Here is a 144,179-nt window from a genome sequence, read left to right as displayed (position 1 = left end):
GTGAAGTGATGAATTGAACCAGATGGTGAAGTGGTGAATTGAACCTGATGGTGGTTATTTGAGCCAGATGGTGAAGTGGTGAATTGAACCAGATGGTGGTTAATTGAACCAAATGAAATGAACCAGATAGTGAAGTGGTGACATGATCCAGAGGGTGAAGTGGTGAATTGGACCAGATGGTGAAGTGGTGAATTGAACCTGGTGGTGGTGAATTGAACCAGATAGGGAAGTGGTGAATTGAACCGGATGGTGAAGTGATGAATTGAACCAGATGGTGAAGTGGTGAATTGAACCTGATGGTGGTTATTTGAGCCAGATGGTGAAGTGGTGAATTGAACCAGATGGTGGTTAATTGAACCAAATGAAATGAACCAGATAGTGAAGTGGTGACATGATCCAGAGGGTGAAGTGGTGAATTGGACCAGATGGTGAAGTGGTGAATTGGACCAGATGGTGAAGTGGTGAATTAAACCAGATGAAATGAACCAGATAGTGAAGTGGTGACATGATCCAGAGGGTGAAGTGGTGAATTGGACCAGATGGTGAAGTGGTGAATTGAACCTGATGATGTGAATTAAACCAGATGGTGAAGTGGTGAATTGAACCAGATGGTGGTGAATTTAACCAGATAGTGAAGTGGTGAATTGAACCAGATAGTGAAGTGATGAATTGAACCAGATTCATCTCATACATTTAATATCTTTAAATATCAGACTTATTGATCCACATGATCAATGGTTCTTTAGTGGAATGTTCCTGCTGAATCAGCAGCTTGATGATCATCTGGGATACTTTCATCTTTAAATGATTCACAACTGATTGATTATCAATGATCCAGAGGACAGAACTGATTGATTATCAATGATCCAGAGGACAGAACTGATTGATTATCAATTGTGACAAAGTGAGTAACAATCAGTCTAATTTCAGAGTCACTATATAAACAGTGAGGTGACAGTCGTGTGTAAAGCTGCAGTGTGGAGGCTCTGGTATGGTCATGTGCTCTTCCTCCACCACCTCCTCCACCCTCCTCCTCTGCCTCCTCCTCCATCACCTCCTCCTCCACCTCCACCCTCCTCTGCCACCCTCCTCCTCCACAGTCAATCACCTCCACCTTCCTCCTCCACCCTCTTCCGCCACCCTCCTCCTCCACCTCCAGTGACTGAGGATAAAACATAAAGTCCACTGAACCTTTTCACCGTCCCTGTTCAAATATTTATATATATTATATTTATATTTATTGTCACTCTCCTCCATGATGTCACTCTCCTCTGACCTCCACCTTCAGATCAGACTCTTCTCCTCCACCTCTACAGTCACTGATCTCTCTGTGACTCTCTCTATTTCCATCAGTGATGACGAGCTGCCGATCACTTGTTTTTCTTTTATTAGTGATTCCACTAGTGTGACACCAGATTAGATCTTCTCCTGACCTCCACCTCCTCCATCACTATTTCTCTCTCAGTAAAATTCCTTTTCTTCGTCTTTTCTTCCAGGATTGGATTGAGATGCAGAAATATTAACGAGGCCTTAGCGTTGACCATTTATGGTAGAAAGTGGGCGTTTTGAGGGCGGGGCCTGAACGGTCACCTTCCAGGTGGACCGGTTCTAGAAAAGGAAAGTGTGTGCAGATGTGCGTACGCACCAGGGGCTGAGCTTCGGGAGGGGCTGGGAGGGCGACACCCCCCCTACTCGGCTCGGTTGGGGGTGGGGACCTGGGAGACCTGGGGGAGCCGGACCCCTCCCCCGACTCCGTCCTGGGCCCAGAGGAGCTCAGATCATGCAAACACTTGACGTTTCTAACCGCCACTATGCAGCTGAAGGTCCGTGTTGGTTCCTCCAGGGAGAACGTCGCCGGGCCGTGCTGGTGTCGCTCCGCCGGTTGTGACGGCTGCAACTTCCACATGGAGGCAGAGATGGTGGACGATGCCAGGACGGGCCTCGGGGCTCGGACCAGCTCGGGACCAGCTCCGGCGTCCCGGAGCGCCGACAGGTTCCAAAACGACAGAGTTGCTCTTCGTGGTGCTGAAGCTGGGCAGGTGTATGTTGTAAAATGATGTTATAATGAGCTTTATTATTTGGGTTTAAAGAACATGGCCATGTGACCCGCCCCCGCCCATGTGACCCGCCCCCGCCCATGTGACCCGCCCCCGGCCAGCTCTGATTTGGTCCTCTGGTGGTACACACAGTTTTACCGATTCAATTTGTTTTGGCGCACAAACATTTTCAGCTTTTAGTAGGAACCCTTAGAATGGTTTATAGATGATATCAGGACTGACTCCACCTCATAAGGGTGGAGCGATCAGGACTGACTCCACCTGATGAGGGTGGAGCAGTCAGGACTGACTCCACCTCATGAAGATGGAGCGACAGGACTGACTCCACCTCACGAGGGTGGAAACATCAGGACTGACTCCATCTCATGAGGGTGGAGAGATCTGCACTGACTCCACCTGATGAGGGTGGAGCGGTCAGGACTGACTCCACCTCATGAAGATGGAGCGATCGGACTGACTCCACCTCATTGAGGGTGGAGTGATCAGGACTGACTCCACCTCATAAGGGTGGAGAGATCAGGACTTACTCCACTTGATGAGGGTGGAGCAATCAGGACTGATTCCACCTCATGAAGATGGAGCGATCAGCACTGACTCAACCTCATGAGGGTGGAGCGATCAGGACTGACACCACCTGATGAGGGTGGGGCAATCAGGACTGACTCCATCTCATGAGGGTGGAAACATCAGGACTGACTCCTCCTCATTAGGGTGGAGAGATCAGGACTGACTCCACCTCATGAGGGTGGAGAGATCAGGACTGACACCACCTCATGAGGGTGGAGAGATAAGGACTGACTCCACCTCATGAGGGTGGAGAGATCAGGACTGACTCCACCTCATGAGGGTGGAGAGATCAGGACTGACACCACCTCATGAGGGTGGAGAGATAAGGACTGACTCCACCTCATGAGGGTGGAGAGATCAGGACTGACTCCACCTCATGATGTTCACCTTGTTGGATTTTCTTTCATTGAAAATGTGAAAAAACGAGGATGCAGACGGAGGAGCTGAAGCTTTACTGAGACACTACGAGACACTGTGTGAGAGAGAGAGAGAGAGAGAGAGAGAGAGAGAGAGAGAGAGAGAGAGAGAGACAGAGAGAGAGAGAGAGACAGAGAGAGAGAGAGAGACAGAGATAGAGAGAGAGAGAGAGAGAGACAGAGATAGAGAGAGAGAGAGAGAGACATAGAGAGAGAGAGAGAGAGACAGAGATAGAGAGAGAGAGAGAGAGAGAGAGACAGAGAGAGAGAGAGAGAGAGAGAGAACTGAAAACAGAACAGCAGTGTGTGTGTGTGTGTGTGTGTGTGTGTGTGTGTGTGTGTGTGTGTGTGTGTGTGTGTGTGTGTGTGTGTGTGTGTGTGTGTGTGTGTGTGTGTGTGTGTGTGTGTGTGAGTGAGAGAGAGTTGGCCGCAGCAGTTTTTCACACAGTTCAGCTGAAAGAGAAAAAGCAGGAGAATTTCAGTTCATCAGCTGTCAAAACGTCTACTGACATCACTACTGACATCACTACTGACATCACTACTGACATCACCACTGACATCACTACTGACATCACTACTGACATCACCACTGACATCACCACTGACATCACTACTGACATCACTACTGACATCACTACTGACATCACCACTAACATCACCACTGACATCACCACTGACATCACTACTGACATCACCACTGACATCACTACTGACATCACTACTGACATCACCACTGACATCACCACTGACATCACTACTGACATCACTACTGACATCACTACTGACATCACGACTGACATCACTACTGACATCACCACTGACATCACTACTGACATCACTGAGTGAGTGAGTGAGTGAGTGAGTGAGTGAGTGAGTGAGTGAGTGAGTGAGTGAGTGAGTGAGTGAGTGAGTGAGTGAGTGAGTGAGTGAGTGAGTGAGTGAGTGAGTGAGTGAGTGAGTCCTCAATACTTACATAGACGTCATGTCATTGAGTGCGTGGTCCAGCTCTTCACTGATCGCTTTGTACTTCAGCTTCTGAGCATAAAGTTCATCTACACACACACACACACACACACACACACACACACACACACACACACACACACACACACACACACACACACACACACACACACACACACACACACACACACACACACACACACACACACACACACACACACACACACACACACACACACACAGGCTCAGTAGTGATCCACATCAACAGAAAAACTATGTTGCAGCATTTCCACAGTGTGATCAGAGTTTACAGTCACATTCACCCTCTCACCCTCACGAGCCTATTTTACAGTCACATTCACCCTCTCACAGTTACTAACAACCTGTTTACAGTCACATTCACCCTCTCACAGATGTTTACCTTCCAGATCGTCAATGGTCTTCTCCAGTTTGGCCACAGATCTCTCAGCAAACTCCGCTCGAGTTTCAGCCTCACATGAACAAACATTCCAGATGAACACATGAATTCATGATGTGGGAAGTACAACAAATGAGGCAGAGCATCAGATTCTCTGAATTAACTTTGTAGAGACTCTGTAGAGCCTCTCTAGTGACTCTGTAGTTACTCTGTAGAGACTCTGTTGAGACTCTGTAGTTACTCTGTAGAGACTCTAGTGACTCTGTAGTGACTCTGTTGAGACTCTGTAGTTACTCTGTGGATACTATGCAGTGACTCTGTAGAGACTCTGTAGAGAGTCTTTAGGGACTCTGTAGAGACTGTAGTGACTCCAGAGACTCTGGTGACTATGTTGAGACTCTGTAGAGACTCTGTTGAGACTCTGTAGTTACTCTGTGGATACTATGCAGTGACTCTGTAGAGACTCTGTAGAGAGTCTTTAGGGACTCTGTAGAGACTGTAGTGACTCCAGAGACTCTAGTGACTATGTTGAGACTCCAGTGACTCTGTAGAAACTCTTTAGAGACTCAGTAGTGACTCTGTTGAGACTGTGTAGAGACTCTGTAGTGAGTCTGTAGAGACTCTGTAGAGACTCTCTAGTGACTCTGTAGAGCGTCTCTAGTGACTCCAGAGACTTTGTAGAGACTCTCTAGAGACTCTGTAGTGACTCTGTAGAGAGTCTGTAGAGACTGTAGTGACTCTGTAGAGACTCTGTAGTGACTCTCTAGTGACTCTGTAGAGACTCTGTAGAGACTCTCTAGTGACTCTGTAGAGCGTCTCTAGTGACGCCAGAGACTTTGTAGAGACTCTGTATTGACTCTGTAGAGAGTCTGTAGAGACTGTAGTGACTCTGTAGAGACTCTGTCGAGACTCTGTCGAGACTCAGAGAACTCACCTCTTTCAGCTTGTCCGTCAGGATCTTGATCTCCTCCTCATACTTGTCCTCCTTCTGGGAATACTGTGGACGAGTGAAAGGAAGTTCATTAGCATGACAGGAAGTTCAGGAGCATGACAGGAAGTTCAGGAGCATGACAGGAAGTTCAGAAGCACACTGACAGGAAGTTCAGGAGCACAATGACAGGAAGTTCAGGAGCACAATGACAGGAAGTTCACTTTCATCATCAACATACAGAAGATTATCACACTGAATGTCACTCTGACTCTCCCGAGACACTCTGACTCCACAGCTCCAGCAGTTTTTTAGAAGTCATCCTCTGGAACTCCTGCTGCTCCTCTAGGACCTGGTCCTCCAGGAGCAGGACCTCTAGGACCAGGTCCTCCAGGAGCAGCACCTCTAGGACCTGGTCCTCCAGGAGCAGGACCTCTAGGACCTGGTCCTCCAGGAGCAGGACCTCTAGGACCAGGTCCTCCAGGAGCAGCACCTCTAGGACCTGGTCCTCCAGGAGCAGGACCTCTAGGACCAGGTCCTCCAGGAGCAGCACCTCTAGGACCAGGTCCTCCAGGAGCAGCACCTCTAGGACCAGGACCTCTAGGACCAGGTCCTCCAGGAGCAGGACCTCCAGGACCAGGACCACCGCCGTACCTTCTCGGCCTGGGCCTCCAGAGACTTTAGGTTGTTGGTGACGTTCTTCAGCTCGTCCTCCAGCTCGGCACATTTCCTGGAAGACAGAGAACCCAGCAGAACCACAAGATAGACTGAGGTGAACTTTGTGTAAAATTAAATATCAGCAAGTCTGTCTGTCTGTGTGTGTGTGTGTGTGTGTGTGTGTGTGTGTGTGTTGCACTCACGCCTCAGCAAGCTCCGCCCTCTCCTCCGTCCGCTCCAACTCTCCTTCAACGATCACAAGCTTCCGAGCAACCTGGTGGAGCAGAGGGGAGTCAGTCTGAGAACCCCCCTCCTGGGGGAGACCCCCCCCCCCTCCCCCCTCCCCGGATGAAAAGAGAGTCTGAGCACTCACTCACCTCTTCGTACTTGCGGTCGGAGTCCTCAGCAATGTGCTTGGCCTCCTTCAGCTGGATCTCCTGCAGCTCCATCTTCTCCTCGTCCTTCAGAGCTCGGTTCTCGATCACCTTCATGCCTCTGCACACAGACGCTGGTCTTACTGGACCGCCGCTTAGACAGGAAGCGACTCAACTCAAACTCTGCTGGTTCTGCTCCTTGAGCCTCAGTCCCACTGCAGTATGTGGCAGGGCAGGACGGGGCAGGACGGGGTAGGGCCGAGTGGAGTAGGGTGGGGTGGGGCGGAGTTGAGTGGAGTGGAGTAGGGCCGAGTGGGGTGGAGTGGGGTGGAGTAGGCCAGAGTGGGGTGGGGTGGGGTGGAGTAGGGCGCAGTGGAGTTGAGTGGAGTGGAGTGGAGTAGGGTGGAGTGGGTCCAAGTGGAGTGGAGTAGGGCGGGGTGGAGTGGAGTAGGGTGGGGTGGGGTGGAGTTGAGTGGAGTGGAATAGGGCAGGGTGGAGTGGAGTAGGGTGGGGCGGAGTGGAGTAGGGTGGAGTTGAGTGGGTTAGGGTGGAGTGGGGTGGAGTAGTGCAGAGTGGAGTAGAGTGGAGTGGAGTAGGGTGGGGTGGAGTGGAGTGGAGTGGAGTAGAGTGGGGTCGGGCGGAGTTGAGTGGGTTAGGGTGGAGTGGGGTGGAGTAGTGCAGAGTGGAATAGAGTGGAGTGGAGTAGGGCAGGGTGGGGCGGAGTGGGTCCGAGTGGAGTGGAGTGGAGTAGGGTGGGGTGGGGTGGAGTTGTGCAGAGTGGAATAGAGTGGAGTGGAGTAGGGCAGGGTGGGGCGGAGTGGGTCCGAGTGGAGTTGAGTGGAGTAGGGTGGAGCAGGGTGGGGTGGAGTGGAGTTGAGTGGAGTGGGGTGGAGTAGTGCGGAGTGGAGTAGGGTGGAGAGGTTTGGTTTTAAAGTCCCTTTATTAAATCCTTCAATCAAACTCTGAGTTTCTTTGGTGAATAATTAATATTCACATCATCACTGATTGCATCAAGATGACCGCCGTTCTTTGTCTTTCAGTGACGAGCTGGTCGGAATACTTCAGATATCACCTTAATCCTGCTATAAACTACTGAAGTGGGGTACTTTTTTCCATCAGGTGCCTCTGGCCAACTTGTCTTTTTGTGGACCTCAGGACAGCCAGACCAGGACTGTGGCATAAGAATTCCAGGCCTGCAAGGCCTTGACTAAAGAAAGGTGAAACTACTATCTTCAACCCAATTGCTAGTATTTCTAGTCTCCATACGATCTGTGCATCTGGGTAAGACGCCTCCTAAAAACGCTGCTACATGTGAGGACGAGTCCCTTGTCACCATGTCTGTCCTCACTCAAATGCTGCATCAGCAGAGACAATGCTGTCTGAACAAGAGGAGAATTTAAATGATTAATAGGAGTGGTTATGGGGGACAGACAGGAGACTGGATGGTGTCCCCGGAGATGTGCAGCAGCTGAAGACAAGCCTGGAATTGACACGGAATGGAGGCCAAAGTGAAATCTATTGATAAAAGTCTCGCTGGCTGCAGACATGACGTGGAGGACATGTTGACAAAACTGGACCACATGGAGAATCAATATAAGAGGAAGAACGTCCTCATTGAAGACATGACGGATGAAAAGGGTGAAATCTGGAAGGATTTGGAGCTAAAAGTTCCCAATCTGTATTGGAATTGAGCGTGTTTAAAGACTGGGACAGCATGAAGAAGGTGGAAGACCGAGACGAGTGGCGGTTCGCCTCTTACGCCTGAAGGACAAACAACAGATCCTTTCTTCAGCCAGAAAACTGAAGGGGACCAAAATTTTCCTAAATGAAGACTTCTCAGGGACGGTGTTACAGAGACGGAAGGAACTGTGGTCCAAGCTCAAAGCTGCAAGAGACAGAGGAGACAGAGGAGACAGAGGAGACAGAGACACATGGAGGTATGATCAACTTACTGTCCGGCCAAGAGGAACTCAAACAAAAGACACTTCAATCTTTCAAATGTGCCGTGATGAGTTATAATGTCTGTCTTTTATCTGGACTACTATTATTTTTGATTTATGGACAGAAGTCCTAATAACGAATCGGACTTACTTTGAGGCCCTCAGAGAAAAGTCTGTCTTTAGCCCACTAAAATATCTGCAGTCTCAGGAATCAAGTAGAGGAAATGAATAGAATGTGTCTAACAAGTGGTGTTCACACCTAGACACTGTCTGAAAGACATTTAGAGGACAGGTTGGATGATTCACTTGTAACTGTCAGTGGATAGAACTTGTAGAAAAAAGACAGAAACAGATATGGAGGAGGTGTTGTACTTTATATTCAAGACGATATTGCCAACGCCCCCGTCCAGCTCAGTAGGTAGAGCAGGAGACTCTCAGTCTCAAGGTAGAGGGTTCATGTCCCACGGCGGGCGCCACCTTCCTGTGGGCTCTCCACCTTCCTGTGGGCTCTCCACCTTCCTGTGGGCTCTCCACCTGCAGGAAGGTTCTTAATGGTGCAATGTGATCTGGGTGACGGTGCTCAGACTGACACCACCACCACCCGGGAACAGAGAAGATGGATGGATGGATGGAGAGACGGATGGAGGGATGAAAGATATTGGGATTTATGGTTGGTTATTAGCATTAAATTACTGTAAGTAATAGATTACTGAAAGTAATAAATCACTGGAAGTAATTTATAAAAAATTGAAATTATTAATGGAAGTAAACGGTCATTTACTCATTAACAACTCCTAAAGTAATTGAGTAATTACTTAAGTTAATAAATTATCAAAAATAATTTATTAAGGAAAAATTATTAATTTGCTTAACAGCACCGTCCGCGGGGCCGTGTTGGACAGCACCGTCCGCGGGGCCGTGTTGGACAGCACCGTCCGTGGTGCTGTTGGTTCTGTGAGGCTGCGGTAACTGGTTGTTACTGGGTCTGAATTCAAAGGGCTGGCTTCAGCTGCAGGAGTGGACAGCGAGGCAGCTGAAGGGGGGACAGAAGACGCTGTCTCGAGTCCCCAGAATCCCCCAAAAAAAGGAAAGAGAAGTAGTCCAAACTGTGTCCTGCTCGTCCAGCGGGCTGGCGTTGGTTCTGTCCCTTGGACCTACTTGGTGCTCTCTTTACCGTCCCGAGGCAGCAGAGACGTGTGTCCCTCCTGGTGGCTGGGATGAGAAGCAGGGGACAGTTGGTAGGAAAGGAGTCTCACCAAGCTTGAATTTTGGACCCCTGTGGTTTCCGGGTCGGGTTCGACCATTACCATTGGTTGCCAACCTGGGGGGTGGAGACTTCCTGGGGTCTTTGGCCTCTTCCCTGCTGTGTTATGTCCTGTTCATTGTCCCCAGTGTCTCTCCTCTGGGGGAGTTCAGTGGAACCTTCAGCCCAACACCACTATGGTAAGAGAGCATCTCATGAACTTCGACGATGAAGTACTCTGGGTACAGATTCATTCAGCCAGCTGGTCGGTTCCTGTTCCAGGCCTCCAGGTTCTAACGCAGGTTATTTGGATGAATTATGTAAAAACCTTGAGGGCCTGTGATGAAAACAAAGACGCGTTTACTTGAGGCGACTTTAATGTGGATTGGTTTTCTAAAGATGGCCCGTTGTATAACAACATGTCTGTTATGACCAGTATTTGTCATCGATCTCAGATTGTTGAGATACAAGAGTGTCTCTCAGTGAAAATGGTGTGAAGACATCCACCTGCTAGATCTCATATTCACTAGTGTACCTGAACTCTGTTCACAAGCTGTATCCAGGGCTGTGGGCTGTAGTGATCAGAACCTGATCGCAGTATCAAGGAAAACTAACATTCCTAAATCAGGGGCGAGGATCATACCAAGGAGCTCCTTTCAAAGATTTAATCCAGATTCCTTTTTAACAGACTTTAACAATCTGCAATGGGCGGATGTTTGTGACCAACATGACGTAAATATAACTTTAAAAGTGTTTATGGGTAAACTACTGGAAGTAGTGAACCAGCATGCACCACTCCAGAGGAGAAGAGTCAGGAGGAACAGTGCAGCTGCTCTTTCTCCAGAGGAGAAGAGTCAGGAGGAACAGTGCAGCTGCTCTTCCTCCAGAGGAGAAGAGTCAGGAGGAACAGTGCAGCTGCTCTTCCTCCAGAAGAGAAGAGTCAGGAGGGACAGTGCAGCTGCTGTTCCTCCAGAGGAGAAGAGTCGGGAGGGACAGCGCTCCTCGTGTGGATAATGAACTAAGATCTTTAATGCTCCAGAGGATAAGGCTGAGGATAATGCTCAGAGACCAGGGAATCAGGAGCACCGGGACTTTTATCAGAAATGAAGGAACCATGTGTCCAAAATGAACCATGATAAAAAAGAAAAATTACTTTCAGCAAAAAATCTGTGATTCTGCCGATGACTGTGGAAAACACTTAATGTACTGAAGTGCAAAGGAATAAGTCAAGCCCAAGGGTTGTGGAAGTGGAGGTTTCTCACCAGGCCAGCAGAGGTCACTAACTAGTTCAATGTTTCTTTACCAACAAAGTTCCTGGTTTGAGATCTCAGATGGACTCGACTGAACCCTCAGTGACTTCCTGCAGGACAGGACATGGATTTTACTCTCAGACAGTGGATGATCAGACTGTGGATGATCAGACAGTGTATGATCAGACTGTTAAAGGGTATCTGGGAGGATACTTCTCATGGCGTTGACAACCGGGACGGACAAATAATTAAAGTTGCAGTAACATGGTTACAGAACCAATTGGTTATAATGGTTAATCGTTCAATCATCAGCGGAACATTTCCAGACCTTATTGTTTCCAAAGATAAGATAAATAAAGGATATCTTATCTTATCCTCTACCTCAGGATGGAAATCTGCCATTTACTGGTTCTAGTCGCAGACACATTAATTTACTCCCTATACTCAGTAAATTATTAGAACAAATCGTTTTTAACCAAATTATGAACCAAAGTATTTAAATGAAAACAAACTCCTGACAAGTGCTCAGCATGTGTATAGATGGGCATTCACGGCAGTTTGTTGAATACTAAAATGACATCATGTGGTCTGCCTCAAGGGAGCTGAATGAGTACTTTTATTTTCTATATTCTTAAAGGATTTTCACTCTCAGTGATGAAGGCCAGTATTGTGATGTATACTGTACTGATGACATCACGCTGTATTCTTCTTCAGCAACAATATGTGAATAGAGCAGCACTCTAGAGGAGGAGTGAGACCTGGCAGTGAAGTGGAGCAAATGAATAAACTAGTGCTGAACACATCCTGAACTAAAAGCACTGTATTCAATAAGGTGTGTTCAGCCAGGTACCAATGCTCTTCATCTTCCACTAGAGGGCGCAGTAGAGCAGGTCTCTCAAGTCAAGCTGCTGGGTATGAGACTGACCAGTCAATCTCCCGGTCCGATCAGATCGATCACACTGTTGGCATGATGGACAGAGGTACTGCTATGGCTCAGACATGTCCTGCTTATTGTCCAACCCCTGTTCTTCAAAGTATTGTGTTGTCTCACCTTCATTACTGTCCAGTACTGTGGTCCAACGCTACACAGACGCAGGAAACTTCAGATGGCTCAGAACAGAGCAGCTCCAGTTGTGTCCACTGTCCGTTTCATACTAATGTTCCAGAGATGTCTCGGCTAATGGTGGACACAAAACTACAAGTGAGTCTTCTGATGTTTATGCATAAAGTTTGGACAGACGGAAGCCCAGATACTTTTACAATAAGCTAAGATTCAAGGGTTTCTGTCACAATTATTTGACTGGCCAAGTGTCATCAGGGGACGTGGACGTCCCTCGGCACAAAAAGAAGAGGAGCAGAGGCCTGGAACTCACGTCCTTTTAATATCAGAGACACTAAAAATACATTCTTTTATTAAAGGAAGATAAAAGAACTTCTGTATCAAATGTAATCATTAACTGCTTTGTACCACGAAACATTTGTTGTTGTTATTACTTGTATTATTATTATTACTGTAATGTGTTTTATGCCGTTTTTAATGTTGTTGTTTTTTATCATTGGACCCCAGGAAGACCAGCAACCAGTTTGTGGGAGCGAATGGGGATCCTAATAAACAATAAACAACAATAAACAACAATAAACAAGAACAAACAACCATAAACCATGGCCCCCCACCGAGCACAAACCCCCCAACAGCCCAAATCTCCTGAAAAGCATCACATTGTCCCTCGTCCTGTAATTAGTGTGTTCCACCCTCAGTCTGGCCTCCAGCAGACCCTGCAGAACCGGGACCACCTCCACCCTGCCCACACCTTGTCTTGTTCTTACAGGTCAGCCAAATGGACAACTGAGCAGTGGCAGACAGGAAGTTCACCATCGTTTGAACACTTTTCTTCTTTGCACAGTATTTTGGACCAAATCTAAACAAACTGAGAGGAAAAGCCTCTCCACCCAGTGCTGACAGTCGGGGACATTGTGTCTCCTCCCCCACCCCTGGATCCAGGTGTGCACCGTACCTGGTGGTTGCTATCGCACCATTTACGACTCTCCACTGTAGTACAGGGACCTCCAGCTAGTACAGGGAGCTCCAGCTGGTACAGAGACGTCCAGCTGGTACAGAGACCACCAGCTAGTACAGGGAGCTCCAGCTGGTACAGAGATGTCCAGCTGGTACAGAGACCACCAGCTAGTACAGAGACCTCCAGCTGGTACAGAGACCTCCAGCTGGTACAGAGACGTCCAGCTGGTACAGAGACCACCAGCTAGTACAGGGAGCTCCAGCTGGTACAGAGATGTCCAGCTGGTACAGAGACCACCAGCTAGTACAGGGAGCTCCAGCTGGTACAGAGATGTCCAGCTGGTACAGAGACCACCAGCTAGTACAGAGACCTCCAGCTGCCTTTCGAGGAAGCGTCCGTGCCAAGAAGCTCAGACCACCTCGACTCCTTCAACCCCGCCAGAGACCGTAGGTTGAGAACCTTCACACCGAGGTGGGACAAGAGTTGTCTCCCTGCATCCCTGAAAGTGTCCAGATGAGGGAATGCAAAAGACAGATCCCCCCCCCCCCACTGCTGGGGGATGATCTCCTCCCTCCTGCCCCTCCCCCACTGCTGGGGTGATGAGCAGAGAAGGGAAGCTGTAATCACCTCCTTCATCCCATTGATCGTACAGACTGCTGCTCTTTGCAAACAATCTGAGGGGATGTGGTAGAGCAGTGCAGACTTCTTCCACCACTCTGCTGAGGAGCCTGGTAGAGGTGATGTTGCTCCTCGTTCTCAGGTCTTCCACCACTCTGCTGAGGAGCCTGGTAGAGGTGATGTTGCTCCTCCTTCTCAGGTCTTCCACCACTCTGCTGAGGAGCCTGGTAGAGGTGATGTTGCTCTTCCTTCTCAGGTCTCCCACCACTCTGCTGAGGAGCCTGGTAGAGGTGATGTTGCTCCTCGTTCTCAGAGTGTCCATGGACGTTGCAGTCATCTTCATCAGGTGACCCAGCTTGGTGCAGCCAGCTTCTCTGAGGTTTGTTTGCAGGCTGGCAGATTGCAACGTCTGAGTCTTCAGAAAGTCATTGAATAACAAGGGTTCCTCAAACACCCACATACCAGGACGTTCCACTGGAGTCCCCTCTCTCTTTAAAGTCCACCACGCCTGCAGCACGGAGCTGTAGAACGGAGTCAAACCCCTGTGGTCTGTCTCATCGTCCTGCAGGAGGAAGAGCTGTTTGTCCTAGCCCAGGCGCCCGGCTCTCCTCAGCAGCAGTCCATCTGTATCAGTCCAACCTGGACCAGGTGTCCAACAGTCTTTCTCCAGCCTGCAGTCTGAAAGAGGCCATTCTGGACCGGATGTCAATCAGCCCCTGTCCCCCTTCAGCCACCGGCAAATAGAGCGCTGCAGCACGAATCCAGTGTTTTCCAGAGCAGAAGAAATCCCCCATGTCCCTCTGAATGTCCTCTACCAGAGTCCTTGGTGGTGTCAGGACATTGAACTTGTGCCAAAGAGCCGAGGCGACCAAGTTATTGGCAACCAGGACTCTCCCCCTATAGGACAACTGGGGTAGCAGCCATTTCCATTTGGACAGCCGTGCACACACTTTTTCCTTAACACCCTCCCAGTTCTTAGCTTGAAAGCCCTCCGTACCCAAAAACACTCCAAGCATTTTAAAGCCCTCCCTCCCCCACTGAAGCCCCCCAGGCAGAGTGGGTACTGCTTGTTCCCTCCACCGTCCCAGCAACAAGCCTTCGCTTTTCCCCCATTTCACCCGTGCAGAAGAAGCTTTTTCATATAAAGACAGGGCGTCCTGCAAGCAATGTACATCCTCCTGATTCTTTATGAAGATGGTGACATCATCTGCATACGCAGAAACAGTTAAATTTAGGTCAAGGTTCGAGGACCAGGTAAAGAGAGGCCACCGAGTCGTTCCCTCAACCTGCACAGTAAGGGCTCAATAGCCAAACTGTAAAGTTGTCCTGAGATAGGACAGCCTTGCCTTATCCCCCGTTGCACAGGGACCGGCCGACTCAGACCCACCCCTGTTTTCACCAATACTTGTGCATCACTATACAATAAGGTAATCCATGACAGAAAACCATCACCAAAACCAAAAGCCCTGAGTGTAGAAAACAAATATGAGTGATCCACCCTGTCGAAGGCCTTCTCCTGATCCAAACACACAATCCCAACATTAACCGTGTTGTCAGACAAACAAACATCAAAAACATCTCGCAGGAGGAAAAGATTGTCCAGAATAGTTCTGTCAGGTACACAGTATGTTTGGTCCATATGCACAATCATCTCCAGAATGTTCTTGAGTCTGTTAGAAAGAGCTCTGGAGAGCACTTTGTAGTCCGTACAGAGCAGGGCCACCGGCCTCCAGTTCTTTAGTAAGGCCAGGTCTCCCTTCTTGGGCAGGAGGGAAAGTACAGCCTGTCGACAGGAAACAGGAAGAGAGCCTGCTCTGCAACAGTCCATCAGGACAGCATGGACATCAGGACAGCATGGACATCAGGACAGCATGGAGATCAGGACCAAGAATGTTCCAGAAGTGCTTCAGAAGGTCAGCAGAGAGACCATCGATCCCAGGAGCCCGGCCTGATGACAACTGGCTGAGGACAACTGTCAGCTCCTCCAGAGTCAGCTCACTGTCCATGCCAGCCTTTTCCTCCAGGCTGAGCTGAGGAAGCCCCTCTAGAAGGTGCCCCCGACACTCCATGCTGCACTGCTCAGCTCTGAAGAGGTCAGTGTAGAAGTCCACTGCATGGCTCCTCATCTACACCGGTCACTCTGCCTCCTGGAAGCTTCAGGGCTCGTGGTCAGTTTGACTCCTGGAAGCTTCAGGACTCTTGGTCACCCTGGAAGCTTCAGGACTTGTGGTCAGTCTGCCTCCTGGAAGCTTCAGGACTCGTGGTCAGTCTGCCTCCTGGAAGCTTCAGGACTCGTGGTCACTCTGCCTCCTGGAAGCTTCAGGACTCGTGGTCACCCTGGAAGCTTCAGGACTCTTGGTCACTCTGCCTCCTGGAAGCTTCAGGTCTCGTGGTCACTCTGCCTCCTGGAAGCTTCAGGACACATGGTCAGTTTGACTCCTGGAAGCTTCAGGACTCGTGGTCAGTTTGACTCCTGGAAGCTTCAGGACTCTTGGTAACCCTGGAAGCTTCAGGACTCGTGGTCAGTTTGACTCCTGGAAGCTTCAGGACTCGTGGTCACCCTGGAATCTTCAAGACTCGTGGTCACCCTGGAAGCTTCAGGACTCTGGGTCACCCTGGAATCTTCAGGACTCGTGGTCACCCTGGAATCTTCAGGACTCGTGGTCAGTTTGACTCCTGGAAGCTTCAGGATTCGTGGTCAGTTTGACTCCTGGAAGCTTCAGGACTCTTGGTAACCCTGGAAGCTTCAGGACTCGTGGTCAGTTTGACTCCTCGAAGCTTCAGGACTCGTGGTCACCCTGGAATCTTCAAGACTCATGGTCACCCTGGAAGCTTCAGGACTCTGGGTCACCCTGGAAGCTTCAGGACTCTGGGTCACCCTGGAATCTTCAGGACTCGTGGTCACCCTGGAAGCTTCAGGACTCGTGGTCACCCTGGAAGCTTCAGGACTAGTGGTCACCCTGGAATCTTCAGGACCAGTGGTCACCCTGGAAGCTTCAGGACTCTTGGTCACCCTGGAAGCTTCAGGACTCGTGGTCACCCTGGAAGCTTCAGGACCAGTGGTCACCCTGGAAGCTTCAGGACTCTTGGTCACCCTGGAAGCTTCAGGACTCGTGGTCACCCTGGAAGCTTCAGGACTCGTGGTCAGTCTGCCTCCTTGAAGCTTCAGGCAGGTCATCTGCTTCCTCTGTCCAGATTCACCCAGGTGTTACCTGCCCTCACCCAGGTGTACTGTCTGGACTGATCCAGGTGTGTGATGAGAAGACTGTGGTGAGGCTCCTCACCTGTCCTGTCCATGGTAAAATCCAGTGTGCAGTTAAAATCTCCACCAATGATTCTTTGCTCATGACGACAATGAACCAGTTCGTTCTCCAGCAGATTAAAGAAGTTTCTCTTTCTGGACCTTGATTAGGGGCGGAGATGTTAACAGAACCAAACACAGAGCTCTGTAGTTCCACCCTGACCACTAGAACCCCTCCCTTCACCACTTCAGTAGTGTGAGCAGACGGTGGAACCAGAACAGAGCCCCATGCAGTGAAACTGGTGCCATGGCTGAAAGAGTATGATCCTCCCCACCATAGACCCCAATCTGCCTCGTCTGATGGAACCGTGTGTGTCTCCTGGAAGAAGAGCACATCTACCCTTTTCTGAGTCGTGACTTCAGATATTAAATGTCTTTTCTGTCTGTCCCTTCCACCATTGATGTTTAAAGATCCTACTTTTAGGTTCTGCATGGAGAGATGAGAACCGAGGATCAGACAGTAGGACAAGAGCAGAGAACAGTAAAGAGGAAAACACCAAGTGAAACATGATCATTTTATTTTCTTGACTTTTCTGGCAGGTCTGTCATTTTTAATCTTTCTTAGTGTCGTGATGTGTTTTTTCCATCCAGCAGGTCGGGTCCTATCGGGTCCTATTGGGTCCTACCGGGTCCTATCGGGTCCTACCGGGTCCTACCGGGTCCTATCAGGTCCTATCGGGTCCTATCTACCCTAACCCTACCATCTTCTCAGGATGTCTACAGATTTGATGAATTTGTCTGTGTCACTAAAGTATTCGCTGATTTTAACAGACTTCTTGTAAGTTATATCCAGGAAGTTGTTAATATCTTCTAGGAAATAGAGATCATCTGTATTCCTGTTACTTTCACACACAGACCCAGAGTCTGATCCAGAGTCGTACTCCAGTTCACCCTCACATGGAGCCTGGTTGTTGATCATTTCACCAGTAGAAACATTCTCCAGCCTGCAGAGCTTGTTGAGGCTTCAGCCTCTGCAGCCGGAGGCTGGATGTCAGGGAGAGCAGACAGAGCTGCTCAGGTTCTCTGCTTCAACAGACGCCTGCTGCTCTGGATGATGGGTGGGGGGAGGTGGATTCCAGCATCTTGTGTTGTTCTGACTTCTGTCCCGTTTGAATCGTTTTGGTGTGAATCATTGTGTAAATTGTTGTGGTGTAAATTGTTCTTGTTTGAATCATTGTGTGAATTTTTTTGTGTGAATCGTTTCGGTGTGAATCGTTGAGTGAATCGTTGAGTGAATCGTTGAGTGAATCGTTGAGTGATTCCTGTGAATCGTTAAGTGATTGGGTTGTTGTGGGAAGGAAAAATCGTTGTCACCTCTCACTCTCGTCCGCCGCCTTCTCTGCCTCCTCCAGCTTCTGCAGCGCCGTCGCCAGACGCTCCTGAGCTCGATCCAGCTCCTCCTCCACCAGCTGGATGCGACGGTTCAGGGACGCCACCTCTGCTTCCGCCTGTCAGGAAACACGCTGAGTCACTGATGGAAACAGTGAGTCACTGCAGGAAAGAGTCACTGCAGGAAACAGTCACTGCAGGAAAGAGTCACTGCAGGAAACAGTCACTCACTGCAGGAAACAGTCACTCACTGCAGGAAAAAGTCACTGCAGGAAAGAGTCATTGCAGGAAACAGTCACTCACTGTAGGATAACAGTAGTTGCAGGAAACAGTCACTGAAGGAAACAATCACTCACTGCAGGAAAGAGTCACTGCAGGAAAGAGTCACTGCAGGAAACAGTCACTGTAGGAAACAGTAGCTGCAGGAAACGGTCACTCACTGTAGGAAACAGTAGCTGCAGGAAATGGTCACTCACTGCAGGAAACAGTCACTGCAGGAAAGAGTCACTGCAGGAAACAGTCACTGCAGGAAACAGTAGATGCAAGAAACGGTCACTCACTGTAGGAAACAGTAGCTGCAGGAAACAGTCACTGCAGGAAACAGTCACTGCAGGAAAAACTCACTGCAGGAAACAGTCACTGCAAGAAACACTCACTACAGGAAACACTCACTGCAGGAAACAGTCACTGCAGGAAACAGTCGCTGCAGGAAACAGTTGCTGCAGGAAACAGTCACTCACTGCAGGAAACAGTCGCTGCAGGAAACAGTCATTCACTGCAGGAAACAGTAGCTGCAGGAAACAGTCGCTGTAGGAAACAGTTGCTGCAGGAAACAGTCACTCACTTCAGGAAACAGTCGCTGCAGGAAACAGTTGCTGCAGGAAACAGTCACTCACTTCAGGAAACAGTCGCTGTAGGAAACAGTCCATGCAGGAAACAGTCGCTGCAGGAAACAGTCGCTGCAGGAGACAGTCACTCACTGCAGGAAACAGTCGCTGCAGGAAACAGTCACTGCAGGAAACACTCACTGCAGGAAATAGTCACTGCATGAAACAGTCACTGCAGGAAACAGTCGCTTCAGGAAACAGTCACTGCAGGAAACAGTCGCTGTAGGAAACAGTAGCTGTAGGAAACAGTCACTGCAGGAAACAGTCACTCACTGCAGGAAACAGTCGCTGTAGGAAACAGTCGCTGTAGGAAACAGTCGCTGCAGGAAACAGTCGCTGTAGGAAACAGTCGCTGCAGGAAACACTCACTGCAGGAAACAGTCGCTGTAGGAAACAGTCGCTGCAGGAAACACTCACTGCAGGAAACAGTCGCTGTAGGAAACAGTCGCTGCAGGAAACACTCACTACAGGAAACAGTCGCTGTAGGAAACAGTCGCTGCAGGAAACACTCACTACAGGAAACAGTCGCTGCAGGAAACAGTCGCTGTAGGAAAACAGTCGCTGCAGGAAACAGTCGCTGCAGGAAACAGTCGCTGCAACTTCTGTTATTTACCATTCATCATTGTGCCTGTAGGACTCTGGAGATTAGCTTTTAGCATGTAGCACAGTGTCGCCTGGTGAAAAAGTTTCTTCTTCATTTGTGAGTCACAGAGTTTTTAAAGCACATTACAGAAGTTCTCTCTAACTCTCTACAAGCTGTTCTCTCTAACTCTCTACAAGCTGTTCTCTCTAACTCTCTACAAGACGTTCTCTCTAACGCTCTACAAGCTGTTCTCTCTAACTCTCTACAAGACGTTCTCTCTAACGCTCTACTAGACGTTCTCTCTTACTCTCTACAAGACGTTCTCTCTAACTCTACAAGACGTTCTCTCTAACGCTCTACTAGACGTTCTCTCTAACTCTCTACAAGACGTTCTCTCTAACTCTCTACAAGACGTTCTCTCTAACTCTCTACTAGACGTTCTCTCTAACTCTCTACAAGACGTTCTCTCTAACTCTCTACAAGACGTTCTCTCTAACTCTCTACTAGACGTTCTCTCTAACTCTCTACAAGACGTTCTCTCTAACTCTCTACAAGACGTTCTCTCTAACGCTCTACTAGACGTTCTCTCTAACTCTCTACAAGACGTTCTCTCTAACTCTCTACAAGACGTTCTCTCTAACTCTACAAGACGTTCTCTCTAACGCTCTACTAGACGTTCTCTCTAACTCTCTACAAGACGTTCTCTCTAACTCTACAAGAATTTCTCTCTAACTCTCTACAAGACGTTCTCTCTAACGCTCTACTAGACATTCTCGCTAACCCTCTACTAGCCATTCTGTATAACCCTCTACTAGATGTTCTATCTAACCCTATACTAGGCGTTCGCTCCAGGAGACGTTCTCTCTAACCCTGTACTGGACGTTCTTGCTAACCCTCTAAAAGACGTTCTCTCACCCACTAACAGATGTTCTCTCAGACCCTCTACTACATGCTTTGTCAAACCCTTGTCTAGACGTTTTCTCTAACCCTCCAGGAGACGTTCTGGCTAACCCTCTACAAGACATTCTCGCTAAACCTCTCCGAGACATTCTCTTTAGCCCTCGACTCGACGTTCTCTCACCCTCTATTAGACGTTCTCTCTGACCCTCTACTAGACGTTCTCTTTAGCCCTCTACTAGCCATTCTCTCTCACCCTCCAGGAGACCCTAACCCCTCCCTAACCCTCTACTAGACGTTCTTTCTAACAATCGACTAGACATTCTCTCTGACCCTCTACTAGACGTTCTCTTTAGCCCTCTACAATACGTTCTCTCTAACAATCGACTAGACATTCTCTCTAGCCCTCTACGAGACAATCTCTCTAACCCTCTACTAGACATTCTCTCTAACCCTCCAGGAGACGTTCTCTCTAACTCTTTACTAGACAATCTCTCTGACCCTCTACTAGACGTTCTCTTTAACAATCGACTAGACGTTCTCTCTGACCCTCTACTAGACGTTCTCTCTGACCCTCTACTAGACATTCTCTTTAGCCCTCTACTAGACGTTCTCTCTAACCCTCTACTAGCCAATCTCTCTGACCCTCTACTAGACGTTCTCGCTAACCCTTTGCTAGACGTTCTCTCTAACCATCAATTAGACGTTCTCTCTCGCCCTCTACTAGACGTTCTCGCTAACCCTCTGCTAGACGTTCTCTCTAACCATCAATTAGACGCTCTCTCTCGCCCTCTACTAGACGTTCTCGCTAACCCTCTACAAGACATTCTCGCTAACCCTCTCCTAGAAGTTTTCTCTAACCCTCTACTAGCCATTTTGTCTAACCCTCTATTACACGTTATCTTTAGCCCTCTACTAGATGTTCTTTTTCACCCTCTACTAGACATTCTCGCTAACCCTCTATTGGACGTACTCTCTAAACCTCTACTGGATTTTCTCTCTAACCCTCTACTAGCCATTTTGTCTAACCCTCTACTACACGTTCTCTCTCTAGCCCTCTACGAGACGTTCTCGCTAACCCTCTACTTGATGTTCTCGCTAACCCTCTACTAGATGTTCTCTCTAACCATCGACTAGATGTTCTCTATGACCCTCTACTAGACGTTCTCTTTCGCCCTCTACTAGAAGTTCTCTCTAACCCTCTACTAGCCATTTTGTCTAACCCTCTATTACACGTTATCTCTAGCCCTCTACTAGATGTTCTTTTTCACCCTCTACTAGACGTTCTCTCTAACCCTCTACTAGACATTCTCGCTAACCCTCTACTAGCCATTCTGTGTAACCCTCTACTAGATGTTCTATCTAACCCTCAACTAGATGTTCTCTCTAACTCTCTACTAAACATTCTCTCTAACGCTCCAGGAGACGTTCTCTCTAACCCTGTGCTGGACGTTCTTGCTAACCCTCTAAAAGACGTTCTCTCACCCACTAACAGATGTTCTCTCAGACCCTCTACTACATGCTCTGTCAAACCCTTGTCTAGACGTTTTCTCTAACCCTCCAGGAGACGTTCTGGCTAACCCTCTACAAGACATTCTCGCTAAACCTCTCCTAGACGTTCTCTTTAGCCCTCTACTCGACGTTCTCTCTCACCCTCTATTAGACGTTCTCTCTGACCCTCTACCACACGTTCTCTTTAGCCCTCTACTAGCCATTCTCTCTCACCCTCCAGGAGACATTCTCTCTAACCCTCTACTAGACGTTCTTTCTAACAATCGACTAGACGTTCTCTCTGACCCTCTACTAGACGTTCTCTTTAGCCCTCTACAATACGTTCTCTCTAACAATCAACTAGACGTTCTCTCTGACCCTCTACTAGACGTTCTCTCTGACCCTCTACTAGACATTCTCTCTGACCCTCTACTAGACGTTCTCGCTAACCCTCCAGGACACGTTCTGTCTAACCCTCTACTAGACAATCTCTCTGACCCTCTACTAGACGTTCTTTTTAGCCCACTACTAGACGTTCTCACTAACCCTCTGCTAGACGTTCTCTCTAACCATCAATTAGACGTTCTCTCTCGCCCTCTACTAGACGTTCTCGCTAACCCTCTACTAGACATTCTCTTTAGCCCTCTACTAGACGTTCTCTCTAACCCTCTACTAGCCAATCTCTCTGACCCTCTACTAGACGTTCTCGCTAACCCTTTGCTAGACGTTCTCTCTAACCATCAATTAGACGTTCTCTCTCGCCCTCTACTAGACGTTCTCGCTAACCCTCTGCTAGACGTTCTCTCTAACCATCAATTAGACGTTCTCTCTCGCCCTCTACTAGACGTTCTCGCTAACCCTCTACTAGACATTCTCTTTAGCCCTCTACTAGACGTTCTCTCTAACCCTCTACTAGCCAATCTCTCTGACCCTCTACTAGACGTTCTCGCTAACCCTCTGCTAGACGTTCTCTCTAACCATCAATTAGACGCCCTCTCTCGCCCTCTACTAGACGTTCTCGCTAACCCTCTACAAGACATTCTCGCTAACCCTCTCCTAGAAGTTTTCTCTAACCCTCTACTAGCCATTTTGTCTAACCCTCTATTACACGTTATCTTTAGCCCTCTACTAGATGTTCTTTTTCACCCTCTACTAGACATTCTCGCTAACCCTCTATTGGACGTTCTCTCTAAACCTCTACTGGATTTTCTCTCTAACCCTCTACTAGCCATTTTGTCTAACCCTCTACTACACGTTCTCTCTCTAGCCCTCTACGAGACGTTCTCGCTAACCCTCTACTTGATGTTCTCGCTAACCCTCTACTAGATGTTCTCTCTAACCATCGACTAGATGTTCTCTATGACCCTCTACTAGAAGTTCTCTCTAACCCTCTACTAGCCATTTTGTCTAACCCTCTATTACACGTTATCTCTAGCCCTCTACTAGATGTTCTTTTTCACCCTCTACTAGACGTTCTCTCTAACCCTCTACTAGACATTCTCGCTAACCCTCTACTAGCCATTCTGTGTAACCCTCTACTAGATGTTCTATCTAACCCTCAACTAGATGTTCTCTCTAACTCTCTACTAAACATTCTCTCTAACGCTCCAGGAGACGTTCTCTCTAACCCTGTGCTGGACGTTCTTGCTAACCCTCTAAAAGACGTTCTCTCACCCACTAACAGATGTTCTCTCAGACCCTCTACTACATGCTCTGTCAAACCCTTGTCTAGACGTTTTCTCTAACCCTCCAGGAGACGTTCTGGCTAACCCTCTACAAGACATTCTCGCTAAACCTCTCCTAGACGTTCTCTTTAGCCCTCTACTCGATGTTCTCTCTCACCCTCTATTAGACGTTCTCTCTGACCCTCTACTAGACGTTCTCTTTAGCCCTCTACTAGCCATTCTCTCTCACCCTCCAGGAGACGTTCTCTCTAACCCTCTACTAGACGTTCTTTCTAACAATCGACTAGACGTTCTCTCTGACCCTCTACTAGACGTTCTCTTTAGCCCTCTACAATACGTTCTCTCTAACAATCAACTAGACGTTCTCTCTGACCCTCTACTAGACGTTCTCTCTGACCCTCTACTAGACATTCTCGCTAACCCTCCAGGACACGTTCTGTCTAACCCTCTACTAGACAATCTCTCTGACCCTCTACAAGACGTTCTTTTTAGCCCACTACTAGACGTTCTCACTAACCCTCTGCTAGACGTTCTCTCTAACCATCAATTAAACGTTCTCTCTCGCCCTCTACTAGACGTTCTCGCTAACCCTCTACTGGACGTACTCTCTAACCCTCTACTGGATGTTCTCGCTAACCCTCTACTAGACGTTCTCTCTTACCCTCTACTACACACTCTCTCTCTCCCTCTACTAGACAGTCTCTCTAACCCTCCAGGAGACGTTCTCGCTAACCCTCTACTAGACGTTCTCTCTAACCCTCCAGGAGACGTTCTTTCTAACCCTCTACCAGACGTTCTTTCTAACCCTCTACTGGACGTTCTTTCTAACCCTCTACTGGATGTTCTCGCTAACCCTCTACTAGACGTTCTCTCTAACCCTCCAGGAGACGTTCTCTCTGACCCTCTACGAGACATTCTCACTAACCCTCTACTGGATGTTCTCGCTAACACTCTACTAGACGTTCTCGCTAACCCTCTCCTAGACGTTCTCTCTAACCCTCCAGGAGACGTTCTCTCTAACCATTGACTAGACGTTCTCTCAAACCCTCCAGGAGACGTTCTCTCTATCCATCGACTAGACGTTCTCTCTGACCCTCTACTAGACGTTCTCTCTTGCCCTCCAGGAGACATTCTCTCTAACCCTCTTCTAGACATTCTCTCTAACCCTCAACTAGACAATCTCTCTGACCCTCTACTAGCCATTCTGTGTAACCCTCTACTATATGTTCTCTCTAACCCTCTATGAGACGTTCTCTCTACCCCTCCACGATCCATTTTGTCTAACCCTCTACTACACGTTCTCTCTGACCCTCTACTAGACGTTCATTTTCACCGTCTAGTAGATGTTCTCGCTAACCCTCTACTAGACGTTCTCGCTAACACTGTACTAGACGTTCTCTCTGACCCTCTACTAGACGTTCTCTTTAGCGCTCTGCTTGACGTTCTCACTAACCCTCTATTAGATGTTCTCGCTAACACTCTACTAGACGTTCTCGCTAACCCTCTACTGGAATTTCTTTCTAACCCTCTACTGGATGTTCTCGCTAACCCTCTACTGGATTTTCTCTCCAACCCTCTACTAAACGTTCTCTCTAACCCTCCAGGAGACGTTCTGGCTAACCCTCTATTAGATAATCTCTCTGACCCTCTACTAGACGTTCTCTTTAGCGCTCTACTAGACGTTCTCTCTGACCCTCTACTAGACGTTCTCTCTAACCCTCCAGGAGACGTTCTGGCTAACTCTCTACAAGACGTTCTCTCTGACCTTCTACTACAAGTTCTCTCTCGCCCTCTACTATACGTTCTCGCTAACCCTCTACTAGACGTTCTCGCTAACCATCGACTTGACGTTCTCTCTGACCCTCTACTAGATGTTCTCGCAAACACTCAACACCTAACACCTTTCCTAACTCCTTTAGGAAGCCTCCTAACTCCTTTCACTAACTCCTTGAGGAAGTCTCCTAACACCTTTCACTAACTCCTTTAGGAAGCTTCCTAACACCTTTCACTAACTCCTTTAGGAAGCTTCCTAACACCTTTACTAACTCCTTTAGGAAGCCTTCTAACACCTTTCACTAACTCCTTTAGGAAGCTTCCTAACACCTTTACTAACTCCTTTAGGAAGCCTCCTAACACCTTTCACTAACTCCTTTAGGAAGCTTCCAAACACCTTTACTAACGCCTTTAGGAAGCTTCCAAACACCTTTACTAACGCCTTTAGGAAGCCTCCTAACACCTTTCCTTAACTCCTTTAGGAAGCCTCCTAACACCTTTCACTAACGCCTTTAGGAAGCTTCCTAAGTTTTAGAGCAAACAAAGCAACAGGTGGATGTGAAGTGTGGACTCACGTCTGCTGCCTTCTTATCAGCTACTTCCAGCTTCTCCTGAGCGTCTTTCAGAGCCTCCGAGTATTTGTCCAGCTCGTCCTCCGTCCCCTTCAGCTTCTTCTGCATCTGCAGCAGCTCGTCTTCATGCTGGAGGAACCAGGGGGACAGCAGGAGACATGAGGACACACTGCTGGAGGAACCAGGGGGACAGCAGGACACATGAGGACACACTGCTGGAGGAACCAGGAGCACAGCAGGAGACATGAGGACACAATCTATCACATCTCATGGTTTCAACCTCAAAACTGTAATATCTGTCTGTTCTGCTGATGGAAGAACAGGTGACTAATCTCTATGGATTGAGAGGCACCCGGGGGGCGGGGGGAGTGGGGGGGAGGGGGGGGAGCAGCTGTCTGTGATGTCTTCTGCTCTTTCAATGAGGGATTAAATGTGTGTGTGTGTGTGTGTGTGTGTGTGTGTGTGTGTGTGTGTGTGTGTGTGTGTGTGTGTGTGTGTGTGTGTGTGTGTGTGTGTGTGTGTGTGTGTGCTGGGGGGTCTGTAAAATAATGCAGACAAGAAGTTTAAACTTGATGCAGGTATCTCTCCTTGGTGTTGGCATTAGCAGGTAGAAGCAGCAGGAAGCATCAGAAGGTAACATTATCAAGTAGCATTAGCAGGTGATATTAAGAAGTAGCATCAGCAATTAGCATTATCATGTAGCATTAGCAGGTGATATTAGGAAATAGCATCAGCAATTACCATTATCATGTAGCATTAGCAGGTGATATTAGGAAGTAGCATCAGCAATTAGCATTATCATGTAGCATTAGCAGGTAGTATTAGGGAGTAGCAATAGGAAGTAGCATTAGCTGGTGGTATTAGGAGGTAGCATTAGGAAGTAGCATCAGCAATTAGCTTCATCGTGTAGCATTAGCAGGTAGTATTAGGGAGTAGCAATAGGAAGTAGCATTAGCTGGTGGTATTAGGAGGTAGCATTAGGAAGTAGCATCAGCAATTAGCTTCATCATGTAGCATTAGCAGGTAGTATTAGCAAGTAGCAATAAAAAGAAGCATTAGCTGGTGATATTGGGAGGTAGCATTAGAAGGAGCATTAGGAAGTAGCATTAGCAGGTAGCATTGGCTAACACCTCCCCACTTTACCCGCAGCCACCCCCCCCACCTGCTTGCTCCTCTCCTCGGCCCCCTTCTTGTCGGCCTCCGCCTGCTCCGCCTGGTCCAGAGCGTTCTCCTTGTCCAGCTTCAGCATCAGCATCTTCTTTTTGATGGCCTCCATGTTGACTGAGGGTGAGAGAGTGAGGGTGAGAGAGTGAGGGTGAGAGAGTGAGGGACCCAGAAGGGGAGACAACAAACTGTGATGGGTCAGGACGGGACGGGAACTTTATATCTCCAGCCACACCCCCTCCTAAACCCCCCCATTCCCCCCACCCCACCCAGTTCCACATATGGCTCTGCTGTAGCAGCGATCAGCTCTCCTCACAATCCTCACACACTCCTCACACACACACTCCTCACACACACACTCCTCACACAAACTCCTCACAGACACTCCTCTCACACACTCTTCTCACACTCCCCTCATACACTCCTCATACACTCCTCAAACGCTCCTCAAATGCTCCTCACACACACTCTCCTCAAACACACCTCACACTCTCCTCACACACACACTCCTCACACACACACCTCACATACTCCTCACACACTCCTCACTCACTCCACACACACTCCTCACACCTTCTCACATACAATCCTCACACACTCCTCACACTCTCCTCACACACACACACACACACACACACACACACACACACACACACACACACACACACACACACACACACACACACACACACACACACACACACTCCTCTCACACTCCCCTCATACACTCCTCATACACTCCTCACACACTCCTCACACACTCCTCTCAAACTCTCCTCAAACACACTCCTCACACACTCCTCACATGCTCCTCACACACTCCTCACACACTCCTCACACACACTCTCCTCAAACACTCCTCACACTCTCCTCACACACACACACTCCTCACACTCTCCTCAAACACTCCTCATACTCTCCTCACACACACACTCCTCACACACTCCTCACACACTCCTCTCACACACTCCCCTCACACACTCCTCACACACACTCCTCACACTCTCCTCACACACACTCCTCACACACACTCCTCACAAACTCCACACATGCTCCTCACACTCTCCTCACACACACTCCTCACACACACTCCTCACAAACTCCACACATGCTCCTCACACACTCCTCACACACACTCCTCTCACACTCCTCATACACTCCTCATACACTCCTCACACACTCCTCACACACACTCCTCACACACGCTCCTCACACTCTCCTCACACACACTCCTCACACACACTCCTCACAAACTCCACACATGCTCCTCACACACTCCTCTCACACTCTCCTCACACACACTCCTCTCACACGTTCCTCTCACACTCTCCTCACAAACACTCCTCACACTCTCCTCACACACACTCCTCACACACACTCCTCTCACACTCCCCTCATACACTCCTCACACACTCCTCACATGCTCCTCAGATGCTCCTCACACACTCCTCTCACACACTCCTCACACACTCTCCTCAAACACTCCTCACACTCTCCTCACACACACTCTTCACACACTCTGCACACGCACACTCCTCACACACTCCTCACACACTCCTCACACACTCCTCACACTCTCCTCACACACTCCTCACACTCTCCTCACACACACCTCACACACTCCTCACACACTCCTCACACTCTCCTCACACACACCTCACACACTCCAGACTCGTCCAACTGAAAATGAAAGAGGATCATTGAAAAGTCTGTTAAATGATGAGGATGAAGAAGTTTCTAATGTCCGAGGTAACCTGAACGCATCTGGTGAAGTCGTAATAATCGTATCACTTCCTGTTTCACATGATAATCGTATCACTTCCTGTTTCTTCTGGTGATCGTGTCACTTCCTGTTTCACCTATAATCACACCATTTCTTGTTTCACCTGGTAATCGTCTCACTTCCGTTTGATCTGGTCTTTCCATTACTGTTTCACCTACAATCATATCACTTCCTGTTTCATCTGGTAGTCACACCATTTCCTGTTTAATTTGATAATCTTGTCAATTCCTGTTCCCCTGGTCATTGTGTCACTTCCTGTTCCCCTGGTCATTATGTCACTTCCTGTTTCCCTGTATCTGATCTCATGGAATATTTCAAGGTAAACTGCAACTCTGTCTGCTCCCCCTCTTCCTCCTCCTCTCTTTCCTCTGCCTCTTCCTCCTCCACCTCCTCTTCATTTTGCTCCTCCTCCACCTTCTCCTCCTCATCCACCTCCTCCTCATCAACCTTCTCCTCCTCCTCCACTTCCTCCTCCTCCTCATCAACCTTCTCCTCCTCCTCCTCCTCCTCATCCACCTCCTCCTCCTACTCCTACTCCTACTCCTACTCCTCCTCATCCACCTCCTCCTCATCAACCTTCTCCTCCTCCTCCATCTCCTCTTCTTTTTCCTCCTCCTCCTCCTCCTCCTCCTCCTCCTCCTCCTCCTCCTCCTCCTCCTCCTCCTCATCCACCTCCTACTCCTACTCCTACTCCTACTCCTACTCCTCCTCAGAGACCCGGTTCGAAGAGAAATTCAGCTCTTCTCTCCGGCGCCGGTTGCCTTGTCTTGGTCGTGAATTATTTTAGGATCTTCAGCTAAACACGTCTCAGGTTCCCTTTAAGCCTCAGAAACAACTGTGTGTGTGTGTGTGTGTGTGTGTGTGTGTGTGTGTGTGTGTGTGTGTGTGTGTGTGTGTGTGTGTGTGTGTGTGTGTGTGTGTGTGTGTGTGTGTGTGAAGCAGCTGAGAGCAGAGTCACGAAGCTTTCACTAACAACACAATACACAGTAACAATCCCCCCCCAGAATATTTGAATTATTCTAGTGACGGCACTCGACGGTTATTAATAAACCTCTTTTGGCTGACATTGTCTGAAGGATTACTTTGTGTGTGTGTGTGTGTGTGTGTGTGTGTGTGTGTGTGTGTGTGTGTGTGTGTGTGTGTGTGTGTGTGTGTGTGTGTGTTTCCACAAGTAGCAGCAGAAACAATAAGCTGTTGTTGACAAACACATAGATAGAAACTTTCAACCATCTTCAGCCACCTTCAATCAACTTTAACCAACTTCAACCAGCTTCAACCAGCTTCAAATAGAATCAACCACCTTCGACCACCTTCAACCACATTCATCCACTTTCAACCAGTTTAAACCACCTTCAACCAACTTAAACCAGCTTCCAACATCTTCAACCAGCTTAAAATAGAATAAACAACTGTCAACCACCTCCAACCAGCTATAACCACCTTCATCCAGTGTCAACCAGCTTCAACCAGCTTCAACCACATTAAAACAGCTTCCACCACATTCAGCCACCTTCAGCCACCTTCAACCAGCTTAAACCACCTTCAACCAACTTCAACCAACTTCAACCAGTTTCAACCAGCTTTTTCCACCTTCAACCAACTTTAACCACCTTCAGCCACTTCCAACCTGATTCAACCAGTTTCAATGACCTTCAACCACCTTCAATAAGTTTCAACCACCTTCAACCGACTTTACCAGCTTCAACCAGCTTCAGCCAGCTTCAACCACCTTCAACCAGCTTCAACCAGATTCAACCAGATTCAACGAGCTTCAAATAGAATCAACCACTTTCAATCACCTTCAACCAGCTTCAACCAGCTTCAAACACTTTCAACCACCTTCAACCAACTTGATCCACTTTCAACCAGTTTGAACCAGCTTCAACCAGCTTTAACCACATTCAACAAGCTTCAACCACGTTCAACCAGCTTCAAACACCTTCAACCACCTTCAACCAGCTTTAACCACCTTCAACCAACTTCAACCAACTTCAACCAGTTTCAACCAGCTTTATCCACCTTCAACCAACTTTAACCACCTTCAACCAGCTTCCAACATCTTCAACCAGCTTCAAATAGAATCAACCACCTCCAAACAGCTTTAACCAGCTTCAAACACTTTCAACCAGCTTCAACCAGCTTCAACCACCTTCAACCAGCTTCAACCACCTTCAGCAACCTTCAGCCACCTTCAACCAGCTTCAACCAGCTTTAACCACCTTCAACATGTTTCAACCAGCTTCGACCACCTTCCACCACCTTTAACCAGCTTCAAACATCTTCAACCACATTAAAATAGAATAAACCACTGTCAACCACCTCCAACCAGCTTCAACCACTTTCAACCAGCTTCAAACACCTTCAACCACCTTCAACCAGCTTTATCCACCTTCAACCAACTTTAACCACCTTTAACCAGCTTCCAACATCTTCAACCAGCTTCAAATAGAATCAACCACTTTCAATCACCTTCAACCAGCTTCAAACACTTTCAACCACCTTCAACCAACTTCAACCACTTCCAACCTGCTTCAACCAGTTTCAACCAGTTTCAACGACCTTCAACCACCTTCAATAAGTTTCAACCACCTTCAACCAACTTTACCAGCTTCAACCAGCTTCAACCACCTTCAACCACTTTCAACCAGCTTCAACCACCTTCTTCCAGCTTCAACCAGCTTCGACCAGCTTCAACCAGCTTCAACCACCTTCAATCCACTTTAACCACCTTCAACCAATTTCAACCAGCTTCAACCAGCTTCAACCACCTTCAACAAGCTTCAACCACCTTCAGCCACCTTCAGCCACCTTCAACCAGCTTCAACCACCTTCAGCCACCTTCAGCCACCTTCAACCAGCTTCAACCACCTTCAGCCACCTTCAGCCACCTTCAACCAGCTTCAACCACCTTCAACAAGCTTCAACCACATTCAGCCACCTTCAGCCACCTTCAACCAGCTTCAACCACCTTCAGCCACCTTCAGCTACCTTCAACCACCTTCAGCCACCTTCAGCTACCTTCAACCAGCTTCAACCAGCTTCAAACACTTTCAACCACCTTCAACCAACTTGATCCACTTTCAACCAGTTTGAACCAGCTTCAACCAGCTTTGACCACATTCAACAAGCTTCAACCACTTTCAACCAGCTTCAAACACCTTCAACCACCTTCAACCAGCTTAAACCACCTTCAACCAACTTCAACCAACTTCAACAAGTTTCAACCAGCTTTATCCACCTTCAACCAACTTTAACCACCTTCAACCAGCTTCCAACATCTTCAACCAGCTTCGAATAGAATCAACCACCTCCAAACAGCTTCAACCACCTTCAGCCACTTTCAGCCACCTTCAACCAGCTTCAACCACCTTCAACCAGCTTCAACCAGCTTCAACCACCTTCGACAAGATTCAACCACCTTCAACCAGCTTCAACCAGCTTCAGCCACCTTCAACCACCTTCAACCAGCTTCAACCACCTTCAACCAGCTTCAAATAGATTCAACCACTTTCAACCACCTTCAACCAACTTCATCCACTTTCAACCAGTTTAAACCAGCTTCAACCATCTTTGACCACCTTCAACCACTTTCAAACACCTTCAACCAGTTTCAACCACCTTCAACCTCCTTTAACCAACTTTAACCAGTTTCAACCAGCTTCAGCCACCTTCAACCAGCTTCAACAAACTTTAACCATCTTCAACAACTTTCAACCAGTTTCAACACCTTCAGCCAGCTTGAACCAGTTTCCACCAGCTTCAGCCACCTTCAACCACCTTCAACCAGCTTCGACCACCTTCAACCACTTTCAAACACCTTCAACCTGTTTCTTCCAGTTTCAACCAACTTCAACCACCTTCAACCACCTTCAACCCACTTTAACCAGCTTCAAACAGTTTCAGCCAGCTTCAACAACATTCAACCAGCTTGAACCAGTTTCAACCAGCTTCAGCCACCTTCAACCAACTTCAACCACCTTCAACCACCTTCAACCCACTTTAACCAGCTTCAAACAGTTTCAGCCAGCTTCAACAACATTCAACCAGCTTGAACCAGTTTCAACCACCTTCAACCAACTTCGACCACCTTCAACCAGCTTCAACCACCTTCAACCACCTTCAACAAACTTCAACCACTTCCAACCTGCTTCAACCAGTTTCAACCAGTTTCAACGACCTTCAACCACCTTCAATAAGTTTCAACCACCTTCAACCAACTTTACCAGCTTCAACCAGCTTCAGCCAGCTTCAACCACCTTCAACCAGCTTCAACCAGATTCAACCTGATTCAACCACCTTCAACCAGCTTTAACCACCTTCAACCAACTTTAACCAGCTTCCAACATCTTCAACCAACTTTAACCAGCTTCCAACATCTTCAACCAGCTTCAAATAGAATCAACCACTTTCAATCACCTTCAACCAGCTTCAACCAGCTTCAAACACTTTCAACCACCTTCAACCAACTTGATCCACTTTCAACAAGTTTAAACCAGCTTCAACCAGCTTAAACCAGCTTCCAACATCTTCAACCAGCTTAAAATAGAATAAAAAACTGTCAACCACCTCCAACCAGCTTTAACCACCTTCATCCAGTTTCAACCAACTTCAACCACCTTCAAACACCTTCAACCCACTTTAACCAGCTTCAAACAGTTTCAGCCAGCTTCAACAACATTCAACCAGCTTGAACCAGTTTCAACCAGCTTCAGCCACCTTCAACCAACTTCAACCAGTTTCAACCAGCTTCAACCACTTTCGACCAGTTTCGACCACCTTCAACCAGCTTCAAACACCTTCAACCAACTTCGACCACCTTCAACCAGCTTCAACCACCTTCAACCACCTTCAACCACTTCCAACCTGCTTCAACCAGTTTCAACCAGTTTCAACGACCTTCAACCACCTTCAATAAGTTTCAACCACCTTCAACCAACTTTACCAGCTTCAACCAGCTTCAGCCAGCTTCAACCACCTTCAACCAGCTTCAACCAGATTCAACCTGATTCAACCACCTTCAACCAGCTTTAACCACCTTCAACCAACTTTAACCAGCTTCCAACATCTTCAACCAGCTTCAAATAGAATCAAATACTTTCAATCACCTTCAACCACTTTCAACCACCTTCCATCAACTTCATACACTTTCTACCAGTTTAAACCAGCTTCAACCTCCTTCAACAAACTTTAACCAGCTTAAACCAGCGTCCAACATCTTCAACCAGCTTAAATTAGAAAAAACAACTGTCAACCACCTCCAACCAGCTTCAACCACTTTCAATGAGCTTCAACCAGCTTTAACCACCTTCATCCAGTTTCAACCAGCTTCGACCACCTTCAACCACCTTCAGCAACCTTCAACCAGCTTCAACCAGCTTCAACCAGATTCAACCAGTTTCAACGACCTTCAACCACCTTCAATAAGTGTCAACCACCTTCAATCAACTTTAACCAGCTTCAGCCAGCTTCAGCCAGCTTCAGCCAGCTTCAACCACCTTCAACCAGCTTCAACCAGATTCAAATAGAATCAAATACTTTCAATCACCTTCAACCACTTTCAACCACCTTCCATCAACTTCATACACTTTCTACCAGTTTAAACCAGCTCCAACCTCCTTCAACCAGCTTCAACCAGATTCAACCTGATTCAACCACCTTCAACCAGCTTTAACCACCTTCAACCAACTTTAACCAGCTTCCAACAACTTCAACCAAATTTAACCAGCTTCAACCAGCTTCACACATCTTTAACCACCTTCAAATAGAATCAACCACTTTCAACCAGTTTAAACCAGCTTCAACCAGCTTTAACCACCTTCAACCAGCTTCGACCACCTTCCACCAGCTTTAACCACCTTCAACCTACTTTAACCAGCTTCCAACATCTTCAACCAGCTTAAAATAGAATAAACAACTGTCATCCACCTCCAACCAGCTTCAACCACTTTCAACAAGCTTTAACCACCTTAATCCGGTTTCAACCAGCTTCGACCACCTTCAACCACCTTCAACAATCTTCAACCACTTTCAGCCAGCTTCAACAACATTCAACCAGCTTGAACCAGTTTCAACCAGCTTCAGCCACCTTCAACCACCTTCAACCAGCTTCAACCACCTTCAACCAGTTTCAAATAGATTCAACCACTTTCAACCACCTTCAACCAACTTCATCCACTTTCAACCAGTTTAAACCAGCTTCAACCTCCTTCAACAAACTTTAACCAGCTTAAACCAGCGTCCAACATCTTCAACCAGCTTAAAATAGAAAAAACAACTGTCAACCACCTCCAACCAGCTTCAACCACTTTCAATGAGCTTCAACCAGCTTTAACCACCTTCATCCAGTTTCAACCAGCTTCGACCACCTTCAACCACCTTCAGCAACCTTCAACCAGCTTCAACCAGATTCAACCAGCTTCAACCACTTTCAACCACCTTCGACCACCTTCAACCACCTTCAACCAGCTTCAACCAGCTTCAGCCACCTTCAACCAGATTCAACCAGCTACAACCAGATTCAACCACCTTCAACCAGCTTTAACCACCTTCAACCAAATTTAACCAGCTTCAACCAGCTTCCAACATCTTTAACCACCTTCAAATAGAATCAACCACTTTCAACCAGTTTAAACCAGCTTCAACCAGCTTTAACCACCTTCAACCAGCTTCGACCACCTTCCACCAGCTTTAACCACCTTCAACCTACTTTAACCAGCTTCCAACATCTTCAACCAGCTTAAAATAGAATAAACAACTGTCATCCACCTCCAACCAGCTTCAACCACTTTCAACAAGCTTTAACCACCTTAATCCGGTTTCAACCAGCTTCGACCACCTTCAACCACCTTCAACAATCTTCAACCACTTTCAGCCAGCTTCAACAACATTCAACCAGCTTGAACCAGTTTCAACCAGTTTCAACCAGCTTCAGCCACCTTCAACCACCTTCAACCAGCTTCAACCACCTTCAACCAGCTTCAAATAGATTCAACCACTTTCAACCACCTTCAACCAACTTCATTCACTTTCAACCAGTTTAAACCAGCTTCCACCACCTTCGACCACCTTCAACCAGTTTCAACCACCTTCAACCACCTTCAACCTCCTTTAACCAACTTTAACCTCCTTTAACCAACTTTAACCAGTTTCAACCAGCTTCAGCCACCTTCAACCAGCTTCAACAAACTTTAACCATCTTCAACAACTTTAACCAGTTTCAACCAGCTTCAGCCACCTTCAACCAGCTTCAACAAACTTTAACCAGTTTCAACCACCTTCAACCACTTTCAAACACCTTCAACCAGTTTCAACCACCTTCAACCACCTTCAACCTACTTTAACCAACTTTAACCAGTTTCAACCAGCTTCAGCCACCTTCAACCAGCTTCAACAAACTTTAACCATCTTCAACAACTTTCAACGAGTTTCAACGCCTTCAGCCAGCTTGAATCAGTTTCAACCAGCTTCAGCCACCTTCAAACACCTTCAACCAGTTTCAACCACCTTCAACCAGCTTTGACCACCTTCAACCACTTTCAAACACCTTCCACCACTTTCAACCACCTTCCACCAACTTCATACACTTTCTACCAGTTTAAACCAGCTTCAACCTCCTTCAACAAACTTTAACCAGCTTAAACCAGCGTCCAACATCTTCAACCAGCTTAAAATAGAAAAAACAACTGTCAACCACCTCCAACCAGCTTCAACCACTTTCAATGAGCTTCAACCAGCTTTAACCACCTTCATCCAGTTTCAACCAGCTTCGACCACCTTCAACCACCTTCAGCAACCTTCAACCAGCTTCAACCAGATTCAACCAGCTTCAACCACTTTCAACCACCTTCGACCACCTTCAACCACCTTCAACCAGCTTCAACCAGCTTCAGCCACCTTCAACCAGATTCAACCAGCTACAACCAGATTCAACCACCTTCAACCAGCTTTAACCACCTTCAACCAAATTTAACCAGCTTCAACCAGCTTCCAACATCGTTAACCACCTTCAAATAGAATCAACCACTTTCAACCAGTTTAAACCAGCTTCAACCAGCTTTAACCACCTTCAACCAGCTTCGGCCACCTTCCACCAGCTTTAACCACCTTCAACCTACTTTAACCAGCTTCCAACATCTTCAACCAGCTTAAAATAGAATACACAACTGTCATCCACCTCCAACCAGCTTCAACCACTTTCAACCAGCTTTAACCACCTTCATCCGGTTTCAACCAGCTTCGACCACCTTCAACCACTTTCAAACACCTTCAACCAGTTTCAACCACCTTCAATCCACTTTAACCAGTTTCAACCAGTTTCAACCAGTTTCAACAAGCTTCAACAAGCTTCAACCACCTTCGACAAGCTTCAACCACCTTCAACCACCTTCAACCACCTTCAACCAACTTTAACCAGCTTAAACCAGCTTCCAACATCTTCAACCAGCTTAAAATAGAATAAAAAACTGTCAACCACCTCCAATCAGCTTCAACCAGTTTCATCCAGTTTCAACCAACTTCAACCACCTTCAACCACCTTCAACCCACTTTAACCAGCTTCAAACAGTTTCAGCCAGCTTCAACAACATTCAACCAGCTTGAACCAGTTTCAACCAGCTTCAGCCACCTTCAACCAACTTCAACCAGTTTCAACCAGCTTCAACCACTTTCGACCAGTTTCGACCACCTTCAACCACCCCCTGACCAGTTTCAACCACCTTCAACCAACTTCATACACTTTCTACCACAGGCATCACCAAATGGCGGACCGCGGTCCGGATCCGGACCGAGTGATGGTTCTCTTCGGACCCGTGACCAATCTCGATAAAGACCATAAAATCACGATAATAGATCGTTTTCATGAAGTATTTTTTTCCGACGGTCGCTGCTATATACTGCGGGCGCTGCTACTCCAGTTAATACGACAATAGCTTCACTCAGTTGAGCCAATCAAATCGTTTGTTTCCCCTGCGCGGCCAGCGCACCAGAGCAGAGAGGAAGAGACAGTCAAAGACAGCATGGCTTGCTCCAAAAGAAGGAAGGTAGATGTGGAAAACCGGAGTTTTAAAGACGAATGGACGGAGAAGTTTATGTTCATTCTTCCGGCAAGCAGTTCAAAACCAGTCTGCCTCATATGCTCCGAAACTGTGCCATTAATTAAAAGTGGCCATGTGAAGCGCCACTACGAAACGAAGCACAGCGCTTTTGAGCAAAATTACCCCCTGAAGTCCGAGCTGAGGGCACGCTAAATATCTGAACTGCAAGTCCAGTACGACAAGTCTACCCGACTCATCATGCATACATTTACAGCCCAGCAACGTGCAAACCAATGTTCTCTAAAGGTATCGTGGATTTTGGGGCAACATAAAAAAACCTTTAGTGATGGGACAGTTGTGCTTAAAAGCTGTTGCTGAGACATTATTTGAGGGAAAACAAAAAGACGAGATGTGTGAAAAAATCAAACAAATCCCGATGTCAGCCTCAACAGCAACCAGAAAGTCAGAAATATTAGCAGATGATGTGCTGGCGCAGCTTGATGCAGCTGCTCAGAGTGCACCATGCATATCTTTGACCATTGATGAGTCTACAGATGTTACTGATAATGCCCAGCTTTTGGTGTATGTGAGATTTCTTCACAAAGATAAGAAGGAGCTCTGTGAGGACCTGCTGGGTGTAACACCACTTGAAACACACACAAGAGGAGAGGACATATATGCAGCAATAAAAGAGATGCTGAGAAAGAGGGGCATAGATCTGAAGCAGGTTGTCTCTGTCACCACAGATGGTGCCCCTGCCATGGTGGGAAAAGAGAGGGGGGCTGTGCCCCGGATGAAAGAGGACAACCCAGATCTTATTGCTTATCACTGTCTCATCCATCAGACTGTTCTGTGTGCCACTCTATCAGAACACAGTGATGAAACTCATCAACTTCCTCAGAGCATCCTCGTCCCTTCAGCATCGCCTCCTGAGAGAATTCCTGCAAGATGTTGAGGCAAATGCCAATGACCTGCTGCTGCACAACAATGTGAGGTGGCTGAGTGAAGGCAATGCACTGGGATGTTTCTGGTCTGTTTGAAAAGAAATAGCAGCTTTCTTAAAGCAGGTCAAGAGTCAGAGAGCAGCAGAGTTTTCACTTTTTCTGCAAGATGAACACAAGATGGATATGGTTTCCTTTTTGGTTGACATTACATCACATCTTAATGAGCTCAATTTAAAGCTGCAGGGCCAGAACAGTCCAGTTGCTGATTTGATGACCGCTGTTCGCTCTTTCCAGAGGAAGCTGGACATTTTCAAAGAAGATCTTGAAGGAGAGCTGGAACAATTCCCAAAACTGCAGGAACAGATTCAGGGTGAGAGAGATGTTTCTCTCTATGTTGACTTCATAAACAAGCTGATTGGAAACTTCAGTAAAAGGTTCAACAACTTCAACCTTGGTCAGCAGCTCCTCCTGCTAATCCAGAATCCTTTCCTCATCAGAGAAGTCAGAGGATTTTCAAAGGAGGTGACACAGATGTTCAAGTGGGCACATGCAGGATCTCTACAGCTTGAGCTCATTGATCTGCAAGCAAATGCTGCATTAAGAGAGACTTTTGAGGCAACTGACCCTGCTACTTTGTGGCTCCAGAATGTGTGTTAGAGTGTGTTCCCTGGTCTGACCAAAGGAGCACTGCACACCTTGACTATGTTTGGATCGACATACAGCTGTGAGTCAGCTTCTTCCACTATGAACATTATCAAAAACAAGCACCGTTCTAGGCTCACCAATGAACACCTACATATCTGCATGAGAATGGCACTGACTCCATTCCAACCAAGATTTAGATTCCTGGCAGGGCAGTCACGTTCCCATTCCTCTCATTAAGATAAACAGAATAATTGAAAGAGAAAAGGTGGTGTTCAATGGTGTGTTTTCATTTTTTTCCTTAAAGAGCCTCTTTTTATTTATTGTTATCTGAAGATGTTAATTTTTTTACTTGAAAAGTAGGCCTTCATTTTTTTAGGCTAGGACCTCTTTAATTTAAGAGAAAGAGGGGTTATTTGGCTCTGTTTGCACTTTTTTATTTATTATATTCTGAGGTTCCCATTTTCTTTAATCTGAAATAAAGGACTTAAATTTATTTGCCTGGGACTACTTTTATTTATGGTAAAAGAGTTAGCTATACACTAGGTTAAACTTTTCCTGCATTGAAAACTGACAATAAACATTGTTTAAACCAAATGAAAATGTGGACATAGGGGAGGGCTATAAGACACAAGCTGGACGTCGGTTCGGACCTTTTACTTGGAGGAAATTTTAATAACTGGACCTCGGTGACTTTTAATTGAATGCTCCTGTTCTACCAGTTTAAACCAGCTTCAACCTCCTTCAACAAACTTTAACCAGCTTAAACCAGCATCCAACATCTTCAACCAGCTTAAAATAGAAAAAACAACTGTCAACCACCTCCAACCAGCTTCAACCACTTTCAATGAACTTCAACCAGCTTTAACCACCTTCATCCAGTTTCAACCAGTTTCAACCACCTTCAATAAGTTTCAACCACCTTCAATCAACTTTAACTAGCTTCAGCCAGCTTCAACCACCTTCAACCACCTTCAACCAGCTTCAGCCACCTTCAACCAGATTCAACCAGCTACAACCAGATTCAACCACCTTCAACCAGCTTTGTCCACCTTCAACCAAATTTAACCAGCTTCAACCAGCTTCCAACATCTTTAACCACCTTCAAATAGAATCAACCACTTTCAACCAGTTTAAACCAGCTTCAACCAGCTTTAACCAACTTCAACCAGCTTCAACCACTTTCAACCAGCTTTAACCACCTTCATCCGGTTTCCACCAGCTTCGACCACCTTCAACCACTTTCAAACACCTTCAACCAGTTTCAACCACCTTCGACCACATTCAACCAGCTTCAACCAGCTTCAACCACCTTCAATCCACTTTAACCAGTTTCAACCACCTTCAACCAGCTTCAACCAGCTTCAACCAGCTTCAACCAACTTTTACCATCTTCAACCACTTTCAACCAGTTTCAACACCTTCAGCCAGCTTCAACAACATTCAACCAGCTTGAACCAGTTTCAACCAGCTTCAGCCACCTTCAACTAACTTCAACCACTTTCAACAACCTTCAGCCAGCTTCAACCACTTTCAACCAGCTTCAACCAGCTTCGACCACCTTCAACCAGCTTTGACCACCTTCAACCAACTTCAACCAGTTTCAACCAGTTTCAACCAGCTATAACAAGGTTTAACAACCTTCAACCAGTTTCCACCAGCTTTGACCACCTTCAAACAGTTTCAACCAGCTTCGACCACCTTCAACCACCTTCAACCAGCTTCGACCACCTTCCACCAGCTTTAACCAGCTTCAAACATCTTCAACCACATTAAAATAGAATAGACCACTGTCAACCACCTCCAACCAGCTTCAAACACCTTCAACCACCTTCAACCAGCTTAAACCACCTTCAACCAACTTCAACCAGTTTCAACCAGCTTTATCCACCTTCAACCAACTTTAACCACCTTTAACCAGCTTCCAACATCTTCAACCAGCTTCAAATAGAATCAACCACCTTCAACCAACTTCAACCACTTCCAACCTGCTTCAACCAGTTTCAACCAGTTTCAACGACCTTCAACCACCTTCAATAAGTTTCAACCACCTTCAACCAACTTTACCAGCTTCAACCAGCTTCAGCCAGCTTCAACCACCTTCAACCAGATTCAAACAGATTCAACCACGTTCAACCAGCTTTAACCACCTTCAACCAACTTTAACCAGCTTCCAATATCTTCAACCAGCTTCAAATAAAATCAACCACTTTCAATCACCTTCAACCAGCTTCAACCAGCTTCAACCAGCTTCAACCAGCTTCAACCAGCTTCAACCACCTTCAACCAGATTCAACCAGATTCAACCACCTTCAACAAGCTTCCAACATCTTCAACCAGCTTCAAATAGAATCAACCACTTTCAATCACCTTCAACCAGCTTCAACCAGCTTCAACCAGTTTCAACCACCTTCAACAAGCTTCAACCACCTTCAACCAGTTTGAACCAGCTTCAATCAGCTTTAACAACCTTCAACCAGTTTCAACCAGATTCAACCAGTTTCAACCAGTTTTATCCACCTTCAACCAACTTTAACCACCTTCAACCAGCTTCCAACATCTTCAACCAGCTTCAAATAGAATCAACCACTTTCAATCACCTTCAACCAGCTTCAAACACTTTCAACCAGCTTCAACCAACTTCATCCACTTTCAACCAGTTTAAACCAGCTTCAACCAGCTTTAACCACCTTCAACCAGTTTCAACCAACTGTCAACCGCCTCCAACCAGCTTCAACCACTTTCAACCAGCTTCAACCACCTTCATCCAGCTTCAACAAGCTTCGACCAGCTTCAACCAGCTTGAACCACCTTCAATCCACTTTAACCACCTTCAGCCAATTTCAACCAGCTTCAACCAGCTTCAACCACTTTCAACAAGCTTCAACCACCTTCAGCCACCTTCAGCCACCTTCAACCACCTTCAACAAGATTCAACAATCTTCAACCACCTTCAACCACCTTCAACCAGCTTCGACCACCTTCAACCACCTTCAACCAGCTTCGACCACCTTCCACCAGCTTTAACCAGCTTCAAACATCTTCAACCACATTAAAATAGAATAAACCACTGTCAACCACCTCCAACCAGCTTCAAACACCTTCAACCAGCTTAAACCACCTTCAACCAACTTCAACCAGTTTCAACCAGCTTTATCCACCTTCAACCAACTTTAACCACCTTTAACCAGCTTCCAACATCTTCAACCAGCTTCAAATAGAATCAACCACCTTCAACCAACTTCAACCACTTCCAACCTGCTTCAACCAGTTTCAACCAGTTTCAACGACCTTCAACCACCTTCAATAAGTTTCAACCACCTTCAACCAACTTTACCAGCTTCAACCAGCTTCAGCCAGCTTCAACCACCTTCAACCAGATTCAAACAGATTCAACCACGTTCAACCAGCTTTAACCACCTTCAACCAACTTTAACCAGCTTCCAATATCTTCAACCAGCTTCAAATAGAATCAACCACTTTCAATCACCTTCAACCAGCTTCAACCAGCTTCAAACACTTTCAACCACCTTCAACCAACTTGATCCACTTTCAACCAGTTTGAACCAGCTTCAACCAGCTTTAACAACCTTCAACCAGTTTCAACCAGCTTCAACCAGTTTCAACCAGCTTTATCCACCTTCAACCAACTTTAACCACCTTCAACCAGCTTCCAACATCTTCAACCAGCTTCAAATAGAATCAACCACTTTCAATCACCTTCAACCAGCTTCAAACACTTTCAACCAGCTTCAACCAACTTCATCCACTTTCAACCAGTTTAAACCAGCTTCAACCAGCTTTAACCACCTTCAACCAGTTTCAACCAACTGTCAACCGCCTCCAACCAGCTTCAACCACCTTCATCCAGCTTTAACAAGCTTCGACCAGCTTCAACCAGCTTGAACCACCTTCAATCCACTTTAACCACCTTCAGCCAATTTCAACCAGCTTCAACCAGCTTCAACCACTTTCAACAAGCTTCAACCACCTTCAGCCACCTTCAGCCACCTTCAGCCACCTTCAACCAGCTTCAACCACCTTCAACAAGATTCAACAATCTTCAACCACCTTCAACCACCTTCAACAATCTTCAACCACTTTCAGCCAGCTTCAACAACATTCAACCAGCTTGAGCCAGTTTCAACCAGCTTCAGCCACCTTCAACCAACTTCAACCAGCTTCAACAACCTTCAACCAACTTCAAATAGATTCAACCACTTTCAAATACCTTCCACCACCTTCAAGCAACTTCATCCACTTTCACCCAGTTTAAACCAGCTTCAACCAGCTTTGACCACCTTCAACCACTTTCAAACACCTTCAACCACCTTCATCCAGCTTCAACCAGCTTCGACCAGCTTCAACCAGCTTCAACCACCTTCAATCCACGTTAACCACCTTCAACCAATTTCAGCCAGCTTCAACCAGCTTCAACCACCTTCAGCCACCTTCAGCCACCTTCAACCACCTTCAACCAGCTTCAATCAGCTTCAACCACCTTCAACCAGCTTCAACCACCTTCAACCAGCTTCAACCAGTTTCAACCAGCTTCAACAAGCTTCAGTCACCTTCAACCAGCTTCAAACATCTTCAACCAGATTCAAGTAGAATCAACCAACTTCAACCAACTTCAACCACTTCCAAACTGCTTCAACCAGTTTCAACCAGCTTCAACCACCTTCAACAAGCTTCAACCACCTTCAACAAGCTTCAACCAGCTTTTACCATTTTCTACCACTTTCAGCCAGCTTCAACAACATTCAACCAGCTTGAACCAGTTTCAACCAGCTTCAGCCACCTTCAACCAGCTTCAACCACCTTCGACCAGATTCAACCAGCTTCGACCACCTTCAACCAGCTTCGACCACCTTCAACCACCTCTAACAAACTTTAACCAGGTTCAACCAGCTTCAAACATCTTCAACCAGCTTCAAATAGATTCAACCACTTTCAACCACCTTCATCCACTTTCAACCAGTTTAAACCAGCTTCAAGCACATTCCAACATCTTCAACCAGCTTAAAATAGAATAAACAACTGTCAATCACCTTCAATCACCTTCAACCACCTTCAACCACCTTCATACAGTTTCAATCACCTTCAACCAGCTTCAACCAGCTTGAGCCACCTGCAACCAGCTTCAACCAACTTTAACAATCTTCAACCACTTTTAACCAGTTTCAACACCTTCAGCCAGCTTCAACAACATTCAACAAGCTTAAACCAGTTTCATCCACCTTCAACCCAGCTTCAACCACTTTAAAACACCTTCAACCAGTTTCAACCACTTTCAACCAGCTATAACTAGGTTTAACCACCTTCAACCAGTTTCCACCAGCTTTGACCACCTACAACCAGCATGAACCACCTTCAACCAGCTTCAACCAGCTTGAGCCACCTTTAACCAGCTTCGACCAACTTTAACAATCTTCAACCACTTTTAACCAGTTTCAACACCTTCAGCCAGCTTCAACAACATTCAGCCAGCTTGAACCAGTTTCAACCAGCTTCAACCAACTTTAACAATCTATAATAACTTTTAACCAGTTTCAACACCTTCAGCCAGCTTCAACAACATTCAACCAGCTTCAACCAGTTTCATCCACCTTCAACCCAGCTTCAACCACTTTCAACCAGCTATAACAAGGTTTAACCAGCTTCAACCACTTTCCACCAGCTTTGACCACCTACAACCAGTATGAACCACCTTCAGCCAGCTAAAACCAGCTTCAAACAGTTTCAACCAGTTTCAACCAGCTTCAACCACCTTCAACCACCTTCAACCACCTTCAACCACTGTCAACCTGCTTCAACCACTTTCAACCAGCTTCAACCAGCTTCAACCAGCTTCAGCCACGTTGAACCACCATCAACCAGCTTCAACCACCTTCAACCAGTTTCAGCCACCTTCAACCACCTTCAACCAGTTTCAACCAATTTCAACCAATTTCAACCAGTTTCAACCAGCTTCAGCCACATTCAATTAGTTTCCACCACTTTCAGCCACCTTCAGCGACCTTCAACCACCTTCAGCCAGCTTCAGCCACCTTCAGCCACCTTCAACCACTTTCAACCAGCTTCAACCAGCTTCAGCCACATTGAACCACCTTCAACCAGCTTCAACCAGCTTCAGCCACATTGAACCACCTTCAACCAGCTTCAACCACCTTCAACCAGTTTCAGCCACCTTCAACCACCTTCAGCCAGCTTCAGCCAGCTTCAACCACCTTCAACCACCTTCAACCACTGTCAACCTGATTCAACCACTTTCAGCCACCTTCAACCACCTTCAACCAGCTTCAACCAGCTTCGACCACCTTCAACCAACTTCAACCACCTTCAACCAGGTTCAACCAGGTTCAACTAGCTTCAAATAGAATCATCCATTTTCAACCACCTTCCACACACTTCATCCAGTTTCAACCAGTTTAAACCAGCTTCAACCACCTTCAACAAACTTTAACCAGCTTAAATCAGCTACCAACATCTTCAACCAGCTTAAAATCGAAAAAACTGTCAACCACCTCCAACCAGCTTCAACCACTTTCAACCAGCTTCAACCAGCTTTAACCACCTTCATCCAGTTTCAACCAGCTTCGACCACCTTCAACCACCTTCAACCACCTTTAACCAGCTTCAACCAGTTTCAACCAGCTTCAACAAGCTCCAATCACCTTCAACCAGCTTCAAAAATCTTCAACCAGATTCAAGTAGAATCAACCAACTTCAACTACTTCCAAACGGCTTCAACCAGTTTCAACCAGCTTCAACCACCTTCAATCCACTTTAACCACCTTCAATAAGTTTCAACCACCTTCAACCAACTTTACCAGCTTCAACCAGCTTTAACCACCTTCAACCAATTTCAACCAGCTTCAACCAGCTTCAACCACCTTCAACAAGCTTCAACCACCTTCAACCACCTTCAACCAGCTTTTACCATCTTCTACCACTTTCAGCCAGCTTCAACAACATTCAACCAGCTTGAACCAGTTTCAACCAGCTTCAGCCACCTTCAACCAGCTTCAACCACCTTCGACCAGATTCAACCAGCTTCGACCACCTTCAACCAGCTTCGACCACCTTCAACCACCTTTAACCAACATTAACCAGGTTCAACCAGCTTCAAACATCTTCAACCAGCTTCAAATAGATTCAACCACTTTCAACCACCTTCATCCACTTTCAACAAGTTTAAACCAGCTTCAAGCACATTCCAACATCTTCAACCAGCTTAAAATAGAATAAACAACTGTCAACCACCTCCAACCAGCTTTAACCACCTTCATCCAGTTTCAATTCCCTCCAACCAGCTTTAACCACCTTCATCCAGTTTCAATCACCTTCAACCAGCTTTAACCACCTTCATCCAGTTTCAATCACCTTCAACCACCTTCATCTAGTTTCAATCACCTTCAACCAGCTTTAACCACCTTCATCCAGTTTCAATCACCTTCAACCACCTTCATCTAGTTTCAATCACCTTCAACCAGCTTCAAACACTTTCAACCAGCTTCAACCAACTTCATCCACTTTCAACCAGTTTAAACCAGCTTCAACCAGCTTTAACCACCTTCAACCAGTTTCAACCAACTGTCAACCGCCTCCAACCAGCTTCAACCACCTTCATCCAGCTTTAACAAGCTTCGACCAGCTTCAACCAGCTTGAACCACCTTCAATCCACTTTAACCACCTTCAGCCAATTTCAACCAGCTTCAACCAGCTTCAACCACTTTCAACAAGCTTCAACCACCTTCAGCCACCTTCAGCCACCTTCAGCCACCTTCAACCAGCTTCAACCACCTTCAACAAGATTCAACAATCTTCAACCACCTTCAACCACCTTCAACAATCTTCAACCACTTTCAGCCAGCTTCAACAACATTCAACCAGCTTGAGCCAGTTTCAACCAGCTTCAGCCACCTTCAACCAACTTCAACCAGCTTCAACAACCTTCAACCAACTTCAAATAGATTCAACCACTTTCAAATACCTTCCACCACCTTCAAGCAACTTCATCCACTTTCACCCAGTTTAAACCAGCTTCAACCAGCTTTGACCACCTTCAACCACTTTCAAACACCTTCAACCACCTTCATCCAGCTTCAACCAGCTTCGACCAGCTTCAACCAGCTTCAACCACCTTCAATCCACGTTAACCACCTTCAACCAATTTCAGCCAGCTTCAACCAGCTTCAACCACCTTCAGCCACCTTCAGCCACCTTCAACCACCTTCAACCAGCTTCAATCAGCTTCAACCACCTTCAACCAGCTTCAACCACCTTCAACCAGCTTCAACCAGTTTCAACCAGCTTCAACAAGCTTCAGTCACCTTCAACCAGCTTCAAACATCTTCAACCAGATTCAAGTAGAATCAACCAACTTCAACCAACTTCAACCACTTCCAAACTGCTTCAACCAGTTTCAACCAGCTTCAACCACCTTCAACAAGCTTCAACCACCTTCAACAAGCTTCAACCAGCTTTTACCATTTTCTACCACTTTCAGCCAGCTTCAACAACATTCAACCAGCTTGAACCAGTTTCAACCAGCTTCAGCCACCTTCAACCAGCTTCAACCACCTTCGACCAGATTCAACCAGCTTCGACCACCTTCAACCAGCTTCGACCACCTTCAACCACCTCTAACAAACTTTAACCAGGTTCAACCAGCTTCAAACATCTTCAACCAGCTTCAAATAGATTCAACCACTTTCAACCACCTTCATCCACTTTCAACCAGTTTAAACCAGCTTCAAGCACATTCCAACATCTTCAACCAGCTTAAAATAGAATAAACAACTGTCAATCACCTTCAATCACCTTCAACCACCTTCAACCACCTTCATACAGTTTCAATCACCTTCAACCAGCTTCAACCAGCTTGAGCCACCTGCAACCAGCTTCAACCAACTTTAACAATCTTCAACCACTTTTAACCAGTTTCAACACCTTCAGCCAGCTTCAACAACATTCAACAAGCTTAAACCAGTTTCATCCACCTTCAACCCAGCTTCAACCACTTTAAAACACCTTCAACCAGTTTCAACCACTTTCAACCAGCTATAACTAGGTTTAACCACCTTCAACCAGTTTCCACCAGCTTTGACCACCTACAACCAGCATGAACCACCTTCAACCAGCTTCAACCAGCTTGAGCCACCTTTAACCAGCTTCGACCAACTTTAACAATCTTCAACCACTTTTAACCAGTTTCAACACCTTCAGCCAGCTTCAACAACATTCAGCCAGCTTGAACCAGTTTCAACCAGCTTCAACCAACTTTAACAATCTATAATAACTTTTAACCAGTTTCAACACCTTCAGCCAGCTTCAACAACATTCAACCAGCTTCAACCAGTTTCATCCACCTTCAACCCAGCTTCAACCACTTTCAACCAGCTATAACAAGGTTTAACCAGCTTCAACCACTTTCCACCAGCTTTGACCACCTACAACCAGTATGAACCACCTTCAGCCAGCTAAAACCAGCTTCAAACAGTTTCAACCAGTTTCAACCAGCTTCAACCACCTTCAACCACCTTCAACCACCTTCAACCACTGTCAACCTGCTTCAACCACTTTCAACCAGCTTCAACCAGCTTCAACCAGCTTCAGCCACGTTGAACCACCATCAACCAGCTTCAACCACCTTCAACCAGTTTCAGCCACCTTCAACCACCTTCAACCAGTTTCAACCAATTTCAACCAATTTCAACCAGTTTCAACCAGCTTCAGCCACATTCAATTAGTTTCCACCACTTTCAGCCACCTTCAGCGACCTTCAACCACCTTCAGCCAGCTTCAGCCACCTTCAGCCACCTTCAACCACTTTCAACCAGCTTCAACCAGCTTCAGCCACATTGAACCACCTTCAACCAGCTTCAACCAGCTTCAGCCACATTGAACCACCTTCAACCAGCTTCAACCACCTTCAACCAGTTTCAGCCACCTTCAACCACCTTCAGCCAGCTTCAGCCAGCTTCAACCACCTTCAACCACCTTCAACCACTGTCAACCTGATTCAACCACTTTCAGCCACCTTCAACCACCTTCAACCAGCTTCAACCAGCTTCGACCACCTTCAACCAACTTCAACCACCTTCAACCAGGTTCAACCAGGTTCAACTAGCTTCAAATAGAATCATCCATTTTCAACCACCTTCCACACACTTCATCCAGTTTCAACCAGTTTAAACCAGCTTCAACCACCTTCAACAAACTTTAACCAGCTTAAATCAGCTACCAACATCTTCAACCAGCTTAAAATCGAAAAAACTGTCAACCACCTCCAACCAGCTTCAACCACTTTCAACCAGCTTCAACCAGCTTTAACCACCTTCATCCAGTTTCAACCAGCTTCGACCACCTTCAACCACCTTCAACCACCTTTAACCAGCTTCAACCAGTTTCAACCAGCTTCAACAAGCTCCAATCACCTTCAACCAGCTTCAAAAATCTTCAACCAGATTCAAGTAGAATCAACCAACTTCAACTACTTCCAAACGGCTTCAACCAGTTTCAACCAGCTTCAACCACCTTCAATCCACTTTAACCACCTTCAATAAGTTTCAACCACCTTCAACCAACTTTACCAGCTTCAACCAGCTTTAACCACCTTCAACCAATTTCAACCAGCTTCAACCAGCTTCAACCACCTTCAACAAGCTTCAACCACCTTCAACCACCTTCAACCAGCTTTTACCATCTTCTACCACTTTCAGCCAGCTTCAACAACATTCAACCAGCTTGAACCAGTTTCAACCAGCTTCAGCCACCTTCAACCAGCTTCAACCACCTTCGACCAGATTCAACCAGCTTCGACCACCTTCAACCAGCTTCGACCACCTTCAACCACCTTTAACCAACATTAACCAGGTTCAACCAGCTTCAAACATCTTCAACCAGCTTCAAATAGATTCAACCACTTTCAACCACCTTCATCCACTTTCAACAAGTTTAAACCAGCTTCAAGCACATTCCAACATCTTCAACCAGCTTAAAATAGAATAAACAACTGTCAACCACCTCCAACCAGCTTTAACCACCTTCATCCAGTTTCAATTCCCTCCAACCAGCTTTAACCACCTTCATCCAGTTTCAATCACCTTCAACCAGCTTTAACCACCTTCATCCAGTTTCAATCACCTTCAACCACCTTCATCTAGTTTCAATCACCTTCAACCAGCTTCAACCAGCTTGAGCCACCTTCAACCAGCTTCAACCAACTTTAACAATCTTCAACCACTTTTAACCAGTTTCAACAACTTCAGCCAGCTTCAACAACATTCAGCCAGCTTCAACAACATTCGACCAGCTTCAACCAGTTTCATCCACCTTCAACCCAGCTTCAACCCAGCTTCAACCAGTTTAAATCAGCTTCAACCTCCTTCAACCAGCTTCAACTACAATCACCCACCTTTAACCACCTTCAACCACCTTCAATCACCTTCAACCAGCTTCAACCAGCTTGAGCCACCTTCAACCAGCTTCAATCATCTTTAACAATCTTCAACCACTTTTAACCAGTTTCAACACCTTCAGCCAGCTTCAACAACATTCAACCAGCTTGAACCAGTTTCAACCAGCTTCAACCAACTTTAACAATCTTCAACCACTTTTAACCAGTTTCAACACCTTCAGCCAGCTTCAACCACATTCAGCCAGCTTCAACAACATTCAACCTGCTTCAACCAGTTTCAACCAGCTTCAGCCACCTTCAACCACTTTCAAACAGCTTCAACCAGCTTCAACCAGCTTCAGCCACGTTGAACCACCTTCAATCAGCTTCAACCACCTTCAACCAGTTTCAACCAGTTTCAGCCACCTTCAACCAGCTTCAACCAGTTTCAGCCACCTTCAACCACCTCCTACCAGTTTCAAACAGCTTCCACCACTTTCAACCACCTTCAGCGACCTTCAACCACTGTCAACCAGCTTCAACCAGTTTCAACCAGTTTCAACCAGCTTCAGCCACATTCAACTAGTTTCCACCACTTTCAGCCACCTTCAGCGACCTTCAACAACCTTCAGCCAGCTTCAGCCAGCTTCAACCACCTTCAACCACCTTCAACCACTGTCAACCTGCTTCAACCAGTTTCAACCAGCTTCAGCCACCTTCAACCACCTTCAAGCAGCTTCAACCAGTTTCAGCCACCTTCAACCACCTCCTACCAGTTTCAAACAGCTTCCACCACTTTCAACCACCTTCAGCGACCTTCAACCACCTTCAGCCAGCTAAAACCAGCTTCAACCAGTTTCAACCAGTTTCAACCAGCTTCAGCTACATTCAACTAGTTTCCACCACTTTCAGCCACCTTCAGCGACCTTCAACAACCTTCAGCCAACTTCAGCCAGCTTCAACCACCTTCAACCACCTTCAACCACTGTCAACCTGCTTCAACCAGTTTCAACCAGCTTCAGCCACCTTCAACCACCTTCAACCAGCTTCAACCTGTTTCAGCCACCTTCAACCACCTCCTACCAGTTTCAAACAGCTTCCACCACTTTCAACCACCTTCAGCGACCTTCAACCACCTTCAGCCAGCTAAAACCAGCTTCAACCAGTTTCAACCAGTTTCAACCAGCTTCAGCCACATTCAACTAGTTTCCACCACTTTCAGCCACCTTCAGCGACCTTCAACAACCTTCAACCAGCTTCAGCCAGCTTCAACCACCTTCAACCACCTTCAACCACTGTCAACCTGCTTCAACCAGTTTCAACCAGCTTCAGCCACCTTCAACCACCTTCAACCAGCTTCAACCTGTTTCAGCCACCTTCAACCACCTCCTACCAGTTTCAAACAGCTTCCACCACTTTCAACCACCTTCAGCGACCTTCAACCACCTTCAGCCAGCTAAAACCAGCTTAAACCAGTTTCAACCAGCTTCAGCCACATTCAACCAGTTTCCACCACTTTCAACCACCTTCAGCGACCTTCAACCACCTTCAGCCAGCTAAAACCAGCTTCAACCAGTTTCAACTAGTTTCAACCAGCTTCAGCCACATTCAACTAGTTTCCACCACTTTCAGCCACCTTCAGCGACCTTCAACAACCTTCAACCAGCTTCAGCCAGCTTCATCCACCTTCAACCACCTTCAACCACTGTCAACCTGCTTCAACCAGTTTCAACCAGCTTCAGCCACCTTCAACCACTTTCAACCAGCTTCAACCACATTGAATCACCTTCAACCACCTTCAACCACCTTCAACCAGCTTCAACCAGTTTCAGCCACCTTCAACCACCTTCAACCAGTTTCAAACAGCTTCAGCGACCTTCAGATGATCAATGGAATGGAGGACATCATAGAAGTAGAGTACTCAATACTGTGAGTCTTTGTAAACCTCTCTACCTGCACCTTGTCAAGGTCTTTCAGATCCTCATCATCATCCTGATGAAGGTCCTACAAGGCCTGAGGCAGAGGTCATCATAGCCAGAGGGAGAACGTTCTAACATGTTCTCACAGGGGAACCGACCGGACATGATGAACAAGAGAGTCTGAAGGCCTCAGGGGAGGTAGTAGTAATCCTATATCTTCCTACTACCTCCGGTGATGTAGTAGTAATCCTATATCTTCCTACTACCTCCGGTGATGTAGTAGTAATCCTATATCTTCCTACTACATCCGGTGATGTAGTAGTAATCCTATATCTTCCTGTGTTCATCTGATAGTAGAGAGAAGCTGCACTGCTGTCGCTCATCACCATCTAATCTACTGGAATCTGTACATTATATTTACATAATGTCTCTAAAATCAAGAATATATTGATAGAGTGACACTGAGAAGTTAATCCATGTATTTACTTCCAGAGTAACTATTGTACCTCCCTATTATCAGGGGGTCCAAGTCACTGCTTAAAAAGTCTTCAACTAAATCTAAAGATCTTAAAGACCTGCTGGTCCCAGATCTCCCCAGAAGAACTCTTGGTTCTCAGAGTGCTGGCTTACTGGAGGTTCCTAGCTTTTCTAAAAGTAGAATGGAGGCAGAGCTTTCAGCTTTCAGGTTCCTCTGATGTGGAACCAGATCCAGTTTCAGTTAAAGAGTCTGACACAGCCTCTCATGTTCAGGTTAGGATGAAGACTTTTCTATTAAAGTTTCCAGTGAGAGCTGCTTCAGGACACCTGAGACCATTTTCTAGTGAAGCTGCCAGAGGTTCAGACTGCTGGAGGACCGGAACTGAGCTTCTGTCCTTTTTATTCACCTCTATTACATGTCACTATTACATGTCACTATTACATGTCACTATTACACGTCACTATTACATGTCACTATTACATGTCACTATTACATGTCACTATTACACGTCACTATTACATGTCACTATTACACGTCACTATTACACGTCACTATTACATGTCACTATTACACGTCACTATTACATGTCACTATTACATGTCACTATTACATGTCACTATTTCATGTCACTATTACATGTCACTGTTACATGTCACTGTTACATGTCACTATTACATGTCACTATTACATGTCATTATTACATGTCACTATTACATGTCATTATTACATGTCACTGTTACATGTCACTATTACATGTCACTATTACATGCCACTATTACACGTCACTATTACATGTCACTATTACATGTCACTATTACATGTCACTATTACATGTCACTATTACACGTCACTATTACACGTCACTATTACATGTCACTATTACATGTCACTATTACATGTCACTATTACACGTCACTATTACACGTCACTATTACATGTCACTATTACACGTCACTATTACATGTCACTATTACATGTCACTATTACATGTCACTATTTCATGTCACTATTACATGTCACTGTTACATGTCACTGTTACATGTCACTATTACATGTCACTATTACATGTCATTATTACATGTCACTATTACATGTCACTGTTACATGTCACTGTTACATGTCACTATTACATGTCATTATTACATGTCACTGTTACATGTCACTATTACATGTCACTATTACATGCCACTATTACACGTCACTATTACACGTCACTATTACATGTCACTATTACACATCACTATTACACATCACTATTACATGTCACTATTACATGTCACTGTTACATGTCACTGTTACATGTCACTATTACATGTCACTATTACATGTCACTAACATTTACCTTTCTCTCCTGTAGTCTGTCTCTCAACCTCTCTGCCGGATGTCTGACAGTGGAGCTGAAGGTGGATTGAAGCCTCCTGTCCTGATCAGTCTTCACAGAGTGGACCTCTCTCTTATCTATCTGTCTGTCCTCTCCTCTGTCCTCTGTCCTCTCCTCTGTCCTCTCCTCTGTCCTCTCCTCTGTCCTCTGTCCTCTCTCCTCTGTCCTCTGTCCTCTCTCCTCTGTCCTCTCCTCTCTCCTCTGTCCTCTCCTCTGTCCTCTCCCCCCACCCGGCCAGCAGGAAGCCTCCACCTCTGAGTCTGCTTTCTGCAGGTCTCTTCCTGTTAGAGGGACTTCTTCCTTTCCACCGTCACTCATGTGGATTAGTTGGGTTTTCTCTATTAAAGTACCCTGTGATTGTATATATAATAAAGAACAATGACATGATTTATGATGGTTTGATTCTTTTAAAGTTGTCATAGGTATTTGTTGAAGTTTTGTCATGGACATTTCCTCCTTCCTGCTGAAGAAACTACAGTTATCCTGGTCCTTTGTTTTGCTTCATGCAGCCACATTGTCACTGGATGAATGAAGGAGGCAGATCAGTTTAGTAGCTGACCTCTGACCTCTGACCTCTGACCCTGAGCTTCACTGTGGTTACAGCTGACCTCTGACCTCTGACCTCTGACCCTGAGCTTCACTGTGGTTACAGCTGACCGCTGACCTCTGACCCTGAGCTTCACTGTGGTTACAGCTGACCTCTGACCTCTGACCCTGAGCTTCACTGTGGTTACAGCTGACCTCTGAGCCTGAGCTTCACTGTGGTTACAGCTGACCTCTGACCTCTGACCCTGAGCTTCACTGTGGTTACAGCTGCAGCAGAGTTAGACAACTTAGTCAATCATGTAGGCAGCAGGTGTAAAACAGAATAAACTTCTGTTAAATGGCTCACCGATATTTTGGGATATAAAATGACGCCGGTGCAGTGAAGTGAAATGTAAATGTAAAGCAGAATTTAGAATCGAGCAGAGTGGAGTTAGATGAGACACTTTTCTTATTTTGTCCTGAAGGTAAGGAAACATGACAAATAGACATCCTGAACTAATTCTACCTTGTTTCATTGTCAATTCATTTCTAGTCATACATTATTGCCTCAAATATCAACGTTTTCATTTCTTTTCAGAAGGTTTGTAGTGATTCCATCCGAGCCTGTAGATCAGTCAGAGGCTGTTTTCATCATGATTCTTCAATTTAAATCCTCCTCACATAAAGGTTTCATCATTTAAAGTAATAAATGATTTAAAGTAATTCAGCATTTTGTTTAGAATAAGAAGAATCATACAGTATCTAAAGAAATTCAGGATCTCCTTCACTATACTTTTTGGTTCTAAGTATTCTTCCCTCTTCATCATGAGAGTGAATCTTTTCTTTCTAGGATATTTTTATAAATTGAATGTGGAATATGATGGTTTGTTCTCCTTCCTCAAGCCACTTGGCTCTGGACCTTAGAAATACTCTCTGAGCTTTATTCAGATACAATCTACCTGGATGTACCTTCCAGTGTACTTGTGCTTCCCAGAACTGAACATGTCCCATGAAGCCATGAAGCAACTTTAGCCACTGACGTCATTCTGCCTTTTAAATATGGCGGCAACCATAAACAAGTATGACGACACCTTTACACCGCCATTATTTGATACCGCACTGGCGGGGTTTCAATTTTGAGAATAGTATGGCGCTGTCCGTGCGCCATTATGGCGGCGACTGCCAACAAGTATGTCAGCGCCCGCCAGCCACCATACTGGCGGGGTTTCAATTCTGGAGAAGCAAGGTCGCACTGCGGATCATGTACTCCTGCCTCCCACCGACGGTGGCGCTGTGATTGTGCTTTGGAACAAAATGGCGGCGACCTGCAGGAAGCGGCCATATTTCATGTACTACCGCCTCCCACCGAGAGTGGCGCTGTGGTGGTGATTCAGAACAAAATGGCGGAAAAATATGGCGGCGATCCCTAGGAAGCAGCCACATTGTCGGCCATTTTGGATTCCCCACTGGCAGCCTCTCGATATTCAACACAGAATGATCTAATACATAGACATACAACAGTAGACCTCTAAATTGTGTATGTCTACACAGTAGACATACTCTAGTAGATCTAGTAGATCTACTACTACTACTATACTACTGCTACTGTATGGTGTGAAAACTAGAGGCTCACACATATAGTAATGATCTACTAGCATATGTCTACACTGTCGGCTCGTTGGAGCAGACATTCACTACACGGGACAGACTGACGGAGTCAATTTATTAAAAGTCCCTCATTCGTCCTCCGACAGGACATTTCTTCGCCAAATGGACCATCTTCAGCAGCCACACAGCACAGCGCTCTGGGGAGGTGATGGAGGCCGAGGGTGGAGCTCAGGGAGCCATGGTGCAGGTTGTTTTGACAAGCAGAGTAACCCAGAGTACTGGAGTAGAACCAGCACACAGAGAGAGAGAGAGAGAGAGAACATGAAAACTCCACACAGAAAGGCTCCTGCCGGGATTTGAACCGAGACCTTTTTCTTTTTTTTTAACTGGACCTTGTGGCTGTGAGGACAGGCTGTGAGGACAGGCTGTGGATTCAGGACGTACTGAGTGGGACATGTATTACCGTATTGTATATTTAGTCCTTTATCGTCTCCCACTTTAGACCTTCTTCCTCTCCATGTTTTCTCCTGGTTGGAGGAGCTCTACGTCGCAGTGTGTGATGTAATGCAACGTACCGCAACGCGACTAGACGTCGTGCTGGAAATTAATCTTTAAGAAGAATCGAACACATTTAAGATGTACGATTCCCATGGAATTGATCAATTGGAACCGGTTCTCAGTCAGAACCGGTTTTTGATTCCCATCCCTCGTTGTAGCACAGCAATGTTCTCTGGAAGTCCCCAGTGGGATCATGTCTGATCAGTATCAGACATGACATCATCAGGAATTTCATAAATCACAGGCGTAGCAGAATGTCTCTCCAAATGTCTTTGTCAACGTGTCTTGTCCCTTTGGTTCCAGCCAATCTGTCCCAGGCTGTAACCCAGACTCCGCTTGAGCTTTCATTTGTGCTCGTGTCGCTACTAAATTAGAGACATGCTTTAGGCACAGATCTGAGAGCATCACAGAGACTTCTACCTGTGATCTACAGGTAACCCAAACCTGGAAACTCCGACCCACCATGCATTTCAACTGGTAACTTCTCTGTCCTGTCTGTCTCTGTCCTGTCTGTCTCTGTGGATCTGCTCCTCGGTGAGTTCTACCTGTGGTTCCACATTATGCTGTCCCCATGTACACAAAGAACCTCTGTTTGCTCACTGTAATCCACAGTGGTCAATTACTGTCCCCTGGTCAATTATTGTCCCATGGTCGACTGCTGTCCCGTGGTCGGTTACTGTCCTGTCGTCAACTGCTCTCCCGTGGTCGCCTGCTGTCCCGTGCATCTAGTCAAGTCGGCTGTGATGTGATGTGGTTCCCCATCTGGCAGTGAGGTACTGCATGGCCCGTTGGACTGCTGTGAGGCCTTCCCTCAGGCTCAGGTTCTCCAACTTACGCTCTGGTGTCTGGAGGACGCTCCTGCAGACGCTCCAGGACTATCATCTCTCCCAGCTGCTCTTTGCTTCTTTGCTCTAAAGACATCCAGCAACGAAACAGGCCCTGCTCAGGCTCTGGTGGTCTTAATTTGGACCGGAACCGTTGAGGATAGGTCTCTGGTGGTCTTGATCTGGAACTGAATCGTTATTGATAGGTCTCTGGTAGTGTTGAAGTGGACTGGAACTGCTGACTATAGGTCTCTGGTGATGTTGAGGTGGACTGGAACTGCTGACGATAGGTCTCTGCAGAGATGTCAAACTTGGCCAGCAGCGCCTCTCTCAGGTCTGAGTAGCAGTTGGACCGATAGACCTTCCCGGTCCACGGGGGATTAGACCACAGTCCTCTCTAGGCCACTGCCATGTTTTTGCCATACGTTCAAACTGTAACATGTAGTTCTCAATGTCCTCACTTCGTTTGTGGGGTGGCATTTCAGGTTCTTTATACTGAACAGCAGGTGGCGCCACAGCAGTCATGTGAAATCTGCCAGGTTAAACTGTCCTGGGCCTCCCAGATCCACAGAGGTCAGCTGGACCTCCTGTCCCAGCTCCTGGAGGTGGAAAGTCCAGTCGGAGGCTCTGCTCTGCTCTAATAGACGACCTGAGTGTAGAGTTGAAGAGTGTCCAGTGAAGCTCCTGCTGAAGGACGCCACCCCTCCTCCGCTCGGCTGTGAAGAAACCTCAGAAAAGGTTCTCCAGCCCAGGGTTGAGGACCCTTGTGGACCTGACTGTGGCCGACCGGATTTAGGCATTGAAGTTCCTCCTCTGACATCACAGCTGAGTCCTTTAAACTTCAATAAGGAGTGAAGGAGGAACCCCTGATCAATTAACACATGGTACGCTCCACACACACCTGAAGTCAGTTAACCTCCCACATGGTACGCTCCACACACACACACCTGCAGCAGGTCTTCACACACCCACTTACCTACCAACAAGGAACCTGTGTGTGTATGTGTGTGTGTGTGTGTGTGTGTGGGTGTGTGTGCAGAAACATCAGATGGATATTTTCACTTTGTTTAAAGAATAGAGATCACAACTTTGTTCTTTATTTGGTTTATTTCTTTATTCAATTTGTTTTTTAGAAATTGAACATGGGATAACAGGCTGTAGGGGTCAGAGGTCAGGGGTAACAGTTTGCAGATTGCAGGGGTAATAGGTCAGCGGTCAAAGGTCGGGGGTCACAGGTTGCAGGGGTCAGAGGTCAGGGGTCAGCGATCAGGGTCAGAGGTTGTGGGGTAACAGGCTGCAGGGGTCAGAGGTCGGGGTTTAAAGCCTGCAGGGGTCAGAGGTCCTGGGGTCACAGCAGTAATCTGAAGAATGAAAGCAGAATGAAGCGCAGCGCTGAGCTGCTGTCATGCATCTTTCCTCTGCAGCGGAGCAGAAGGTGTGTTTGGGGAAGAAGTAGGAGACGAGCCTCTGGTTCATATGTGGAGCTGCTGCAGGTCAAAGGTGAAAAAACCTTCCTGAGCTGCAAAGAGCGGCTGTGGCCAAGCAAAGCGGCTGAATAAATACTGGATTCAAGATGAGCCATCTGGAGTTACATCTGGAGTCACGTCTGGAGTCACGTCTGGAGTCACGTCTGGAGTCACATCTGGAGTCACATCTGGAGTCACGTCTGGAGTCACATCTGGAGTTACATCTGGAGTCACGTCTGGAGTCACGTCTGGAGTCACATCTGGAGTCACGTCTGGAGTCACATCTGGAGTCACATCTGGAGTCACATCTGGAGTCACGTCTGGAGTCACGTCTGGAGTCACATCTGGAGATACAGCTGGAGTCACATCTGGAGTCACATCTGGAGTCACGTCTGGAGTCACGTCTGGAGTCACATCTGGAGAAACAGCTGGAGTCACATCTGGAGTCACGTCTGGAGTCACGTCTGGAGTCACGTCTGGAGTCATATCTGGAGTTACAGCTGGATTCACATCTGGAGTCACATCTGGAGTCACGTCTGGAATCACATCTGGAGTCATATCTGGAGTTACAGCTGGAGTCACATATGGAGTCACATCTGGAGTAACATCTGCAGTCACGTCTGGAGTCACATCTGGAGTCACATCTGCAGTCACATCTGGAGTCACATCTGGAGTCACGTCTGGAGTCACATCTGGAGTCACGTCTGGAATCACATCTGGAGTCATATCTGGAGTTACAGCTGGAGTCACATCTGGAGTCATATCTGGAGTTACAGCTGGAGTCACATATGGAGTCACATCTGGAGTAACATCTGCAGTCACGTCTGGAGTCACATCTGGAGTCACATCTGATGTCAGATCTAGAGTCACATCTGGAATCACATCTGCAGTCACATCTGGAGTCACATCTGGAGTCACATCTGGAATCACATCTGCAGTCACGCCTGGAGTCCCTTCAGGAGTTAAGTCTGGAGTCACATCTGGAATCACGTGGGACTCATCAGATCTCAGGAACCTGCTTAGAGTAAGATGTCTTCTTGAATATCTTGAAGATCTGGAAAAGAGAAGAAAGGTTGGGTTTTTATCAAATTCACATGACGTTTTGATGGGAAACACTCATAAACAGTGAGATGCTGTTCCTCATTGTGATGCTGTTTCTCAGTGAGACGCTGTTCCTCAGTGTTATGCTGTTCCTCAGTGAGACGCTGTTCCTCAATGAAACGCTGTTCCTCATTGTGACGCTGTATCTCAGTGTGATGTTGTTCCTCAAGGTGATGCTGTTCCTCATTGATGCTGTTCCTCAGTGAGATGCTGTTCCTCATTGATGCTGTTCCTCAGTGAGATGCTGTTCCTCATTGTGATGCTGTTTCTCAGTGAGACGCTGTTCCTCAGTGTTATGCTGTTCCTCAGTGATACTGTTCCTCAGGTGACGCTGTTCCTCAGGTGATGCTGTTCCTCAATGAGACGCTGTCCTTCAGTGATGCTGTTCCTCAGTGATGCTGTTCCTCAGTGAGACGCTGTTCCTCATTGTGATGCTGTTCCTCAGTGTTATGCTGTTCCTCAGTGTGACCCTGTTCCTCAGTGATGCTATTCCTCAGTGAGACGCTATTCCTCAGTGAGATGCTGTTCCTCATTGTGATGCTGTTCCTCAGTGTGATGTTGTTCCCCAGGTGACGCTGTTCCTCATTGTGATGCTGTTCCGCATTGTGACGCTGTTCCTCATTGTGACGCTGTTCCTCAGTGTGACGCTGTTCCTCAGGTGACGCTGTTCCTCAGTTGATGCTGTCCTTCAGTGATGCTGTTCCTCATTGATGCTGTTCCTCAGGTGATAGTGTTCCTCAGTGTGACCCTGTTCCTCAGTGATGCGGTTCCTCAGTGAGACGCTATTCCTCAGTGAGATGCTGTTCCTCATTGTGATGCTGTTCCTCAGTGTGATGTTGTTCCCCAGGTGACGCTGTTCCTCATTGTGATGCTGTTCCGCATTGTGACGCTGTTCCTCAGTGTGACGTTGTTCCCCAGGTGACGCTGTTCCTCATTGTGATGCTGTTCCGCATTGTGACGCTGTTCCTCAGTGTGACGCTGTTCCTCAGTGTGATGTTGTTCCCCAGGTGACGCTGTTCCTCATTGTGATGCTGTTCCGCATTGTGACGCTGTTCCTCAGTGTGACACTGTTCCCCAGGTGACGCTGTTCCTCATTGTGACGCTGTTCCTCATTGTGACGCTGTTCCCCAGGTGACGCTGTTCCTCATTGTGATGCTGTTCCGCATTGTGACGCTGTTCCTCAGTGTGACGCTGTTCCTCAGTGTGACGCTGTTCCCCAGGTGACGCTGTTCCTCATTGTGACGCTGTTCCTCATTGTGACGCTGTTCCCCAGGTGACGCTGTTCCTCAGTGTGACGCTGTTCCTCAGGTGACGCTGTTCCCCAGGTGACGCTGTTCCTCATTGTGATGCTGTTCCGCATTGTGACGCTGTTCCTCAGTGTGACGCTGTTCCTCAGTGTGACGCTGTTCCTCAGGTGACGCTGTTCCTCAGTTGATGCTGTCCTTCAGTGATGCTGTTCCTCATTGTGATGCTATTCCCCACGTGACGCTGTTCCTCATTGTGACGCTGTTCCTCAGTGTGACGCTGTTCCTCAGGTGACGCTGTTCCTCAGTTGATGCTGTCCTTCAGTGATGCTGTTCCTCAGTGAGACGCTGTTCCTCATTCTGATGCTGTTCCTCGTTGTGACGCTGTTCCTCAGTGTGATGCTGTTCCTCAGTGTGACCCTGTTCCTCAGTGATGCTGTTCCTCAGTGATGCTGTTCCTCAATGAGACGCTGTTCCTCAGTTTGATGCTGTTCATCAGTGATGCTGTTCCTTGTGATGTTGTTCCTCAGTGATGCTGTTCCTCAGTGTGATGCTGTTCCTCATTGTGACCCTGTTCCTCATTGTGACGCTGTTCCTCATTGTGATGCTGTTCCTCAGTGTGACTCTGTTCCTCAGGTGATGCTGTTCCTCATTGTGACCCTGTTCCTCATTGTGATGCTGTTCCTCATTGTGACGCTGTTCCTCAGTGTGATGCTGTTCCTCAGTGATGCTGTTCCTCAGTGATGCTGTTCCTCAATGAGACGCTGTTCCTCAGTGTGATGCTGTTCATCAGTGATGCTGTTCCTTGTGATGTTGTTCCTCAGTGATGCTGTTCCTCATTGAGATGCTGTTCCTCAGTGAGATGCTGTTCCTCGTTGTGACGCTGTTCCTTCGTGTGATGCTGTTCCTCAGTGTGACCCTGTTCCTCAGGTGATGCTGTTCCTCAGTGTGATGCTGTTCCTCATTGATGCTGTTCCTCATTGTGATGCTGTTCCTCAGAGTGATGCTGTTCCTCATTGATGCTGTTCCTCAGTGAGATGCTGTTCCTCATTGTGATGCTGTTTCTCAGTGAGACGCTGTTCCTCAGTGTTATGCTGTTCCTCAGTGTGACCCTGTTCCTCAGGTGATGCTGTTCCTCATTGTGACCCTGTTCCTCATTGTGACGCTGTTCATCAGTGATGCTGTTCCTTGTGATGATGTTCCTCAGTGATGCTGTTCCTCAGTGTGATGCTGTTCCTCAGTGAGACATTGTTCCTCATTGTGATGCTGTTCCTCGTTGTGACGCTGTTCCTCAGTGTGATACTGTTCCTCAGTGTGACCCTGTTGCTCAGTGTGACCCTGTTCCTCAGTGATGCTGTTCCTCAATGAGACGCTGTTCCTCAGTGTGATGCTGTTCCTCTGTGTGATGCTGTTCCTCAGTGATGCTGTTCCTCAATGAAACGCTGTTCCTCAGTGTGATGCTGTTCCTCAGTGTGATGCTGTTCATCAGTGATGCTGTTCCTTGTGATGTTGTTCCTCAGTGATGTTGTTCCTCAGTGTGATGCTGTTCCTCAGTGAGACATTGTTCGTCAGTGTGATGCTGTTCCTCAGTGTGATGTTGTTCCTCAGTGAGACGCTGTTCCTCAGTGTTATGGTGTTCCTCAGTGTGAAGCTGTTCCTCAGGTGATGCTGTTCCTCAGTGATACTGTTCCTCAGGTACTGCTATTCCTCAGTGTGATGTTGTTCCTCAGGGTGATGCTGTTCCTCAGTGATGCTGTTCCCCAGTGTGACCCTTTTCCTCATTGACATGCTGTTCCTCATTGAGAGGCTGTTCCTCATTGAAACGTTGTTCCTCAGTCTGACGCTGTACAAACAAACTCCTATTGTTGACAGACTGTGGAACTAGGACCAGGACCAGGACAGGGACTACGACTAGAACTAGTACAGGACAAGGACCAGGACTAGGTCTACCTAGAGACGGTACCCAAGTGTTTTTAGAGTGTTGCTGTTGTCTGTTTCCATGGAGACGGAGTTCTACTGTTTTCCAAAAGTATTCAAATTGTTGTGTTTTCAGCTCAGTTGTCATGGAAACACTAAACACAATGACAGTTTAGCGAGTGAAGGACGACTGACACAGAAAATCAAGCGTGAATGGAAGCGATGGTTTCACGAATTCAGTGTGACTTCACCTTTAGAGCTCTGAGACGCAGTCCCATCATCATCATCATCATCATCATCATCTGACGTCACATCTCCGTCGAAGTCGCTGGCATGCTGGAAGTGTTCTGATTGGTCCCTGAGGGCGTGCTGGTCTGGTCCTGAAGAGCTGCCCCTCTCTAACGCCACGGGCTGGAACAGGAAGAATAGACATGACTCAGCAACATGATGAAGACTGGATATGACTTCGCCGATATGATGAAGAGTGGCATGACTCAGCGGTATGATGAAGAGTGGCCATCACTCAGCGATATGACGAAGAGTGGACATGACTCAGCGATATGACGAAGAGTGGACATGACTCAGTGATATGATGAAGAGTGGACATGACTCAGCAACATGATGAAGACTGGATATGACTCGGCGATATGATGAAGAGTGGCATGACTCAGCGGTATGATGAAGAGTGGCCATCACTCAGCGATATGACGAAGAGTGGACATGACTCAGCGATATGATGAAGAGTGGCCATGACTCAGCGGTATGATCAACAGTGGACATGACTCAGCGGTATGATGAATAGTGGACATGACTCAGCGGTATGATGAATAGTGGACATGACTCGGCGATATGATGAAGAATACGTCGACTTGACTCCGCAATATGATGAAGAGTGGACATGTCTCAACAATATGATGAAGAGTAGATATGGCTCAACGATATTATAAAGAGTGGACATGACTCAGCGATATGAAGAGTGGACATGACTCGGCGATATGATGAAGAATAGACTTGACTCAGCAGAACAATGAAGAGTGGCCATGACTCTGCGATATGATGAAGAATAGACGTGACTCCGCAATATGATGAAGAGTGGACATGAATCATCATCGATATGATGATGAGTAGACATGTCTCAACGATATGATGAAGAGTGGACATGACTCAGCAATATGATGAGTAAATATGACTCAGCGGTATGATAAACAGTGGACATGACTAAGAACAATGATGAAGAGTGGGCATGACTCAGCAGAACAATAAAGAGTGGCCATGACTCAGCGATATGATGAAGCGTAGACATGAATCATCGATATGATGAAGAGTAGACATGACTCAATGATATGATGAAGAGTGGACATGACTCAGCAATATGAAGAGTGAACATGACTCTGCGATATGATGAAGAATATACATGACTCAGCGGTATGATGAACAGTGGACATGACTCAGCGGTATGATGAAGAGTAGACATGACTCAGCGATATGATGAAGAGGGGATATGAATCATCGATATGATGAAGAATAGGCATGACTCAACGATATGATGAAGAGTGGGCATGACTCAGCAAAACAATGAAGAGTGGACATGACTCAGCAATACCATAGAGTGGAGTTTGTCAAGTCTTCTCCGTAACATGAACAGTACAAAACAGGCGACGTCACCATGATGACGAAAGCAGTCAGAGGTGATGGCTGAGTTTCACATAGAAACAGTGTGGAACGGTGTAATACCCCTCATGACCTGCGAGGGCAGTGTTTAATATCAGTGTTTTGTCTGCTCTGGATCGTGATGACGCGGTGAGGACGTGGCGGTGGCCTCACCTGGCCGCTGTGGTTGGCGTGCTGTGGTGAGGCGGCCGCAGGTCCACTACACACCTTGAGATGTCGGACCTGCCTCTCCAGCTTGGCACGGGCCTTCTCGCTGTCCCTGAAGCGGCTGTCAGCATCACGCAGCCTCAGCAGCTCCTCCTGCAGGAGGCTGTGCTGCCGCTGCAGCAGCGCCAGCTCCCCGAGGCCGCTGCCGGACTCTCGCCGACCCCCGTCTCGCCACGGGGGGCGCCACGCTCCGGTCGGGGACTGGGCCGTGCTGTCTTGCGGCTGCAGCAGCAGCTCCAAGATGGAGTCCTGCTTGATTACAGCGCCCTGACAGACACAGCAGGTCAGAGGTCAGAGGTCAGAGGTCAGAGGTCAGGGGTCAGAGGTCAGAGGTCAGCTGACGTTCAGTCACAGACGGAGGAATGAGGCTCCACTGACCTGCAGGGCGTGAAGATACACGCTGAGGTTCACCAGCCGCTGACACACCTCCTGCACCACACACACACACACACACACACACACACACACACACACACACACACACACACACACACACACACACACACACACACACACACACACACACACACACACACACACACACACACATTACTGACGTCCATTAGGAACCAACAAACAGACTGGCTGGAACTCACCTTGGCCTGATCCTGCTCTCTAGTTGCTACGACGACCTTGAGGAGGAAGAACATGTTTCACAACAGATGATGTTGATGATGGTGGTGATGATGTTGATGATGGTGGTGGTGGTGATGATGATGATGATGATGATGATGATGATGTTAATGCCAACAGAAGATGACGGGATGAGTGATGGATGGTGATTTTGTTTTTCTGCTGCTGTTGAACTCGTTTACTAAAAACATTAGTAATTTCAACCATTCCAGGGAGAAATGGTTTATTTTCTGGAAACATTCCAGGGGTGCCAATACTTTAGTCCATGACTGGATATATTTTAGTAAATTTCAACGTGAAGTTTGATTTTCAAACCATGGAGAGAGAAATCACCAGTGTATTTGTGAAAATGTGGCGTAGAACCGACGATGAAGCAGATTTAACTTTGACTGGAGTTGATTGTATTCAGAACAGACCGAACACTGACAGAACACAGACTGAACACTGACAGAACAGACCGAACACTGACAGAACAGACCGAACACTGACAGAACACAGACTGAACACTGACAGAACAGACCGAACACTGACAGAACAGACCGAACACTGACAGAACACAGACAGAACACTGACAGAACAGACAGAACACTGACAGAACAGACAGAACACTGACAGAACACTGACAGAACACTGACAGAACACTGACAGAACATGAACAGAACAGACAGAACACAGACAGAACACTGACAGAACACTGACAGAACAGACAGAACACTGACAGAACACGAACAGAACAGACAGAACACTGACAGAACACTGACAGAACAGACAGAACACTGACAGAACATGAACACAACAGACAGAACACAAACACAACACTGACAGAACACGAACAGAACAGAAAGAACACAGACAGAACACTGACAGAACACTGACAGAACAGACAGAACACTGACAGAACACGAACAGAACAGACAGAACACAAACACAACACTGACAGAACACGAACAGAACAGACAGAACACAGACAGAACACTGACAGAACACTGACAGAACAGACAGAACACTGACAGAACAGACAGAACACAAACACAACACTGACAGAACACGAACAGAACAGACAGAACAGACAGAACAGAGACAGAACACTGACTGAACACTGACAGAACACAGACAGAACACTGACTGAACAGACAGAACACAGACAGAACACTGACAGAACACGAACAGAACAGACAGAACACAAACACAACACTGACAGAACACGAAAAGAACAGACAGAACACTGACAGAACACGAACAGAACAGACAGAACACAAACAGAACAGACAGAACACTGACAGAACAGACAGAAAACTAACAGAACACTGACAGAACACAAACAGAACAGACAGAACACAAACAGAACAGACAGAACAGACAGAACACAGACAGAATACTGACAGAACACAGACAGAACAGACAGAACACTAACAGAACAGACAGAACACTGAGAGAACACAAACAAAACACAAACAGAACAGACAGAACACTGACAGAACACAAACAGAAAACAAACAGAACAGACAGAACACTAACAGAACAGACAGAACATAATAAGAACAAACAAAACACAGACAGAACAGACAGAACACAGACAGAACACAAACAAAACACAGACAGAACACAAACAAAACAGACAGAACACTGACAGAACACAAACAAAACACAGACAGAACACAAACAAAACAGACAGAACACTGACAGAACACAAACAAAACACAGACAGAACAGACAGAACACAGACAGAACACAAACAAAACACAGACAGAACACAAACAAAACAGACAGAATACTGACAGAACAGACAGAACACAAACAAAACACTGACAGAACACTAACAGAACAGACAGAACACTGAGAGAACACAAACAAAATACAAACAGAACAGACAGAACACAGAACAGACAGAACATAATAAGAACAAACAAAACACAGACAGAACAGACAGAACACAAACAAAACAGACAGAACACTGACAGAACACAAACAAAACACAGACAGAACACAGACAGAACACAGACAGAACACAAACAAAACAGACAGAACACAAACAAAACAGACAGAATACTGACAGAACAGACAGAACACAAACAAAACACAGACAGAACAGACAGAACACAAACAAAACAGACAGAACACTGACAGAACACAAACAAAACACAGACAGAACAGACAGAACACAGACAGAACACAAACAAAACAGACAGAACACAAACAAAACAGACAGAATACTGACAGAACAGACAGAACACAAACAAAACACTGACAGAACAGACAAAACTGACAGAATGTAACAGAATCTGTCAACATGTCAAAGCGTCGGCTCACCTTGGCAGTGAAGAACTGACGAGCTCCATTGAGGAGAAGCTCCGGATCACCTGAGAGGAAACAAGCAGCAGGTGAGACTCGCCTGGACGATCCAGGACTTCTGATTAATCAATCAGGACGATCAGTCGATCAGCAAAGACTCATTGATCATCAGCAGCTTCGTATAGAGAGTTGGCCTGAGGTCACTCAGGAGGTCCACTGTCAGTGGACGAGCAGCACCCAGCCATGCTACATGCTACATGCTATATGCTAAAGAGTCTCAGGCTCACACACTAGCGATGCTACATGCTACATGCTACATGCTAAACATGATCAAAGTGACTGATCCTCTCATTAGCAGCAGCTTGGTCCCTCAGTCTCAGGTGATGTAGACCTGTGTCAATACACAGGCTGATGGAGATGACGTAGTGCTGACACAGAGACTGGTGGAGGTGGTGTAGCATTGACACAGGCTGATGGAGATGACGTTGGGTTGACACAGAGACTGGTGTAGGGGACGTAGCGTCGACACAGATGCTGGTGGAGGTAATGTAGCATTGACACAGGCTAATGGAGGGGATGTAGCGTCGAAACAGATGCTGGTGGAGGTGATGTAGCATTGACACAGATTGGTGGAGGTGACGTAGTGTTGACACACAGACGGACGGAGGTGACATAGCGTCGACACAGATGCTGGTGGAGGTAATGTAGCATTGACACAGGCTAATGGAGGGGATGTTGCGTTGACACAGAGACTGGTGGAGGTGACGTAGCACTGACACAAGCAAGCGGAGGTGTCATAGCGTTGACACAGAGATTGATGGAAGTGATGTAGCATTGGAACAGGCTGATGGAGGTGATGTAGTGTTGACACAGGTTGGTGGAGGTGACGTAGTCTTGACACGCAGACTGATGGAGGTGACGTAGCATCGACACAGATGCTGGTGGAGGTAATGTAGCATTGACAAAGGCTGATGGAGGTGATGTAGCGTTGACATACAGACTGGTGGAGGTGATGTAGCATTGGCACAGGCTGGTGGAGATGACGTAGTGCTGACACAGAGACTGGTGGAGGTGATGTTGCGTTGACACAGAGACTGGTGGAGGTGATGTAGCGTTTATACAGCCTAGTGGAGGTGACGTAGCAAAGATAGGGATGAGGAAGGTCATGAGGAAGAAGATGGTGATGAGGATGAAGGAGGTGATGAGGAAGAGGAAAGTGAAGAAGAAGAGGACGACTCCTCGTGGACTCACTGGGTTCTCCGACCTCCAGGTGCTTCAGGTGGCACAAGATGGTGGCGTCCATGTTGGAGCCGAGGAGGAGCTCACTGAGCCGGTCCACTGGACACACACACACACACACACACACACACACACACACACGCACACACACACACACACACACACACACACACACACACACACACACACACACACACACACACACACACACACACACACACACACACACACACACACACACACACACACACACACACACACACACACACACACACAAAAGAGAGAGAACATGTTGCTTAAGTTAGAAGTACACTGGTGGACTACTTGTTGAAGAATGAACCAATGTGCTTCATCAGACACCAGAGGTCTTCCTCACTGCTCTGCTCTCTGGCGCCCTCCTCAGGTCACCACCCCTCTCAGGCCAGCGCTTCTTCCTCATGATAGAGCAGGGCCCGCGGGCCACCTATTGATGAACCCTGGTTGAGGAGCTGTTAAAGGAGCGTTCACACAGAACCACCACAAGTTTGGCAGGAACCTCAGTTCCTGACCAGGATCAGCATTTTGAGCTGGATTCTAGGATTCAGGGTGGAGGCGTCACTCCATCACCATCAGTCCCCACCTTTTATCCTGAGCTACAAGTAAGAGCAGGAAACATGGAGGATCACCACCAGTCGTGACGCACCATCAGCGTTATTGTTCCACCGTGTTACGAGTTAATGAGTAAAGCTGCTCTGCAGCAGGCTGCTCTGGCCATCGCTCATCATCACTTTCATTAATCTGTCAGGAATGTGCTGAGTCAGGAGAATTTGTTCTATTCAGTTGTGGGTTCTGCTGTGAGAGATGTGGGCAGCCGCCCAGGGCTCAATCTGTGAAGGAGCAGCAGAGGACATGAGAACCACCGTCTCAGGTGTCTGGTGGAGGCGGGTGTTCCACCGGGGGGGACACAGGTCAGGTTTCTATATATACAGTATATGACTCCACCCCCCATGACTCCACCCCCCCATGACTCCACCCCCCCAGGTCTTCTCCCAGCAGCTACTGAACAGTGGACACACTCCAGAGCGCTCAGCATTCAGAGAACCTCCATGGAGTTGATCAGAGAGCAGGATGCTGCAGGGAGCGAATGCTGACACTCTGTAGAACACATCACTACTAATCCACACGCTCAGTTACTAACTTCACCAGTACAGCTGGTTCTTGATAAAAGATGTTCCAGGAACATGAGGAACGTCAGGCCCATTCCAGAACCATCTTCAGATGCATTAGGTCACATGAAGAACTCAGGAACTCCTGGTGCTGATGTGGAAACACCTTAAAGCAAGTTTTACTGTCTGATAGTACTGCCACTAGAAGGGTGGAGGATTGGGTGGAGGAGTGTTCTTCACCTCTGATCTCTGACTTCAAGAAACAGAAACAGACGTTCTGATTCTCATCTTGGTCTCAGGATTGAGACGACAGGACACATCAGAGGAATGTCCTCGTCTCATCACTTTTCTCACTGATTGCTCAGTCAATTCATTCATTTAGTTTATTTGGCTTCTAACTGGTGTATTAGAACACAAAGTACAACAATAGTACTAACAAGTGCATTTATAGAGCAGTTTTTATACTTCAAATAATTAAAAAGAATAAATGATGAAATGAGAAGAGAAAGCAAAGCAGCACTGAAACAACAATTATGGAATTTACAAAGTAAGAAAGTGTAAATGTCTCCGTCTCTCTCTGTCTCCATCTCTCTCTGTCTCCATCTCTCTCTGTCTCCGTCTCTCTCTCTCTCTGTCTCCATCTCTCTCTGTCTCCATCTCTCTCTGTCTCCGTCTCTCTCTGTCTCCGTCTCGCTCTGTCTCCATCTCTCTCTGTCTCCATCTCTCTCTGTCTCCGTCTCTCTCTGTCTCCATCTCTCTCTGTCTCCGTCTCTCTCTGTCTCCGTCTCGCTCTGTCTCCATCTCTCTCTGTCTCCATCTCTCTCTGTCTCCGTCTATCTCTGTCTCCGTCTCGCTCTGTCTCCGTCTCTCTCTGTCTCCGTCTCTCTCTGTCTCCATCTCTCTCTGTCTCCATCTCTCTCTGTCTCCGTCTCTCTCTGTCTCCGTCTCGCTCTGTCTCCATCTCTCTCTGTCTCCATCTCTCTCTGTCTCCGTCTCTCTCTGTCTCCATCTCTCTCTGTCTCCGTCTCTCTCTGTCTCCGTCTCTCTCCGTCTCTCTCTGTCTCCGTCTCTCTCCGTCACTAAAAAACTACATCGCTGCTTTTACTCTTACTTTTATCAAGAGTACTTTTCATGTGACTCTCAACACAAGGTTTGAAACTCCCAGGCTTGAATTATTACTACCAGCACCTTGAGTACTACTACTATAGTACTCATGATGTTAACAATGATAATAGTAATAATGGAAACATCAGCTGAAACATCTGCAGTTAAAACAACCTTTACTGACGTAGTACAAAAACCCTGCGACTGTTCAGACCCTCGTTTATCATCATGCTCTGATTCTGGTCCTGGAGGGGAGGTCCAAGTTCATGTCGAGGCTTTACTGGGTCTTAGTGCTGCTTTGGACACAGTTGGACACAACGTCCTGCTGGACCCACTGGAACAATGGTTGGACCTTCTGGCTCTGCACTCAGTGGCTTTAAATCCTCCTGGCAAGATGGCCGCCATTCTGTGTCAGCAGCTGATTGTGAACGTGAGCAAATCACTTGTGGGGTTCCTCAGGGCTCCATCCTGGGGCCCTTTAGTGAACATCTCCAGCTCCCACTGGCTCAGATCATGGAACATTACAACATCTCTTCTCAGAATGACCAGACCACACTCAGCTCTATATCTCAGTGTCAGTGAATGACCACGCCCCCTGATACCGGCGGAGGAAATGAAGGAGTGATGAGTCAGCACGTTTTACAACTCAACCCAGAGAAATCTCAGCTCATTGTTTTTGTCCCCAAAGAAGAAAGGTTAAAGGTCAGTGCTCATCTTGACTCCAGGTCACTCAGGACATCAGATCAGGCAGAAATCTCCGTGGAGTTCTGGACTCCACCCTGAAATTCTACAGCCACATTAAGACAAGAACCACATGAGCTTCCTACCGTCTGAACAATGTGGAAGAATCAAAGGATTTCTGAGAAACTTCTTCTGCTTTCATCTTCACTGGGTTGATTATTGTAACGGAGTGTTGACAGGCCTCAGGACACAATCTGTCAGACAACTACAGCTCATCAGAACGCTGAGGGTGGAGCTCATTACACCACCACACTGAGGGTGGAGCTCATTACACCAACACACTGAGGGTGGAGCTCATTACACCACCACACTGAAGGTGGAGCTCATCCAGAACGCTGAGGGCAGAGTCCTCACCAACACACTGAGGGTGGCGCTCATTACACCAACACACTGAGGGTTGAGCTCATTACACCACCACACTGAGGGTGGAGCTCATTACACCAACACACTGAGGGTGCAACTCATCCAGAACGCTGAGGGTGGAGCTCATTACACCAACACACTGAGGGTGGAGCTCATCCAGAACGCTGAGGGCAGAGTCCTCACCAACACACTGAGGGTGGAGCTCATTACACCAACACACTGAGGGTGGAGCTCATCCAGAACGCTGCAGCCAGAGTCCTCACCACCACACTGAGGGTGGAGCTCATTACACCACCATGCTGAGGGTGGAGCTCATTACACCACCATACTGAGGGGGGAACACATTACACCAACACACTGATGGTGGAGCTCACTACACAACCACACTGAGGGTGGAGCTCATTACACCACCATACTGAGGGGGGAACACATTACACCAACACACTGAGGGTGGAGCACATTCTCCCAACACACTGGGGGTGGAGCTCATTACACAACCACACTAAGGGTGGAGCACAGTACACCACCACACTGAGGGTGGAGCACATTACCACACTGAGGGTGGAGCACATTCCTTCCCACACTGAGGGGGGAGCTCATCCCCCCACCACACTGAGGGTGGAGCACATTCCCCCACCACACTGAGGGTGGAGCTCATTACACCATCACACTGAGGGTGAAGCTTATCCCCCCTGCTCCACCCTCTCCACTGGCTGCCTGTGTATCAAAGGACTTCAGAATGGTCCTTCTGCTCTAGAAAGCTTTGAAGGGTCTCGGCCTAAATCATCTCAGATTGACTTGTAGAAGATCAAAGCTCCAGACCTCTGAGGTCATCAGGAAGAGGTTGACTCACTGTCCCTACAGTCAGAAGAAACAAGGTGAAGCAGCTTTTAGTTCCTACCTCCTCACCTGTGGAACAAACTTCCTGAACACCTGAAGACTGCTGACACACTCACTTCTTTTAAATCAGGACTTAAAACATTCCTAGATTCACAGGATGTAGAATAAACAATAGATTTTACTTAGTAAACTAGTCTTAATAATCTCTTACCTTTTTATTATACTTTTATTCATTATTTCTTATGATGCATTTCTTTCAATTCTTCTAAAGCTTTAATGTGTTGGGCTTAAGATTCCATTGAACTCCTCCAGCAGTTTGTCCCCCAGAGAAGAAACACCAGGAACAATGGAACCAGGAAGTCTCCACCCCCCCAGGTTGGCAATCAATGGTGTTGGTCGAACCCGAACCAACTGTCCCCCGCTTCTCATCCCCCCCCCCCCCCCCCCCCCTCCCCCTTCAGCTGCCTCGCTGTCGACTCCTGCAGCTGAAGCCAGCCCTCTGAATTCAGACCCAGTAACAACCAGTTACCGCAGCCTCACAGAACCAACAGCACCACGGACGGTGCTGTCCAACACGGCCCCGCGGACGGTGCTGTCCAACACGGCCCCGCGGACGGTGCTGTCCAGCACGGCCCCGCGGACGGTGCTCTCCAACACGGCCCCGCGGACGGTGCTGTCCAGCACGGCCCCGCGGACGGTGCTGTCCAGCACGGCCCCGCGGACGGTGCTGTCCAGCACGGCCCCGCGGACGGTGCTGTCCAACACGGCAGGACAGTAAGAGCTTTGTCTGGGCAGCAACTGTTAGATTAGCGTGAAGCTAACGTGCAATGTGTTTCAATGTGCCGCTGATAAAGCCGTCGCGGCCCAGATGTTTGTGTACGCGCGTTCACGCGCACCAACCAAGTCCTGGACTGAACCAGAGGTCCAAGTGAGCTCCAGGCCCACTGGCAGCTCTGTGTGGAGGAACCAGGGTTCAGAGCCGAGCCTCACCAGAATCTTCTGTCTTTCTCTTCTCTTCCCAACCCCTTTTTTACACAGAAATATTAACTAACTTAGATAAACTTTTTACAAACGAGGCTGATATTTTGGTATTAGCTATTTCCAGTTTATCTGGATTAATACATACATAGCAAATGTATTATTAATAAATAAATAACAAATTTATGCAAATTACTAATTTTTCATGAATAAATTATTTTGATCATTTATTAACGTTTAAGTAATTACTCAATTACTTAAGAGTTGTTAATAAGTAAATGACCGTTTACTTCCATTAATAATTTCAATTTTTCATAAATTACTTGCAGTGATTTATTCCTCCCTCCATCTTCTCCCTCTCATACGTTCCCGGGTGGTGGTGGTGTCAGTCTGAGCACCGTCACCTAGATCACATTGACCCATTAAGAACCTTTCCTACAGGTGGTTAGCCCACAGGAAGGGTGGGACACGGACCCTCTACCTAGAGATTGTAAGTCTCATGCTCTACCAACTGAGCTAGCCGGGTTACCAGTGATTTATTACTTTCCGTAATCTATTACTTACAGTAATTTAATACTAATAACCAATCATAAAGCCCAACAAATGTATTTCTTTAGTTTATTTTATTTCTTTGTGAAGCTCTGTGAGTTGCCTTGTGTTTGAATGGTGCTCTATTAATACATTTGCCTTGCCTTGCCTTGCCAACAGTCATGTTTAGAACAGGAAATGAAACCAGAGTTCATCGCTCACATCTTAAACAGGAAGTGAGTTGGAAGTTCACGTCAAGAACAGACAGGTTCCCTCCTATCTCCTTATCTTTACCTTAACCCCTGGATGACATCACAGGGTTAAGGAAAGGTGTTAGGAGGCTTCCTAAAGGAGTTAGGAAAGGTGTTAGGAGGCTTCCTAAAGGAGTTAGTGAAAGGAGTTAGGAAGCTTCCTAAAGGAGTTAGTGAAAGGTGTTAGGAGGCTTCCTAAAGGAGTTAGTGAAAGGAGTTAGGAAACTTCCTAAAGGAGTTAGTAAAGGTGTTAGGAGGCTTCCTAAAGGAGTTAGTGAAAGGAGTTAGGAAACTTCCTAAAGGAGTTAGTGAAAGGTGTTAGGAGGCTTCCTAAAGGAGTTAGGAAAGGTGTTAGGAGGCTTCCTAAAGGAGTTAGTGAAAGGAGTTAGGAAACTTCCTAAAGGAGTTAGTGAAAGGTGTTAGGAGGCTTTCTAAAGGAGTTAAGGAAAGGTGTTAGGAGGCTTCCTAAAGGAGTTAGTGAAGGTGTTAGGAGGCTTCCTAAAGGAGTTAGTGAAAGGTGTTAGGAGGCTTCCTAAAGGAGTTAGGAAAGGTGTTAGGAAGCTTCCTAAAGGATTAAGGAAAGGTGTTAGGAGGCTTCCTAAAGGAGTTAGTGAAAGGAGTTAGGAAACTTCCTAAAGGAGTTAGTAAAGGTGTTAGGAGGCTTCCTAAAGGAGTTAGTGAAAGGAGTTAGGAAACTTCCTAAAGGAGTTAGTGAAAGGTGTTAGGAGGCTTCCTAAAGGAGTTAGGAAAGGAGTTAGGAAGCTTCCTAAAGGATTAAGGAAAGGTGTTAGGAGGCTTCCTAAAGGAGTTAGTGAAAGGTGTTAGGAGGCTTCCAAAAGGAGTTAGTGAAAGGTGTTAGGAGGCTTCCTAAAGGAGTTAGGAAAGGAGATCACGGTGGTGAGGCAGTCAGACTTTCACTTAGTGACGTCATGATAAAGCGACGGCGGCTCTAGTTAGTGACGTCTGTCATGATGGGGAAAGAACTACAAGTTTCTGAAAATGAACTACAAAAAGTTCATCTGGGTTCTAGATGATTTCAAGTGGTTCTAGGCAGATTATTGCTTTGGTAACTTACATGATCTGCTCCTTTTTCAGTCATCCTGAGTTTCCCTGAACGCTCCAATGAGCGGGTTCCTTTAAATGTTGTCGCCGCAAGGAATTGTGGGGGAACATAAGCTGGTCTCCTTTGGTAAAGGAACCATCAGTGGTTCCTAGGCTAAAGGAGGTTCTAAAGGAAGCATCAGTGGTTCCTAGGATAAAGGAGGTTCTAAAGGAAGCATCAGTGGTTCCTACGCTAAAGGAAGTTCTAAAGGAAGCATCAGTGGTTCCTACGCTAAAGGAGGTTCTAAAAGAAGCAACGAGCCTCCTTTCCTTTGCTTATTGAGAACTCAGACAGTACTTATCATGGCCGCCACACAGAACAGTTCCGGGGTGAAGGAGAAGTGGGTAGAGAAGGAGACAAGAGGGACTTTTCGGACGTACCCGAGGTGTGTTCAAAGCTCACATCTAGAACAGGAAGTGAGTTCAAAGCTCACGTCTAGAACAGGAAGTGTGTTCAAAGCTCACGTCTAGAACAGGAAGTGAGTTCAAAGCTCACGTCTAGAAGAGGATGTGTGTTTAAAGCTCACATCTAGAACAGGATGTGTGTTCAAAGCTCACGTCTAGAACAGGAAGTGTGTTCAAAGCTCACGTCTAGAACAGGAAGTGAGTTCAAAGCTCACGTCTAGAACAGGATGTGTGTTCAAAACTCACGTCTAGAACAGGAAGTGAGTTCAAAGCTCAATGTATGTTGGTGTGTTTTCACTTCAGTGTGTGTTGGTGTGTTGATGAACGTGTGAATGTGGGCGTTACCCTCAGCTGTGGCGTCTAGCAGGAGCTTCTCTGCTCGCGGAGCTTGCGGCGTGTCGGCTCTGAACATGTAGCGTGTGACGGGGAGGCGGAGCTCGTCCTGGCCGCCGGTCAGCTCGGCGAGCTCGCAGAACAACGACACTCTCTCCTGTAGAAGCTCCAGCATCTCCTGGTCCTTCTGCTGCAGCTCGGCTGTGGGTGAGAGGACCCGTCATGACACTGGTTGGTGTGGGTGAGAAGACCCGTCAGGACGCTGGTCGGTGTGGGTGAGAGGACCCGTCATGACAATGGTCGGTGTGGGTGAGAAGACCCGTCATGACACTGGTTGGTGTGGGTGAGAGGACCCATCATGACACTGGTCAGTGTCGGTGAGAGGACCTGTCATGACACTGGTGGGTGTGGGTGAGAGGACCCATCATGACAATGGTCTGTGTGGGTGAGAGGACCCGTCATGACACTGGTCGGTGTGGGTGAGAAGACCCGTCATGACACTGGTCAGTGTGGGTGAGAGGACCCGTCAAGACGCTGGTCGTTGTGGGTGAGAAAACCCGTCATGATGCTGGTCGGTGTAGGTGAGAAGACCCATCATGACACTGGTCGGTGTGGGTGAGAGGACTCGTCATGACACTGGTCGGTGTGGGTGAGAAGATCCGTCATGACACTGGTCGGTGTGGGTGAGAAGACCCATCATGACACTGGTCGGTGTCGGTGAGAGGACCCGTCATGACACTGGTCGGTGTGGGTGAGAGGACCCGTCAAGACGCTGGTCAGTGTATGTGAGAAGACCCGTCATGACGCTGGTCGGTGTGGGTGAGAGGACCCGTCATGACGCTGGTCGGTGTGGGTGAGAGGACCCGTCATGACACTGGTCGGTGTGGGTGAGAGGACCCGTCATGACACTGGTCGGTGTGGGTGAGAAGACCCGTCATGATGCTGGTCAGTGTGGGTGAGAAGACCCGTCATGATGCTGGTCGGTGTGGGTGAAAAGAGTACGTCTCAACTACACCATCACCTGACTGCTAACAGAAGAACACCTCGGCTCCATGATGAAGTCAAGTGAAGTGATGAAGTGATGAAGTGATGAGATGATGAGATGATGAGATGATGAAGTGATGAGATGATGAGATGATGAAGTGATGAAGTGATGAGATGATGAAGTGATGAAGTGATGACGTGATGACGTGATGAAGTGATGAAGAAATGAAGGGAATCCAGTTGAAGTGTATCATCTCACCCTTCAGTCTCCTCAGGTGAGCTTTGTGTTCAGGCTCGATCAGCGGGAAGTCCTCTCTGGACGGACACCTGAGAGGAGCAGTCAGGATTACTTTAGAGTCCAGGAGTATCAGCATTACTTTAGAGGAGTCAGGATTACTTTACAGTCCAGGAGGAGTCAGGATTACTTTAGAGGAGTCAGGATTACTTTAATGTCCAGGAGGAGTCAGGATTACTTTAGAGTCCAGGAGGAGCCAGGATTACTTTAGAGCAGTCAGGATTACTTTACAGTCCAGGAGGAGTCAGGATTACTTTAGAGCAGTCAGGATTACTTTACAGTCCAGGAGGAGTCAGGATTACTTTATAGGAGTCAGGATTACTTTAATGTCCAGTAGGAGTTCGGGTTACTTTAGAGCAGTCAGGATTACTTTAATGTCCAGGAGGAGTCAGGATTACTTTAGAGCAGTCAGGATTACTTAAGAGTCCAGGAGGAGTCAGGATTACTTTAGAGCAGTCAGGATTACTTTAGAACAGTTGGGATTACTTTAGAGCAGTCAGGATTACTTTAGAACAGTCAGGATAATGTGTAGAGCAGTCAGGAGTAATGTAGAGCAGTCAGGACTAATGTAGAGCAGTCGGGAGTAATGTAGAGCAGTCAGGACTAATGTAGAGTATTCAAGATTGTGTGTAGAGCAGTCAGGATTGCTGTAGAACAGTCAGGATTATTGTAGAGCACTCAGGATTACTGTAGAGCCGTCAGGATTGCTGTAGAGCAGTCAGGAGTAATGTTGAGCACTTAGGACTACTGTAGAGCAGTCAGGACTACTGTAGAGCAGTCAGGATTTCTGTAGAGCATTCAGGATTACTGTAGAGCAGTCAGGATTACTGTAGAGCAGTCAGGATTATAGTAGAGCATTCAGGATTACTGTAGAGATGTCATGACTACTGTAGAGCATTCAGGATTACTGTAGAGCAGTCGGGACTACTGTAGAGCAGTCAGGATTACTGTAAAGCATTCAGGACTACTGTAGAGCAGTCAGGACTACTATAGAGCAGTCAGGATTTCTGTAGAGCATTCAGGAATACTGTAGAGCAGTCGGGACTACTGTGGAGCATTCAGGATTACTGTAGAGCAGTCAGGATTACTGTAGTGCAGTCAGGACCAATGTAGAGCAGTCAGGATTACTGTAGTGCAGTCAGGATTACTGTAGAGCAGTCAGGATTACTGTAGAGCAGTCAGGATTACTGTAGTGCAGTCAGGACCAATGTAGAGCAGTCAGGATTACTGTAGAGCAGTCAGGATTACTGTAGTGCAGTCAGGATTACTGTAGAGCAGTCGGGATTACTGTAGTGCAGTCAGGACCAATGTAGAGCAGTCAGGATTACTGTAGTGCAGTCAGGACCAATGTAGAGCAGTCAGGATTACTGTAGTGCAGTCAGGATTACTGTAGAGCAGTCAGGACCAATGTAGAGCAGTCAGGATTACTGTAGAGCAGTCAGGATTAATGTAGAGCAGTCAGGATTACTGTAGAGCAGTCAGGATTACTGTGAGGCTCACTGGCTGACTGCCTGCTGGATGAGCTTCATCCACAGGTTCTTGTCGTCTCTGCTGGCAGCGTGGAACTCGTACATCTCAGGAGGAGAAGAGTCGCTGATCAGGAACATCCCTCTGTCCTGGTTGGCGATGTCTCTGACGATGAGGTTCTGCAGGGACAGAACTGGAGGCTTGTCCTACACACACACACACACACACACACACACACACACACACACACACACACACACACACACACACACACACACACACACACACACACACACACACACACACACACACACACAGAGAGGAGTGTGAGGTAGAGCAGTGGCCAGAGTCTCTTCAGTCACCAGATTCTCACCAGACAAGGGAAGATGAATTTTTGGTCCTTTTCCTGCAGAAACACCAGGATGTCTGTCATCAGGAGCACCTGGATGTCTACACACACACACACACACACACACACACACACACACACACACACACACACACACACACACACACACACACACACACACACACACACACACACACACACCATGAGTTTACATTAACATTTCTGTTAGAGAGCTTTTGATTTGAAGTAATGTGTTTTATTGTTGTATTTCCTGACATTCATTAGGTTGATGCCTCCACCTGAGGAGCAGCTGAGGAGCACCACCTGACAGACTGACCAACCGGTGATCAGGAAGGCGGAGTTAAATGACACCAGAACAGCTCAGGAGACACAGACGGTCACAGACAGAAACAGATTGTGAGAAACGAGTCACATCCAAGAGGAAGAGCCCCACCCAGGCCCTCCACTCCCCCAACTACGTCCAGGCCCCGCCCCACCCTGTCCAGGACCCCCCTACCCCGCCCTGCCCCGGCAGAGGGGGATATGGGGGGAGACAGGGAGGAGAAGGGGATATAGGGGGAGACAGGGAGGAGAGGGGGACATAGAGGGAGACAGGAAGGAGAGGGGGATATAGAGGGAGAGACAGGGAGGAGAGGGGGATACGGGGGAGACTGGGAGGAGATGGGGATGGGGGAGACAGGAAGGAGAGGGGGAAATAGGGGGAGACAGAGAGGAGAGGGGGATACGGGGGAGACTGGGAGGAGATGGGGATGGGGGAGACAGGAAGGAGAGGGGGACATAGAGGGAGACTGGGAGGAGGGGGGATATGGGACAGAGAGGAAGGAGAGGGGGACATAGAGGGAGACTGGGAGGATATGGGGGAAGACAGGAAGGAGAGCGGGATATAGAGGGAGACAGGAAGGAGAGATGGATATAGAGGGAGACAGGGGGAGAGGGGGATATGGGGGAGACAGGGATAGACAGGAAGGAGAGGGGGTTACGGAGGAGACAGGGAGGAGAGGGGGATATAGAGGGAGACAGGGGGAGAGGGGGAGACGGGATAGACACGAAGGAGAGGGGGTTACGGGGGAGACAGGGAGGACAGGGGGACATAGAGGGAGACTGGGAGGAGAGGGGGATATGGGTGAGACAGGAAGGAGAGGGGGATTTAGAGGGAGGCAGGGAGGAGAGGGGGATATGGGTGAGACAGGAAGGAGAGGGGGATTTAGAGGGAGACTGGGAGGAGAGGGGGATATGGGTGAGACAGGAAGGAGAGGGGGATTTAGAGGGAGGCAGGGAGGAGAGGGGGATACAGGGGAGAAAGGGATGAGAGGGAGATATAGGGGAGACAGGGAGGAGAGGGGGATACGGGGGAGAAAGGGATGAGAGGGGTTATAGAGGGACACAGGGTGGAGAGGGGATATAAAGGAGACAGGAAGGAAAGGGGGATATAGAGGGAGACAGGGAGGAGAGTGGGATATAGGGGAGACAGGGAGGAGAGGGGGATACGGGGGAGAAAGGGATGAGAGGGGGATATAGGGGAGACAGGGAGGAGAGGGGGTTATGGGGGGAGACAGGGAGGAGAGGGGATATAGAGGGAGGCAGGGAGGAGAGGGGGATACGGGGGAGAAAGGGATGAGAAGGGGATATAGGGGAGACAGGGAGGAGAGGGGGATACAGGGGAGAAAGGGATGAGAGGGGTTATAGAGGGAGACAGGGAGGAGAGGGGGATACGGGGGAGAAAGGATTGAGAGGGGGATATAGGGGAGACAGGGAGGAGAGGGGATATAGGGGAGACAGGGAGGAGAGGGGGATACAGGGGAGACAGGGAGGAGAGGGGGTTATGGAGGGAGACAGGGAGGAGAGGGGATATAGAGGGAGACAGGGAGGAGAGGGGGATACGGGGGAGAAAGGGATGAGAGGGGGATATAGGGGAGACAGGGAGGAGAGGGGATATAGGGGAGACAGGGAGGAGAGGGGGTTATAGAGGGAGACAGGGAGGAGAGGGGGATATAGGGGAGACAGGGAGGAGAGGGGATATAGGGGAGACAGGGAGGAGAGGGGGATACAGGGGAGACAGGGAGGAGAGGGGGTTATGGGGGGAGACAGGGAGGAGAGGGGATATAGAGGGAGACAGGGAGGAGAGGGGGATACGGGGGAGAAAGGGATGAGAGGGGGATATAGGGGAGACAGGGAGGAGAGGGGATATAGGGGAGACAGGGAGGAGAGGGGGTTATGGGGGGAGACAGGGAGGACAGACAGGGAGGAGTGGTTGAGACTAGCGAGGACAGAGGAGGAGACTCCTCTGGTTCTACTCGTGCAGGTCTGTGTGTGTGTGTGTGTGTGTGTGTGTGTGTGTGTGTGTGTGTGTGTGTGTGTGTGTGTGTGTGTGTGTGTGTGTGTGTGTGTGTGTGTGTGTGTGTGTGTGTGTGTGTGTGTGTGTACCTTTGAGCCTGGAGCCCGGGCTCTTCCAGAACAGTGCCCCCTGGTGGAGCAAAGTCCGCCGCAGCAGCTCTGCAGGAGTGAACAGTCCTCCGTCCCGGACCCTGGTCTCAGCCCGCTGGTCCAGCTTGGCCTGGATCTCCTGCATCCGCTGGGTCTTCTCCAAGTCCTCCATCTGGAACGGACCAGACCAGAGGCTATTGGGTGTCTGGGGGGTGGTCTGACAGAGGGGGGATCTGGGGGGGTCTGACGGGGAGGTCTTTGAAAGAGGGGGCAGGAGGGGTCTGCGGGGGTTGTGAGCGTGTGAGTGCTGTTGGGTTGGTTGTGAAGCGTTGTGACCGTGTGATTGTTTTTTGGTTGTGAAGCATTGAGAGCATGTGATTGTTGTTGGGTTTGTCGTGAAGCGTTGTGAGCGTGTGATTGTTGTTGGGTTGTGAAGCATTGTGAGCGTGTGATTGTTGTTGGGTTGTGAAGCATTGTGAGTGTGTGATTGTTTTTTGGTTGTGAAGCATTGCGAGCGTGTGATTGTTGTTGGGTTGTGAAGCATTGTGAGCGTGTGATTGTTGTTGGGTTGTGAAGCATTGTGAGCGTGTGATTGTTGTTGGGTTGTGAAGCATTGAGAGCGTGTGATTGTTGTTGGGTTGTGAAGCATTGTGAGTGTGTGATTGTTTTTTGGTTGTGAAGCATTGCGAGCGTGTGATTGTTGTTGGGTTGTGAAGCATTGTGAGTGTGTGATTGTTGTTGGGTTTGTCGTGAAGCGTTGTGAGCGTGTGATTGTTGTTGGGTTTGTCGTGAAGCGTTGTGAGCGTGTGATTGTTGTTGGGTTGTGAAGCATTGTGAGTGTGTGATTGTTGTTGGGTTTGTCGTGAAGCGTTGTGAGCGTGTGATTGTTGTTGGGTTTGTCGTGAAGCGTTGTGAGCGTGTGATTGTTGTTGGGTTGTGAAGCATTGTGAGCGTGTGATTCTTGTTGGGTTTGTCGTGAAGCGTTGTGAGCGTGTGATTGTTGTTGGGTTGTGAAGCATTGTGAGCGTGTAATTGTTTTTGGGTTGGTTGTGAAGCGTTGTAAGCTTGTGATTGTTGTTGGGTTGTGAAGCATTGTGAGTGTGTGATTGTTTTTTTGTTGTGAAGCATTGAGAGCGTGTGATTGTTGTTGGGTTTGTCGTGAAGTGTTGTGAGCGTGTGATTGTTGTTGGGTTTGTCGTGAAGCGTTGTGAGCGTGTGATTGTTGTTGGGTTGTGAAGCATTGTGAGTGTGTGATTGTTGTTGGGTTGTGAAGCATTGTGAACTTGTGTTTGTTGTTGGGTTGTGAAGCATTGTGAGCGTGTGATTGTTGTTGGGTTGGTTGTGAAGCGTTGTAAGCTTGTGATTGTTGTTGGGTTGTTAAGCATTGTGAGTGTGTGATTGTTGTTGGGTTGTGAGGCATTGTGAGTGTGTGATTGTTGTTGGGTTTGTTATGAAGTGTTGTGAGCTTGTGATTGTTGGTGGGTTGTGAAGCATTGTGAGCTTGTGATTGTTGTTGGGTTGTGAAGCATTGTGAACTTGTGATTGTTGTTGGGTTGTGAAGCATTGTGAGCGTGTGATTGTTGTTGGGTTGTGAAGCATTGTGAGCTTGTGATTGTTGTTGGGTTGTGAAGCGTTGTGAGCTTGTGATTGTTGTTGGGTTGTGAAGCATTGTGAGCTTGTGATTGTTGTTGGGTTGTGAAGCATTGTGAACTTGTGATTGTTGTTGGGTTGTGAAGCATTGTGAGCTTGTGATTGTTCTTGTGTTGTGAAGCGTTGTGAGCATGTGATTGTTTGTGAGCGTGTGATTGTTGTTGGGTTGTGAAGCGTGATAAGCTTGTGATTGTTTTTGGGTTGTGAAGCATTGCGATCATGTGATTGTTGTTGGGTTGTGAAGCGTGATAAGCTTGTGATTGTTTTTGGGTTGTGAAGCATTGCGAGCTTGTGATTGTTGTTGGGTTGTGAAGCGTTGTGAGCATGTGATTGTTTGTGAGCGTCTGATTGTTGTTGGGTTGTGAAGCGTGATAAGCTTGGGATTGATGTTGGGTTGTGAAGCGTGATAAGCTTGGGATTGATGTTGGGTTGTGAAGCATTTTGAGCGTGTGATTGTTGTTGGGTTGGTTGTGAAGCGTTGTAAGCTTGTGATTGTTGTTGGGTTGTGAAGCATTGTGAGCGTGTGATTGTTGTTGGGTTGTGAAGCATTGTGAGCATGTGATTGTTGTTGGGTTGTGAAGCGTTGTGAGCGTGCGATTGTTGTTGGGTTGTGAAGCGTTGTGAGCTTGTGATTGTTGTTGGGTTGTGAAGCGTTGTGAGCTTGTGATTGTTGTTGGGTTGTGAAGCATTGTGAGCTTGTGATTGTTGTTGGGTTGTGAAGCGTGATAAGCTTGTGATTGTTTTTGGGTTGTGAAGCATTGCAAGCTTGTGATTGTTGTTGGGTTGTGAAGCGTTGTGAGCATGTGATTGTTTGTGAGCGTCTGATTGTTGTTGGGTTGTGAAGCGTGATAAGCTTGGGATTGATGTTGGGTTGTGAAGCATTTTGAGCGTGTGATTGTTGTTGGGTTGTGAAGCATTGTGAGCATGTGATTGTTGTTGGGTTGTGAAGCGTTGTGAGCGTGCGATTGTTGTTGGGTTGTGAAGCATTGTGAGCTTGTGATTGTTGTTGGGTTGTGAAGCGTTGTGAGCTTGTGATTGTTGTTGGGTTGTGAAGCATTGTGAGCTTGTGATTGTTGTTGGGTTGTGAAGCATTGCGAGCATGTGATTGTTGTTGGGTTGTGAAGCGTTGTGAGCATGTGATTGTTTTTGAGCGTGTGATTGTTGTTGGGTTGTGAAGCGTTGTGAGCTTGTGATTGTTGTTGGGTTGTGAAGCATTGTGAGCTTGTGATTGTTGTTGGGTTGTGAAGCATTGCGAGCATGTGATTGTTGTTGGGTTGTGAAGCGTTGTGAGCATGTGATTGTTTTTGAGCGTGTGATTGTTGTTGGGTTGTGAAGCGTGATAAGCTTGGGATTGTTGTTGGGTTGTGAAGCATTGTGAGCGTGTGATTGTTGTTGGGTTGTGAAGCATTGTGAGCGTGTGATTGTTGTTGGGTTGTGAGGCATTGCGAGTGTGTGATTGTTATTGGGTTGTGAAGCGTGATAAGCTTATGATTGTTGTTGGGTTGTGAAGCGTTGTGAGCTTGTGATTGTTTGTGAGCGTGTGATTGTTGTTGGGTTTGTTGTGAAGTGTTGTGAGCGTGTGATTGTTGTTGGGTTGTGAAGCATTGTGAGCTTGTGATTGTTGTTGGGTTGTGAAGCATTGTCAGCGTGTGATTGTTGTTGGGTTGTGAAGCGTGATAAGCTTATGATTGTTGTTGGGTTGTGAATCGTTGTGAGCTTGTGATTGTTTGTGAGCGTGTGATTGTTGTTGGGTTTGTTATGAAGTGTTGTGAGCGTGCGATTGTTGTTGGGTTGTGAAGCGTTGTGAGCTTGTGATTGTTGTTGGGTTGTGAAGCATTGCGAGCATGTGATTGTTGTTGGGTTGTGAAGCATTGTGAGCATGTGATTGTTGTTGGGTTGTGAAGCGTTGTGAGCTTGTGATTGTTGTTGGGTTGTGAAGCGTTGTGAGCTTGTGATTGTTTGTGAGCGTGTGATTGTTGTTGTCATGCGTTGTTTCAATCAGCTGATGATAAATGGCCAAAGCGTCTCGCTGCTTCACCTGACGATTGATGGAACTCAGCAGCTCTCGGATCCTCAGCAGCGCTTGAGCCAGACAGGAAGCTTCTTCTTCATCATCTTCATCACCACAAACAAGAAGACAAACTTCATCATTCCCTCATCACTTCTTCATCACCACACTCTTCCTCCCTCATCGACGTCAACTCTTATGTTCAGTCACTAAATAAAACTCTGACTTGAAGCTACGTCATACACATGAGGAGATGAGCTGGAGGAGGAGACATGATGGAGGAGAAGAGATGGAGGAGGAGTCAAGATGGAGGAGGAGACATGATGGAGGAAGAGAGGAGCTGGAGGAGGAATCATTACGGAGCAGGAGAAGAGATGGAGGAGGAGAAGAGATGGAGGAGGAGTCGAGATGGAGGAAGAGAAGAGATGGAAGAGGAGAAGTGATGGAGGATGAGTCGAGATGGAGGAGGAGAAGAGATGGAGGAGGAAAGGAGCTAGAGGATGACACATAATAGAGGAAGAGAAGAGATGGAGGAGGAGAAGAGATGGAGGAGGAAACATGATGGAGGAGGAGACGAGATGGAGGAGGAATCATTATGGAGCAGGAGAAGAGATGGAGGAGGAGAAGAGATGGAGGAAGAGAAGAGATGGAGGAGGAGTTGAGATGGAGGAGGAGAGATGGAGGAGGAGAAGAGATGGAGGAGGAGACATGATGGAGGAGGACAGATGATGGAGGAGGAGAAGAGATGGAAGAGGAAAAGTGATGGAGGAGGAGTTGAGATGGAGGAGGAGACATGATGGAGGAGGAGAAGAGATGGAGGAGGTGAGGAAATGGAGGAGGAGTCGAGATGGAGGAGGAGACATGATGGAGGAGGAGAGGAGATGGAGGAGGAGACATGATGGAGGAGGAGAAGAGATGGAGGAGGTGAGGAAATGGAGGAGGAGTCGAGATGGAGGAGGAGACATGATGGAGGAGGAGAAGAGATGGAGGAGGTGAGGAAATGGAGGAGTCGAGATGGAGGAGGAGACATGATGGAGGAGGAGAGGAAATGGAGGAGGAGACATGATGGAGGAGGAGTCGAGATGGAGGAGGAGACATGATGGATGAGAAGAGATGGAGGAGGAGACATGGTTGGAGGAGGAAAAGAGATGGAGGAGGAGACGAGGTGGAAGAGGAGATGCGATGAAGGAAGAGTCGAGATGGAGGAGGAGAAGAGGTGGAGGAGGAGACGTGTGTAGTGTGTAGTATAATGTGTGAACCTGTGGTGTTGTCAAGGATCCTCTGGATGAGAACTGGATACTTTGAGATTCGTTGAGTCACCAGCAGGATACACTCCTGAACGCCATGGCAACGCAGCAACGGTCCTCGACTCACCCTCTTCACACACACACACACACACACACACACACACACACACACACACACACACACACACACACACACACACACACACACACACACACACACACACACACACACACACACACACACACACCTAGAAGATGAGTGTAACTAGAAACAGGTTCAGGTTTGTCCCCTGGAAGGTACCAGGAATGGACACGCAAATATGAAGACAAAAAGGTTTTGAACAGTTAAACCAACTCCAGGCAGACACTGTCTTGTTACAAGAGACACTGTCTTGTTAAAAGAGACACTGTCTTATTACAAGAGACACTGTCTTGTTACAAGAGACACTGTCTTATTACAAGAGACACTGTCTTGTTACAAGAGACACTGTCTTATTACAAGAGACACTGTCTTATTACAAGAGACACTGTCTTGTTACAAGAGACACTGTCTTGTTACAAGAGACATTGTCTTACTACCAGAGACATTGTCTTATTACAAGAGACATTGTCTTATTACAAGAGACATTGTCTTATTACAAGAGACACTGTCTTGTTACAAGAGACACTGTCTTGTTACAAGAGACATTGTCTTACTACCAGAGACATTGTCTTATTACAAGAGACATTGTCTTATTACAAGAGACATTGTCTTATTACAAGAGACATTGTCCTATTACCAGAGACACACACACACCTACCACAGGACATCACAGACTGATTTCACCACAGTTCCCTCACACACACTCAGCTTGGTAGAACTCCCAGCAGAGAGGCGGAGCTACATTAATCATCAATAAAATATAATTGTCTTGTAAAGACACAATCACAGATCCAGAGGGAAGATTTATAATTCTCATCATCTCTCTTCAGAACATAGAGATGTGGATCACAAACATCTACGGCCCAAATGTTGATGACCCTCCTTCTATCACAACTTCTTCACCCTCTCAACACACTCTGACCAAACACTGATAGTGGGAGGAGTCCTCAACAAGGTCCTCAGTCCACAAGAACACAGAGGTAGTAAGGCAGTAAACACCGACACTGGGAATCCACTGACATAGTCCAGCAGTACACGAGTGACTATGGTCACTAATCAATAGATCTAGTCCAGCAGTACATGAGTGACTATGGTCACTAATCAATAGATCTAGTCCAGCAGTACATGAGTGACTATGGTCACTAATCAATAGATCTAGTCCAGCAGTACATGAGTGACTATGGTCACTAATCAATAGATCTAGTCCAGCAGTACATGAGTGACTATGGTCACTAATCAATAGATCTAGTCCAGCGGTACATGAGTGACTATGGTCACTAATCAATAGATCTAGTCCAGCGGTACATGAGTGACTATGGTCACTAATCAATAGATCTAGTCCAGCGGTACATGAGTGACTATGGTCATGTTGGGTATAAGATTCCATTGAACTCCTCCAAAGGTTTCTGTGACAGAGGAGAGACACTGGGGACAATGAACAGGACATAACACAGCAGGGAAGAGGCCAAAGACCCCAGGAAGTCTCCACCCCCCAGGTTTGCAACCAATGGTAATGGTCGAACCCGACCCGGAAACCACAGGGGTCCAAAATTCAAGCTTGGTGAGACTCCTTTCCTACCAACTGTCCCCTGCTTCTCATCCCAGCCACCGAGAGGGACACACGTCTCTGCTGCCTCGGGACGGTAAAGAGAGCACCAAGTAGGTCCAAGGGACAGAACCAACGCCAGCCCGCTGGACGAGCAGGACACAGTTTGGACTACTTCTCTTTCCTTTTTCCATTTTTGGGGGATTCTGGAGACTCAAGCCTGTGTCCCCTGACAGACGGAGCTGACAGATGACAGGTGGAGGTGACAGACGGAGCTGACAGGTGACAGGTGGAGGTGACAGACGGAGCTGACAGGTGACAGGTGGCGGTGTTACCTCACCCGGATGAAGAACTGGAAGCGCTTGTCTCTGGCCAGCAGGTCTTTGTAGACCTTCAAAGCTTTCAAGTGACGACTGCAGAACTCTGCATACGTTGTCCGGAAGTCGTCTGCCCACTGGTCTGAAAACTAAACACCACAACAACAACACAGTGTCAACAGTCAAACTCTGAGTTTCTCCCTGACCTCTGAGTCAACTAACTCTGAGAGGAAACTCAGAGTTTCCGGTTCCAGAACAGCTGATCTGAATTAGTTCAATCCACTTCCAGTACGTGAACCTTGAGTTACTCGCCTGAACCACCACAATAAAAAGCTTCATCAATGGAGCCCCGATACCACTGGTCACTATGGCAACACACCCTCACCCATTGCTTTCACAGTAAAAGTTCCATACTAAACCCAGTTCTTTCACAATAAAAGTCCAGCGCTGCAGCAGCAGAAACAACTGGGAGAAAACTGCTGGCAGAGTCAACGCAGGAGTTTGAATGTATTAATCCGCTGACTGAACATTTAACTGAAGACGGCAGCAGACGGGTGGAGATAATGAATCGAGCAACTGAACAGGAGGAAGGAAGCAGCGAAACAAGAAATATAAAAGCATCTGTCATGATGAAAAGGCTAATATGTATATATGCTCTGATTGTACCGCATTTTCATTTTAGTATTTAAATTGATGAGGCTATTAAATAGAAAAAAGTCTTTATTCACCAGTTAATATCCTACTGAGTAGATTAACACACACACACACACACACACACACACACACACACACACACACACACACACACACACACACACACACACGCACACACACACACACACACACACACACACACACACACACACACACACACACACACACACACACAGATTATATATATAGCCCCTCTTGTTTCACTGTGAGGGTGATTGTCTAACAGCTCTGCACACTGTTGTTATATTGAATATATTATATTTTATTTCTGACCGTATCAATTCTTTCTTGAATCGACTGGAAGGAATTAATACAGTCCAAAAACAAACTACTTCTACAATGGGCCAGGAGACTCTCCTGCGACGTAAATGATCTCAGATTATTGTTGCCTCCATGTTGATCGGGTTTGCAGATAATGGACAGTCCATTTCTAGCGGCTGCTTCAGGTGGGAGGAGCCAGTAGAAACTCAGGGTTTCCTCTTCTAAACCTGCCAGCAAGCAGGTTCAGTTCACAGTCTGTTACCATGGTGACTAACACCGATCTTAATTCAGCTCTTTCTGGAATGGATAACTCTGGGTTTCCCTTATTTAAGGGTTAACATGCTCTGAGTTTTCACAAAACCCATTTTCTGGAATACCCCCTTGGATTAACATACCAGGAAATCTGTGTTACCTGGGTTAACATACTAGGATATCTCTGTTACCCTGATTAACATACCAGATTAACTGTGTTACCTGGATTAACATACCAGGATATCTCTGTTACCTAGATTAACATATCTAGAATCTGTGTTACCGGGATTAACATACCAGAATATCTGTGTTACCTGGATTAACATACCAGGATATCTGTGTTACCTGGATAAACATACCTAGATATCTGTTACCTAGATTAACATACCAGGATATCTGTCATCTGGATTAACATACCAAGATATCTGTTACCTAGATTAACATACCAGGATATCTCTTTAATTCATCACCGTGACGACGGGAGAAGTTCTGCTTCCATTAATTCATGGTTCTGCGGTTCTGTCAGCGTCAGCATTATTATTAAGATCATTATTCCAGATCAACCCTCGTGGAGCCAATCAGACTTGGATCAAAAACAAGAACACGTTGCTGGATGGTGCTGGTTGCTATGCTATGCTATGCTATGCTATGCTATGCTATGCTATGCTATGCTATGCTATGCTAGCTGCAGGTGAGCATACCTGCTCCAGCAGGACGTCCCCCAGCTGGTGGATGGTGAAGTTGCGGCTGGACCCGGGGTGCAGGCTCAGGCTGCGGCGCAGCAGCAGCTGGGACAGGAAGTGAGCGTGGATCCGGATCAGCTGGTCCAGGAAGGGGAACATGGTGTTGACCAGACCCGGGTCCAGCTGCAGCTCCTCCAGCAGACCCTGCCTGAAGACCCGGTCCATGATGTGCAGGGTCCGCATGTGGTGCAGCTCGGTCTGGATCAGCTCTGGATCACACACACACACACACACACACACACACACACACACACACACACACACACACACACACACACACACACACACACACACACACACACACACACTTTAGGAAGCCTCCTAACACCTTTCCTAACTCCTTTAGGAAGCCTCCTAACACCTTTACTAACTCCTTTAGGAAGCCTCCTAACACCTTTCCTAACTCCTTTAGGAAGCCTCCTAACACCTTTCACTAACTCCTTTAGGAAGCCTCCTAACACCTTTCCTAACTCCTTTAGGAAGCCTCCTAACACCTTTACTAACTCCTTTAGGAAGCCTCCTAACACCTTTCCTAACTCCTTTAGGAAGCCTCCTAACACCTTTCACTAACTCCTTTAGGAAGCCTCCTAACACCTTTCCTAACTCCTTTAGGAAGCCTCCTAACACCTTTACTAACTCCTTTAGGAAGCCTTCTAACACCTTTACTAACTCCTTTAGGAAGCCTCCTAAGACCTTTCCTAACTCCTTTAGGAAGCCTCCTAACACCTTTCACTATCTCCTTTAGGAAGCCTTCTAACACCTTTACTAACTCCTTTAGGAAGCCTCCTAACACCTTTCCTAACTCCTTCAGGAAGCCTCCTAACACCTTTCACTAACTCCTTTAGGAAGCCTCCTAACACCTTTCCTAACTCCTTCAGGAAGCCTCCTAACACCTTTCACTAACTCCTTTAGGAAGCCTCCTAACACCTTTCCTAACTCCTTTAGGAAGCCTTCTAACACCTTTACTAACTCCTTTAGGAAGCCTCCTAAGACCTTTCCTAACTCCTTTAGGAAGCCTCCTAACACCTTTCACTATCTCCTTTAGGAAGCCTTCTAACACCTTTACTAACTCCTTTAGGAAGCCTCCTAACACCTTTCCTAACTCCTTCAGGAAGCCTCCTAACACCTTTCACTAACTCCTTTAGGAAGCCTTCTAACACCTTTACTAACTCCTTTAGGAAGCCTCCTAACACCTTTCACTAACTCCTTTAGGAAGCCTTCTAACACCTTTACTAACTCCTTTAGGAAGCCTCCTAACACCTTTCACTAACTCCTTTAGGAAGCCTCCTAACACCTTTCCTTATCTCCTTTAGGAAGCCTCCTAACACCTTTACTTAACTCCTTTAGGAAGCCTCCTAACACCTTTCACTAACTCCTTTAGGAAGCCTCCTAACACCTTTCACTAACTCCTTTAGGAAGTCTCCTAACACCTTTCCTTAACTCCTTTAGGAAGCCTCCTAACATCTTCACTAACTCCTTTAGGAAGCCTCCTAATACCTTTACTAACTCCTTTAGGAAGCATCCTAACACCTTTCATAACTCCTTTAGGAAGCCTCCTAACACCTTTCACTAACTCCTTTAGGAAGCCTCCTAACACCTTTACTAACTCCTTTAGGAAGTCTCCTAACACCTTTCCTTAACTCCTTTAGGAAGCCTCCTAACATCTTCACTAACTCCTTTAGGAAGCTTCCTAACACCTTTACTAACTCCTTTAGGAAGCCTCCTAATACCTTTACTACCTACTCTGTCTACTCTGCCTACTCTACCTACTCTGCCTACTCTACCTACTCTGTCTACTCTGCCTACTCTGCCTACTCTACCTACTCTGCCTACTCTGCCTACTCTACCTACTCTGCCTACTCCACCTACTCTGTCTACTCTGCCTACTCTGTCTACTCTGTCTACTCTGCCTGCTCTGCCTGCTCTGCCTGCTCTGCCTGCTCTGCCTGCCTTTGACCAGCCGACCTTGCCTGAATGCTGCTTCTTCCCTCAGCCTTCTGTCGCTGACCTTGAGATTCTGGGAATTCCCTTTAGAATCAGAGACTCTGGTTTTGCCACCCTGGTGGCTGCTCTGTCTGGAGCTTCGCCTGCTGGATAATCTCTTTGCAATCTCCTGTATCACCTTCTACTTCATTAAAGCTTCACCAACGTATCTGTGTGTTCGCTGTGCTGCTACTGGGTCACAAACACACCGTTACAGTACTGGCTGTATCGGCATTGGCAACAATACTTTCTTTGGGGGGGGGTTGTTAATGCTGGCCCTGACTGAAACACCACTGCACGCTACTGCCTGAATCACAACTGCAACTTGATAAATGCAACATCTGACGTAGTTTTCATATGTACAGCAAAAGTATATATGAAACGTTATAAGCTGTGTTTGTCTCCATTTGAAAGGTTCTATGTGTTTTATACGGTGGAAAGTTAGAAAAATGGCTCTTTTGGTCATAAAGTGTGCAGAACTCTGATCTAATCACTCCGTCTCTCTGAGCTCTGCCACAAGACAGGAGTTAATGTCTTAATTCCTGACCACCGGGGTGGGGTGGGGGGGGGTTCCAGAAAGAAGGTTCTGCAAACTCTGAGTCTCTCCTGAAGTATGAGTCAACTCACTCTGAGTTAACACGTACCCAGTTTTTAAAAAAAACCTGATATTTCCCTCTACATTTAAAAAAAACAAACAAAAAAACAACTTAACCCTTAACTTACACTGACCCACATATCCAGCTGGTTCAGAGGTGCTTTGAGCAGCCAAACCTGTAGGGGGCAGTGTAGCAAGAAGCAAGAAGCATGAAGCCATGATAGCCAATCGAAATCCTGGAACAAAACACCACGTCACCAACTGGGAGCTAAACATCTGCCCCCCCCCCCGAACCTGAGCTGGAGGATCAGAGGCTTCATGGTGCCTCTTCTTCTTTAATCTGACCAGAGAGAACCATCCAGAGAGAACCATCTAGAGAGAACCATCCAGAGAGAACCATCTAGAGAGAACCATCTAGAGAGTGACCAGAGAGAACCATCTAGACAGTGGACTGGGAGAACCATCTAGAGAGTGACCAGAGAGAACCATCTAGAGTCTAGACAGTGACCAGAGAGAACCATCTAGAGAGTGACCAGAGAGAACCATCTAGAGAGTGGACTGAGAGAACCATCTAGAGAGTGACCAGAGAGAACCATCTAGAACGTGGACTGAATGGCCAGAGAGGAAAATAATAAGAACGTGGGAACCAGATCATTTAATCTCTGGATTGATGAAGGGAGAGGTCCTCATGAGGCAGCAGGGGGCGCTCCGCTAGGAGACGCTCCACAGAACTTCTTTCTAATGAAGCCAGACTTCTGGTTCCTCAGGAACTACTAAACAAACTACAAACTACTGGAAATGAAACTTGGAGTTTTTAGAGCTAAAATGAGCCTTTTAACGGCTTCATGTGAAAGAGAACTTTAATCAGAGTGTTTACCTAGGTTACCATGGAAACGGCTGTAGAGCAGTTCTATCATTCTACACCTCCATTCCTCCATGTTGAAGCTTTTGATTCAGAAACGTCCAGAAATAAAGTGAAAGGAGCAGAAAGTCACTATGGAATGTTGGAATGGTGAAAAATAAGAGCCAGGATCATTTCTTCCTGCTAAAGAGGAGACATGAGAATGAGATCTTCTCTTTCTGGACCAAGGAGAGTTTAACTCGTCTGGACTTCACAGGTTTAGTTAGAAAACACCAAGATCTATTGAGCTCCGTGGAAACGAGGCTCTTAAAGCTGCAGAGCAGCAATTATGAGGGGCTGGAGGCGACATTGGTGAAAAATATAATACGAGGAAGGAGAGAGTAACTCTCTGTGTCCAGTTAGTAATTATTATCTCATTCCCACGCGTTATTGTAGATATTGTTTCTCTATGTCCACTCTGGGGCTCCATAGAGGAGCAACTCTTTATTCCAGTATCGACTCTATCAAAGTTCAGTCCTCCACCCTGTCCTTCCTTTGTTCAACTGGTATCATCAACACCATGGTGAGAGTTAACCACTGGTAAACAGCTAGTGAAGTTCTGGAGGTGGGTTAACTTTAACGTCAAGATAAGGCCTGGTTAAAGTTAACCCAGTTTGAACAACAAGATAACCCCTGGTTAAAGTTAACCCAGTTTGAACAAGATAACACCTGGTTAAAGTTAACCCAGTTTGAACAAGATAACACCTGGTAAAAGTTAACCCAGCTTTGAACAACAAGATAACACCTGGTTAAAGTTAACCCAGCTTTGAACAACAATATAACTAACCTGGTTAAAGTTAACCCAGTTTTGAACAACAAGATAACTAACCTGGTTAAAGTTGACCCAGTTTGAACAACAAGATAACTAACCTGGTTAAAGTTGACCCAGTTTGAACAACAAGATAACCCCTGGTTAAAGTTAACTCAGTTTGAACAAGATAACACCTGGTTAAAGTTAACCCAGCTTTGAACAACAAGATAACTAACCTGGTTAAAGTTAACCCAGTTTGAACAGCTGGGCCCTGCTCCTCCGGCCGGAGGTTTCGGGAATCATGACTCGTTGCTGTGTTTATGTGTAAATGAGCCCAAACACAGAGAAATAACCCCATTTTTTTCAGATACCCAGGTACGTGATAAAGTTGAGTGAGATGAAATTCAGAGTTTCCGTCTCCAGAACAGCTGATCTGAATTAGTTCAATCAACTCTGAGTATGTGAAGCTTGAGTTAGGCGCCTGAACAACACAATAAAAAGCTTCCTCCCCGATACCACTGGTCACAAAAGCCCCGTTTCCACAGTGCCCCTTGGTGCCGGTACGGGTCAGGTCGGAACCGGTTGTTGTGCGTTTCCACTGACTCAGAACCGTTACCAACCGGTACCATTGGTAACCATTTCTCGCTACCCCTCCACTTGGGGTACCAGGCACAATGTGCCGGATATGAGGGGGAGGAGCTTCAACACTGCCGTCTGCTCATTGGTCCGTGACGACCTGTTCTCCCAGCAAGCAGCCATTTCCAATCAGTTCTTCTGCAGCAATCAGGAAACTTTTTTGAAAATGTCCTCCCGTTATGGCGTCACATCCTGCATGATTACACAACCGTTCATAACCCCGCCTACATTTCAAACCGTTCCCCGTGTAATGGAAACGCGGCACTGATACGGGTCTGGTTACAGATAGCCGACCCCCACCTGACCGGCACCGGTACCAAGGGGCACTGTGGAAACGGGGCTTAAGGCATCAGACTGAAAACTGCTTTCTTTCACAGTAAAGTCCCAGACTAAGCCCTGTTTAGTCTGGGACTTTATTGTGAAAGAACTGGGTTTCGTCTGGTACGAGTGACGTTACCTGGATAAGAGAAAATCCAGCGTCATAGTTCAGACCCCCTGATTGATCAACTGTCTTGTTTTAAATGTTTTTTACTTGATTTGACAGTTTGATATTAAATCTAAATCACACTCCTATTTGCAGTAAAAAGAACTCGTTACTGGAAACATCTTCTCGTCTGGGACTCGTCATCTTTGGAGGAACAGGCCGTTCCACTACTGAACAGTCCTTTTGTTGTCAAATGTGCGCTGCTGGTTTTTACAGTGAGCTGCGATGTGAAATATGAGAAAGCAGAAACACAAAGCATCCTGAACAGAGACTAGTCATCTCAGTGAAACATGGTGACTGGTGGAAAAGGTCTGGTGCTCCTGAACAGAGACTAGAAGCACACGGCTGAAGGAGCTGTTCACCGTAGATGACGTCCTGCCTCTTGATGACGTTCTTGCGGTGCGTCTGCAGATAACTGCTGTCCACCGCCGTGCTCCAGGAGTCCGCCTTGAAGTCCTGGCCCTGCAGCTCCAGGTCCTCCAAGACCGACGTGTAGAACAGGTCTCCTGGAAGGAACGGAAAGCAAGCAGTGGTCAATCAGGAAGCAGTGGTCAATCAGGAAGCAGTGGTCAATCAGGAAGCAGCGTTCAATCAGGAAGGAGTGGTCAATCAGGAAGCAGTGGTCAATCAGGAAGCAGTGGTCAATCAGGAAGCAATCGCTAAACAGGAAGTAGTCAAACAGGGAGCAATCATCAATCAGGTAGAAGTCGTTCAGAAGAAGCAGTCATCAATATAAAAACAGCAGGTAGTCGTCAATCAGAAAGAAGTCGTCAACATACAAACAGGACGCAGTCGTCAAACAGGAAGAAGTCGTCAACATACAAACAGGACGCAGTCGTCAAACAGGAAGAAGTCGTCAACATACAAACAGGACGCAGTCGTCAAACAGGAAGAAGTCGTCAACATACAAACAGGACGCAGTCGTCAAATAGGAAGAGGTCGTCAACATACAAACAGGACGCAGTCGTCAAATAGGAAGAGATCGTCAACATACAAACAGGACGCAGTCGTCAAATAGGAAGAGGTCGTCAACATACAAACAGGACACAGTCGTCAACATACAAACAGGACGCAGTCGTCAAACAGGTAGAAGTCGTCAACATACAAACAGGACGCAGTCGTCAAACAGGACGCAGTCGTCAAACAGGTAGAAGTCGTCAACATACAAACAGGACGCAGTCGTCAAACAGGTAGAAGTCGTCAACATACAAACAGGACGCAGTCGTCAAACAGGAAGAAGTCGTCAACATGCAAACAGGACACAGTCGTCAACATACAGATAGAACGCAGTCGTCAAACAGGACGCAGTCGTCAAACAGGTAGAAGTCGTCAACATACAAACAGGACGCAGTCGTCAAACAGGAAGAAGTCGTCAACATACAAACAGGACGCAGTCGTCAACATACAGATAGAACGCAGTCGTCAAACAGGACGCAGTCGTCAAACAGGTAGAAGTCGTCAACATACAAACAGGACGCAGTCGTCAAACAGGTAGAAGTCGTCAACATACAAACAGGACGCAGTCGTCAAACAGGTAGAAGTCGTCAACATACAAACAGGACGCAGTCGTTAAACAGGAAGAGGTCGTCAACATACAAACAGGACGCAGTCGTCAAACAGGAAGAAGTCGTCAAACAGGTAGAAGTCGTCACCATACAAACAGGACACAGTCGTTAAACAGGAAGAGGTCGTCAACATACAAACAGGACGCAGTCGTCAAATAGGAAGAGGTCGTCAACATACAAACAGGACGCAGTCGTCAAACAGGAAGAAGTCATCAACATACAAACAGGACGCAGTCGTCAAACAGGAAGAAGTCGTCAACATACAAACAGGACGCAGTCGTCAAATAGGAAGAGGTCGTCAACATACAAACAGGACGCAATCGTCAAATAGGAAGAGGTCGTCAACATACAAACAGGACACAGTCGTCAACATACAAACAGGACGCAGTCGTCAAACAGGTAGAAGTCGTCAACATACAAACAGGACGCAGTCGTCAAACAGGTAGAAGTCGTCAACATACAAACAGGACGCAGTCGTCAACAAACAGATAGAACGCAGTCGTCAAACAGGAAGAAGTCGTCAACATACAAACAGGACGCAGTCGTCAACATACAGATAGAACGCAGTCGTCAAACAGGACGCAGTCGTCAAACAGGTAGAAGTCGTCAACATACAAACAGGACGCAGTCGTCAAACAGGTAGAAGTCGTCAACATACAAACAGGACGCAGTCGTTAAACAGGAAGAGGTCGTCAACATACAAACAGGACGCAGTCGTCAAACAGGAAGAAGTCGTCAAACAGGTAGAACTCGTCAACATACAAACAGGACACAGTCGTTAAACAGGAAGAGGTCGTCAACATACAGATAGAACGCAGTCGTCAAACAGGAAGAAGTCGTCAACATACAAACAGGACGCAGTCGTCATCATACAGATAGAACGCAGTCGTCAAACAGGAAGAAGTCGTCAACATACAAACAGGACGCAGTCGTCAACATACAGATAGAACGCAGTCGTCAAACAGGACGCAGTCGTCAAACAGGTAGAAGTCGTCAACATACAAACAGGACACAGTCGTTAAACAGGAAGAGGTCGTCAACATACAAACAGGACGCAGTCGTCAAATAGGAAGAGGTCGTCAACATACAAACATGACGCAGTCGTCAAATAGGAAGAGGTCGTCAACATACAAACAGGACGCAGTCGTCAACATACAAACAGGACGTAGTCGTCGAACAGGAAGAAGTCGCCAACATACAAACAGGAAGAAGTCGTCAACATACAAACAGAACGCAGTCGTCAACATACAAACAGGACGCAGTCGTCAACATACAAACAGGACGCAGTCATCAATAAAGGAAGAAGTCGTCAACATACAAACAGGACGCAGTCGTCAATAAAGGAAGAAGTCGTCAACATACAAACAGGACGCAGAAGTCAAACAGGGAGAAGTCGTCAACATACAAACAGGACGCAGTTGTCAAAATACAAACAGGACGCAGTCGTCAATAAAGGAAGAAGTCGTCAACATACAAACAGAACGCAGTCGTCAACAAACAAACAGGACGCAGTCGTCAAACAGGAAGAAGTCGTCAACATACAAACAGGACACAGTCGTCAACATACAAACAGGACGCAGTTGTCAACATACAAACAGGACGCAGTCGTCAACATACAAACAGGACGCAGTCATACAACAAGAACAAGTCGTCAACATACAAACAGGACGCAGTTGTCAACATACAAACAGGACACCGTCGTCAACATACAAACAGGACGCAGTTGTCAACATACAAACAGGACGCAGTCATACAACAAGAACAAGTCGTCAACATACAAACAGGACGCAGTTGTCAAAATACAAACAGGACGCAGTCATACAACCAGAACAAGTCGTCAACATACAAACAGGACGCAGTTGTCAACATACAAACAGGACGCAGTTGTCAACATACAAACAGGACGCAGTAGTCAAACAGGAAGAAGTCGTCAACACACAAACAGGACGATGTCGACAAACAGTAAGAAGTCGTCAACATACAAACATGACGCAGTCGTCAACATACAAACAGGACGCAGTTGTCAAACAGGAAGAAGTCGTCAACATACAAACAGGAAGCAGTCGTCAAACAGGAAGAGGTCGTCGACATACAAACAGGACGCAGTCGTCAATAAAGGAAGAAGTCATCAACATAAAGACAGGACGCAGTCGTCAAACAGGAAGAAGTCGTCAACATACAAACAGGACGCAGTCGTCAAACAGGAAGAAGTCGTCAACATACAAACAGGACGCAGTCGTCAAACAGGAAGAAGTCGTCAACATACAAACAGATCCCAGTCGTCAAACAGGAAGAAGTCGTCAACATACAAACAGGACGCAGTCGTCAAACAGGAAGAACTCGTCAACATACAAACAGGACGCAGTCGTCAACATACAAACAGGACGCAGTTTTCAACGTACAAACATACAAACAGGAAGAAGTCGTCAACATACAAACAGGACGCAGTTGTCAAAATACAAACAGGACGCAGTCGTCAATAAAGGAAGAAGTCGTCAACATACAAACAGAACGCAGTCGTCAACAAACAAACAGGACGCAGTCGTCAAACAGGAAGAAGTCGTCAACATACAAACAGGACACAGTCGTCAACATACAAACAGGACGCAGTTGTCAACATACAAACAGGACGCAGTCGTCAACATACAAACAGGACGCAGTCATACAACAAGAACAAGTCGTCAACATACAAACAGGACGCAGTTGTCAACATACAAACAGGACACAGTCGTCAACATACAAACAGGACGCAGTTGTCAACATACAAACAGGACGCAGTCATACAACAAGAACAAGTCGTCAACATACAAACAGGACGCAGTTGTCAACATACAAACAGGACGCAGTCATACAACCAGAACAAGTCGTCAACATACAAACAGGACGCAGTTGTCAACATACAAACAGGACGCAGTTGTCAACATACAAACAGGACGCAGTAGTCAAACAGGAAGAAGTCGTCAACACACAAACAGGACGATGTCGACAAACAGTAAGAAGTCGTCAACATACAAACATGACGCAGTCGTCAACATACAAACAGGACGCAGTTGTCAAACAGGAAGAAGTCGTCAACATACAAACAGGAAGCAGTCGTCAAACAGGAAGAGGTCGTCGACATACAAACAGGACGCAGTCGTCAATAAAGGAAGAAGTCATCAACATAAAGACAGGACGCAGTCGTCAAACAGGAAGAAGTCGTCAACATACAAACAGGACGCAGTCGTCAAACAGGAAGAAGTCGTCAACATACAAACAGGACGCAGTCGTCAAACAGGAAGAAGTCGTCAACATACAAACAGATCCCAGTCGTCAAACAGGAAGAAGTCGTCAACATACAAACAGGACGCAGTCGTCAAACAGGAAGAACTCGTCAACATACAAACAGGACGCAGTCGTCAACATACAAACAGGACGCAGTTTTCAACGTACAAACATACAAACAGGAAGAAGTCGTCAACATACAAACAGGACACAGTCGTCAACATACAAACAGGACGCAGACGTCAAACAGGAAGAAATTTTCAACACACAAACAGGACGATGTCGACAAACAGTAAGAAGTCGTCAACATACAAACATGACGCGGTCGTCAACATACAAACAGGACGCAGTTGTCAAACAGGAAGAAGTCGTCAACATACAAACAGGACACAGTCGTCAAACAGGAAGAAGTCGTCAACATACAAACAGGAACAGTCGTCAAACAGAAAGAAGTCGTCAACATACAAACAGGAACAGTCGTCAAATGGGAAGAAGTCGTCAACATACAAACAAGCAGTTGTCAACAAACAAACAGGAAGAAGACGTCAACATACAAACAGGACGCAGTTGTTAACATACAAACATACAAACAGGACGCAGTCGTCAACATACAGACAGAACGCAGTCGTCAAACAGGAAGAAGTCGTCAAAATACAAACAGGACTCAGTCGTCAACATACAAACAGAACAACGTTGTTAACATACAAACAGGACGCAGTCGTCAAACAGGAAGAAGTCGTCAACATACAAACAGGACACAGTCGTCAAACAGGAAGAAGTCGCCAACATACAAACAGGACGTAGTCGTCGAACAGGAAGAAGTCGCCAACATACAAACAGGAAGAAGTCGTCAACATACAAACAGGACGCAGTTGTCAACATACAAACAGGACGCAGTCGTCAATAAAGGAAGAAGTCGTCAACATACAAACAGAACGCAGTCGTCAACAAACAAACAGGACGCAGTCGTCAAACAGGAAGAAGTCGTCAACATACAAACAGGACACAGTCGTCAACATACAAACAGGACGCAGTTGTCAACATACAAACAGGACACAGTCGTCAACATACAAACAGGACGCAGTTGTCAACATACAAACAGGACGCAGTCATACAACAAGAACAAGTCGTCAACATACAAACAGGACGCAGTTGTCAACATACAAACAGGACGCAGTCGTCAATAAAGGAAGAAGTCGTCAACATACAAACAGGACGCAGTTGTCAACATACAAACAGGATGCGGTAGTCAAACAGGAAGAAGTCGTCAACACACAAACAGGACGATGTCGACAAACAGTAAGAAGTCGTCAACATACAAACATGACGCAGTCGTCAACATACAAACAGGACGCAGTTGTCAAACAGGAAGAAGTCGTCAACATACAAACAGGAAGCAGTCGTCAAACAGGAAGAGGTCGTCGACATACAAACAGGACGCAGTCGTCAATAAAGGAAGAAGTCATCAACATAAAGACAGGACGCAGTCGTCAAACAGGAAGAAGTCGTCAACATACAAACAGGACGCAGTCGTCAAACAGGAAGAAGTCGTCAACATACAAACAGGACGCAGTCGTCAAACAGGAAGAAGTCGTCAACATAAAAACAGATCCCAGTCGTCAAACAGGAAGAAGTCGTCAACATACAAACAGGACGCAGTCGTCAAACAGGAAGAACTCGTCAACATACAAACAGGACGCAGTCGTCAACATACAAACAGGACGCAGTTTTCAACGTACAAACAGGACGCAGTTGTCAAACAGGAAGAAGTCGTCAACATACAAACAGGACACAGTCGTCAAACAGGAAGAAGTCGTCAACATACAAACAGGACGCAGTTGTCAAACAGGAAGAAGTCGTCAACATACAAACAGGACACAGTCGTCAAACAGGAAGAAGTCGTCAACATACAAACAGGAACAGTCGTCAAATGGGAAGAAGTCGTCAACATACAAACAGGACGCAGTTGTCAACAAACAAACAGGAAGAAGACGTCAACATACAAACAGTACACAGTTGTCAACAAACAAACAGGAAGAAGTCGTCAACATACAAACAGGACGCAGTTGTTAACATACAAACATACAAACAGGACGCAGTCGTCAACATACAGACAGAACGCAGTCGTCAAACAGGAAGAAGTCGCCAACATACAAACAGGAAGAAGTCGTCAACATACAAACAGGATGCAGTTGTCAACATACAAACAGGACGCTGTCGTCAATAAAGGAAGAAGTCGTCAACATACAAACAGAACGCAGTCGTCAACAAACAAACAGGACGCAGTCGTCAAACAGGAAGAAGTCGTCAACATACAAACAGGACACAGTCGTCAACATACAAACAGGACGCAGTTGTCAACATACAAACAGGACGCAGTCATACAACAAGAAGAAGTCGTCAACATACAAACAGGACGCAGTTGTCAACATACAAACAGGACGCAGTCGTCAATAAAGGAAGAAGTCGTCGACATACAAACAGGACGCAGTCGTCGACATACAAACAGGACGCAGTCATACAACAAGAAGAAGTCGTCAACATACAAACAGGACGCAGTCGTCAATAAAGGAAGAAGTCGTCAACATACAAACAGGACGCAGTCGTCGACATACAAACAGGACGCAGTCATACAACAAGAAGAAGTCGTCAACATACAAACAGGACGCAGTCGTCAAACAGGAAGAAGTCGTCAAAATAAAAACAGGACACAGTCGTCAAACAGGAAGAAGTCATCAACATACAAACAGGACACAGTCGTCAACATACAAACAGGACGCAGTCGTCAAACAGGAAGAAGTCGTCAAAATAAAAACAGGACACAGTCGTCAAACAGGAAGAAGTCATCAACATACAAACAGGACACAGTCGTCAACATACAAACAGGACGCAGTCATACAACAGGAAGAAGTCGTCAACATACAAACACGACGCAGTCGTCAAACAGGAAGAAGTCGTCAACTTACAAACAGGACACAGTTGTCAACATACAAACAGGATGAAGTCGTCAACATAAAAACAGGACACAGTCGTCAAACAGGAAGAAGTCATCAACATACAAACAGGACACAGTCGTCAACATACAAACAGGACGCAGTTGTCAACATACAAACAGGACGCAGTCGTCAAACAGGAAGAAGTCATCAACATACAAACAGGACACAGTCGTCAACATACAAACAGGACGCAGTCATACAACAGGAAGAAGCGTCAACATACAAACAGGACGCAGTCGTCAAACAGGAAGAAGTCGTCAACATACAAACAGATCCCAGTCGTCAACATACAAACAGGACGCAGTCGTCAAACAGGAAGAACTCGTCAACATACAAACAGGACGCAGTCGTCAACATACAAACAGGAAGAACTCGTCAACATACAAACATACAAACATGAAGAAGTCGTCAACATACAAACAGGACACAGTCGTCAACATACAAACAGGACGCAGTCGTCAAACGGGAAGAAGCGTCAACAGTCAAACAGGACGCAGTTGTCAACATACAAACAGATCCCAGTCGTCAAACAGGAAGAAGTCGTCAACATACAAACATACAAACAGGAAGAAGTCGTCAACATACAAACAGGACGCACTCATCAAACAGGAAGAAGTCGTCAACATACAAACAGGACGCAGTCGTCAAATGGGAAGAACTCGTCAACATACAAACAGGAAGAAGTCGTCAACATACAAACAGGACGCAGTCGTCAAACGGGAAGAAGTCGTCAACATACAAACAGGACGCAGTCATCAAACAGGAAGAAGTCGTCAACATACAAACAGGACACTGTCGTCAAACGGGAAGAACTCGTCAACATACAAACAGGACGCAGTCATCAAACAGGAAGAAGTCGTCAACATACAAACAGGACGCAGTTGTCAACATACAAACAGGACGCAGTCGTGAAACAGGAAGAAGTCGCCAACATACAAACAGGACGCAGTCGTCAAACAGGAAGAAGTCGTCAACATACAAACAGGACGCAGTCGTGAAACAGGAAGAAGTCGTCAACATACAAACAAGACGCAGTCGTCAACATACAAACAGGAAGAAGTCGTCAACATACAAACAGGAAGCAGTCGTCCAACAGGAAGAATTCATCAACATACAAACAGGACGCAGTCGTCAAACAGGAAGAGGTCGTCGACATACAAACAGGACGCAGTCGTCAAACAGGAAGAGGTCGTCGACATACAAACAGGACGCAGTCGACAATAAAGGAAGAAGTCATCAACATAAAGACAGGACACAGTCGTCAAACAGGAAGAAGTCGTCAACATACAAACAGGACGCAGTCGTCAACATACAAACAGGACGCAGTCGTCAAACAGGAAGAAGTCGTCAACATACAAACAGGACGCAGTCGTCAAACAGGAAGAAGTCGTCAAACAGGAAGAAGTCGTCGACATACAAACAGGACACAGTCTTCAAACGGGAAGAAGTCGTCAACATACAAACAGGACGCAGTTGTCAACATACAAACAGGACGCAGTCGTCAAACGGGAAGAAGTCGTCAACATACAAACAGGAAGAAGTTGTCAACGTACAAACAGGATGCAGTTGTCAACATACAAACAGGACGCAGTCATACAACAGGAAGAAGTCGTCAACATACAAACAGGACGCAGTCGTCAACATACAAACAGGAAGAAGTTGTCAACGTACAAACAGGACGCAGTTGTCAACATACAAACAGGACGCAGTCATACAACAGGAAGAAGTCGTCAACATACAAACAGGACGCAGTCGTCAAACAGGAAGAAGTCGTCAACATACAAACAAGACGCAGTCGTCAACATACAAACAGGAAGAAGTCGTCAACATACAAACAGGACGCAGTCGTCAAACAGGAAGAGGTCGTCGACATACAAAAAGAACGCAGTCGTCAATAAAGGAAGAAGTCGTCAACATACAAACAGGACGCAGTCGTCAAACGGGAAGAACTCGTCAACATACAAACAGGACGCAGTCATCAAACAGGAAGAAGTCGTCAACATACAAACAGGACGCAGTCATCAAACAGGAAGAAGTCGTCAACATACAAACAGGACACAGTCGTCAACATACAAACAGGACGCAGTTGTCAACATACAAACAGGACGCAGTCATGAAACAGGAAGAAGTCGCCAACATACAAACAGGACGCAGTCGTCAAACAGGAAGAAGTCGTCAACATACAAACAGGACGCAGTCGTCAACATACAAAGAGGACGCAGTCGTCAAACAGGAAGAATTCGTCAACATAAAGACAGGACGCAGTCGTCAAACAGGAAGAAGTCGTCAACATACAAACAGGACGCAGTCGTCAAACAGGAAGAAGTCGTCAAACAGGAAGAAGTCGTCGACATACAAACAGGACACAGTCTTCAAACGGGAAGAAGTCGTCAACATACAAACAGGACACAGTCTTCAAACGGGAAGAAGTCGTCAACATACAAACAGGACGCAGTTGTCAAACAGGAAGAGGTCGTCGACATACAAACAGGACACAGTCTTCAAACGGGAAGAAGTCGTCAACATACAAACAGGACGCAGTTGTCAACATACAAACAGGACGCAGTCGTCAAACGGGAAGAAGTCGTCAACATACAAACAGGACGCAGTCGTCAACATACAAACAGGAAGAAGTTGTCAACGTACAAACAGGACGCAGTTGTCAACATACAAACAGGACGCAGTCATACAACAGGAAGAAGTTGTCAACATACAAACAGGACGCAGTCGTCAATAAAGGAAGAAGTCGTCAACATACAAACAGGACGCAGTCGTCAAACAGGAAGAAGTCGTCAACATACAAACAGGACGCAGTCGTCAACATACAAACAGGACGCTGTCGTCAAACAGGAAGAAGTCGTCAACATATAAACAGGACGCAGTCGTCAAACAGGAAGAAGTCGTCAACATAGAAACAGGACGCAGTCGTCAAACAGGAAGAAATCATCAACATACAAACAGGACGCAGTCGTCAAACAGGAAGAAGTCGTCAAACAGGAAGAAGTCGTCAACATACAAACAGGACGCAGTCGTCAAACAGGAAGAAGTCGTCAACATACAAACAGGACGCAGTCGTCAAACAGGAAGAAGCCGTCAACATACAAACAGGACGCAGTCGTCAAACAGGAAGAAGTCGTCAACATACAAACAGGACGCAGTCGTCAACATACAAACATACAAACAGGACGCAGTTGTCAACACACAAACATACAAACAGGACGCAGTTGTCAACATACAAACAGAACGCAGTCGTCAACATACAAACAGAACCCAGTCGACAAACAGGAAGAACTCGTCAACATACAAACAGGACGCAGTAGTCAAACAGGAAGCAGCCATCCATCAGGAAGCAGTCATCAACCAGGAAGTAGTTGTCAAACAGGAAGCAGTCGTCTCGGACCTTGGAGTAATCGGTCCTAGGAGTCCCTGAATGAAGACATTAACACATAGGATCCACTCCTTCATGTCATTGACACTGTCCAGCTGCAGTGTTTGGATCTGACTGAATAATATAGACAACTCAAATCTTCTCTTTCACATCAAACTCACTACAAACTCACATCCAATGAACATAATCCCATGTTTATTGGAAATAATCTCACTTTGCTTGTCAGGTGATCTCACAGAAATTAAAAGAGAATTAAAGCTGCAAGCAGCGTTGGTCGGGACCTCAACCGTTGCGGGACTCTTGCCCGTCGGGGATTCCTAAACCCATAAGGCCACCCAGTCCAGGTTGGGCTCAAAAGTGGGCGGGATCCAGCTTCTTAGCTAGTGATTTGTAACCCCAGTGCCCCCACAAGGCCACCCACCAAATATCAGCTCAATTGAACAAACTTTGTTAGCATCCTAACCCTAAGGCATGGTCAAAAGTTGGCAGGATCTAGCTAATTAGCTAGTGATCCGTAACCGTAGCGCCCCCATAAGGCCACCCACCAAATATCAGCTCAATCGAACAAACTTTGTTAGCATGCTTAGACTTGTTAATACCTGAAAATCACACAGGTTAATCCCCCAGGTGTTCCTGACCTGGAATCTGGTCTTATCTCACATGCTAACCAGTTAAGTCAACACGCCTAGCATTAGCATTAAAAAGCATTGAAAGCATTAGCATTATGTCACAGTGCACAGTAGCATGTTAGCTCATCCACAAAGCACACATGGTAGCTTCATTATATAGCCATTTATAGCAGGACAAGCACTGTCATGGTATTGCGCAATCCTGGGTGTGACTGAGGTGAGACTGACAGAACAGTCCGGAAGGTATGACATCATCCTGGGTGTGACTGAGGTGAGACTGACGGAACAGTCCGGAAGGTATGACATCATCCTGGGTGTGACTGAGGTGACACTGACAGAACATTCCGGAAGGTATGACATCATCCTGGGTGTGGGTTTACACAGCGGGGTGTGGCCGCCTGCCTTAATTAGTGGATCTGGACAGAGTGTGAGGAGAAGGATTTTCAGAAAATATTTTGGAAACAACTCCTCTGAATCCATACTTGTCGGGCACATATCTGGATAAAAATATCATTTCTTGAGAGGAATTTTTGTCCTCTTTCAGTCTGTGTGGGTTTGGAATCAGTCACACGTAACCTTTAGACAGTAGGAGTCGCTGCTTGACGCAACCGCACGATGTTGCTCCATCAGACTCAATGTTAAATTTCTTTGTCACAGCATTGTTCTCCTTCGTCAAAAAGTCCATTTTGGATGGAATTTTGCCCACAATTTTTACATCAGCGTGTTCGTAAGGTTCTTGTGGCGCTTGTGATGTGCGATCGTTTTGTGACTCAGAATGACGGTTTAGCCACAGTCGACATTTGTTCGGACTGTTCTGTCATAGTGGTTTTTGAGGCGAAATTTCGGTTTTCCCATGTATTTGGATGAGAGGAAGGGAGGAGGAGGGAGGAGGAGGGAGACGGAGGGAGGAGGAGGGAGACGGAGGGATGAGGAAGGAAGGAGGAAGGAGGAGGAGGGAGGAGGGAGGAGGAGGGAGGAGGAGAGAGGAGGAGGAGGGAGGAGGAGGGAGGAGGAAGGAAGGAGGAGGGAGGAGGAGGGAGGAGGGAGGAGGGAGGAGGAGGGAGGAGGAGGGAGGAGGAGAGAGGAGGGAGGAGGAGGGAGGAGGAGGGAGACGGAGGGATGAGGAAGGAAGGAGGAAGGAGGAGGAGGGAGGAGGGAGGAGGAGGGAGGAGGAGGGAGGAGGAGGGAGGAGGAGGGAGGAGGAGGGAGGAGGAGAGAGGAGGAGGAGGGAGGAGGAGGGAGGAGGAAGGAAGGAGGAGGGAGGAGGAGGGAGGAGGGAGGAGGGAGGAGGAGGGAGGAGGAAGGAAGGAGGAGGGAGGAGGAGGGAGGAGGGAGGAGGAGGGAGGAGGAGGGAGGAGGAGGGAGGAGGAGAGAGGAGGGAGGAGGGAGGAGGGAGGAGGGAGGAGGGAGGAGGAGGGAGGAGGAGGGAGGAGGAGGAAGGAGGAGGGAGGAGGAGAGAGGAGGGAGGAGGAGGGAGGAGGAGGGAGGAGGAGAGAGGAGGGAGGAGGAGGGAGGAGGAGGGAGGAGGAGGGAGGAGGAGGAAGGAGGAGGGAGGAGGAGGGAGGAGGAGAAAGGAGGGAGGAGGAGGGAGGAGGAGGGAGGAGGAGGGAGGAGGAGAGAGGAGGGAGGAGGGAGGAGGGAAGAGGGAGGAGGAGGGAGGAGGAGGGAGGAGGAAGGAGGAGGGAGGAGGAGGGAGGAGGAGAGAGGAGGGAGGAGGAGGGAGGAGGAGGGAGGAGGAGGGAGGAGGGAGGAGGGAGGAGGAGGGAGGAGGGAGGAGGAGAGAGGAGGGAGGAGGAGGGAGGAGGAGGGAGGAGGAGGGAGGAGGAGGAAGGAGGAGGGAGGAGGAGGGAGGAGGAGAAAGGAGGGAGGAGGAGGGAGGAGGAGGGAGGAGGAGGGAGGAGGAGGGAGGAGGAGAGAGGAGGGAGGAGGGAGGAGGGAAGAGGGAGGAGGAGGGAGGAGGAGGGAGGAGGAAGGAGGAGGGAGGAGGAGGGAGGAGGAGAGAGGAGGGAGGAGGAGGGAGGAGGAGGGAGGAGGAGGGAGGAGGAGGGAGGAGGGAGGAGGGAGGAGGAGGGAGGAGGGAGGAGGAGAGAGGAGGGAGGAGGGAGGAGGGAGGAGGGAGGAGGAGGAGGGAGGAGGAGAGAGGAGGGAGGAGGGAGGAGGGGGGAGGTGGGAGGAGGGAGGAAGGAGGAGGGAGGAAGGAGGAGGGAGGAGGGGGGAGGAGGAGGGAGGAGGAGAGAGGAGGGAGGAGGGAGGAGGGGGGAGGTGGGAGGAGGGAGGAAGGAGGAGGGAGGAGGGGGGAGGAGGAGGGAGGAGGCGTGATTCTGCGTTGGAAACTTTGAGGGCTCATAACTACAAAACCGGACGAATAATAAAAAATCTGTTCAAAATTTTTGAAGAGGACAATCTCTTGCCTGGGGGGCCTAACCCCCCAGCATAACCCCCCCCCCCCCCCCCAGTGTGTGAGTGTGTCTGTGTAGTGGTGGGGGTGGGTGTATCTATCAAGATCGGGGGAGGGATCATGGAAAGTGTGCGGGGGTATATGAGGCCTCTGGGGGGGGAGAGTTGACTGTCCTCCGACCGGGCCTGGTCGGACCTTCGCTTATCCTGGTCTGGGGGAGTAGCTGGTCCGGGGCGCCGGGAGCCATCTCTGTCTTGCCGGGTTTGGGGGGGCAGTAGGTGGGCCGGCTCCCGGGGGTGCGGCGGGCTTCGCTGCCAGGAGTGGGGGGGACTCTCAGCCTGCTCGGCCCGGGGGCCCTGCTCCAGCCTTTCTCGGTTTGGCGGCTTGAGTCGGGGCCTGGGGCCCTTTATCCTTCTCCCGTGGGCTCCTCTTGCCTCGAGGGGGGGGGGTTCTCTCTGCATCATCATTTGCTCAAACTTTACAAATCATGTTCCTCTTTTGTTGTTTCTTTGTTAATTTATGTTCCTGATTCATGTTACTGTCTAGACAGAGCTGCTCAGGCTGGTTAATCTAGAAAATCATGTTACTGATGTTACTTCGACAACATAATCTAAGAACCAGGCCCTGACAGGAACCAGACTCTAAGAAGAACCAGACTCTGAGAGAAACCAGACTGTGCTGGAAGTTGGTGATGTTCTGGTACCGTCGTCATTCAGTGACTCCACCGACATGGCCCGGTTCCTGAAGCTCAGCGAGTCCGTGGACTGGGACAAGATCCTGCGCAGGCCCAGAGGAGAGTCATCATTCAGAGTCCTGCAGAACATGAAAAAACCCTGGTGAAAACTACTGGAGAACCACAAGTCACAACCAAGAGAACCACGAGCCATTAAGAGAACCATGAGTCACTACCAAGAGAACCATTAGACAATACCACGAGAACCCAAGTCACTACCATGTGGACAACGAGTCATTACCAAGAGAACGACGAGAAATTAACAGAACCATGAGTCAAAACCAAGAGAACCACGAGGCACTACCAAGAGAACCATGAATCATTACCATGATAACACGAGTCACTACCAAGAGAACCACGAGTCACTACTAAGAGAAGCACGACTCATTAAGAGCAGAAAAAGCCTCTAAGAGAACCACAAGTCATTAGAAAGAGCACCAGACTCATCGTTTGATGTTTTTGGTTTCTCGTGTCAGCGACTCGCTGATGGTAGCACTTCCTGTGGGCGTGGCCGCCGCTCACCCAGCGATATTGTTGGTGGAGACGCTCTTGGAGAGCAACAGACCGGAACGACCGCGACGAGAACCCAGCAGCGACTGACGGAAGCTGTCCGACGGGTAGACGGCCGAAGATGGACGCTCCCGGAGCCCTGGAGCTGAACAGAGAACAGAGAGACGATAAAGAGGAGGATGTTGAGCTATGATGAAGAGGTGGATAATGAGCCAGGATGAAGAACTAGGATGAAGAGGAGAAAGAAGGACCAGGATGAAGAGGAGAATGAATAGCCAGGATGAAGGGGAGAATGAACAGCCTAGATGAAGGGGAGAATGAACAGCCAGGATGAAGAGGAGAATGAATAGCCAGGATGAAGAGGAGAATGAACAGCCAGGATGAAGAGGAGAATGAATAGCCAGGATGAAGAGGAGAATGAACAGCCAGGATGAAGAGGAGAAAGAAGGACCAGAATGAAGAGGAGAATGAAGAGTCAGGATGAAGAGGGGAGTGAACAGCCAGGATGAAGAGGAGAAAGAAGGACCAGGATGAAGATGAGAATGAACAGCCAGGATGAAGAGGAGAAAGAAGAGCCAGGATGAAGAGGAGAATGAGCAGCCAGGATGAAGAGGAGAAAGAAGTGCCAGGATGAAGAGGAGAATGAGCAGCCAGGATGAAGAGGAGAAAGAAGTGCCAGGATGAAGAGGAGAATGAAGAGCGAGCATGAAGAGGAGAATGAAGTGCCAGGATGAAGAGGAGAAAGAAGAGCCAGCATGAAGAGGAGAATGAAGAGCCAGCATGAAGAGGAGAAAGAAGAGCCAGGATGAAGAGGAGAATGAAGAGCCAGGATGAAGAGGAGAATGAAGAGCGAGCATGAAGAGGAGAATGAAGAGCCAGGATCAAGAGATTGATGAAGAAGAGGATGAAGAGCTAGGATGAAGAGACGGATGGGGTGCCAGGATGAAGAGACCGAAACGAGTGTGAGGATGAAGGGTGAGGATGAAGACAGGAAAACAGTGAAAGAGAACAGATGAGAAGAACGACTCTGTGACGGTGAAGAATCATCCTACTTTTCGTTCTGAGTGTCACGTTGTTCTTCATCAGCGTCGTTTTCTGCTGCTGTGGTCAGAAACAAACAACACCGTCATTAAACAAACACCACCACTAAACAATTAACACCGTCATTAAACAAACACCACCACTAAACAATTAACACCGTCATTAAACAAACACCTCCATTAAACAATTAACACCGTCATTAAACAAACACCACCATTAAACAATTAACACCGTCATTAAACAAACACCACCACTAAACAAACACCGTCATTAAACAAACACCACCACTAAACAATTAACACCGTCATTAAACAAACACCACCATTAAACAATTAACACCGTCATTAAACAAACACCACCACTAAACAAACACCGTCATTAAACAAACACCACCACTAAACAATTAACACCGTCATTAAACAAACACCTCCATTAAACAATTAACACCGTCATTAACAAACACCACCACTAAACAATTAACACCGTCATTAAACAAACACCACCACTAAACAATTAACACCGTCATTAAACAAACACCACCACTAAACAATTAACACCGTCATTAAACAAACACCACCACTAAACAAACACCGTCATTAAACAAACACCACCACTAAACAATTAACACCGTCATTAAACAAACACCTCCATTAAACAATTAACACCGTCATTAACAAACACCACCACTAAACAATTAACACCGTCATTAAACAAACAACACTACCATTAAACAAACAACACCACTAAACAATTAACACCGTCATTAACAAACACCACCACCATTAAACAATTTACACCATAATTAAACAAACAACACCGCCAATAAACAATTAACACCGTCATTAACAAACAACACCACCATTAAACAAACAACACCACCCTTAAACAAACAACGCAGTCATTCAACAAACAACACCACCCTTAAACAAACAACACCACCCTTAAACAAACAACACCACCATTAAACAATCAACACCGTCATTAAACAAACAACAGTCATTAAACAAACAGTCATTAAACAAACACCACCAATAAACAATTAATACCGTCATTAAACAAACACCACCATTAAACAATTAACACCGTCATTAAACAAACACCTCCATTAAACAATTAACACCGTCATTAAACAAACACCACCACTAAACAATTAACACCGTCATTAAACAAACACCACCACTAAACAATTAACACCGTCATTAAACAAACACCACCATTAAACAATTAACACCGTCATTAAACAAACACCACCACTAAACAATTAACACCGTCATTAAACAATTAACACCACCATTAAACAAACAACACCACTAAACAATTAACGCCGTCATTAAACAAACACCACCATTAAACAATTAACACCGTCATTAACAAACAACACCACCATTAAACAATTTACACCATAATTAAACAAACAACACCGCCAATAAACAATTAACACCGTCATTAACAAACAACACCACCATTAAACAATTTACACCATAATTAAACAAACAACACCGCCAATAAACAATTAACACCGTCATTAACAAACAACACCACCATTAAACAAACAACACCACCCTTAAACAAACAACGCAGTCATTCAACAAACAACACCACCCTTAAACAAACAACACCACCCTTAAACAAACAACACCACCATTAAACAATCAACACCGTCATTAAACAAACAACAGTCATTAAACAAACAGCATTGTTATTAAACAAACAGCATTGTTATTAAACAAACAAGATTGTTATTAAACAAACAACAGTCATTAAACAAACAACAGTCATTAAACAAACAACATTGTCATTAAACAAACAACAGTCATTAAACAAACAACATTGTTATTAAACAAACAACAGTCATTAAACAAACAACAGTCATTAAACAAACAACATTGTTATTAAACAAACAACATTGTTATTAAACAAACAATGCCTTCACTCACCCTGACCATAAACTAGCACTCCTCTATTATTTTCCCCTCCAGGACCAGAATCAGAGCATGATGATAAACGAGGGTCTGAACAGTCGCAGGGTTTTTGTACTACGTCAGTAAAGGTTGTTTTAACTGCAGATGTTTCAGCTGATGTTTCCATTATTACTATTATCATTGTTAACATCATGAGTACTATAGTAGTAGTACTCAAGGTGCTGGTAGTAATAATTCAAGCCTGGGAGTTTCAAACCTTGTGTTGAGAGTCACATGAAAAGTACTCTTGATAAAAGTAAGAGTAAAAGCAGCGATGTAGTTATTTAGTGACGGAGAGAGACGGAGACAGAGAGAGACGGAGAGAGACGGAGACAGAGAGAGACGGAGACAGAGAGAGACGGAGAGAGACGGAGACAGAGAGAGACGGAGACAGAGAGAGACGGAGACAGAGAGAGACGGAGAGAGACGGAGACAGAGAGAGACGGAGACAGAGAGAGACGGAGACAGAGAGAGACGGAGACAGAGAGAGACGGAGACAGAGAGAGACGGAGACAGAGAGAGACGGAGACAGAGAGAGACGGAGACAGAGAGAGATGGAGACAGAGAGAGATGGAGACAGAGAGAGACGGAGACAGAGAGAGACGGAGACAGAGAGAGATGGAGACAGAGAGAGACGGAGACATTTACACTTTCTTACTTTGTAAATTCCATAATTGTTGTTTCAGTGCTGCTTTGCTTTCTCTTCTCATTTCATCATTTATTCTTTTTAATTATTTGAAGTATAAAAACTGCTCTATAAATGCACTTGTTAGTACTATTGTTGTACTTTGTGTTCTAATACACCAGTTAGAAGCCAAATAAACTAAATGAATGAATTGACTGAGCAATCAGTGAGAAAAGTGATGAGACGAGGACATTCCTCTGATGTGTCCTGTCGTCTCAATCCTGAGACCAAGATGAGAATCAGAACGTCTGTTTCTGTTTCTTTAAGTCAGAGATCAGAGGTGAAGAACACTCCTCCACCCAATCCTCCACCCTTCTAGTGGCAGTACTATCAGACAGTAAAACTTGCTTTAAGGTGTTTCCACATCAGCACCAGGAGTTCCTGAGTTCTTCATGTGACCTAATGCATCTGAAGATGGTTCTGGAATGGGCCTGACGTTCCTCATGTTCCTGGAACATCTTTTATCAAGAACCAGCTGTACTGGTGAAGTTAGTAACTGAGCGTGTGGATTAGTAGTGATGTGTTCTACAGAGTGTCAGCATTCGCTCCCTGCAGCATCCTGCTCTCTGATCAACTCCATGGAGGTTCTCTGAATGCTGAGCGCTCTGGAGTGTGTCCACTGTTCAGTAGCTGCTGGGAGAAGACCTGGGGGGGGTGGAGTCATGGGGGGTGGAGTCATGGGGGGTGGAGTCATATACTGTATATATAGAAACCTGACCTGTGTCCCCCCCGGTGGAACACCCGCCTCCACCAGACACCTGAGACGGTGGATCTCATGTCCTCTAGGGTGGTCCTTAAATATGGAAGTTGGACATTCTAAGCTCCAACCCATGAAATTTGTTGGATTAACTGAGAAAACTCTCCTTGTGAATTTTTTTCTCAATTGGACCACCTTGACCCCTCCCTCAGTGACCTTTAATCATTAAATAAAAAGTAATATTCATATTCCATATCCATTATCCAACTTTCAGTCTCTGTCTCAAATATCTGTTTATGTTCCTTTAAGGCTGCTGAGCCGTCTATTGTTTACCTGGTTCTTCTACTGAGGCACCATACCAGCAGTTCTTCTACTGAGACACCATACCAGCAACTCTTCTACTGAGGCACCATACCAGCAGTTCTTCTACTGAGACACCATACCAGCAACTCTTCTACTGAGACACCATACCAGCAGTTCTTCCACTGAGGCACCATACCAGCAGTTCTTCTACTGAGACACCATACCAGCAGTTCTTCCACTGAGGCACCATACCAGCAGTTCTTCTGCTGAGGCACCATACCAGCAGCTCTTCTACTGAGGCACCATACCAGCAGTTCTTCCACTGAGGCACCATACCAGCAGCTCTTCTGCTGAGGCACCATACCAGCAGCTCTTCTACTGAGGCACCATACCAGCAGCTCTTCTACTGAGACACCATACCAGCAGTTCTTCTACTGAGGCACCATACCAGCAACTCTTCTACTGAGACACCATACCAGCAACTCTTCTACTGAGGCACCATACCAGCAGTTCTTCTACTGAGGCACCATACCAGCAACTCTTCTACTGAGACACCATACCAGCAACTCTTCTACTGAGACACCATACCAGCAGCTCTTCTGCTGAGGCACCATACCAGCAGCTCTTCTACTGAGACACCATACCAGCAGCTCTTCTACTGAGACACCATACCAGCAACTCTTCTACTGAGGCACCATACCAGCAGTTCTTCTACTGAGGCACCATACCAGCAACTCTTCTACTGAGACACCATACCAGCAACTCTTCTACTGAGGCACCATACCAGCAGTTCTTCTACTGAGGCACCATACCAGCAACTCTTCTACTGAGACACCATACCAGCAACTCTTCTACTGAGACACCATACCAGCAGCTCTTCTGCTGAGGCACCATACCAGCAGCTCTTCTACTGAGACACCATACCAGCAACTCTTCTACTGAGGCACCATACCAGCAGCTCTTCTACTGAGGCACCATACCAGCAACTCTTCTACTGAGGAACCATACCAGCAACTCTTCTACTGAGGCACCATGCCAGCAGTTCTTCTACTGAGGCACCATACCAGCAACTCTTCTACTGAGACACCATACCAGCAACTCTTCTACTGAGGCACCATACCAGCAGTTCTTCTACTGAGACACCATACCAGCAGTTCTTCTACTGAGGCACCATACCAGCAACTCTTCTACTGAGACACCATACCAGCAACTCTTCTACTGAGGCACCATACCAGCAGTTCTTCTACTGAGACACCATACTAGCAGCTACTGGAGTTAGCTTTCCATTGTATTCTTGGATTAAGGCAACACTGCGCTCAGCATGGTGACTGATGACCGCTATCTGCTGCTGCTGCTGCTGCTGTTATCTGGAAGTCTTCATATCTGGAAGTCTTCACATCTGGAAGTCTTCATATCTGGAGGTCTCCATATCTGGAAGTCTTCATATCTGGAGGTCTTCATATCTGGAAGTCTCCATATCTGGAAGTCTCCATATCTGGAAGTCTTCATATCTGGAAGTCTTCACATCTGGAAGTCTTCATATCTGGAAGTCTTCATATCTGGAGGTCTTCATATCTGGAAGTCTCCATATCTGGAAGTCTTCATATCTGGAAGTCTCCATATCTGGAAGTCTCCATGTCTGGAAGTCTTCATATCTGGAAGTCTTCATGTCTGGAAGTCTCCATGTCTGGAAGTCTTCATATCTGGAAGTCTTCACGCTGCTGCCAAGGAGCAGGATCAGGGTCCAGGAAGCCGTCTTCCAAACTCAGCTTCTGGAAGAATTGTCCTGTGTTGGTTGTTGCCAAGTCTTTCAGCTGGAGTTCAGAAAGAGCTTGATTTGGGGGTGTTGGGTGCTTTTCTGGAGATTCATCTCCCACTGTGGCATGAAGTGTGGTGAGGATTTGCCTCTTTTCCTCCACTGTGATGAGGTGGGTCAAAAAGTGCCAGAGCGACAAGCTCCTCTGAGAGATACCACAGATGCCCTCCGAGTTTGTTCAGGGCTGCCTTAGCTAAGTCCCGGCTGGATTGAGGGTCGGGGTAGGCCATCAAGTCCTGTCTTGGGGCGGCGGCGGCATCTGGTGCCAGTGTCCATGCTTTAGCATACAGGAGACATACGAAGACAGCGATTTGCCGCAGGCCCTCCTCCTCTCTTGCTGTGAGCTTGAATTGGCTCCGGAACATCCATACCTTCAGTGCATAGATGGCTTTGGACATCCACCTTGCATGGTGCTTGGGTCCTGGAGCTAGGACCTTGACGAGATAAGGCTAAACGTCAGTCTCATTGAGGGAGGGCTAAATGTTGTTGGAATTGGGAAATAATTCACCAGGAGAGTTTTTCCAGCTATTCCAACAAATTTAGGGGGTTGGAGCTGAAAAAAATAGAATAAAAACTGGAGACTGTCGGTGACGGAGTGACGCCTCCACCCTGAATCCTAGAATTCAGCTCAAAATGCTGATCCTGGTCAGGAACTGAGGTTCCTGCCAAACTTGTGGTGGTTCGGTGTGTGAACGCTCCTTTAACAGCTCCTCTACCGGTTCCTGTCTTTTCTCCTCCAGACTTCAAACTTCATCCACCAGATTAATTATTGTTTTAATGACCTCAGCATCAGCAGAAGGTTCCTCAGCTTTGACCAAGAGAGCAGCGATGCTGCTGCTGCTCTCTTGTACCAATGCTGACAGAGCATAGACCCAGAGGCTAGACCCAGAGCGTAGACCCAGAGCGTAGACCCAGAGGGTAGACCCAGAGGGTAGACCCAGACCGTAGACCCAGAGCGTAGACCCAGAGCGTAGACCCAGAGGGTAGACCCAGAGCATAGACCCAGAGCGTAGACCCAGAGGGTAGACCCAGAGCGTAGACACAGAGCGTAGACCCAGAGCGTAGACCCAGAGGGTAGACCCAGAGCATAGACCCAGAGCGTAGACCCAGAGCATAGACCCAGAGCATAGACCCAGAGCGTAGACCCAGAGCATAGACCCAGAGGGCTTGTATCACCTCATGTTCTCTGTTTTGAGACTGTGGGCCTTTGGAGGCTCGTTGGTATTAAAGCTGCTGCATGCAGAGGGTTGAAGTGCTGATCCACTCTGCTGACCGCTCTGGTCTGCTGCAGATCAAGTCTGGGTCGGTTATATCAAACTAACCTGTTTAGTCCAGTCAGAGTTCAGCTGAAGCTAGTATGGGTCGGTTATATCAAACTAACCCGTTCAGTCCAGAGTTCAGCTGAAGCTCTTCCTGCTGCAGCTCAGCTTGGTTCTTAGTTTAATGCTGACTCACCGCTGGATGACGGAGGTTTGGAGGGTGGTGGAACTGAAATCCATGGACGTCTGAGCGGAGCAGCATTGACGTGATTAGGTCAGATGTGCTCAGACTCTGGCTTCGACTACGGTGTGGGATGAGGATTAAAAAGGTAGAGCAGCACTTTTTTTTGACCATAAATTCCACTTTAGTTCAGGTTGATGTGCAGCTGATGGGCGGAGGCCAGACAGTCCAGCCTGTGGACTGCATATTGAGGACCCCTACCCTAAACCCTGACCCCTGACCCCTGACCCCTGACCCCTGACCCCTGACCCCTGACCCCTGAGCTCTGTGATGAATCCTGAAGAGACCAGATCTGGTCCACAATCTTACCCTCTGTTTCATCTTGGCGCAGTTTGGCAACGTGTCTCGACAGCGGTTGTGGATCGTCACGTTACAAGCTGGAGGAAACAAAAACAGGAAGTACAGAGTCAGCTTCAGACTGGATGGCTCGCTACGATGGAGGAGTCAGAGAAACAATCAGCTTCAGACTGGATGGCTCGCTACGATGGAGGAGTCAGAGAAACAATCAGCTTCAGACTGGATGGCTCGCTACGATGGAGGAGTCAGAGAAACAATCAGCTTCAGACTGGATGGCTCGCTACGATGGAGGAGTCAGAGAAACAATCAGCTTCAGACTGGACAGTGGACAGGAGAGAACATTTCTATCCCCTCCAACCAACTAACCCCACCCCTTTCCCAACCCAGTGCCCTCACTAACCCCACCCCTTTCCTAACCCAGAGCCCCCACAAAACCTGCCCCATTCCCTCCAGCCAGAGCCAGCTCCACCTAAAATAAAATGTTTCCACAAAAACCACACCTCCCTATCGATACTCTGTCGACTATGGAAGTAAAACACAAAGTGTTTTTCTCAGATTTGCATATTAGATTACATACAACTACATACAACATAACGCTAGTGACCAACGCTGGTGATCAACGCCGGTGATCTGATGCAAAGCTGGTGACCAAAGCTGGTGACCAATGCTGGTGACCAAAGCTGGTGACCAATGCTGGTGACCAATGCTGGTGACCAAAGCTAGTGACCAAAGCTGGTGACCAACGCCGGTGATCTGATGCAAAGCTGGTGACCAAAGCTGGTGACCAACGCTGGTGACCAACGCTGGTGACCAAAGCTGGTGACCAATGCTGGTGACCAACGCTGGTGACCAAAGCTGGTGACCAATGCTGGTGACCAAAGCTAGTGACCAAAGGTGGTGACCAACGCTGGTGACCAATGCTGGTGACCAAAGCTAGTGACCAAAGCTGGTGACCAACGCCGGTGATCTGATGCAAAGCTGGTGACCAAAGCTGGTGACCAACGCTGGTGACCAATGCTGGTGACCAAAGCTGGTGACCAATGCTGGTGACCAACGCTGGTGACCAAAGCTGGTGACCAATGCTGGTGACCAAAGCTAGTGACCAAAGCTGGTGACCAACGCTGGTGACCAATGCTGGTGACCAATGCTGGTGACCAAAGCTAGTGACCAAAGCTGGTGACCAACGCCGGTGATCTGATGCAAAGCTGGTGACCAAAGCTGGTGACCAAAGCTGGTGACCAACGCTGGTGACCAATGCTGGTGACCAATGCTGGTGACCAAAGCTAGTGACCAAAGCTGGTGACCAACGCTGGTGACCTGATGCCAATGCTAGTGACTGTGTTGTTTCTACTTCAATAAAGAAACTGGGTTCTCTTAGTTTGGTGTTTATTCAGCAGTTCCCTCCTCTGGAACATACTGTACATGCAGTTCTTCTTCTGCTGCGCCCTGCACCTACACACCTTATCATGAGTAGTTTCACTCTGGTGGGGGAAAGATGCAATTACACCTATTGATACATCCCCCTTTTCTTGAAAGTAAAAAGTACACAGAAACTACTGCGTTACCAAAATTGAACAAAACATTTGTAATTAAACCAAACTCTGTTTAAACATTAGAAATCAAACTTTTTTCTTCTCCCTCAGTGAAACAGTGCAATCCCTTATTCAAACTATGGTTCTACCTTTCTATTCTAGTCTAGTCTTAAGAACTTAGTCTGTCGGGTGGTTTAGGGATCATGTAGACCTTCTCAGCACACTGGTGGAGGCTCAGCTGATGTGTTGGTGCACACAGGATCCTCTTCACTCGGCTGGTCAATGTGTTTTCATCAAAGTTCTCCGATTCCTCCTCCAGCCTCCTCTGGACCATCTCCTGGTTCCACTGTGTCGGACCTCCGGCCTCCTCTGGACCATCTCCTGGTTCCACTGTGTCGGACCTCCGGCCTCCTCTGGAGTCTCACTGTGTCGTGTCTTTGTAGTGGAGTGAGAGTCCTGTCCTGGTGACCTGATACCAACGCTGGTGACCTGATACCAATGCTGGTGACCTGATGCTAACGCTAGTGACCTGATACTAACGCTGGTGACCTGATGCTAACGCTGGTGAACTGATGCTAACGCTGGTGACCTGATGCCAACGCTGGTGACCTGATGCTAACGCTGGTGACCTGATGCCAACGCTGGTGAACTGATGCTAACGCTGGTGACCTGATACCAACGCTGGTGACCTGATGCTAACGCTGGTGAACTGATGCTAACGCTGGTGACCTGATACCAATGCTGGTGACCTGATGCTAATGCTGGTGACCTGATACTAACGCTGGTGACCTGATGCCAATGCTGGTGACCTGATGCCAAAGCTGGTGAACTGATGCTAACGCTGGTGAACTGATGCTAACGCTGGTGACCTGATACCAATGCTGGTGACCTGATGCTAACGCTGGTGACCTGATACTAACGCTGGTGACCTGATGCCAATGCTGGTGACCTGATGCCAACGCTGGTGACCAACACTGGTGACCTGATACCAATGCTGGTGACCTGATGCCAACGCTGGTGACCTGATGCTAACGCTGGTGACCTGATGCCAACACTGGTGACCTGATGCCAATGCTGGTGACCTGATGCCAACACTGGTGACCAACACTGGTGACCTGATACCAACACTGGTGACCTGATGCCAACGCTGGTGACTTGATACCAATGCTGGTGACCTGATGCCAACACTGGTGACCTGATGCCAACGCTGGTGACCTGATGCTAACGCCGGTGAACTGATGCTAACGCTGGTGACCTGATACCAATGCTGGTGACCTGATGCTAACGCTGGTGACCTGATGCTACCGCTGGTGACCTGATGCCAATGCTGGTGACCTGATGCCAATGCTGGTGACCAACACTGGTGACCTGATGCCAACGCTGGTGACCTGATGCCAACCCTGGTGAACTGATGCTAACCCTGGTGAACTGATGCTAACGCTGGTGACCTGATACCAATGCTGGTGACCTGATGCTAACGCTGGTGACCTGATGCTAACGCTGGTGACCTGATGCCAACACTGGTGACCAACACTGGTGACCTGATACCAACACTGGTGACCTGATTCCAACGCTGGTGACCTGACCCCAACACTGGTGACCTGATGCTAACGCTGGTGACCAACACTGGTGACCAACACTGGTGACCTGATGCCAACGCTGGTGACCTGATACCAATGCTGGTGACCTGATGCCAACATTGGTGACCTGATGCCAACGCTGGTGACCAACACTGGTGACCTGATGCCAACGCTGGTGACCTGATGCCAAAACTGGTGACCTGATGCTAACGCTGGTGACCTGATACCAACGCTGGTGACCTGATACCAACGCTGGTGACCTGATGCTAATGCTTGTGACCTGATGCTAACGCCGGTGACCTGATGCCAACGCTGGTGACATGATGCTAATGCTGGTGATCTGATGCTAACGCTGGTGACCTGATGCTAACGCTGGTGACCTAATACCAACGCTGGTGACCTGATGCTAACGCTGGTGACCTAATACCAACGCTGATGACCTGATGCCAACGCTGGTGACCTGATACCAATGCTGGTGAACTGATGCTAACGCTGGTCCGCTGGACACAGAATACTGGAGTCAGAAGTAGTGATTTGAAAAGTAAAACACAATTTTATTACATTATTCTTGAAAGAGGCAATGTGACAGAACAACTTTGTAATACAAAGTCTTGTACACGTGACAGTTCTATTTTGTTGGAGCTCAATTTAATCTCATTCCAGTTTTAGTTGAACTAATTTAAAGGCTCGCAGTAAAAAATATGTACAAACCCAAATCCTTTCAATTCTGAAAGAAAAGGGAAACAAAGATTTGCATATCACCAATAACCTATTAGTGCATGTAAACAACAACAAAACATTGAAATGAATGATAAAGTCAAACATTAAAACTTTTCACAACATCATTCCTGCAAAGCAACATCACACTGTCTTTCACAGAGCGGCTCAGTTCCACAAAGTCCCGTTCAGAAGAAGAAGAGAACAAAGAGAACCTGGCGATGCTGAAGCTGCAGAGACTCTGGCTGTTCTGGTGGGTGGTGCTGATGGAGAATCATTGTAAAGCTGCTCCCACCTCCGTCACTGGCATGTCTGCCTCTAGAAGAATCCTATTCAAAGAACAGTAATACTATCAAGAAGAAGAACAACTCTAATGGATTATTTGATGACCCATTAACCAATGAACTAAACGGTAGAAAGTATAAATATTATAGTATAACTACAAATGAACCCTACTGATACTCAGTACATTCGTAGCCTCACGTTTGTAATTATTATTTTGTATTTTTCTCTCCTGAAAACTGTTTCCTTTAATGTAATGACTGAGCTCTGAGTGAAGACAATCTGGCAGTGTGCTGCTCCTGCCAGAGGGGGGCGCTGTGAGACTGCGCTTACATCAATGACCGGGGAGATAGAAATCATGTTTATGATAAATGAATCTGATACGACTCCACCCACCTCAGCAGCAGCAGAAGCAACTTGAGCTTGGAGTTGATAGTCCATCAGGTAGGTGGAGAAGCTTTGCTCTGCTGGAGATCCACCTTCAGAGGGTTCTCTGTGGAACCCTCTGATAGAACCAACTGCTGCACAGGATGCAGTCAGAACGCTGGCCTCCAGGGCCACTGCTACGGAGGCTCGACCGTCCCCGTCCAAAGGCATTTGTACAAGTTTAAATAATTACTTTGATATGAGAATATCACCTCGGGGGGGGGGGTGCAGACAAGAAGAAGAAGGAGAAGAAGAAGACAAGAAGAAGAAGACAAGAAGAAGAAGACAAGAAGAAGAATCTACTTTATTTCCTGAATATTATCAAGTAAACACATAAAAAGAAACGGGAAAAAACCTGATTTCCGTTTTTCGATTTTCAATTTCCGAACGAGGAACGTGAGACGAGTCGTCTCCCGTGTTTTATCTGCCAGTTTCCTGTTTCCTGTTTCCTGTTTCCTGTTTCCTGTTTCCTGACATCAGAAGGAAAACGGACTGGCCGGAAGGCAGTCGTATTATTCTGAGTCTGAACAGTTCAGCCTGTCTGTGTCTGTCCTGGTGTCCTCTCACTCCCTACCGGTGGCTTCTGTCATCAAGTGTTTGTGTTTTTAGTTTCCATGACGATGAGATGGCCACAGTGTTGTGAGCAGGGTGGTGCTGTGATGCTGCTGGATGGACTAGATGTGGTGAACGTGATGAACGCAGGCTGGTCGTCATGGAGACCACAGCATCCCACACATTGTTCCAAACCCGCTGGTTGCCATGGCAATAAGGGAGCAGAAGCACTGCGTCTCGTTGCTCCGGTCCCACTGAGGGTGGAGTTTCCTCAGATGTGGGTGGTGTTGTTATTTTCAGTTCAGAAGGACTGACGTAGCTGCTGAACCAACCTCAGACTCCACACAGTCAAACCCAAAAACTAGAGAGCAGGACGGAGAAACTCTGACCTTTGACCTCAGGGGGAAACTTTCAGTTTCTCTGGAGTGATGGAGGAGGGATGGAGGGAAGATGGAGAAGTGATGGAGGAGTCAAGGAGGAGTGATGAAAGGAAGGGGGTGATGGAGTGACAGAGACGTGATGTAAGAGTCATGGAGTGAGGAGTGATGATGAATGATGGATGAAAGAATGGAGGGGTGATGGAGGAGTGATGGAGGAGTCTTCCACCCTCAACTCCACCCCCACTGTGGTTCATCTCCACCTCTACTGTGGATCATGAAGTTTGGATCATTGGGTGGAGGACGTTGGAGGTGACTGGAGATTTCACTGACCAGCACTTCCTGACTTTCAGTCCTCAGGAATGTTTTTGGACGGAACTTTGATCCGACGTTTGTCTTCATAGGAACGTTGCAGGAACACAGAACCAGTCACTGGATCTTCTACATCTTTTTACCACAAACACTGAGGAACTGGGACTTCCAGTACTTATCTCCAGCTGTTTGTGCAGATTTACACCTATCAGCCATAAGATTATGACCAGTTAGTCTTCAGCCACTGACTCGTCACACAGACTTCGCCAGATGTCTGAAGGTGTGGTGGAATCTGGACCCATGTCAGTCAAAGATCCTGCAGGTCCAGGATGGCTGGAGGTAAACCTCCATGGACTGGACTTACTGGACCTACTCGACCTACTGGATCTACTGGACATATTGGACCAACTGGATCTACTGGACCTATGGGATCTACTGGATCTACTAGACCTACAGGATCTACTCGGTCGATTGTACCTACTGGACCTACTGGATCTACTAGACCTACTGGATCTACTAGACCTACTGGATCAATTGGACATACTGGACCTAATGGATCTACTGGATCTACTGGACATATTGGACGAACGGGATCTACTCGACATACTGGATCTACTGGACATACTGGACCTAATGGATCTACTGGACCTACTGCACCTACTGGGTGCAGGTTTGTTCTGAACCACACAGTGGTGGAGAAAGAGGTGGAGCAGTGAGGTGGAGCAGTGTAATGGTGCTCACTCTGTGGCACAGTAAGGTGGAGCAGTGTGATGGATCAGTGTAATGGAGCAGTAAGGTGGAGCAGTGTGATGGAGCAGTGAGGTGGAGCAGTGAGGTGGAGCAGCGTGATGGAGCAGTGTGATGGAGCAGCAGGTGCAGCATCAGGTGGAGCTCCTTACTGGGGCAGCTGAGCGCCTCCTTGGCAGTGATGCTCTTGCTGCAGGCGGAGCACAGCGTGGTTCCTGACACCGTCAGCGAGGTGAAGAGGTGGCCGTTGCTGTAGCGAGCCTCTCGCTCCCTCGCCGCCTTCTCTCGCTCCCTCATTCGCTCCTTCTCTTTGTTCTGCAGGAGAAAGACCAGAAGCAGCTGAAGCTCCGCCCACATGGAAGATTCTCAGTCTCATGCTGTCAGAAGCACAGGGCCACTAAAGTGAGTCATGTGACACAGGTACATCTTAAAAAATTGGAATATCATGAAAATGTTCAATATTTGTTGTTCAGAAAGTCAAACTCAGATATGATGGAGGCTCATGACAGAGTGAAATATTTAAACTTTTATGTCTCGAATGTAGATGATGATGACTTACAGAGAGAGAAAACCCAGAATTCAGTGTCTCAGAAAATTAGAATATTACATAAGATAAGAAAAAAGGATATTTGAACCAAACTGTAGGTCTTGTGAAAAGTCTGTTCATCTCTCTTCCCTCTATACCTGGCTGCTCCTTTACCATGAAGTACTGTTTCTTAGGGGCGTGGCCTGGAGGCCATCAACCTGTGGTACTGCTCAGGTGGACTGAAGCCCAGGTAGCTTTGATAGCAGCCTTCAGGTCATCTGGTGTCTCTCACCGTCCTCTGGACAGTAGCCAGAGATTGTCTCTGGGGTTCTGCTGGCCAGTCCAGCACAGTACCACCAGGGTCATTGAAGCAGCTTCTGGTACCTTTGGTACCTTTGGTACCTTTGGCAGTGTGGGCAGGTACCAAGTCCTGCTGGAACATGAACTCAGCATCTCCATAAAGCTCGTCAGCAGGAGGAAGCATGAAGAGCTCTAAAGGTTCCTGCTGGACGCTGCCTTGACTGTGGACTTCAGAAGACCCAGTGGAGGGACAGCAGCAGAGAACATGGCAGCACAAATCATCACAGACTGAGGACACTTCACTCTGGACCTCAAGCAAGGTGGATTCTGAGCCTCTCCACTCTTCCTCCACCCTCTGGGACCTGGAGTCCACTCTCCCTCCACCCTCTGGGACCTGGAGTTCACTCTTCCTCCACCCTCTGGGACCTGGGGTTCACTCTTCCTCCACCCTCTGGGACCTGGAGTTCCAAATGAGATCAAAATGTTCTTTCCTGTGACAAAAGGACGTTGGACCACTGAGCAACAGTCCAGTTCTTGTCCTCCACAGTCCAGGTGAGACTCTTCTGACCTGGTCTCTTGTTCAGGAGTGTCTTGACCCCAGGAAGACACATTAGGATCCCATGTCTAGGACTGGTCTGTCCCTAGAGGCTCTTGATGCACTGACTCCAGCCTCAGTCCGTCCTTGTCCAGTATTTTGCTGGACAGTCCTCTCCAGGCTGCACTGACTCCAGCCTCAGTCCGTCCTTGTCCAGTATTTTGCTGGACAGTCCTCTCCAGGCTGCGCTCCTCCCTTTTGCTGCTGCACCTTTTCCTCCCACTCCACCTTCTCTGGACATGATGGATCCAGCACTCTGTGAACAAGCAGCTTCTTCAGCAAGGACCTTTAGTGGACGGTGTCAATGACTGTCCTCTGGACATCTGTCCAGTCAGCAGTCTTCCCCATGATTGTGTCCCCTCCTGACCCAGACTGAGACATTGAAAGGCTCAGGGAACCTTTGCAGGGGTTTGGACTTCATCAGCTGATGAGGGTGAGACACCAGGACTTTTATACAAGATCCTCATTTTCTGAGACTCTGAATTTTGGGTTTTCACTCTCACCACCTCAGAACGTCACAATTTCACAACACCACCTCACAACGTCACAACACCACCTCACAACGTCACAATTTCACAACACCACCTCACAACGTCACAACACCACCTCATAACGTCACAATGTCACAACGACACCTCACGTCACAACGCCACCTCATAACGCTACGTCACGATGCCACAACGCCACCACACAACATCACATTGTCTCAATGCCAAAACACCACCTCATAACGCTACAATGTCACGACGCCACAACGCCACCTCATAACGTTACAATTCCACATCGCCACTTCATAACACTACAATGCCACAACGCCACAATGCCACCTCATAACACTACAACGTCACGACGCAACAACACCACCTCATAATGCCACAATGCCACAATGTCACAAGACACAATACCACCTCATAACGTCACTATGTCACGACGCCACCTCACAATGTCACAACGTCACAACGGCACCTCACAACGTCACAATGTCACGATGCCACACCATCTCACAACGTCACAATGTTACAACACCATAACGTCACAATGTAACGATGCCACAACGCCACCTCATATCGTCACAATGTCACAACGCCACCTCATAACATCAGAATGTCATGACACCATGACGCCACCTAATAACGTCACAATGTCACGACGCCACAACACCACCTCACAACGTCACAACGCCACCTCAAAACGTCACAATGTTACACGACACAACACCACCTCATTTCGTCACAATGTCACCACACCACCTCACAATGCCATAACATATCAACATCACAACGCCACAATACAACTTTCACAATGTCACAACGCCACAACGTCACAATGCCACAACGTCGTGACACCACAATGTCACCTCACAACGTCACAATGTCACAACGTCACAATGTCACAACGTCACCTCACAATGAGACAACGTGACAACGCCACAACTCCACATCACGTGTCAACACCACAATGCCACCTCACAACCTCATAATGTCATGACGCCCCAACGTTACCACACCACAACGTCGCGACGCCACAATGCCACCACACAACGTCACAACCACACAACGCCACAGCGCCACAACGCCACCTTACAACGTCACAATGTTTTGATGCCACAATGTCACAACACCACCTCACAATGTCACCACCTCATAATGTCACGTCTTTACATCACAAATTCACAATGTCACATCGTCACAATGCCATAACATATCAACATCACAACGCCACAATACAACTTTCACAATGTCACAATGTAACGTCACAACGCTACAACATCGAAATGCTAAGTTACAATGTCACAATGCCAGCTCACAATGCCACCTCAAAACGTCAAAACTTGACGGCACCTCACAATGTCACAACGCCACAACGCCACCTCACAACGTCACAACACCACAACGTCACAACGCCACAACATCGCAACGTCACAACGGCACCTCACAATGTCACAACACCACCTCACAACACCACAACACCACCTCACAATGTCATGACGCAACAACGTCACAACACCACCTTACAACGTCACAATGCCACCTCACAACGTCACATCATGACGCCGCAATGTGACTTTACAATGTCATGACCCCACAACATCACAACGCCACCTCACAACACCACAACGTCAGAATGTCACAACGCCACAATGTAACAACATTATAATATCACATCACAACGTCACGTCATAACACCACAATGCCATTTCACAACATCACAATGCCACAATACAGCGTCACAACATCATAATGCCACATCACAACGTCACAACGTCACAACGTCACAACGTCACAACGTCACAACGTCACAACGTCACAACGCCACAACGCCACGTCACAACGTTACAATGCTCAGAGCAGCAGCAGTGGCTCCTTATGGACACCGAGAACCGCTGAAACCTTCCCCGCCAGACAGCGGCAGCAGCTTTAAACAGTAGAAGCAGTAAATATTCCACAACACAGACCTCCTGATGGAGACGTTATGACACCACTGAGACATCCTGATGGAGGAGTTATGACACCACCCAGACCTCCTGATGGAGGTGTTATGACACTGCCCTGACCTCCTGATGGAGGTGTTGTGACACCACCCTGACCTCCTGTCTGAGGAGATATGACACCACCCTGACCTCCACCCTCGCTCGCAGCGTTTCCCCTCAGTAAAGTGAAATCATGACGGACTGTTAAACAGCTTTACTTCTTGTTTCCTGTGCGATGGTGAAACCTGCTGCAACTTCTGCTTCTCAGCTTCATGTGACGATCACAACTTCTGCTTTGCCGTTCCAAAGTGGCCGTTTGTTTCCCCCCCTGGTCCTACTGAGCAGCTGAGGCAGACAACATCATGTGATTCAGAGACTTTCAGCGTCAGAACAGGTTTTACTCTTCAACAGGAAAAGACTTCGAATCCAAACAACCAAACCAACCTGAGCAGAACTTCACAGATATTAACAGGAAGTGATTCTAAACAGGAAAGTAGCAGGAGAACAACAGACACAAAATCTGGACACTTTGGAATGTAGAAAACAAGCAGCAGCTGTGTGTGTGTGTGTGTGTGTGTGTGTGTGTGTGTGTGTGTGTGTGTGTGTGTGTGTGTGTGTGTGTGTGTGTGTGTGTGTGTGTGTGTGTGTGTGTGTGTGTGTGTGTGTGTGTGTGTGTGTGTGTGTGTGTGTGTGTGTGTGTGTGTGTGTGTGTGTGTGTGTGTGTGTCTGGCCCGGAGAGCTGTTTTAATCTTACTACTTGTGCTCTGTTTCATGCCGACAATCTCAGACATCAGTAACTCTCATCTATCGCTATGGCAACAGTTGCTACAGTCAAATGTCCGGAGACTGAACACACACACACAAACACACACACACACACACACACACACACACACACACACACACACACACACACACACACACACACACACACACACACACACACACACACACACACACACACACACACACACACACACACACACACACACACACACACACACACCAACCACCTACATTCAGTGTGTGGAGAGCTTGCAGAGAACAAGCAGAACCAGAACCAGGAGCTCATGAGGAGGTGAAGCAGCTCCATCAGTTCTCTTGATTAAATCCTTCCATTCTGACTTCAATTTAGATCTTATTAGAATGAACGATGAAACCTGTACTGTGACAACCTGGAGGGGACTGTTACTACCTGGAGGGGACTGTTACTACCTGGAGGGTACTGTTACTACCTGGAGGGGACTGTTACTACCTGGAGGGTACTGTTACTACCTGGAGGGGACTGTTACTACCTGGAGGGGACTGTTACAACCTGGAGGTTACTGTTAGAACCTGGAGGGTACTGTTACAACCTGGAGGGTACTGTTACAACCTGGAGGGGACTGTTACAACCTGGATGGTACTGTTACTACCTGGAGGGGACTGTTACTACCTGGAGAGTACTGTTACAACCTGGAGGGGACTGTTACGACCTGTACTGTTACAACCTGGAGGGGACTGTTACTACCTGGAGGGTACTGTTACTACTTGGAGGGGACTGTTACGACCTGTACTGTTACAACCTGGAGGGGACTGTTACTACCTGGAGGGTACTGTTACTACTTGGAGGGGACTGTTACAACCTGGAGGTTACTGTTACAACCTGGAGGGGACTGTTACAACCTGGAGGGTACTGTTACAACCTGGAGGGGACTGTTACAACCTGGAGGGGACTGTTACGACCTGTACTGTTACAACCTGGAGGGGACTGTTACTACCTGGAGGGTACTGTTACTACTTGGAGGGGACTGTTACAACCTGGAGGGGACTGTTACATCCTGGAGGGTACTGTTACTACCTGGAGGGGACTGTTAAATCCTGGAGGGGACTGTTACAACCTGGAGAGGACTGTTACGACCTGTACTGTTACAACCTGGAGGGGACTGTTACTACCTGGAGGGTACTGTTACTACTTGGAGGGGACTGTTACAACCTGGAGGGGACTGTTACGACCTGTACTGTTACAACCTGGAGGGGACTGTTACTACCTGGAGGGTACTGTTACTACCTGGAGAGTACTGTTACTACCTGGAGGGGACTATTACAACCTGGAGGGGACTATTACAACCTGGAGGGGACTGTTACAACCTGGAGGGGACTGTTACTAACTGGAAGGGACTGTTACTACCTGGAGGGGACTGTTGCAACCTGGAGGGGACTGTTACTACCTGGAGAGGACTGTTACGACCTGTACTGTTACAACCTGGAGGGGACTGTTACTACCTGGAGGGTACTTTTACTACCTGGAGAGTACTGTTACTACCTGGAGGGGACTATTACAACCTGGAGGGGACTGTTACAACCTGGAGGGGACTGTTACTAACTGGAAGGGACTGTTACTACCTGGAGGGGACTGTTACAACCTGGAGGGGACTGTTACTACCTGTACTTTTACAACCTGGAGGGAACTGTTACTACCTGGAGGGTACTGTTACAACCTGGAGGGCATTGTTACTACCTGGAGGGTACTGTTACAACCTGGAGGGGACTGGTACTACCTGGAGGGGACTGGTACTACCTGGAGGGGACTGTTACAACCTGGAGGGGACTGTTACGACCTGTACTGTTACAACCTGGAGGGGACTGTTACTACCTGGAAGGGACTGTTACTACCTGGAGGGGACTGTTACAACCTGGAGGGTACTGTTACTACCTGGAGGGGACTGTTACAACCTGGAGGGTACTGTTACGACCTGGAGGGGACTGTTACGACCTGTACTGTTACAACCTGGAGGGGACTGTTACTACCTGGAGGGTACTGTTACTACTTGGAGGGGACTGTTACAACCTGGAGGGTACTGTTACAACCTGGAGGGGACTGTTACAACCTGGAGGGTACTGTTACGACCTGTACTGTTACAACCTGGAGGGGACTGTTACTACCTGGAGAGTACTGTTACTACCTGGAGGGGACTATTACAACCTGGAGGGGACTGTTACAACCTGGAGGGGACTGTTACTAACTGGAAGGGACTGTTACTACCTGGAGGGGACTGTTACAACCTGGAGGGGACTGTTACAACCTGGAGGGGACTGTTACGACCTGTACTGTTACAACCTGGAGGGGACTGTTACTACCTGGAGGGTACTGTTACTACTTGGAGGGGACTGTTACAACCTGGAGGGTACTGTTACAACCTGGAGGGGACTGTTACAACCTGGAGGGTACTGTTACGACCTGTACTGTTACAACCTGGAGGGGACTGTTACTACCTGGAGAGTACTGTTACTACCTGGAGGGGACTATTACAACCTGGAGGGGACTGTTACTAACTGGAAGGGACTGTTACTACCTGGAGGGGACTGTTACAACCTGGAGGGGACTGTTACTACCTGGAGAGTACTGTTACTACCTGGAGGGGACTGTTACAACCTGGAGGGGACTGTTACAACCTGGAGGGGACTGTTACTACCTGGAGAGTACTGTTACTACCTGGAGGGGACTGTTACATCCTGGAGGGGACTGTTACAACCTGGAGGGGACTGTTACGACCTGTACTGTTACAACCTGGAGGGGACTGTTATTACCTGGAAGGGACTGTTACTACCTGGAAGGGACTGTTACTACCTGGAGAGTACTGTTACTACCTGGAGGGGACTGTTACATCCTGGAGGGTACTGTTACTACTTGGAGGGGACTGTTACAACCTGGAGGGGACTGTTACAACCTGTACTTTTACAACCTGGAGGGAACTGTTACTACCTGGAGGGTACTGTTACAACCTGGAGGGCATTGCTACTACCTGGAGGGTACTGTTACAACCTGGAGGGGACTGGTACTACCTGGTTGGGACTGGTACTACCTGGAGGGGACTGTTACAACCTGGAGGGGACTGTTACAACCTGGAGGGTACTGTTACGACCTGTACTGTTACAACCTGGAGGGGACTGTTACTACCTGGAGAGTACTGTTACTACCTGGAGGGGACTATTACAACCTGGAGGGGACTGTTACAACCTGGAGGGGACTGTTACAACCTGGAGGGGACTGTTACTACCTGGAGGGTACTGTTACTACTTGGAGGGGACTGTTACAACCTGGAGGTTACTGTTACAACCTGGAGGGGACTGTTACAACCTGGAGGGGACTGTTACGACCTGTACTGTTACAACCTGGAGGGGACTGTTACAACCTGGAGGGTACTGTTACTACCTGGAGGGGACTGTTACAACCTGGAGGGGACTGTTACAACCTGGAGGGGACTGTTACGACCTGTACTGTTACAACCTGGAGGGGACTGTTACTACCTGGAGGGTACTGTTACTACTTGGAGGGGACTGTTACAACCTGGAGGGTACTGTTACAACCTGGAGGGGACTGTTACAACCTGGAGGGTTCTGTTACGACCTGTACTGTTACAACCTGGAGGGGACTGTTACTACCTGGAGGGTACTGTTACTACTTGGAGGGGACTGTTACAACCTGGAGGGTACTGTTACAACCTGGAGGGGACTGTTACAACCTGGAGGGTACTGTTACGACCTGTACTGTTACAACCTGGAGGGGACTGTTACTACCTGGAGAGTACTGTTACTACCTGGAGGGGACTATTACAACCTGGAGGGGACTGTTACTAACTGGAAGGGACTGTTACTACCTGGAGGGGACTGTTACAACCTGGAGGGGACTGTTACTACCTGGAGAGTACTGTTACTACCTGGAGGGGACTGTTACAACCTGGAGGGGACTGTTACAACCTGGAGGGGACTGTTACTACCTGGAGAGTACTGTTACTACCTGGAGGGGACTGTTACATCCTGGAGGGGACTGTTACAACCTGGAGGGGACTGTTACGACCTGTACTGTTACAACCTGGAGGGGACTGTTATTACCTGGAAGGGACTGTTACTACCTGGAAGGGACTGTTACTACCTGGAGAGTACTGTTACTACCTGGAGGGGACTGTTACATCCTGGAGGGTACTGTTACTACTTGGAGGGGACTGTTACAACCTGGAGGGGACTGTTACAACCTGTACTTTTACAACCTGGAGGGAACTGTTACTACCTGGAGGGTACTGTTACAACCTGGAGGGCATTGCTACTACCTGGAGGGTACTGTTACAACCTGGAGGGGACTGGTACTACCTGGTTGGGACTGGTACTACCTGGAGGGGACTGTTACAACCTGGAGGGGACTGTTACAACCTGGAGGGTACTGTTACGACCTGTACTGTTACAACCTGGAGGGGACTGTTACTACCTGGAGAGTACTGTTACTACCTGGAGGGGACTATTACAACCTGGAGGGGACTGTTACAACCTGGAGGGGACTGTTACAACCTGGAGGGGACTGTTACTACCTGGAGGGTACTGTTACTACTTGGAGGGGACTGTTACAACCTGGAGGTTACTGTTACAACCTGGAGGGGACTGTTACAACCTGGAGGGGACTGTTACGACCTGTACTGTTACAACCTGGAGGGGACTGTTACAACCTGGAGGGTACTGTTACTACCTGGAGGGGACTGTTACAACCTGGAGGGGACTGTTACAACCTGGAGGGGACTGTTACGACCTGTACTGTTACAACCTGGAGGGGACTGTTACTACCTGGAGGGTACTGTTACTACTTGGAGGGGACTGTTACAACCTGGAGGGTACTGTTACAACCTGGAGGGGACTGTTACAACCTGGAGGGTTCTGTTACGACCTGTACTGTTACAACCTGGAGGGGACTGTTACTACCTGGAGAGTACTGTTACTACCTGGAGGGGACTATTACAACCTGGAGGGGACTGTTACAACCTGGAGGGGACTGTTACTAACTGGAAGGGACTGTTACTACCTGGAGGGGACTGTTACAACCTGGAGGGGACTGTTACAACCTGGAGGGGACTGTTACGACCTGTACTGTTACAACCTGGAGGGGACTGTTACTACCTGGAGGGTACTGTTACTACTTGGAGGGGACTGTTACAACCTGGAGGGTACTGTTACAACCTGGAGGGGACTGTTACAACCTGGAGGGTACTGTTACGACCTGTACTGTTACAACCTGGAGGGGACTGTTACTACCTGGAGAGTACTGTTACTACCTGGAGGGGACTATTACAACCTGGAGGGGACTGTTACAACCTGGAGGGGACTGTTACTAACTGGAAGGGACTGTTACTAGCTGGAGGGGACTGTTACAACCTGGAGGGGACTGTTACTACCTGGAGAGTACTGTTACTACCTGGAGGGGACTGTTACAACCTGGAGGGGACTGTTACAACCTGGAGGGGACTGTTACTATCTGGAGAGTACTGTTACTACCTGGAGGGGACTGTTACATCCTGGAGGGGACTGTTACAACCTGGAGGGGACTGTTACGACCTGTACTGTTACAACCTGGAGGGGACTGTTATTACCTGGAAGGGACTGTTACTACCTGGAGGGGACTGTTACTACCTGGAGAGTACTGTTACTACCTGGAGGGGACTGTTACATCCTGGAGGGTACTGTTACTACTTGGAGGGGACTGTTACAACCTGGAGGGGACTGTTACAACCTGTACTTTTACAACCTGGAGGGAACTGTTACTACCTGGAGGGGACTGTTACAACCTGGAGGGCATTGTTACTACCTGGAGGGTACTGTTACAACCTGGAGGGGACTGGTACTACCTGGAGGGGACTGGTACTACCTGGAGGGGACTGTTACAACCTGGAGGGGACTGTTACGACCTGTACTGTTACAACCTGGAGGGGACTGTTACAACCTGGAGGGGACTGTTACTACCTGTACTTTTACAGCCTGGAGGGGACTGTTACAACCTGGAGGGGACTGTTACTACCTGTACTTTTACAACCTGGAGGGGACTGTTACAACCTGGAGGGGACTGTTAAATCCTGGAGGGTACTGTTACTACCTGGAGGGGACTGTTACAACCTGGAGGGGACTGTTACAACCTGGAGGGGACTGTTACGACCTGTACTGTTACAACCTGGAGGGGACTGTTACAACCTGGAGGGGACTGTTAGTACCTGTACTTTTACAGCCTGGAGGGGACTGTTACAACCTGGAGGGGACTGTTACTACCTGGAGGGGACTGTTAAATCCTGGAGGGGACTGTTACTACCTGTACTTTTACAACCTGGAGGGGACTGTTACAATCTGGAGGGGACTGTTACAACCCGTACTTTTACAACCTGGAGGGAACTGTTACTACCTGGAGGGTACTGTTACAACCTGGAGGGCATTGTTACTACCTGGAGGGTACTGTTACAACCTGGAGGGGACTGGTACTACCTGGAGGGGACTGTTACAACCTGGAGGGGACTGTTACAACCTGGAGGGGACTGTTACGACCTGTACTGTTACAACCTGGAGGGGACTGTTACTACCTGGAAGGGACTGTTACTACCTGGAGGGGACTGTTACAACCTGGAGGGGACTGTTACAACCTGGAGGGGACTGTTATTACCTGGAAGGGACTGTTACTACCTGGAGGGGACTGTTACAACCTGGAGGGGACTGTTACTACCTGTACTTTTACAACCTGGAGGGGACTGTTACAACCTGGAGGGGACTGTTAAATCCTGGAGGGGACTGTTACTACCTGTACTTTTACAACCTGGAGGGTACTGGTACTATTTGGAGGGGACTGTTACAACCTGGAGGGGACTGTTACAACCTGGAGGGCATTGTTACTACCTGGAGGGTACTGTTACAACCTGGAGGGGACTGGTACTACCTGGAGGGGACTGTTACAACCTGCAGGGCATTGTTACTACCTGGAGGGTACTGTTACAACCTGGAGGGGACTGGTACTACCTGGAGGGGACTGTTACAACCTGGAGGGGACTGTTACAACCTGGAAGGTAATGTTACAACCTGGAGGGGACTGTTACAACCTGGAGGGTACTGTTACAACCTGGAGGGGACTGTTACTACATGGAGGGGACTGTTACAACATGGAGGGTACTGTTACAACCTGGAGGGTACTGTTACAACCTGGAGGGGACTGTTACTACATGGAGGGGACTGTTACAACATGGAGGGGGCTGTTACTACATGGAGGGTACTGTTACAACATGGAGGGGGCTGTTACAACCTGGAGGGGACTGTTACAACCTGGAGGGGACTGTTACTACATGGAGGGGACTGTTACTACATGGAGGGGACTGTTACTACATGAAGGGGGCTGTTACAACCTGGAGGGTACTGTTACAACCTGGAGGGGACTGTTACTACATGGAGGGGACTGTTACAACATGGAGGGGGCTGTTACAACCTGTACTGTTACAACCTGGAGGGTACTGTTACAACCTGTACTGTTACAACCTGGAGGGGACTGTTACAACCTGGAGGGTACTGTTACAACCTGTACTGTTACAACCTGGAGGGGACTGTTACAACCTGGAGGGTACTGTTACAACCTGTACTGTTACAACCTGGAGGGGACTGTTACAACCTGGAGGATACTGTTACTACCTGTACTTTTACAACCTGGAGGGGACTGTTAAATCCTGGAGGGGACTGTTACTACCTGTACTTTTACAACCTGGAGGGGACTGTTACAACCTGGAGGATACTGTTACTACCTCTACTTTTACAACCTGGAGGGGACTGTTACTACATGGAGGGGACTGTTACAACATGAAGGGGGCTGTTACAACCTGGAGGGTACTGTTACAACCTAGAGGGGACTGTTACTACATGGAGGGGACTTTTACAACATGGAGGGGGCTGTTACTACATGGAGGGGACTTTTACAACATGGAGGGGGCTGTTACAACCTGTACTGTTACAACCTGAAGGGGACTGTTACAACCTGGAGGGTACTGTTACAACCTGTACTGTTACAACCTGGAGGGGACTGTTACTCCATGGAGGGGGCTGTTACAACCTGTACTTTTACAACCTGGAGGGGACTGTTACAACCTGGAGGGACTGTTACAACCTCTACTTTTACAACCTGGAGGGGACTGTTACAACCTGGAGGGGACTGTTACAACCTGGAGGATACTGTTACTACCTCTACTTTTACAACCTGGAGGGGACTGTTACAACCTGGAGGGGACTGTTACTCCATGGAGGGGGCTGTTACAACCTGTACTGTTACAACCTGGAGGGGACTGTTACAACCTGTAATTTTACTACTTGTAATGTTACAACCTGGAGGGTACTGTTACTACTCTACTGTAGCTCCATCGTCCCTCCATCATGATCTATCATCCCTCCAGCATGATCTATCATCCCTCCATCATCCCTGCATCATCCTCCATCGTCCCTCTGACCGACCAGTCAGTCCTGTCCTGTCCTGTCCTGTCCTGTCCTGTCCAATCCAGTCCAGTCCAGTCCAGTCCAGTCCAGTCCAGTCCAGTCCAGTCCAGTCCAGTCCTGTCCTGTCCTGTCCTGTCCTGTCCTCTCCTGTCAGTCCTGTCCTGTCAGTCCTGTCCTGTTAGTTCTGTCCTGTCCTGTCCTGTCAGTCCTGTCCTGTCAGTCCTGTTCTGTCCTGTCAGTTCTGTCTTGTCCTGTCCTGTCCTGTCAGTCCTGTCCTGTTAGTTCTGTCCAGTCCTGTCAGTCCTGTTAGTCCTGTCCTGTCCTGTCAGTCCTGTTCTGTTAGTTCTGTCCAGTCCTGTCAGTCCTGTCAGTCCTGTCCTGTCCTGTCCTGTCAGTCCTGTTCTGTCCTGTTCTGTCCTGTCCTGTCAGTTCTGTCTTGTCCTGTCAGTCCTGTTCTGTCCTGTCCTGTCCTGTCAGTTCTGTCTTGTCCTGTCCTGTCCTGTCAGTTCTGTCTTGACCTCCAGTGTTTGCAGAAACATTAAACAGGGACTCACCCTCATGTTGATTTCTCTCATCCTCTCCTGTCGCAGTTTGGACAGATTGGTAACTCTGGACATAACGATGGATCTTCTCCCAGAGCCGACGCTGACACATCCACAGCCAAGAAGTCTTGCCTGATTCCTCCCTGATTTTTCTCTGATTCCTCCCTGATTTTTCTCTGATTCCTCCCTGATTTTTCTCTGATTCCTCCCTGATTTTTCTCTGATTCCTCTCAGATTTTTCTCTGATTCCTCTCTGATTCCCTGCAATGAAAAAGTAGAAGATAATCTGCTCTGGCCGGCCGGCTGCTTCTGCTTCTAGTGAAGTGACTGTTCCTGTGAGAAATCTGACTTCTGAATCATCACCGCCCCCTCACACACACACACACACACACATACTCACACACACACACGCGCACGCACACGTGCAAAACCACACACACACACACACACACACACACACACACACACACACACACACACATGAGCTCGCACACGCACGCACACGCACACACACACAAACACACACGTGCAAAACCACGCACGCACGCACACACACACACACACACACACACACACACACACACACACACACACACACACACACACACACACACACACACACACAACAATTTCAACAATAATTTATCTCTGAACTTCACCTCAGAGGTCTTAAAAGGACCTGGAGGGACTTTATGATTCCTGGGGGACTGAAACACTTCCTGTTTGGTTGATGAAACACTTCCTGTTCAGTTGATGAAACACTTCCTGTTTGGTTGATGAAACACTTCCTGTTTGGTTGATGAAACACTTCCTGTTCGGTTGATGAAGCACTTCCTGTTCGGTTGATGAAACACTTCCTGTTCGGTTGATGAAACACTTCCTGCTTCCGGAATGGGACTGGTGTAGGTACCAGATCGGTCAGCTGCAGAGTTCGTTCCTGCGCCTGTCAATGACTCACACACAATATGATCGACGGCAAATCCATATAAACAAACTACATGAAGGGCTGGATAGATGGATGGACGGATGGACGGACGGACGGACAGATAGATGAGAGCAGGTGAGCTCAGAGCAGGTGAGCTCAGAGCAGGTGAGCTCAGAGCAGGTGAGCTCAGAGCAGGTGAGCTCAGAGCAGGTGAGCTGCTTAACCCAACTACTGGACGAAAAGAACCGCACGGAAAGAACCGGATTCCTAAACCGAAAAGGTGACTGCCTTCCAGTTTCTCTCTGTTTTTGCTTTGTTTTAGCTGTTTTAGCTCCTATTAGCTCCTGTCTCGTCATGGCTTCCCCCTCCTCTCCTCCAAATGTCAGATGTTTAGCTACACCTCGACCTCAGTTACTGACACAGGGACCTGTGAAAAGTGTAGCTTTATTGTAGCACTTGAGGCGAGGCTGAGTCAGCTTGAGGAACGTCTCCTCTCTGTCGAGCTTAGGGCTAGCCCTGTAGCTAGTAAACAGCCGCCAGGTTTAGCTGGAGGGGAGCGTTCTAGCTTAGCAGCGCAGGTAGCTGCTAACTTTAACCCCCCCTCAGTGGCCCCCGAGCAGCCGGGGGAACAGGGCGGTTGGGTGACTGCCAGGGGTAAACGTAGCAGCAAGAAGTCTACCGGACCCCCCCGCTACACCCCGCAGGCCTCCGTCAGTGTCTCCAATGTGTTTGCCCCACTCAGCAGCACGCTGGTTGAGAAGGACACGCTGGTTATTGGCTCCTCTATAGTGAGACACGTTAACCTAGGACAACCAGCGGCCACAGTTAGCTGCCTGCCTGGGGCCAGAGCAGGCGACATAGAGTCCCAGCTAAAGCTAATGACCAAGAGTAAACAGAGATTTAAAGGGATTATAATCCACTGCGGTGGAAACGACGTTCGCCTGAAGAAGTCTGAGGTCCTCAAAGCTAACGGAGAGTCAGTGTGCACATACCGCGGACCATTTCAGACCAAGTAGTTTTCTCTGGCCCCCTCCCAAACCTCATCAGTGACGAGATGTTTAGCTCCACCTCATCTTTTAACCGCTGGCTGTCAGGGTGGTGTCCCAGTAACTCGGTAGGCTTCATTAATAACTGGAAGTCCTTCTGGGGCAAGCCTGGTCTCATCAGGAGGGACGGCATCCATCCCACGTTGGATGGAGCGTACCTCTTATCTAGAAACAGAGTTAAAAGCTTAGCTCCTCCATCCTGACGTAGCAGAGTGGGGACCAGGCAACAGAGTGGCAGTCCTACACGCCTCTCTGAGTTTCCCTCTGGGCAGTCACCAACCATAGCTAACTTAGTTAAACATCCCATAGAGACTGTGTCTATCCCTCGGACCACCACAAGTATAAAACTATCTAAACCTAGGAAAACTACTTCTAATGACTACAAAAACTTCATCCGTATCAAGTGTGAAACTAGACAAAATCAAGACAAACAAATGAGATGTGGTTTCCTAAACATGAGATCTTTATCATCCAAAGCTCTTCTAGTCAATGATCTGATAACCGAACACAACATTGATCTCTTTGGATGAACAGAAACCTGCTACGTAAAGATGAGTATGTTAGTCTAAATGAAGCCTCCCCTCCAAGTCATACTAACACTCAAATAGCTGGTGGAGGTGGTGGAGGAGGGTGGAGGCAGCCATCTAGAACTCTCA

At 47.5% G+C, this 144,179-nt stretch overlaps 2 protein-coding genes across 3 annotated transcripts; both read right to left on the bottom strand.

The window, feature by feature from the left end:
* Positions 1 to 3,054: 3,054 nt before the first annotated feature.
* On the bottom strand, positions 3,055 to 27,325 carry LOC308122821 (tropomyosin alpha-1 chain-like). The gene is made up of 10 exons (XM_080484929.1): positions 27,130 to 27,325; positions 25,971 to 26,096; positions 18,065 to 18,198; positions 6,384 to 6,501; positions 6,210 to 6,280; positions 6,004 to 6,079; positions 5,356 to 5,418; positions 4,425 to 4,494; positions 4,014 to 4,092; positions 3,055 to 3,493 (listed from the first exon to the last, which is right to left on the bottom strand). Exons 1-10 carry the CDS (start codon positions 27,241 to 27,243, stop codon positions 3,490 to 3,492), a joined length of 855 nt encoding a protein of 284 aa, XP_080341055.1. The 5' UTR covers positions 27,244 to 27,325; the 3' UTR covers positions 3,055 to 3,489.
* A 32,036-nt stretch (positions 27,326 to 59,361) lies between these two features.
* Positions 59,362 to 141,889, bottom strand: arhgef2a (Rho guanine nucleotide exchange factor (GEF) 2a). Of its 2 annotated transcripts, none has more exons than XM_080485267.1 (23): positions 141,565 to 141,889; positions 128,020 to 128,182; positions 121,355 to 121,422; positions 114,095 to 114,143; positions 113,055 to 113,187; positions 112,503 to 112,612; positions 97,922 to 98,065; positions 92,168 to 92,418; positions 90,263 to 90,388; positions 88,247 to 88,364; positions 87,018 to 87,094; positions 83,330 to 83,501; positions 80,909 to 80,985; positions 80,569 to 80,741; positions 79,033 to 79,100; positions 77,802 to 77,990; positions 70,013 to 70,099; positions 68,780 to 68,829; positions 66,433 to 66,468; positions 66,215 to 66,265; positions 65,783 to 66,103; positions 64,210 to 64,369; positions 59,362 to 60,750 (listed from the first exon to the last, which is right to left on the bottom strand). In XM_080485267.1, the coding sequence occupies exons 1-23, from the start codon at positions 141,625 to 141,627 to the stop codon at positions 60,716 to 60,718; spliced, it is 2,721 nt and encodes a 906-aa protein (XP_080341393.1). In that variant the 5' UTR covers positions 141,628 to 141,889; the 3' UTR covers positions 59,362 to 60,715. The 2 variants fall into 2 exon arrangements, with proteins under 2 accessions (XP_080341393.1, XP_080341394.1); XM_080485268.1 differs by having other exon boundaries at positions 60,620 to 60,750; positions 65,837 to 66,103.
* Positions 141,890 to 144,179: the final 2,290 nt, after the last annotated feature.

Source organism: Lipophrys pholis, assembly GCF_963383615.2.
Source record: "Lipophrys pholis genome assembly, chromosome: 17".
In the NCBI taxonomy this organism is placed as follows: domain Eukaryota; kingdom Metazoa; phylum Chordata; class Actinopteri; order Blenniiformes; family Blenniidae; genus Lipophrys; species Lipophrys pholis.
The sequence above is the reverse complement of the archived record's forward strand: the minus strand, read 5'-3'. Positions and strand labels throughout refer to the sequence as shown.

Excerpts from the sequence above, each read along its gene's own strand:
- LOC308122821 (XM_080484929.1), bottom strand. The coding sequence starts at position 27,243 with ATGGAGGCCATCAAAAAGAAGATGCTGATGCTGAAGCTGGACAAGGAG. Across the intron at positions 26,097-27,129 it reads CCGAGGAGAGGAGCAAGCAG|CATGAAGACGAGCTGCTGCA; the intron begins GTGGGGGGGGTG and ends TGGTTCCTCCAG. Across the intron at positions 6,281-6,383 it reads CCGACCGCAAGTACGAAGAG|GTTGCTCGGAAGCTTGTGAT; the intron begins GTGAGTGAGTGC and ends CTGCTCCACCAG.
- arhgef2a (XM_080485267.1), bottom strand. The coding sequence starts at position 141,627 with ATGTCCAGAGTTACCAATCTGTCCAAACTGCGACAGGAGAGGATGAGA. Across the intron at positions 79,101-80,568 it reads ATCCAGCAGGCAGTCAGCCA|GTGTCCGTCCAGAGAGGACT; the intron begins GTGAGCCTCACA and ends TGCTCCTCTCAG. Across the intron at positions 60,751-64,209 it reads TGCGTCTCAGAGCTCTAAAG|ATCTTCAAGATATTCAAGAA; the intron begins GTGAAGTCACAC and ends TCTCTTTTCCAG.